Consider the following 144179-nt stretch of genomic DNA (forward strand, 5'->3'; position numbering starts at 1 on the left):
GCTCCATCACTCCCAGCGGCGCAGTATACTCCCGTGCCCTGGTTGCTGGGTCACTGCAGCGGAGGCTCCGGTTTCTTCCTAAGGTCAGTCACACACACACCGCCCTCCGGGATCACGAGGCCGCTGATGAAAGGGAGGTAAGGGACTTCTGTGCCCACACTATACCGTGATCCAGCGTGGCTGTAGGGGGTGGGCCATGTGCGCACTGGCGTGGACACTGATTACTGGGCAGCCGCTCCACTAGCCACCAGGGACAGTTAAGGAGCACAGCTCTGGGGGTTTTTTCTCTTATATTAACCCCATTTTGTACTACCCGCAGTGCATTGTGATAGGTAATAGAGCCTGATTCAGGTTGGATTGCAATCGCAATAAGCAATCCAACTGCAAAAATTGCTAAGAGCATACGCATGCGCCTGCATTTTCTGCGGCACCCCGCAGATAATGCGATCGCTTCTGACTGTCAATCGGTGCTGGGGGGGGGGAGCAGCAACAATCCATTTCCAAGTCGGAGATGGAGCGGTGCATGGGCAGGGCTACAAAATGGGGTCGGCAACGGAGAAACAGGAGGCGTGGTCAGAGCTGCTGCATGACATCACATGCAGCAGCTGCGATCACAAAAATGGTGGCGGCTTCCTGCGCACACATACAGTCTGCACCAACAGGAGGCTAACCCATTTTTTATGATCACGCTGAACTGCACTGAGACTGCAATTTCAGCGTGGTCAAGAAGGGAGGCGGCATGCTGGGTGGCCCCAGCATGCGAACCAAAGGATTGCAAATTCTGTTACTTAGCAGAATTTGCAATCCTTACTGAATTAGGCCCATTGATTACAAAATGTATTTGTAAATATTTGAAGTTTTTCTTCAGGGACTAACACAAAAGATGCTTGGGGCTACTAACACATGGGTAAGCCACGTAAAGCTTCCCATGGGTCAGTGGCATCACAACGGGGTTGCGGCCCACACCCGAGTGTCACCCGCCAAGGGGGGTGACACCAAAGTGCCGGCTCCTCTTCAGTGACAGAATATGGGTGTTTCACTGTAACATTACGTGCAACACCCAGTTTCTGTCACTGTGCAGGAGCCAGCACCACTCACACACTAGTCCCCGGGTGCAGCACTCAACCCCCGGGATACCCGGAGCAACAAAATGGAGATTCAGGAAAACAGGCCACACCCCTACCTATGAGACCATGCCTCCTTTTTACCATTGCGCTGCTTATCTGCGCGCACTGCATTACAATCTCCCTCGCTGCCTCTCTGGGTGTCACCAATGATAGTGACACCTTTGCCATGCTTGTAGCAGCTGGTCCTAAGATCTACACCTCCAGCCCTGAGTGTTTGCCCTTGTGACTTGTTGATCATCATAGCGAAGCAGATTCTTACAGAAAACTGCAGGGGCTTAGATTGAAAAGAAAAACATTGACGAACCCATCATTTCAGCAACAGGGTCTGCCACACGGCTGACTGAAATGACTGGTTGGTTTGGGTCCCCACCAAAAAAGAAGCAATCAATCTCTCCTTGCACAAACTGGCTCTACAGAGGCAAGATGTCCACCTCATCATCCTCCGATTCCTCACCCCTTTCACTGTGTACATCGCCCCCCTCACATATTATTAATTCGTCCCCACTGGAATCCACCATCTCAGATCCCTGTGTACTTTCTGGAGGCAATTGCTGGTAAATGTCTCCACGGAGGAATTGATTATAATTCATTTTGATGATCATCATCTTCTCCACATTTTCTGGAAGTAACCTCGTACGCCGATTGCTGACAAGGTGAGCGGCTGCACTAAACACTCTTTTGGAGTACACACTGGAGGGAGGGCAACTTAGGTAGAATAAAGCCAGTTTGTGCAAGGGCCTCCAAATTGCCTCTTTTTCCTGCCAGTATACATACGGACTGTCTGACGTGCCTACCTGGATGCGGTCACTCATATAATCCTCCACCATTCTTTCAAAGGTGACAGAATCATATGTAGTGACAGTAGACGACATGTCAGTAATCGTTGCCAGGTCCTTCAGTCCGGACCAGATGTCAGCACTCACTCCAAACTGCCCTGCATCACCGCCAGCGGGTGGGCTCAGAATTCTTAGCCTTTTCCTTGCACCCCCAGTTGCGGGAGAATGTGAAGGAGGAGCTGTTGACGGGTCACGTTCCGCTTGACTTGACAATTTTCTCACCAGCAGGTCTTTGAACCTCTGCAGACTTGTGTCTGCCGGAAAGAGAGATACAATGTAGGTTTTAAATCTAGGATCGAGCACGGTGGCCAAAATGTATTGCTCTGATTTCAACAGATTGAATCCTGGTTAAGCGAATTAAGGGCTCCATCCACAAGTCCCACATGCCTAGCGGAATCGCTCTGTTTTAGCTCCTCCTTCAATGTCTCCAGCTTCTTCTGCAAAAGCCAGGCAGTGTCTGAACTGACTTCACGTGTGGCAAGTTCAAAGGGTTGCAGAACCTTACACAACGTTGAAATCATTCTCCACTGCGCTTGAGTCAGGTGCATTCCCCCTCCTTTGTCTATATCGTGGGTAGATGTATAGGCTTGAATGGCCTTTTGCTGCTCCTCCATCCTCTGAAGCATATAGAGGGTTGAATTCCACCTCGTTACCACCTCTTGCTTCAGAGGATGGCAGGGCAGGTGCAGGAATGTTTGGTGGTGCTCCAGTCTTCGGCACGCGGTGGCTGAATGCAGAAAGTGGCCCGCAATTCTTCGGGCCACCGACAGCATCTCTTGCACGCCCCTGTCGTTTTTTTAAATAATTCTGCACCACCAAATTCAATGTATGTGCAAAACATGGGACGTGCTGGAATTTGCCCAGATGTAATGCACGCACAATATTGGTGGCATTGTCCGATGTCACAAATCCCCAGGAGAGTCCAATTGGGGTAAGCCATTCTGCGATGATGTTCCTCAGTTTCCGTAAGAGGTTGTCAGCTGTGTGCCTCTTATGGAAAGCGGTGATACAAAGCGTAGTCTGCCTAGGAACGAGTTGGCATTTGCGAGATGCTGCTACTGGTGCCGCCGCTGCTGTTCTTGCTGCGGGAGGCAATACATCTACCCAGTGGGCTGTCACAGTCATATAGTCCTGAGTCTGCCCTGCTCCACTTAACCACGGACATGTGGACTAGTGGACCTTGGGTACAACTGCATTTTTTAGGACACTGGTGACTCTTTTTCTGAGGTCTGTGTACATTTTCGGTATCGCCTGCCTAGAGAAATGGAACCTAGATGGCATTTGGTACCGGGGACACAGTACCTCAATCAAGTCTCTAGTTGCCTCTGAATTAACGATGGATACCGGAACCACGTTTCTCACCACCCAGGCTGACAAGACCTGAGTTATCCGCTTTGCAGCAGGATGACTGCTGTGATATTTCATCTTCCTCGCAAAGGACTGTTGGACAGTCAATTGCCTACTGGAAGTAGTACAAGTGGTCTTCCGACTTCCCCTCTGGGATGACGATCGACTCCCAGCAGCAACAACAGCAGCGCCAGCAGCAGTAGGCGTTACACTCAAGGATGCATCGGAGGAATCCCAGGCAGGAGAGGACTCGTCAGACTTGCCAGTGACATGGCCTGCAGGACTATTGGCTTTCCTGTCTAAGGAGGAAATTGACACTGAGGGAGTTGGTGGTGTGGTTTGCAGGAGCTTGGTTACAAGAGGAAGGGATTTAGTGGTCAGTGGACTGCTTCCGCTGTCATCCAAAGTTTTTGAACTTGTCACTGACTTATGATTAATGCGCTGCAGGTGACGTATAAGGGAGGATGTTCTGAGGTGGTTAACGTCCTTACCCCTACTTATTACAGCTTGACAAAGGCAACACACGGCTTGACACCTGTTGTCCGCATTTGTGTACAGGATGCATACCTTCATGTCCCCATTTATCCATCTCATCAGGCGTACCTCAGATTTGCGGTACAGGATTGTCATTGCCAATTTCAGACGTTGCTGTTTGGTCTCTCCACGGCCCAGAGAATTTTCACCAAGGTAATGGCGGAAATGATGGTTCTCCTGCGTAAGCAAGGTGTCACAATTATCCCGTACTTGAGCGATCTCATAAAAGCGAGATCAAGAGAGCAGTTGCTGAACAGCGTATCACTTTCACTGAAAGTGTTACAGCAACACGGCTGGATTTTCAATATCCCAAAGTCGCAGTTGGTTTCTACGACTCGTCTGTCTTTCTTGGGCATGATTCTGGACACAGACCAGAAGAGAGTTTATCTCCCGATAGGAAAGGCCCAGGAACTCATGACTCTTGTCAGGAACCTATTGAAACCAAAACTTGTGTCAGTGCATCACTGCACTCGAGTCCTGGGAAAGATGGTGGCATCATACGAAGCCATTCCATTCGGCAGGTTCCATGCGAGGACTTTCCAATGGGACCTACTGGACAAGTGGTCTGGGTCACATTTGCAGATGCATTGGTTGATCACCCTGTCCCCCAGGGTCAGGGTATCACTCCTGTGGTGGCTGCAGAGTGCTCACCTTCTCGAGTGACGCAGATTCAGCATTCAGGACTGGATCCTGGTGACCACAGAGGCAAGCCTCCAAGGTTGGGGAGCAGTCACACAGGGAAGAAATATCCAAGGTCTTTGGTCAAGTCAAGAGACTTGTCTTCACATCAACATCCTGAAACTAGGGGCCATATACAATGCCCTACGTCAAGCGGAGACCTTACTTCGCGACCAACCGGTTCTGATCCAGTCAGACAACGTCACCGCAGTGGCTCATGTAAACCGCCAAGGCGGCACAAGGAGCAGAGTGGCGATGGCACAAGCCACCAGAATTCTTCGCTGGGTGGAGAATCACGCAAGCGCACTGTCAGCAGTGTTCATTCTGGGAGTGGACAACTGGGAAGCAGACTTCCTCAGCAGACACGACCTACATCCGGGAGAGTGGGGACTTCATCAGGAAGTCTTTGCACAGATTACAAGTCGGTGGGAACTGCCACAGATAGACATGATGGCGTCCCGGCTCAACAAAAAGCTACAGAGGTATTGCGCAAGGTCAAGAGACCCTCAGGCAGTAGCTGTAGACACCCTAGTGACACCGTGGGTGTTCCGGCCGGTCTATGTATTTCCTCCTCTTCCTCTCATACCCAAGGTGTTAAGGATAATAAGACAAAGAGGAGTGAGAACAATCCTCATTGTTCCAGATTGGCCACGGAGGACCTGGTATCCGGATCTGCAGGAAATGCTCACAGAAGATCCGTGGCCTCTTCCTCTAAGACAGGACCTGTTGCATCAGGGGCCCTGTCTGTTCCAAGACTTACCGCGGCTGCGTTTGACGGCATGGCGGTTGAATGCCGGATCCTAGCAGTGAAAGGCATTCCGGTTGAGGTCATCCCTACGCTGATAAAGGCTAGGAAGGATGTAACGTCAAAACATTACACCGTTTATGGTGAAATTATGTTTCTTGGTGTGAGGCCAGGAATGCTCCTACGGAAGAATTCCATCTGGGCCGTTTCCTTCACTTCCTACAAACTGGAGTGAATTTGGGCCTAAAATTAGGCTCTATTAAGGTCCAGATTTCGGCCTTATCCATTTTCTTTCAAAAAGAATTGGTTTCTCTTCCAGAAGTTCAGACTTTTGTAAAAGGAGTGCTGCATATTCAGCCTCCTTTTGTGCCTCCGGTGGCACCTTGGGACCTTAACGTGGTGTTAAGTTTTCTAAAATCACACTGGTTTGAACCACTTAAAACAGTGGAGTTAAAATATCTCACATGGAAGGTGGTCATGTTATTAGCCTTGGCTTCGGCTAGGCGAGTGTCGGAATTAGCGGCTTTGTCACATAAAAGCCCATATTTGGTGTACCATGTGGATAGAGCGGAATTGCGGACCCGTCCTCAATTCCTACCAAAAGTGGTCTCTTCTTTTCACATGAACCAACCTATTGTGGTGCCTTTGGCTACGCGTGACTTGGAGGATTCCGAGTTACTTGATGTGGTCAGGGCTTTGAAAATTTACGTGGCCAGGACGGCTAGAGTCAGGAAAACTGAAGCGCTGTTTGTCCTGTATGCAACCAACAAGATTGGTGCCCCTGCTTCAAAGCAGGCTATTGCTCGCTGGATTTGTAACACGATTCAGCAAGCGCATTCTATGGCTGGATTGCAGTTACCGAAATCGGTCTAGGCCCATTCCACGAGGAAAGTGGGCTCTTCTTGGGCGGCTGCCCGAGGGGTCTCGGCACTACAGCTGTGTCGAGCTGCTACTTGGTCAGGTTCAAACACCTTTTCAAAATACTATAAGTTTGATACCCTGGCTGAGGAGGAACTCATGTTTGCTCAATCGGTGCTGCAGAGTCATCCGCACTCTCCCGCCCGTTTTGGAGCTTTGGTATAATCCCCATGGTCCTTACGGAGTCCCCAGCATCCTCTAGGATGTTAGAGAAAATAAGATTTTAAACCTACCGGTAAATCTTTTTCTCGTAGTCCGTAGAGGATGCTGGGTGACCGTCCCAAGTGCGGACTACTTCTGCAATACTTGTATATAGTTATTGCTTCAATAAGGGTTATGTTAGAGTTGCATCAATCCTGCACTGATGCTACAGTATGTTGTTTTTTCGTACTCATAACTGGGTAGTTTATCACAAGTTATACGGTGTGATTGGTGTGGCTGGTATGAATCTTGCCCTGGATTAACAAAATCCTTTCCTCATACTGTCAGTCTCCTCTGGGCACAGTTTCTCTAACTGTGGCATAGAGGGGCATAGAGGGAGGAGCCAGTGCACACCCAGAACTAAAGTCTCTTAAAGTGCCCATGTCTCCTGCGGAGCCCGTCTATCCCCATGGTCCTTACGGAGTCCCCAGCATCCTCTACGGACTACGAGAAAAAGATTTACCGGTAGGTTTAAAATCTTATTTTCTACTTTATTCTTTTCTATCCTAGTTTATTACGACCAACTTTCATCCAAGGAGTTTGATATTCTACTACCTGCATGCAATTTAAATTGCTTAAATTGTTTATATGGTTGATTTGTCCTTCACAATCCATAATCTGCAACTTGGATGTACTTGTGTCATTGAAAATCTTATAATAAAAATGTTTATATATTGAAAAAAAAAGTTATAAGACATATGCCTACCTACTAAATGGGGTAAAATTAGGGGATTCTGTACTGGAAAAGGACTTAGGTGTCCTCATAGATAGCAAGCTAAGCAGTAGTACCCAAAGTAGGACTGCAGCAAAGAAGGCTAATAAGATATTAGCATGCATAAAACGGGGTATTGATGCTAGGGACGAGAGTATTATACTCCCGTTATATAAATCACTAGTGAGGCCACACCTTGAATACTGTGTACAGTTCTGGGCACCGTACTACAAAAAGGATATCCTGGAGCTTGAAAAGGTACAGAGGAGGGTGACCAAACTAATTAAGGGCATGGAGATGATGGCATACAAGGAAAGGCTTGAAAGACTAGGCATGTTTACATTGGAAAAGCGGAGACTAAGAGGGGATATAATCAACATCTACAAATATATAAGGGGACAATACACAGAGCTTGCGTGGGACCTGTTTCTGGTTAGATCAACACAGAGGACTCGTGGACACTTGCTCAGGTTAGAGGAGAGGAGATTCCGCACAATACAGCGTAAAGGCTTTTTCACGGTAAGGACAATACGTGTTTGGAATTCCCTGCCCGAGGGAGTTGTAATGGCGGAATCTGTCAACACCTTTAAGAATGGGTTAGATAAATTCCTATTGGATAAGGATATCCAGGGGTATGGTGCATAGTCATGCATTATAATTACTATAAATAGGGATAAAATGCAATGGCTGACAGCAGCATCAGTCAGACATTTTAGTAAAATCATCATGCATAGGACACCACAAATAGGTTGAACTCGATGGACAATTGTCTTTTTTCAACCTCAGATACTATGTTACTATGTTACTATGTAATATTTGAAGAAACAAAATAAAATAAAGCTATGTATTGGGTTTCACTAACAAGCACATTGGAAGACTTGACTACTGTTAAAAGACATGCATTACATGGTATAGAGCCACAAACCACAATGTAGTAAAATAAAAACAAACTTACATGTGTATCAAACCTATGTGAGGCTTACATTGATAGTGCAAGATCAACACTCTATCAACTGTGCAAACTAGACTGCACATAAATGCCATAAAATTTATCTGAGATTTTAGTAAATAAGGCCTGTTGCTGTCCGGGTCACACAGCCGTCACGGCCCCGCCCCCATACGGTCCGGTCATGTCTGCGTTGTCCTGACTGTGCCCCCAAAATGGCGGCACAACGCCGCTGGCCCGACTCCTCCTGCCCAGTGACCGCCTCTACCTGTCAATCAGGCAGAGGCGCTCACTGGGCAGAGATGCTGATCGCATCTCTGGCATGTGCCGGTGCACTGTGGCACCAGCACACACGCACTTCAGACCTGATCTCCTGTTGTGTGAATATGCACAGCAGGGATCAGGTCTTAATTAGGCCCTATATACAGCTGTCAGTAAAGCAGGGATGTGCTGCTGCCAGTGAGGCAGGGATGTTCTGCTGTCAGTGAAGCAGTGATGTGCTGCTGTCAGTGAAGCAGTGATGTGCTGCTGTCAGCGAGGCAGTGATGTGCTGCTGTCAGCGAGGCAGGGATGTGCTGCTATAAGTGAGGCAGGGATGTGCTGCCGTCAATGAGGCAGGGATGTGCTGCCGTCAATGTTGCAGGGATGTGTCGCTGTCAACGTTGCAGGGATGTGCTGCTGTCAGTGAAGCAGGAATGTGCTGCTGCAGTGAGGCAGAGATATGCTGCCCACTATCTCCCTATCACCCCTGCCTGAGTCGCACACTTTCTCTGTCACCCCTGCCTCAGTTACCCACTATCTCCCAGTCACCGCTGCCTCAGTCAACCACTATACCTGCGACCCCTGCCTCAGTCTCTTACTGTCCCTGTCACCCCTGCCACAGTCATCCACTATCTCCCTATCATCCCTGCCTTATTCATTTATTATCCCTGTCACCCACTTTCTTCCCATACTTACCCAACCCCTTCCTATCACCCCTCCCTCAGTAACCAACTATCTCCCTGTCACCCCTGCCTAAGTCACCCACTATCACTGTCACCCCTGCATCAGTCACCCACTATCTCCCAGTCACCCCGGCTTCAGTCACCCACTATATCCCACTCATACATGCTTCAGTCACCCACTATCTCAGAGTCATCCCTGCCTCAGTCACCTACTGACACCAGTGCAGATATTTCTGCTGCAGCCTCTCCACTCTCCAGCGTGAACGTCCTGACGACTGAGGAAATCCGCTTCCCAGTTGAGGACTCCGGGAATGAACACTGCCGATATTGCTGGCAGATGACGTTCTACCCAACTGAGGATTTTTTTTATACTTCCAGCTTTGCCATGCAGTTTCGAGTGCCGACTTGATGATTTGTGTACACTACCGTGGTGGCGTTGTCCGATTGTACTTGAACAGGCCTGTTCTGTACTAGAGGCAGGGCCAGTATCAATGAATTGAACACTGCCCGCAATTCCAGAATGTTTATCGGGAGGAGAGATTCCTCCCTGGTCCACCGATGGTGAAGGGTCGTCATCACGGCCATGACCTTGGTGAATTTCCGAGGTGCCGTGGCCAAACCAGAAGGCAGGACCTGAAATCCAAAAACTAACCAGGCACAACACTGCTTAGCTTCCAACATCAGATGAGATTGGACATATCCAGTGTGATGCGGCTGTAGATGATTTTTGCTGTTTCTAACTTCTACATCAATGAATAAGTTTCAAAATAGAATGCATCAAGAGAACGGTGTTGGTAGTATAAAACTACCTACATCACCTGGTATTCCCAGGTGGTCTCACATCCAAGAACAAACCAGGCCTAAGATCAGGTGATATTGGGCATATACAGTGTGGTGTGGCTGTAGATGAGCTTAGTGGTTTCTGTTAGAGTTCTTCTACTTCTAACTACTAGTACATAAATGAATAAGCGGCCGATTTATTAAACCTGGTGGAATGATAATTTGCATGGTGATAAAGTACCAGCCAATCAGCTCCTAATTGCCATGTCACAGGCTGGGTTTGAAAAATGACAGTTAGGAGCTGACTGGCTGGTACTTTATCACCTTGCACTTTATCAGTTCACCAGGCTTAATAGATCTGCCCCAATGTTTCAAAATGGAATGCATCAAGAGAACGGTGTTGGTATTGTAAAAATACACACAGCTCCTGGTATTTCCTGGTGGTCTCCCATCCAAGTACTAAAACCAGGACCAACACTGCTCAGCTTCCATGATCAGGAGAGATTGGGCAAATCCAGTGTGCTGTGGCTGTAGATGAGCTGGTGGTTTCTGTTAGAGCTTTTCTACTTCTAACTTCTGGTACATAAAAGAATACATGTAAAAATTAAATGTACCAAGAAAAGGGTGTTGGTAGTTTAAAAACACCTAAAGAATCTGATAATACATGGATGGGAGACTGCTTGGTAGTAACAAAGTCCAATACTGCTTTGCTTCAAAGATCAAATGAGATTGGGCATATCCAGTGTGGTGTGGCTTTAGATAAGCTTTGTGGTTTCTGTTAGAGCTCTTCTACTTCTAACTACTGGTACATTAATGAATATGTATAAGGTTGTAGTTTATCCAATATGCCTTTACTACCTTACCTTACCCCCCCCCCTCCCCTCCCCTCCTTATAGCTTCCTTTGTTCTCTCCTCGTGTGTGCGTTATTTGTTTTCTCATACGTCCTAGAGGATGCTGGGATCACATTAAGAACCATGGGGTATAGACGGGATCCGCAGGAGACATGGGCACTTTAAGACTTTCAAAGGGTGTGAACTGTCTCCTCCCTCTATGCCCCTCCTCCAGACTCCAGTTTTAGAATTGTGCCCAGTGAGACTGGATGCACTACAGGGGAGCTCTACTGAGTTTCTCTGAAAAGACTTATGTTAGTTTTTCTTATTTTCAGGGAGGCTGCTGGCAACAGTCTCCCTGCTTCGTGGGACTTAGGGGAGAGAAGTATGACCAACTTCTAGTGAGTTCAATGGCTCTACTTCTGGCTGACAGGACACCATTAGCTCCTGAGGGTGCTGATCGCTGGGTACGCCTAGATGCCCACTCCCGTAGCCTGCCATCACCCCCTTACAGAGCCAGAAGTCAGAAGACAGGCGAGTAGCAGAAGAACAGATGGCATTCTGAGGTACCACGCAGCGAGCGGAATGCTGTGCGCCATGCTCCCACACAAACACAGGCACTGCAGGGTGCAGGGCGTTGGGGGGGGGGGGCACCCTGGGCAGCATAAATTCCTCACAAAAGGCTGGCAAAAGTGGACATTAGTGCCTGGGCACTGTCCTTACCCCACCAGCGTAATTAATTATTTGTTTCTGAGCGGGACAGAAGCGTGCCATTACAGCGGCGGGGCTTCTTCCTCACCTCACCAGCACATCTATAGAGCGTTACAAGTCTATCACTATAGAGTTTATTATTTCCCAGACTGTGTACTTTTGACGCTGGGTTGTGAGCTGAAAAATCCCATCTGTCCCTCTGACAGATTTACTGTAGGTCTATCCCCCATAAGCCGATGTGTCTGTGGGTACTTGGTACATGTGTGTCAACATGTCGGTGGCTGAATGTTTTTCCCAAGAGGAAACTATATTAGGAATGCAGACATATGATGGTGGCCCTGTTGGCACCACCAATAACTGACTGGGTGAAAGTTTCAGTAATATCAGAGTGAGGTTGGATAAATCTGTGTCCCAGACACAGACGTAGAGAAAAGATGTGATGTTCATGGCTATGCTTCTTTTCCCTCAGGCCCCGCAAAAATGTTATTTTGCCCAGTTACTACACACTGATACTGACTCGGATACTGATTCCTATGTCGACCATAATATTTCCTGATTAGATCCAATATTGGCAAGGAGCATTCAGTACATGATTGTGGATATTAAGGACATATTAACATCACTGAGGACCCTGCTGTTCCTGACAAAGGGGTCTATATGTATGTATATATAGATATATAATGAAAGCTGATGTAACGTTCCTCCATCTCTGTTTGAGAAAGTCTGGGCCAGCTCGACAAGATGGTTTCAAATCCCCAAAAGGTTTCCAGTTGTTTATTCATTTCCTGCAGCGGACAGAATAAAGTGGGAATCACCCCCTGTTCTGCATGGGGCCCTGTCACAAATCCAGCGGATCGTATGCAGGAAGCTACATTATTTCTAGTTATGTAACCACGGGTACATTACTTAGACCTGCCATTACATGCGCATGGGTGAGTAGTAGTATTCAAGAATTGGTCGAATACCTTGTCATCCGATATAGATATCCTGGAGACATGGGATGCTCCTTACGTTGGATCATATCAAGGACACTGCAGCATACTTACGACTGCAAGGGATATAGGACTCTTGAGTTCACGGGCCAATTTCATGGCAGTCTCGGATAGGAGGGCATTGTGGATTCACCAAGGGAATGCTGATGCTGACTCCAAGAAGAAAGGGAGTCTCTTCCCTATGAAGGTGAAGCCTTGTTTGGCGACGGCCTAGTTAATTTGATCTCGGCAGCTCCCGCAGGTAAGTCAACCTTCTTGCCCTATGTTCCCTCTCAACGGATGAAGACGCATCATTATCTAACGCAGTCATTTTGGCCCAATAGATATGCAAGAAGTTAAGATTCCCCTTTCTTTGCAGGTAGAGGAAGGAGAAGAGGGAAGAGGTCTGTAGCCTCTTCAAGATCGCAGGAGCAGAGATCGTCCTCTGCTTCTGCCAAATCCACTGCATGACGCTGGGGCTCTCTTGCAGGAGCCCACACCAGTGGGGGCACGTCTAAAACACTTCAGTCAGTTCTGGATTAATTTGGACCTGGACTCGTGGGTTTTACAAATAGTGTCCCAAGGGTACAAACTGGGGTTTCAAGACGTTCCCCCTCACCGATTGTTCAAATCGGCCTTAGTCAGCAGGGAGAAGGCTTTTATTCAAGCCTCTTCGTGGTCCCGAAGCCGGAAGGCTCAGTCAGACCAATCTGAAATCTGAAATCCCTCAATTTCTACCTAAAGAAATTCAATTTCAAGATGGAATCTCTCAGGGTAGGGATCTCCAGTCCGGAGGAAGGAGATTTCATGGTTTTGGTAGACATAAGGATGCCTACTTACATGTTCCGTTTAGCCACTGCATCAAGCTACCTGAGGTTTGCAATTCAGTATTGTCATTACCAATTTCAGACGTTGCCGTTTGGTCTGTCCACGGCTCCGAGGATTTTCACCAATGTGATGGCGGAAATGATGGTTCTCCTTCGCAAGCAAGGAGTCACAATTATCCCGTACTTGGATGATCTCTTGATAAAGGCGAGATCCAGGGACCAGTTGTTGCAAAACATTGCACTCTCCCTGACAGTTCTTCAACAACATGGTTGGCTCCTAAACTTGCCAAAATCGCAGTTGGTCCCAATGACGCGGTTGTTGTTTTTGGGAGTGATACTGGACACAGAAGAGGTTTTCTTCCAGTGGAAAGGCTATGGAGATCCAGAGTCTGGTCAAACAAATTCTGAAACCAGCAAGAGTGTTAATCCATCAATGCATTCGGTTGCTGGGGAAGATGGTTGCGGCCTACGAGGCCATTCAGTTTGGCAGGCTCCATAGCCATGTGTGTAAAAAAAGAATATTGTTTTTTTTGTTGTGGAACTACAAGGCCCAGCAAGCCTCCCCCGCTTGCTGGTACTTGGAGAACCTTGGAGGGCTTTGTAAGCAAGTGTGAGAAGCTTGAAATGGATTCTGAAAGGGAAGGGGAGCCAGTGAAGGACTAGTAAGAGAGGAGAGGTGGACGTAGTGCGTTTGGTGAGGAAAATGAGCCGGGAAGCAGCATTGAGGATAGATTGGAGTGGAGAGAGGTATTTGTCAGGAATGCCAGTCAGGAAGAGATTACAGCAGTCCAGTCTGGAGATGACCAGTGAGTGGATAAGAGTCTTAGTAGCATCCTGGGTCAGAAAGGGTCTGATCCTGGAAATATTTTTTAGATGAAAACGGCAGGTTTGTGAGAGGTGCTGAATGTGTGGTTTGAAGGAGAGGGAGCTTAGTCATCCAGGGACCTTGGTGCAAATTTTAGGACTAAAAATAATATTGGGAGGTGTGAGGTGTTCAGAATAGACTGGAAAGGAGTAGAAATTATGGTTATTGAGCTTAATACTATAGGATCAAAATTACCCCCAAATTCTATGATTTTAGCTGTTTAAGGTTTTAAAAAAAAATCACCCGAATCCAAAACCCGAAAGGGTGGTTTTGCCAAAACGCGTCCGTATCTAAAACACAACTGCGGATCCGAAACCAAAACCAAAACATGAAACACGAAAAATGCCCGCTGCACATCTCTAGTTAGGGGAGAAGCATGTAGCCTTGTAGACTATGCACAGCTATATCTAGAAAAATATACGATCTAATCTTTAACCAACCAATGCAAGAAAGTATTTAATGTGAAAATACGAAACACTAGACTAATTGGAGGTGCGCCCTAAAGCAAATTACAATGTTAGGATTAGGGGGTTCGGAAAGACCTCTAGTGTATACACTACTATATACATTTTAAGATAGGAAGGTACAAATTACATATTCACATTGCATCTATGGGCTGGATTCAAATGTCCCTTTCCTCCCTCAATCGTGCCCGTCAGCAGCTATTCTAATGTTGCTGCCAACGGGTGCGACATGTTTATTTCAGCTCGCTACCCCCAGGGGAAACAAGCTGAAATGTGTGCAAAGAGACCCATTTGGGCAACCAAACGGTGTCTTTTCACGATCGCGCCCATTACTTTATTCAGGTTTAGGTGCTTTGTGCACCTAAACCAGAGTGTAATGGGCGCAATAATTGAGGGCATTTGAATTTCCCTTATATGTGTGTGTGTGATATACACACAGACACACATACTGTATTTCTTTATATAATGGAGACCTCAGTTTCTATTCATTCATGTCCTGCCCCCTACTCTGTCAGACCCCTTCCCCTCTACTTTTCTGACCCCAAACGCCACTCATTCTTGTTGAGTGCTGGTGGGCCCATTCAGAATTTTGCTATGGGGCCCACAAAGGTCTAGTTACGCCACTGGGCAGGGTTATAGAGGAGGCGGTGCAAGGCATCCTGGGAACAGTCAAAGCTTTAGCCTGTTGGTGCCTTGGATCAACATCCAACTCTACACCCCGATGTTAGTGTAGTGCCTTTTGGGGTTAAGGTTTTACAGAAAGTTACAGGTTTTTTTAATTTAGTAAAATATGCCCCATTTTAAAGATAGGGCATTTAAATTTGTTGCACCTGTGCAGTACATAGCAGCCTGCAGGGCATGTACAGTGGCTTCATTTGGGTGCACATACATTGCCGGCTCCTGGTCGCAAACTGAAATTATTGTGTGTAAGTGGAATTAGCGGTGTTTATGTCATACAGGGGGGTGGGGGAGGTTTGTGGTTGGCGGGGGGCACGCTGTGCGATTATTATCCTGCATCTATACATACATGCGCTAACACCTGGACATACACTGATGTACCCACACCTAATATCCATACATACACGCCCTGACACCTGGACATACACCAACATTCCCACACCTGCATCTATACATACACATGCTGACACCTGGACATACACCAACATACAAGCACCTGCATCTATATATACACGCGCTGACAAATGGACATACACCGACGTACCCACACTTGCATCTATACATACATGCACTGACATCTGGACATACAAGCACCTGCATCTATACATACACGCGCTGACACCTGAACCTACACTGACGTTCCCACACCTGCATCTATACATACACATTCTGACACCTGGACATACACAGACGTACCCACACCTGCATCTATACATACACGCGTTGACACCTGGACGTACACTGACGTACACACACCTACATCTATATATGCATGGATGCAAATGTGGGTACGTCTGTATACGTCCAGTTGTTAGCATGTGTATGTATAGATGTTAGGTGTGGGTACATCAGTGTATGTCCAGGTGTCAGCACATGTATGTATAGATTCACATGTGGGTACGTTGGTGTACGTTTAGGGGTCAGCGTGTTTATGTATAGATGTTGGTGTGTGTATGTCAGTGTACGTACAGATATAGGTGTGTGTATGTATGTATGTATGTATGTATGTATGTATGTTAGAGATGAGCGGGTTCGGTTTCTCTGAATCCGAACCCGCCAGAACTTCATGGTTTTTTTCACGGGTCCGAGCAGACTCGGATCTTCCCGCCTTGCTCGGTTAACCCGAGCGCGCCCGAACGTCATCATGACGCTGTCGGATTCTCGCGAGGCTCGGATTCTATCGCGAGACTCGGATTCTATATAAGGAGCCGCGCGTCGCCGCCATTTTCACACGTGCATTGAGATTGATAGGGAGAGGACGTGGCTGGCGTCCTCTCCATTTAGATTATAAGAGACTGAGAGAGATTTACTGGAGCTGACTAGGAGGAGTACTGTTACTGTAGAAGTGTAGAGACTGAGTGGAGAGAGTTTACTAGTGTGGACAGTGCAGTTTACTTTATAATCCGTTCTCTGCCTGAAAAAAGCGATACACAGCACACAGTGACTCAATCACATACCATATCTGTGTGCACTGCTCAGGCTCAGGCCAGTGTGCTGCATCATCTATTATCTATATATAATATTATATATATCTGTCTGACTGCTCAGCTCACACAGCTTATAATTGTGGGGGAGACTGGGGAGCACTACTGCAGTGCCAGTTATAGGTTATAGCAGGAGCCAGGAGTACATAATATATTATATAGTGAGTGACCACCAGACACACAGTGCAGTTTATTTAATATATCCGTTCTCTGCCTGAAAAAAGCGATACACACAGTGACTCAGTCAGTCACATACCATATCTGTGTGCACTGCTCAGGCTCAGGCCAGTGTGCTGCATCATCTATTATCTATATATAATATTATATATATCTGTCTGACTGCTCAGCTCACACAGCTTATAATTGTGGGGGAGACTGGGGAGCACTACTGCAGTGCCAGTTATAGGTTATAGCAGGAGCCAGGAGTACATATTATATTAAAATTAAACAGTGCACACTTTTGCTGCAGGAGTGCCACTGCCAGTGTGACTGACCAGTGACCTGACCACACTGACCACCAGTATAGTTAGTAGTATACTTATATTGTGATTGCCTGAAAAAGTTAAACACTCGTCGTGTGACTTCACTTGTGTGTTTTTTTTTTTTTTATTCTATAAAAATAAAACTCATTCTGCTGACAGACAGTGTCCAGCAGGTCCGTCATTATATAATATATAATATATACCTGTCCGGCTGCAGTAGTGATATATATATATTTTTTATATCATTTATCATCCAGTCGCAGCAGACACAGTACGGTAGTTCACGGCTGTGGCTACCTCTGTGTCTCTGCACTCGGCAGGCAGTCCGTCCATAATTGTAATACCACCTAACCGTGGATTTTTTTCATTCTTCTTTATACATACATAGTTACATAGACATCTTCTCTTTATCAACCAGTCTATATTAGCTGCAGACACAGTACAGTACGGTAGTTCACGGCTGTGGCTACCTCTGTGTCTGCACTCGGCAGGCAGTCCGTCCATAATTGTATACCACCTAACCGTGGTTTTTTTTCATTCTTCTTTATACATACATAGTTACATAGACATCTTCTCCTTATCAACCAGTCTATATTAGCTGCAGACACAGTACAGTACGGTAGTTCACGGCTGTGGCTACCTCTGTGTCTGCAGTCGGCAGGCAGTCCGTCCATAATTGTATACCACCTAACCGTGGATTTTTTTCAGTCTTCTTTATACATACATAGTTACATAGACATCTTCTCTTTATCAACCAGTCTATATTAGCTGCAGACACAGTACAGTACGGTAGTTCACGGCTGTGGCTACCTCTGTGTCTGCAGTCGGCAGGCAGTCCGTCCATAATTGTATACCACCTAACCGTGGATTTTTTTCAGTCTTCTTTATACATACATAGTTACATAGACATCTTCTCTTTATCAACCAGTCTATATTAGCTGCAGACACAGTACAGTACGGTAGTTCACGGCTGTGGCTACCTCTGTGTCTGCAGTCGGCAGGCAGTCCGTCCATAATTGTATACCACCTAACCGTGGATTTTTTTCAGTCTTCTTTATACATACATAGTTACATAGACATCTTCTCTTTATCAACCAGTCTATATTAGCTGCAGACACAGTACAGTACGGTAGTTCACGGCTGTGGCTACCTCTGTGTCTGCAGTCGGCAGGCAGTCCATAATTGTATACTAGTATCCATCTCCATTGTTTACCGGAGGTGCCTTTTAGTTGTGCCTATTAAAATATGGAGAACAAAAATGTTGAGGTTCCAAAATTAGGGAAAGATCAAGATCCACTTCCACCTCGTGCTGAAGCTGCTGCCACTAGTCATGGCCGAGACGATGAAATGCCAGCAACGTCGTCTGCCAAGGCCGATGCCCAATGTCATAGTACAGAGCATGTCAAATCCAAAACACCAAATATCAGAAAAAAAAGGACTCCAAAACCTAAAATAAAATTGTCGGAGGAGAAGCGTAAACTTGCCAATATGCCATTTACCACACGGAGTGGCAAGGAACGGCTGAGGCCCTGGCCTATGTTCATGGCTAGTGGTTCAGCTTCACATGAGGATGGAAGCACTCAGCCTCTCACTAGAAAAATGAAAAGACTCAAGCTGGCAAAAGCAGCACAGCAAAGAACTGTGCATTGTTCGAAATCCCAAATCCACAAGGAGAGTCCAATTGTGTCGGTTGCGATGCCTGACCTTCCCAACACTGGACGTGAAGAGCATGCGCCTTCCACCATTTGCACGCCCCCTGCAAGTGCTGGAAGGAGCACCCGCAGTCCAGTTCCTGATAGTCAGATTGAAGATGTCAGTGTTGAAGTACACCAGGATGAGGAGGATATGGGTGTTGCTGGCGCTGGGGAGGAAATTGACCAGGAGGATTCTGATGGTGAGGTGGTTTGTTTAAGTCAGGCACCCGGGGAGACACCTGTTGTCCGTGGGAGGAATATGGCCGTTGACATGCCAGGTGAAAATACCAAAAAAATCAGCTCTTCGGTGTGGAGGTATTTCACCAGAAATGCGGACAACAGGTGTCAAGCCGTGTGTTCCCTTTGTCAAGCTGTAATAAGTAGGGGTAAGGACGTTAACCACCTCGGAACATCCTCCCTTATACGTCACCTGCAGCGCATTCATAATAAGTCAGTGACAAGTTCAAAAACTTTGGGTGACAGCGGAAGCAGTCCACTGACCAGTAAATCCCTTCCTCTTGTAACCAAGCTCACGCAAACCACCCCACCAACTCCCTCAGTGTCAATTTCCTCCTTCCCCAGGAATGCCAATAGTCCTGCAGGCCATGTCACTGGCAATTCTGACGAGTCCTCTCCTGCCTGGGATTCCTCCGATGCATCCTTGCGTGTAACGCCTACTGCTGCTGGCGCTGCTGTTGTTGCCGCTGGGAGTCGATGGTCATCCCAGAGGGGAAGTCGTAAGCCCACTTGTACTACTTCCAGTAAGCAATTGACTGTTCAACAGTCCTTTGCGAGGAAGATGAAATATCACAGCAGTCATCCTACTGCAAAGCGGATAACTGAGGCCTTGACAACTATGTTGGTGTTAGACGTGCGTCCGGTATCCGCCGTTAGTTCACAGGGAACTAGACAATTTATTGAGGCAGTGTGCCCCCGTTACCAAATACCATCTAGGTTCCACTTCTCTAGGCAGGCGATACCGAGAATGTACACGGACGTCAGAAAAAGACTCACCAGTGTCCTAAAAAATGCAGTTGTACCCAATGTCCACTTAACCACGGACATGTGGACAAGTGGAGCAGGGCAGGGTCAGGACTATATGACTGTGACAGCCCACTGGGTAGATGTATGGACTCCCGCCGCAAGAACAGCAGCGGCGGCACCAGTAGCAGCATCTCGCAAACGCCAACTCTTTCCTAGGCAGGCTACGCTTTGTATCACCGCTTTCCAGAATACGCACACAGCTGAAAACCTCTTACGGCAACTGAGGAAGATCATCGCGGAATGGCTTACCCCAATTGGACTCTCCTGTGGATTTGTGGCATCGGACAACGCCAGCAATATTGTGTGTGCATTAAATATGGGCAAATTCCAGCACGTCCCATGTTTTGCACATACCTTGAATTTGGTGGTGCAGAATTTTTAAAAAAACGACAGGGGCGTGCAAGAGATGCTGTCGGTGGCCAGAAGAATTGCGGGACACTTTCGGCGTACAGGCACCACGTACAGAAGACTGGAGCACCACCAAAAACTACTGAACCTGCCCTGCCATCATCTGAAGCAAGAAGTGGTAACGAGGTGGAATTCAACCCTCTATATGCTTCAGAGGTTGGAGGAGCAGCAAAAGGCCATTCAAGCCTATACAATTGAGCACGATATAGGAGGTGGAATGCACCTGTCTCAAGTGCAGTGGAGAATGATTTCAACGTTGTGCAAGGTTCTGATGCCCTTTGAACTTGCCACACGTGAAGTCAGTTCAGACACTGCCAGCCTGAGTCAGGTCATTCCCCTCATCAGGCTTTTGCAGAAGAAGCTGGAGGCATTGAAGAAGGAGCTAAAAGGGAGCGATTCCGCTAGGCATGTGGGACTTGTGGATGCAGCCCTTAATTCGCTTAACAAGGATTCACGGGTGGTCAATCTGTTGAAATCAGAGCACTACATTTTGGCCACCGTGCTCGATCCTAGATTTAAAGCCTACCTTGGATCTCTCTTTCCGGCAGACACAAGTCTGCTGGGGTTGAAAGACCTGCTGGTGACAAAATTGTCAAGTCAAGCGGAACGCGACCTGTCAACATCTCCTCCTTCACATTCTCCCGCAACTGGGGGTGCGAGGAAAAGGCTCAGAATTCCGAGCCCACCCGCTGGCGGTGATGCAGGGCAGTCTGGAGCGACTGCTGATGCTGACATCTGGTCCGGACTGAAGGACCTGACAACGATTACGGACATGTCGTCTACTGTCACTGCATATGATTCTCTCAACATTGATAGAATGGTGGAGGATTATATGAGTGACCGCATCCAAGTAGGCACGTCACACAGTCCGTACTTATACTGGCAGGAAAAAGAGGCAATTTGGAGGCCCTTGCACAAACTGGCTTTATTCTACCTAAGTTGCCCTCCCACAAGTGTGTACTCCGAAAGAGTGTTTAGTGCCGCCGCTCACCTTGTCAGCAATCGGCGTACGAGGTTACATCCAGAAAATGTGGAGAAGATGATGTTCATTAAAATGAATTATAATCAATTCCTCCGCGGAGACATTGACCAGCAGCAATTGCCTCCACAAAGTACACAGGGAGCTGAGATGGTGGATTCCAGTGGGGACGAATTGATAATCTGTGAGGAGGGGGATGTACACGGTGATATATCGGAGGGTGAAGATGAGGTGGACATCTTGCCTCTGTAGAGCCAGTTTGTGCAAGGAGAGATTAATTGCTTCTTTTTTGGGGGGGGGTCCAAACCAACCCGTCATATCAGTCACAGTCGTGTGGCAGACCCTGTCACTGAAATGATGGGTTGGTTAAAGTGTGCATGTCCTGTTTTGTTTATACAACATAAGGGTGGGTGGGAGGGCCCAAGGACAATTCCATCTTGCACCTCTTTTTTCTTTTCTTTTTCTTTGCATCATGTGCTGATTGGGGAGGGTTTTTTGGAAGGGACATCCTGCGTGACACTGCAGTGCCACTCCTAGATGGGCCCGGTGTTTGTGTCGGCCACTAGGGTCGCTAATCTTACTCACACAGTCAGCTACCTCATTGCGCCTCTTTTTTTCTTTGCGTCATGTGCTGTTTGGGGAGGGTTTTTTGGAAGGGACATCCTGCGTGACACTGCAGTGCCACTCCTAGATGGGCCCGGTGTTTGTGTCGGCCACTAGGGTCGCTAATCTTACTCACACAGCTACCTCATTGCGCCTCTTTTTTTCTTTGCGTCATGTGCTGTTTGGGGAGGGTTTTTTGGAAGGGACATCCTGCGTGACACTGCAGTGCCACTCCTAGATGGGCCCGGTGTTTGTGTCGGCCACTAGGGTCGCTAATCTTACTCACACAGCTACCTCATTGCGCCTCTTTTTTTCTTTGCGTCATGTGCTGTTTGGGGAGGGTTTTTTGGAAGGGCCATCCTGCGTGACACTGCAGTGCCACTCCTAGATGGGCCCGGTGTTTGTGTCGGCCACTAGGGTCGCTAATCTTACTCACACAGCTACCTCATTGCGCCTCTTTTTTTCTTTGCGTCATGTGCTGTTTGGGGAGGGTTTTTTGGAAGTGTCAGGTCCGGGTGTTTTTGTGAATCCGTTAACCTGGAACCAACCACAGGTGTAGGTGCTGGGGTATGAAGAAAACAGGGAGGACGAAGGAAGTTCCGTTTCATATATTTATTAAAGTAACAATTCAGTAAGGAGTTAAATGGCTAGTTGTTAATCATCATTATACTGAAGTATTGCAGGAATGGCAGAAATAATATGCAAGAGAAAACTCAGAAATAAATAAAAGAAATGTTCATGGAAACATATGCAAAAACAAGCTGAAGAATAAATGTTGAATTGTCCAAATATAAACAAGCTTTGATGCTGAGCTGCAGATTGAGTTTAACTGGTTAATGCAGACATGGAGAATTAACTGTAAGAATTTGCAATGGAGTTTTAAGAGTTAACTGAGAGACTGTGAAGAATTATCCTTGTAATGACAACATAGAAAATAAAAGTACTGAATTGGGTTACTTGCGGGTTCCGGAGATCACTGTGAAACTGTAGTAGATGGCAGGGTGATGAATGGGTTAAATGCAGAGTTGAACAAACGAACAGCTGAGGGAATTGGAATCCTCCAGACTTTGTATGAAAGGCAGACAGACAAGGTAACCTCATGCAGGACACTGGGAATCCAAGTATTTCCAATAGGTGTGCAATTGACTGATAGCACAATGGAGAGCCGGTGAATCTTTGGCAGTGAAGGCTGCAAACGGACCTCTGGGAACGGAGGCGATATCTGAACCACGGGAATCACACAGGAATGCACGGAGAGAGTTCAGAGCTAGAGCACAGCTTTGATACAACAAAGCACTGGCCCAGAGTGACATAATCCCAGCCTACTTAAAGGCAGCACAAGCACGGGATTGGCTTACACCTGCTCACAGGTGTTTTCACAAGTGCTCAGTATTAGCTATTTGGTCTCCAACATGGCCACCTCCTATACAGCAGACACACCGCAGTGCCTAAGGCCATTTGGTCCCCGCACTCACAGTTCCCAGACTCTGCATTACCTGTGCCATTGATCACGCCGTGTCCCCACACGGGCGCACAGCACCGCGAGCAACCGCACTGGCAACGGATGAACCCCAGAACCCGCAAAGGTGAGAGACCGGTTTGTGACAGGAAGGGACATCCTGCGTGACACTGCAGTGCCACTCCTAGATGGGCCCGGTGTTTGTGTCGGCCACTAGGGTCGCTTATCTTACTCACACAGCGACCTCGGTGCAAATTTTAGGACTAAAAATAATATTGTGAGGTGTGAGGTATTCAGAATAGACTGAAAATGAGTGTAAATTATGGTTTTTGAGGTTAATAATACTTTGGGATCAAAATGACCCCCAAATTCTATGATTTAAGCTGTTTTTTAGTGTTTTTTGAAAAAAACACCCGAATCCAAAACACACCCGAATCCGACAAAAAAAATTCGGTGAGGTTTTGCCAAAACGCGTTCGAACCCAAAACACGGCCGCGGAACCGAACCCAAAACCAAAACACAAAACCCGAAAAATTTCAGGCGCTCATCTCTAATGTATGTATGTATGTATATGTATAGAGGAAGGTGTGATACATACATATAACACATACATGATAGATACATACATATATCACACACACGATAGATAGATAGATAGATAGATAGAACACATACATACAAGATAGATAGATACATACATACATACATACATACATACATACATACATACATGATAGATACATATATACACACACACATACGATAGATAGATAGATAGATAGATAGATAGATAGATAGATAGATAGATAGATATCACAAACATATATGATTCATACATATATCACACACACATACATGATACATACATGAGAAAGACCTGGGATGGTGATGAGGCCCGGGCCCCCTGTGTTATGAACCACAGGTAGTGGTTCATTTCTATTTTATGTTTATTTAGTTGTCTTGCATGCCAGGATTTCCCATTGCTCTGTTTTAGATTACTCTTGTCTGCTGCCGCTGGTGAGTCTGTGCAATTGCAGCTTGTTCCCATGTGTTCAGCCTCATCTGGCTGCTAATTGCATCTTGTCAGCTTGGAGTCCTGCAATAGGCCAGCTGCACTGGATTATTAATTAGGCCTCTCTGTTATATGCTGGCTGATTGCAGTTCGCAGATGCTGGTGATATTTCTGGGTTTTCAGTCTGCTTGAGTTCTGAGCTTGGTTCCTGCTAGTTCCTGAGCTTCCTGAATGCTGAATCTGTTTGCTGAAAGTGTTTCCAGTCCTGCTGTATCCGGTCGTTCCTGTTCTCAGTTGTCCTGTACTCGGAAGTCGTCATCTGTTCCTGGAGTCCTGACTGAGCACCTTTGAACATCCAGTGGTGTTCGTGAGTCACGGCGTAGCCGTGTGTTGCGGCTTGGGCCGCTTAATTATTTATCTTTTATTATTTGTGTTCCGGAGCTTTTGCGGAGGATTCCGCTCCCACAGATCCACTCTGGTATCCAGCGGTGCTGGGTAGGAGTACGGACTAGTGGATTTTGGTTGTCCTTTTCCCTGGCGGGTTACCGCACATACCTCAGGTTTAGTCAGTTAGCTTGTAGCCCCTGGCCTGGTTGTTTAGTCAGAGGGCCCCTTGTTATCACCCTGTCTCGGATTTCCCTTTGTCTCCCATTAAGACCTGAGGGGGCATCGGAGTTGGGCAGACATAATCCGCCCTTCAAACGCGGCTGCCATGGGCTCAAGCAACCATAGTCTCGCAGGGGATTTCTGACCACACGGGCGAGACAACGGAGTTAGGGCGCCAGGGGCTATTCCCTTTCCATTCCCCTTTCCCAGCATTACGTCCTGGTGCTCTGGACTCGCTTCATAACATCTCCCTTGTTCTGAGCACCAGGAACCTAACACCCTGCTGATGTTGCGTTGAGGAAGGCAGTGTTCCAGGGCGGATGCCAGTCGGGGAGAGCGCCGCGCAGCCCGGGAAAAATACTGCTGAGGAGCTACATCTGGAAGAGCCCCAGGGAGGGAGAGTGTCACATGCCCCATACTTCGCGGCACACTCTGCAGGCCTGCACATGGGAAGGGAGGTCTCTGGCCACACATACTCACCCTGCTGCTGAAGCCCCGCTGCTGTCCTCATCAGCGCTCTCCAGCGGGGAGCGGGGCCAGGATGAACCTCAACCTGTGAGAACTATCTTCATGATCAAGAGATCTCATATGCAAGATAAGTATGTGTTGGGAAAGGGCTGGGGAGGGCGGCTGCTCGGGCACACCCTCGTCAAGTTAAGGAGATTTAACTGAGGAAGCACAAGGGAACTCTCGTCTGGGGACAACAACTGCAGGGAGACCACATCTTTTCAGATGAACATGGGAGGGCGGAAGGCTGCCGAATACTGAAGCACCCTCAGACATTAAACCATATGCAACAACTATTGCAAGCATTCCTGGGGGAAGGTCTGCAGCAGACGGATTTGCATTCGGTGATGTCATCCAAGCAGTGGGCCAAAGTTGGCTGGAACCCTCATCTGTATATGAAAAGAGAAAAGGGGCATGCGGGGCATGGCGGTCTTTTGCGGCGCTTGGATAACCCCAAGTTTGCATTAAACACCCCCACCCTCCTTCGGTGTGGGGCTCATGTTGGCCATGCCCAAGCCCCTGAAGCATTCAAGCTGATTTCTTGCAGCAGCTGGGCACTGTAACAGCTTCAGAGCTGCTCTACAAGACAAGTAAAGGGGTGTGGGCCCTGCAGCACCACCGGTAGTTTGCATACACACATATATAGGACAGCATCTCTTATATGCCCCAGGGTCAATAAAATAGTATCCTTGTCTAGGCTATCCATCCCCTCAGATAAGGCATTTGTCCATGCCGCTACAGCACTACACACCCAGGTCGACGCAATTGCCGGTCTGAGTAAGGTACCTGAATGTGTATAAATGGACTTCAGGGTAATCTCCTGTTTGCGGTCAGCACACTCTTTGAGGGTAGCCGTATCCTGGGACGGGAGGGCTACCTTCTTGGATAAGCGTGTTAATGCTTTGTCCACCCTAGGGGAGGATTCCCATCGTAACCTATCCGTTGATGGGAAAGGATACGCCATAAGAATCCTTTTGGAAATCTGCAGTCTTTTATCTGGAGATTTCCAAGCTTTTTTACATAACTCGTTCAGCTCGTGTGAGGGGGGAAAGGTTACCTCAGGCTTCTTTCCCTTGTACATATGTACCCTCTTGTCAGCGACAGGGGGTTACTCTGTGATGTGCAAAACATCTTTTATTGCCATAATCATAAATCGAATGGATTTTGCCAATTTTGGCTGTAACTTTGCATCATCGTAATCGACACTGGAGTCAGAATCCGTGTCGGTATCTGTGTCAACAAACTGGGATAGTGGGCGCTTATGAGACCCTGACAGTCCCTGCAACATAGGATCAGGCATGGGATGAGACCCTGACTGTCCCAAAGCTTCTGCCTTGTCTAATCTTTTGTGCAATGAGTTTACACTAGCATTTAAAACATTCCACATATCCATCCAATCAGCTGTCGGCGGAGACACCACATTCATTTGCTCCCGCTCCTCTCTAATATAGCCTTCTTCCTCAGACATGTCGACACACGTGTACCGACACACCACACACACAGGGAATGCTTTTTCTGAAGACAGTTTCCCCACAAGGCCCTTTGGAGAGACAGAGAGGGAGTATGCCAGCACACACCCCAGCGCTATATAACCCAGGAATAAAACAGTAACTTAATGTTTGCCCAGTAGTGCTGCTGTATGTAATTTGCGAATTATGTGCCCCCCCCCCTCTTTTCAACCCTCTTGTCTAACGTGGTATAAGCAGGGTAGAGTCCGGGGAGCTTCCTCTCAGCGGTGCTGTGGAGAAAAAATGGCGCTGGTGAGTGCTGAGGGAGAAGCCCCGCCCCCTTGGAGGCGGGCTTCTGTCCCGCTTAAACTGTAAAATTGGTGGGGGCTCATACATATATACAGTGCCCAGCTGTATATATGTTATATTTTTGCGAAAGAGGTTTATATTGCTGCCCGGGGCGCCCCCCCTGCGCCCTGCACCCTTACAGTGACCGGAGTATGTGAGGTGTATGGGAGCAAAGGCACACAGCTGCAGTGCTGTGCGTAACCTCAGTGAAGATCATGAAGTCTTCTGCCGCCTCTGAAGTCTTCTTTTCTTCTCATACTCACCCGGCTTCTATCTTCCGGCTCTGCGAGGGGGACGGAGGCGCGGCTCTGGGACGGACGGCGAGGGTGAGATCCTGCGTACCAATCCCTCTGGAGCTAATGGTGTCCAGTAGCCTAAGAAGCAGGACCTTGCAACTCAGAGAGTAGGGCTGCTTCTCTCCCCTCAGTCCCTCGATGAGGGAGTCTGTTGCCAGCAGTGCTCCCTGAAAATTAAAAACCTAACAAAATACTTTCTGTCAGAAAGCTCAGGAGAGCTCCTGAAAAGCACCCAGTCTCCACTGGGCACAGTATCAAACTGAGGTCTGGAGGAGGGGCATAGAGGGAGGAGCCAGTGCACACCCAGAACTAAAGTCTTTCTTAAAGTGCCCATGTCTCCTGCGGAGCCCGTCTATCCCCATGGTCCTTACGGAGTCCCCAGCATCCTCTAGGACTTTAGAGAAAATAGGATTTTAATACCTACTGGTAAATCCTTTTCTCTTAGTCCGTAGAGGATGCTGGGCACCCGTCCCAGTGCGTACTATGTCTGCAGTTATTAAATGGCCCTTAACTCCAGAACATTTATGTGGAGACAACTTTCCTGACTTGACCAACTTCCTTGGATGTTTTCCCCCTGTGTGACTGCTCTCCAGCCTCGGAGGGTTGCATCCGTGGTCCCTAGGATCCCGTCCTGGATCCCAAACCATCACCCCTCTAGGTGGTGAGAACTGTGCAGCCACCAATGGAGTGAGATTCTGGTCTTGGAAGACAGGATTATCCTCCGGTGCATGTGTAGGTGGGATCCGGACCACTTGTCCAACAGGTCCCACTGGAACACTCTGGCATGGAGCCTGCCAAACTGAATGGCCTCGTAGGCCGCAACCATCTTCCCCAGCAACTGAATGCATTGATGGATTAACACTCTTGCTGGTTTCAGAATTTGTTTGACCAGACTCTGGATCTCCAGAGCCATTCCACTAGAAGAAAACCTCTTCTGTGTCCAGTATCACTCCCAAAAACAACAACCGCGTCATTAGGACCAACTGCGATTTTGGCAAGTTTAGGAGCCAACCATGTTGTTAAAGAACTGTCAGGGAGAGTAGATGTTTTGCACCAACTGGTACCTGGATCTCGCCTTTATCAGGAGATCATCCAAGTACGGGATAATTGTGACTCCTTGCTTGCGAAGGAGAACCATCATTTCCGCCATCACCCTGGTGAAAATCCTCGGAGCCGTGGACAGACCAAACGGCAACGTCTGAAATTGGTAATGACAATCCTGAATTGCAAACCTCAGGTAGCTTGATGCAGTGGCTAAATGGGAACATGTAAGTAGGCATCCTTTATGTCTACCAAAACCATGAAATCTCCTTTATCCCCCGGACTGGAGATCACTACCCTGAGAGATTCCATCTTGAAATTGAATTTCTTTAGGTAGAAATTAAGGGATTTCAGATTTAAGATTGGTCTGACTGAGCCGTCCGGCTTCGGGACCACGAAGAGGCTTGAATAAAAACCTTCTCCCTGCTGACTAAGGCTGATTTGAACAATTGGTGAGGGGGAACTTCTTGAAACCCCAGTTTGTACCCTTGGGACACTATTTGTAAAACCCACGAGTCCAGGTCCGAATGAATCCAGAACTGACTGAAGAGTTTTAGACGTGCCCCCCAGTGGCTGAACTAGCGAGCAGTGGGCCCATGTGCGACAAAATGGCTTGGGCCCCCCCCCCATCCCATCCCATCCAAGTCCACCCCCTCACCCCTGGAGAGGATCTGGTGAGGGGGGCCTGCTCAGGGAAGTGGATACCTAGCAACAGTGCCGTAACTAGACATTTTAGCTGTGTGTGCAAGAAACGGCATTGGAGCCCCACCCCTGCATGCAAAACAGGGGCAGTGCGCGCCGTAGGCGCGCGCAAAAAAACATAGTGGCGTGGCTTCGTGGTTAAGCGGTGTGGCCACAAAATAATACCAATTCATAACACGGTGCACAGTAGTCTACATTATTCAAATTACGCCGCACAGTAGCACCACTACACCAGGTAGAGACCCTTTTACACCTTACGGCGGACAGATTCCTCTTTTTACACATTACAGCAGACAGCGTCCTCTTTTTACACATTACAGCAGACAGCGTCCCCTTTTTACACATTACGGCAGACAGCATCCCCCTATTTTACACAACGGCAGACAGCGTGCCCTTGTTACACATAGCGGCAGACAGCGTACATTTTTTTCACATAACGGCAGACAGCCTGCCCTTGTTAAACATAGCGGCAGACAGCGTACACTTTTTACACATAACGGCAGACAGCCTGCCCTTGTTAAACATAGCGGCAGACAGCGTACACTTTTTTCACATAACAGCAGTCAGCCTGCCCTTGTTACACATAATGGCAGACATCGTACACTTTTTACACATTACAGCAGACAGCTTGCCCTTGTTACACATTACAGCAGACAGCTTGCCCTTGTTACACATTATGGCAGACAGCGTGCCCTTGTTACACATTACGGCAGACAGCATCCCCCTTGTTACACATTACGGCAGGCAGATTCCCCCTTGTTACACATTGCGGCAAGCAGATTCCCCCTTTTTACACATTGCGGCAAGCAGCTTCCCCCTTTTTACACATTGCGGCAGGCAGATTCCCCCTTTTTACACACTGCGGCAGGCAGTCCCCCTTTTTACACATAGCTGTAGGCAGATTCCCCCTTTTTACACATAGCGGCAGGCAGATTCCCCCTTTTTACACATTGCGGCAGGCAGTCCCCCTTTTTACACATAGCTGCAGGCAGATTCCCCCTTTTAACACATAGCTGCAGGCAGATTCCCCCCTTTTACACATAGCTGCAGGCAGATTCCCCCTTTTTACACATAGCGGCAGGCAGATTCCCCCTTTTTACACATAGCGGCAGGCAGATTCCCCCTTTTTACACATAGCGGCAGGCAGTCCCAACAAAGAAAGAAAGAGACGAAAGAAAGAAAGAAAGAAAGAAAGAAAGAAAGAAAGAAAGAAAGAAAGAAAGAAAGAAAGAAAGAAGAATTATACTTACCCTCTCCGCTGGCTCAAGCTCCTCGTGCAGCTTGACGATTCCCGGGCAGTAGAGAAGGAGGAGGAGGGAGGTGGAGGAGGGAGCCGCAGCAGCGCTGTGTTATTGGTGGAGGCGCTGCTGCTGCTGCCCCTCTGCTTCACTATAGGCTGTTCTCGGAAGACAGCCTATAGTGAAGCAGAGGGGCAGCAGCAGCAGCGCCTCCACCAGTAACAAAGCGCTGCTGCGGCTCCTTCCTTCACCTCCCTCCTCCTACTCCTCCCCCCCGTGCCGCTGCTCCTCTCATCTCCAAGCGACCCTCCTCCCTCTTCGTGTGTTACAGAGGCGGCAGCGTGTCTGGTGCTGCGGCTGCTGCCCGTAGTGCCCTGGCCTGATCTGTTCGTTACGACGGGCGGGCGGCGGGAGTCGCAGGACGCAGACCCGACGGGAGCGCTGGTGTGCGGCTGCGGCATGATACAATGAGTCATTGTGACTCATTGTAATGCCGGCGGCTGTGGGCCCTTGAGTGCGGCGGGGCCCCAGTGCAATGCACTGCCTGCCCTGCCAGAAGTTCCGCCCCTGGTGCCCCCCACTGGTGTGGGCTCCTGCAAGAGAGCCCCAGCGTCATGCAGTGGATTTGGCAGAAGCAGAGGACTCTGCTCCTGCGATCTTGAAGAGGCTTCTTGGAGTCAGCATCAGCATTCCCTTGGTGAATCCACAATGCCCTCCTATCCGAGACTGCCATGAAATTGGCCCGTGAGCACTTGTGCCCGGTGTAGGATTTTTAAATATGTGTAGTTTACTGTATGCAAGGGTTTAAAACCTTTTAGGAACTGAGATCTAAGGTGTATTACATGTAGTTTAAAAAAAACAAAAAAGGTTTATTTTATGGCAGTAGTTTCCAAACTGGGGTTCTTGCACTGGTAGCATAGTTTGGTGGTCCAGGACCAATTAAAATTATTTATACTTTATTAAATTGCCAAAACCATTCCCTCACAACATAACTGAACCTGAGGATGACATGCTATAAACACAATTTACTTAATTTTATATTTTTTTCTGAATTTCTCAATAAAAAAAACTTTGGCCTAGGGGTGCCGTGAAACAAATTTTGATACTATTTATTTATATAGTGCTCTTTCTCCAACAGGACTCAAGGCGCTTGAGATATGGCTTCTGGAACTGAACACAGGATTCTAAATGTGGCTGTACCAAGGACCTATACAGTGGCATTACAGGTTGAGTATCCCTTATCCAAAATGCTTGGGACCAGAGGAATTTTGGATATCGGATTTTTCTGTATTTTGGAATAATTGCATACCATAACGAGATATTATGGTGATGGGACCTAAATCTAAGCACAGAATGCATTTATGTTTCATATATACCATATACACACAGCCTGAAGGTCATTTTAGCCAATATTTTTTATAACTTTGTGCATTAAACAAAGTGTGTGTACATTCACAGAATTCATTTATGTGTCATATACACCTTATACACACAGTCTGAAGTTCATTTAATACAATATTTTTAATAACTTTGAGTATTAAACAAAGTTTGTGTACACTGAGCCATCAAAAAACAAAGGTTTCACTATCTCAGTCTCACTCAAAAAAGTCCGTATTTCGGAATATTCCGTATTTCGGAATATTTGGATATGGGATACTCAACCTGTATTACTTTTTTCTGCTACTGGTTCTTTACCTATGCAAACAAGCATCTGACTTGCCTTTCCTATTGCTTTGTTACATTGCTCACCTGAAATAGTAATACTTAGATAGCTTTCCTCTTGCCATTATAATGCCCTTAATATTATAGTTAGCCTTTGTATTTTTGAGACGTGTATGATTTTGCATTTTTTGGCATTAAATGTTGCCATGTTCTTGACCATTCCTCTAGTCCAGGGGCGGAACTGCCAGAGACAACGGAGTCAGTTGCCGCCGGGCTCCAGCCCTAAAGGGGCTTCCTCCATTGCCCTCCGGCTGTTACGTGCCCTTCCTATTAAATAGACAAAGGCGCTACCAGCAGGGTCTCGCAGTTTGTACATTCCATGCCGTAACACCCTTCTTTCCACCTTTTTCAAGACCCAGCCCAGCAGCCTCGCCGCTGCCACCACCGCTAGCTGCAGCACTGCCAGCGGTGGGGTGCCCCTGCTTCTTCTCACACCACAGATAGCTGGGCAGCACTGCAACTGCCTGCCTGATTGCTCCGCCCCCTTCCGGCTCCCAAGCACCTCTGCTGCCCAGTGATCCAGGAGCCTGCTGCTAGGAAGAAGTGGCCGAGCTTCAGCAAGCGAGTCTGGACACTGGCGGAGGAAGCCATGATAACCAGATAATGGGGAGTGGAGAGCCAGTTCCAAGGTAATACTTTATACAGCTGGTTGAGATCCTGGTCGGTGGATATGGATTCCAAGAAAACCCTGGAGGTGCTTCCTTTCAAGGGAGACACTCTCTTTGGAGAAGACCTCAATAAGATTGTAGCTGATCTGGCTACTGCTAAAACAGCTTGCCTACCTAGTATGACTCCTACCACGCAGAAGGCTAAAAGTACTTTCCCTTGGCCCTTTCATCCTCAAGGTAAAGCGTACCCAAGGTCAGGCATACCCAATGCAAGCTCATGCTTCCAGACCTGCCAAGCCCAGACTGAAGCAAGCCTGGGCTGCCCATCAGCCTGCTTCCAAAACGGACAAGCCTGACGCATGACGGTGCAGGCCTCCCTCTGGGGGATCCCAGGGTGGGGGGCCCGACTTCTAGGTTTGGCATAATTCTAAGCTAGAGAATTCTGTTTGGAGCTCACCTTGTACTTTGTGAAGAAATAATCAGCATTGTGGCTGAGCAGATACATGTAGTGTGTGGCTGCAAACTGCATGGATCTGCTGCGTTGCAATGCTGATACTTTTTTTTTCAAAGTACCAATAGCTTCATATAATGTTCACAATTTTTATGCAGGATCAAATAGCTCAATAGGTAGGGTGTTTGATTAGAATTCAACAGGTTATAGGTTTGAATCCTGGGTATGGTAGTTTGAGATGTGTTATTTAATAAAGTATGTTGTTCTGACTGCCGGCATCCTATCACCTGGGATATCATACTAAATAAATGGAGTTGATCAATTTTTTTTATTTTTTTTTTAAACTAGGGACAATTTCCAGATACTTTTCTTTATAACTGAGATTGCCCCCTGGAACTTCACATCAGTTGACAACTATGCATGAGTGGGCAGTGCTTGCTCTGGATCTGCCCACCCATTTATGTGCCGTCATAAAAGAAAGCACAACTGACAGTTATCCTGGGCGTACACTACACAATTATCTGTCAGGCTATCTATCCAGTCTGGATGGATGGAATGAAAATCTGGTAATGTATCGGAGCAAATGTCAATTAACCATTTGCTCCAAAACACTAGAAAAGTGGTCAAAAATGGTCATTACACAAATTGGTTAAACCCAAAATTTAACCAATTTGTTTAGGGGACCATTTTTGTCCATTTTCTAGTGTTTGAGAGTAAATCGTTGATGGTCATTTGCTCACATAGATAACCGGATTTCTATTCCAACCAGCCAGTGTTGGAGATATGGTCTGCCAGATTACATAATGCATACCAGAGCCATAACTAGACTTTTTGGTGCCCTGTGACAGATAATTATATGCGCCCCCCCCTCCCCATTTTTGCAATATGGACAAAAGGCGCATGCCTTGTGGGGAAGGGACATAACAAGATTGGTCTCAGAGAAAGCACATGAGATATGAAGATATATCTAGTATACTTGACACTCAATGGTTTGTGGTATTGCCGGGGTGCCCTCCTTAAATGCATATACAGTCACACATGGCGTGTTTGTGCAAATGGCATATCAGCAGTCAGCACTAACTGGTGACATGCCATTTGTACAAGTAAGCCATGTGTGACTAATATATAAACATACTTTATTAAATAACACCTCAAACTATCATACCCAGGATTCAAACCTATAACCTGTTGAATTCTAATCAAATACCCTACCCATTGAGCTACTTGATCCTGCATCTATTCTAACCTCCAAAAACAGATTCAGTTGCATTTTCCAGCGTGTTTTGTTTGCGCCTTTGCAAATGTCTTACATCGACAAACTTATTTAGTACTATTTTGCAAATAGGGTTACATTGTCGCAACATTGTGTTCCCTAATTGCTTGATTTTTTTAAATGCAACAATTGATAAAGACACCTGATAATTGCTCTGTGGAGTCTTATTTTGTGTCTACTTCTTATCTACATTTAATTCCCTACCTCTAATCAAGGCATTTTTAAATGCTGGGGGCTGCCAGGACGTGAGGCCTACCTAGACTTTAGATCTGAATTTGAATGTACTTGTGAACTAACTTAATTTCCTACTTCTAAATTCATTCCTAAATTCACTACTTACATTAATCCTGTAGTTGGGCATTTTGAGCCTTCAATTGTGGGCATTGTTTTGTGTCCAGACCAGCAGCTGGTGGTGTGCATTTGCTGGAAAGGCATCGAAGACCTCCGATATGCTGCATCTCCTGATGTGTGTCTCCCTCAAGTGGCTGTCAGCAAATGCATGCTAGACACCCCATTCCAAGCTGATTGTGACATCACGGAACATGCATCATAGAACAGGCATGCTAGAATATGGGTCTTCAACCTGCGACCCTCCAGCTGCTGTGGAACTACATATACCAGCATGCCCTGCCTCAGTTTTAGCATACCTTAATAGCAAAACTGTGGCAGGGCATGCTGGGATGTGTAGTTTCACAGCAGCTGGAGGGCCACAGGATGAAGACCCATGTGCTAGAGCCAAGCCGCAGGTATATTGAATGCTAGCAAGCTGAATGTTTAAATCATTTTTGTTCCGCAGCATTCCAATGCGGAAGATTCCATGGAACCAGAGATTATTCCATTGAGAAGGACATGCTGCCTGGATGACTACACTGTGCAAATTAAATCACGGAGCCAGTTGGTTTGTGGGTGGCTCTGGTGACTGGGTGGTTGGGTGGGTGGTGTGTCTGAGGTGGAGCACATGCAAATGATTGTGTATCATCCAGCTAGTGAGAGAGAAAACTCATGCAGGAGTGTGCCTGCTTGTCAGTGGGTTATGCACCTTGCCAGACGTCAAATCTACATAGAGCAGCTGGAGTAGACAAGAGCAGGTTTGCAAAATATAGATAGAAGAGCATATATGCTGGCACATTCTCCATGATTGTGTCAGCTTATGTTTTGGTGCACTGCACTTTCCTCCACTAAGTTTTAGCCATTTTTGTTAAGCTCAAGTGTAGTTGCTTCTCGGCCTTTTGGCTGTGATCTTGTATCGTGGTTGAAGGGTCTGCTGGAGGGAGGGATTGTTTTCTTCATTGGCGAAAGACCAAAGATATTCCAGGTAGTGATGGGAAATCTAGTTCAGTTCGGTGATTAGTTCATTATGATCTAGTTCACTGAAAAGATTAGTTCAGAAGATTAGTTCATCTAGTTCATTTAGTTCATCATTTCACTCACTGACTCTGAGACTGAAAGGAGTGATTAGATTTAGAACTAGTCTAGACTATTACACATAGAGTAGGCATTTCTAATACTAGCTCATTGTAGGAGTTATAATCTTTTTCAAATGATCAGATGTGTGTAATATGTCAGATTTTTTATTTTTAAGAAAAGCAATAAGTTATATAGCAACCTTATACTGACATATGTATCTCTGCAATATTAATCCCATTGTTGGTACTCCTTTTTACTTCATAATAGGCAAGTGAAAGACCCAAATCCAGAGTAATGTCATAAATCACTTTTAGTTTTTTCTGCTTTTAAAATATAGTAATTAAAAGAAAAAGTCCCTTTGCCCCAATGTAACAGACCTTAGAGAGATAAAGTGGAGATGTTGCAAAGCAACCCATCAGCTTCTGTCATTTATGTTCAACAGTATATAAAGTGACAGAAGCTGATTGGTTGCTAGGGGCAACTGCTCAACTTTATGTCACTTGAAGGTTCATAGTACATATACCCCTGTGTCTTGTGTGGAGTAATCATACCCTACAGAAGGCATGTCCAAACTGCGGCCCTCCAGCTGTTGTGAAACTACATATCCCAGCATGCCCTGACACAGTTTTTCCGTCAGAGAATGCTAAAGCTGTGTCAGGGCATGCTGAGATGTGTAGTTTCTCAACAGCTGGAGGGCCGCAGTTTGGACATGCCTGCGCCTACAGGATAGCATGCAGCACTCAGCACTGTGTCTTTAGCTGATTGGGAGTGTAGCTTGTCACCTAATATACTGGAGGAATGAATCATGGCTATATGCAGTTCAGCATCAGCTCCATACAATGCATATGCCTGAGCACAGCAGTGCCACACATGGTAGCTGAGAAGTACTGCACTGACTCGTATGGCTGTATGAGTCATTGAGTCAGTGAACTGATCAGTGAACTGTAATGAATCACTGAACTACTGAACTACTTGCTGAACTACTGAACTACTTGCAAGGAGAGTGACTCGTGAGTCGTCAGGACAATGCAGTTCAATCAGCTTCATAGAGTCCACCACTGACTCCATGAGCACAGCAGTGACCCCTGTGGCAACTGAGGTAAACTGACTCATGAGAATTCAGTATTCACTCACACACACACACACACACACACACACACACACACACACACACACACACACACTGATTGGTTGCTATGGGCAACATCACTTCTATAGAACTACCTAAGTATATGTACCATCATATTTTTAATTATTTCAAGACTGAAGGTTCATCAGACAGACATACATATCCCCCTATGTCTTGTGTAGAGTAATCAGTCCCTACAGCAGGCATGTCCAAACTGCGGCCCTCCAGCTGTTGAGAAACTACATATCCCAGCATGCCCTGACACAGCTTTAGCATTCTCTGACATCTGACAGCAAAACTGTGTCAGGGCATGCTGGGATATGTAGTTTCACAACAGCTGGAGGGCTGCAGTTTGGACATGCCTGCCCTACAGGATAGCATGCAGCACTCAGAATTTGTCTTTGGTTGATTGGTAGTGACAGTGTACCTTGTGACCACCTAATATGCTAGGTGAATTAATCATGGCTATATGCAGTTCAGTATCAGCTCCATACAATGCATATGCCTGAGCACAGCAGTACCACACATGGTAGCTGAGAAGTACTGCACTGACTCGTATGGCTGTATGAGTCATTGAGTCAGTGAACTGATCAGTGAACTGTAATGAATCACTGAACTACTGAACTACTTGCTGAACTACTGAACTACTTGCAAGGAGAATGACTCACGAGTCGTCAGGACAATGCAGTTCACTCAGCTCCACAGAGTGAGTCCAATCCATGTCTGAGCACAGCAGTGACCCCTGTGGCAGCAGAGATGTACTGACTCATGAGTACTGCTGAGTGAGAGCTGAATAAAAACAGTGCTGCAGCAGCACCTACACAACACCCAGCAGAATATTTAGCACAGCAATATGCACAGGAACCAGTAGTACCAGAAGTAGCAGCAAGTGTTTGGACATCTGGACTAATAGGACAGTGATTGTATCACAGAAAGGTGAGCAGCATGACCACACATGCTCACTCACAGACACACATAGGGGTAAATTTACTAAGGTGGGAGATTTTTAGAACTGGTGATGTTGCCCATGGCAACCAATCAAATTCTACTTACCATTTATCTAGCTGCTTCTAGCAGATAATAAATATAATCGGATTGGTTGCTATGGGCAACATCACCAATTCTAAAAAATCTCCCACCTTAGTAAATTTACCCCATACACTTTGGCTAGGCAGTGCAGATGCTATTTTTTATTAGATCTGATTGCTGGGCTGTGTTGTACTTTTAACTTTCATTTCACAGCATCAGATTCAGGAAGTGAAAATCCAGTGAATGAGACAGTGAGAAGCCTAATGCTGGCTCTATTCTGTCTGTGTCTGACTCCTCCTTCCTGATGAACTAATCTTTGCCAAAGCTGTGAACTGAACGAACTAGTTCACTTTGAAGATTAGTTCATTTTGAACTAATCATTCATGAACTACCCATCACTAATTCCAGGATGGAAGGCTTGGGAACACTATCCGTTTTTCAGTTGTGGAAGAGCACAGAGGTCGGATTGGACTACATTCTATAGTAAAGGATACCTTTCTATTTATTGCCCCTCCCCTTATATGTGTCTGTGTTACAATAAAGCTTTGGTCTTGTGATTCCCTCACCCTCTTACACTCCACACCCATAGCCTTATTAACTGTTGTATTATTGTATAGTTTAAATGTATAGTGCAGTTCATGATTTATAGTGTAGGCTGGCCTGTGCTGTAGTTCTTGAACTGTACTATACCGACAGCATTTGTATTGTGTTTTGGCTGTGCTGCAACACAGTACTTATGTGTGTAATGTTTATGTATGTTTTTTTGCTTCTTTATGTCAATAAAGACTGCTTTTTCAATCCAATATCTGAAAACAATCAATGTTTATCTTTGATGGCAATAGAAGTGGTATGATATTTGCTGCTTTTGAAAGGCAATATCTGATATGTCCCCTATCTGGAAACCATATATTAAATGGCTTTTCAGAAAAGGGAGATGGTAGAAGAGCTTTCAGTACTTGTAGGACCGATGCACATTTCCTATTCTAGCCTCCAAAAACAGATTCAGTTGCATTTTCCAGCGTGTTTTGGATGCGCCTTTGCAAATGTCTTACATCGACAAACTTATTTAGTACTATTTTGCAAATAGGGTTACATTGTTGCAACATTGTGTTCCCTAATTGCTTGATTTTTTAAATGCAACAATTGATAAAGACACCTGATAACTGCTCTGTGGAGTCTTATTTTGTGTCTACTTTTTATCTACATTTAATTCTCTACCTCTAATCAAGGCATTTTTAAGTGCTGGGGGCTGCCAGGACGTGAGGCCTACCTAGACTTTAGATCTGAATTTGAATGTACTTGTGAACTAACTTAATTTCCTACTTCTAAATTCATTCCTAAATTCACTACTTACATGAATCCTGTAGTTGGGCATTTTGGGACTTCGATTGTGGGCATTGTTTTGTGTCCAGACCAGCAGCAGGTGGTGTGCATTTGCTGGAAAGGCATCGAAGACCTCCGATATGCTGCATCTCCCTCAAGTGGCTGTCGGCAAATGCCTGCTAGACACCCCATTTCAAGCTGATTGTGACATCACGGTACATGCATCATAGAACAGGCATGCTAGAACATGGGTCTTCAACCTGCGACCCTCCAGCTGCTGTGGAACTACACATCCCAGCATGCCCTGCCTCAGTTTTAACATACCTTAATAGCAAAACTGTGGCAGGGCATGCTGGGATGTGTAGTTTCACAGCAGCTGGAGGGCCACAGGATGAAGACCCATGTGCTAAAGCCAAGCCGCAGGTACATTGAATGCTAGCAAGCTGAATATTTAAATCCTTTTTATTCCGCAGCATTCGAATGTGGAAGATTCCATGGAACCAGAGATCCTTCCATTGAGAAGGACATGCTGCCTGGATGACTACACTGTGCAAATTAAATCACGGAGCCAGTTGGCTTGTGGGTGGCTCTGGTCACTGGGTGGTTGGGTGGGTGGTGTGTCGGAGGTGGAGCACATGCAAATGATTGTGTATCATCCAGCTAGTGAGAGAGAAAACTCATGCAGGAGTGTGCCTGCTTGTCAGTGGGTTATGCACCTTTCCAGACGTCAAATCTACATGGAGCAGCTGGAGAGGACAAGAGCAGGTTTGCAAAATATAGACAGAAGAGCTCTCCAGCCTAGTTTGCTGTCTGTTTCCACTTCTCTTTTCTTGAGCCGCTCCCTTCTATGCCCTAGCGCACTATCCTGACTTCTCCCATCTGCTTACTTTGTGCCTTCCAACGCACAATGCGAACTACAGGTAGTGCTGCAGGGCCCACACCCTTTTACTTGCCATACAGAGCAGCTCTGGAGCTGTTACAGTGCCCAGCTTCTGCAAGAAATCAGCTTGAATGCTTCAGGGGCTGGGGCATAGCCAACATGAGCCCCACACCGAAGGAGGGTGGAGGTGTTTAATGCGAACTAGGGGTCATCCAAGCACCGCAAAAGGCCGCCATGCCCTGCACGCCCCTTTTCTCTTTTCATATGCAGACGAGGGTTGAAGCCAACTTTGACCCACTGCTTGGATGATATCACCATATGCAAATCCATCTGCTGCAGGCCTTCCCCCAGGAATGCTTGCACTAGTTGTTGCATTTGGTTTGTTGTTTGGGGGTGCTTCAGTATTAGGCAGCCTTCTGCCCTCCCATGTTCATCTGAAAATATGTGTTCTCCCTGCAGTTGTTGTCCCCAGATGAGAGTTCCCTTGTGCTGCCTCAGTTGAATCTTCTTTACTTGACAGAGATGTGCCTGAGCAGCGGCCCTCCCCAGCCCTATCCTAAATCATACTTATTTTGCATAGGAGATACCATGGTCATGAAGATTGTTCTCCCAGGGTGAGGTTAATTCATTGCATTCTGGGTATGCTGACCCCTGTGATTTCCCCAAATGTGGGAAACTTGACTGCATTATTTGTGGTAGTGGGGGACTGTGTTTGTGCTTTCCTCTGGTCAGCTCTGGTAAAAGTCAGATTTATTTGTCTCAGATCTTCCTCTAGCCTTGTTCTTCTTTCGAGAGTTCCCTTGTGCTGCCTCAGTTGGATCTCCTTTACTTGACAGGGGGGTGCCCAAGCAGCGACCCTCCCCAGCTCTAGCCCAACTCCTACTTACCTGCCAGGTGAGATACTATGATCATGAAGGTGCTTCTCCCAGGGCAAGGCTCACCCATTGCACTCTGGGTGTGCTGCCCCTGTGATTTCCCCCAATGTGGGAAACTTGACTGCATAATTTGTGTTTCCACTGGTCGGCTTTCATATAATTCAGATCTCTTTGTCTCAGGTCTCTCTCCAGCCTAGTTTGCAGTCTGTTTCCACTTCTTTTTTTTTGAGCCCCTCCCTTCTATACCCTTGTGCACTATCCTGACTTCTCCTCCTGTCTGCTTACTTTGTGCCTTCCAATGCACAATGCAAACTACAGGTAGTGCTGCAGGGCCCACAAACTTTTACTTCCATTACAGAGCAGCTCTGGAGCTGTTACAGTGCCAAGCTGCTGCAAGAAATCAGCTTGAATGCTTCAGGGGCTGGGGCATTGCCAACATGAGCCCCACACCGAAGGAGGGTGGGGGTGTTTAATGCGAACTAAGGGTCATCCAAGCGCCGCAAAAGGCCGCCATTCACTGCATACCTCTTTTCTCTTTTCATATGCAGATGAGGGTTCCAGCCAACTTTGGCCCACTGCTTGGATGACATCACTGTATGCAAATCCGTCTTCTGCAGACCTTCCCCCAGGAATGCTTGTACTAGTTGTTGCATTTGGTTTGTTGTTTGGGGGTGCTTCAGTATTAGGCAGCCTTCTGCCCTCCCATGTTCATCTGAAAATATGTGTTCTCCCTGCAGTTGTTGTCCCCAGATGAGAGTTCCCTTGTGCTGCCTCAGTTGAATCTCCTTTACTTGACAGAGATGTGCCTGAGCAGCGGCCCTCCCCAGCCCTATCCCAAATCATACTTATTTTGCATAGGAGATATCATGGTAATGAAGACTGTTATCCCAGGGTGAGGTTCATTCATTGCATTCTGGGTATGCTGACCCCTGTGATTTCCCCAAATGTGGGAAACTCGACTTCATTATTTGTGGTAGTGGGGGACTGTGTTTGTGCTTTCCTCTGGTCAGCTCTGGTAAAAGTCAGATTTATTTGTCTCAGATCTTCCTCTAGCCTTGTTCTTCTTTCGAGAGTTCCCTTGTGCTGACTCAGTTGGATCTCCTTCACTTGACAGGGAAGTGCCCGAGCAGCGACCCTACCCAGCTCTAGCCCAACTCCTACTTACCTGCCAGGTGAGATACTATGATCATGAAGGTGCTTCTCCCAGGGCAAGGCTCACCCATTGCACTCTGGGTGTGCTGCTCTTGCGATTTCCCCAAATGTGGGAAACTTGACTGCATAATTTGTGTTTCCCCTGGTCGGCTCTCGTATAATTCAGATCTCTTTGTCTCAGGTCTCTCTCCAGCCTAGTTTGCTGTCTGTTTCCACTTCTCTTTTCTTGAGCCGCTCCCTTCTATGCCCTTGCGCACTATTATGACCTCTCCTGTCTGCTTACTTTGTGCCTTCCAACGTCAATGCAAACTACAGGTAGTGCTACAGGGCCCACACCCTTTTACATGCTTTACAGAGCAGCTCTGGAGCTGTTACAGTGCCCAGCTGCTGCAAGAAAACAGCTTGAATGCTTCAGGGGCTGGGGCATAGCCAACATGAGCCCCACACCGAAGGAGGGTGGAGGTGTTTAATGTGAATTAGGGGTCATCCAAGCGCCGCAAAAGGCCGCCATGCCCTGCACATCCCTTTTTTCTTTTCATATGCAGACGAGGGTTGAAGCCAACTTTGACCCACTGCTTGGATGACATCACCATATGCAAATCCATCTGCTGCAGGCCTTCCCCCAGGAATGCTTGCACTAGTTGTTGCATTTGGTTTGTTGTTTGGGGGTGCTTCAGTATTAGGCAGCCTTCTGCCCTCCCATGTTCATCTGAAAATATGTGTTCTCCCTGCAGTTGTTGTCCCCAGATGAGAGTTCCCTTGTGCTGCCTCAGTTGAATCTCCTTTACTTGACAGAGATGTGCCTGAGCAGCGGCCCTCCCCAGCTCTATCCCAAATCATACTTATTTTGCATAGGAGATACCATGGTCATGAAGATTGTTCTCCCAGGTTGAGGTTCATTCATTGCATTCTGGGTATGCTGACCCCTGTGATTTCCCCAAATGTGGGAAACTTGGCTGCATTATTTGTGGTAGTGGGGGACTGTGTTTGTGCTTTCCTCTGGTCAGCTCTGGTAAAAGTCAGATTTCTTTGTCTCAGATCTTCCTCTAGCCTTGTTCTTCTTTCGAGAGTTCCCTTGTGCTGCATCAGTTGGATCTCCTTCACTTGACAGGGGGGTGCCCGAGCTGCGACCCTCCCCAGCTCTAGCCCAACTCCTACTTACCTGCCAGGTGAGATACTATGATCATGTAGGTGCTTCTCCCAGGGCAAGGCTCACCCATTGCACTCTGGGTGTGCTGCCCCTGTGATTTCCCCAAATGTGGGAAACTTGACTGCATAATTTGTGTTTCCCCTGGTCGGCTCTCGTATAATTCAGATCTCTTTGTCTCAGGTCTCTCTCCAGCCTAGTTTGCTGTCTGTTTCCACTTCTCTTTTCTTGAGCCGCTCCCTTCTATGCCCTTGCGCACTATTCTGACCTCTCCTGTCTGCTTACTTTGTGCCTTCCAACGCACAATGCAAACTACAGGTAGTGCTGCAGGGCCCACACCCTTTTACATGCTTTACAGAGCAGCTCTGGAGCTGTTACAGTGCCCAGCTGCTGCAAGAAATCAGCTTGAATGCTTCAGGGGCTGGGGCATAGCCAACATGAGCCCCACACCGAAGGAGGGTGGAGATGTTTAATGCGAATTAGGGGTCATCCAAGCGCCGCAAAAGGCCGCCATTCCCTGCACATCCCTTTTTTCTTTTCATATGCAGACGAGGGTTGAAGCCAACTTTGACCCACTGCTTGGATGACATCACCATATGCAAATCCATCTGCTGCAGGCCTTCCCCAGGAATGCTTGCACTAGTTGTTGCATTTGGTTTGTTGTTTGGGGGTGCTTCAGTATTAGGCAGCCTTCTGCCCTCCCATGTTCATCTGAAAATATGTGTTCTCCCTGCAGTTGTTGTCCCAAGATGAGAGTTCCCTTGTGCTGCCTCAGTTGAATCGCCTTTACTTGACAGAGATGTGCCTGAGCAGCGGCCCTCCCCAGCCCTATCCCAAATCATACTTATTTTGCATAGGAGATACCATGGTCATGAAGATTGTTCTCCCAGGGCAAGGCTCACCCATTGCACTCTGGGGGTGCTACTCCTGCGGTTTCCCCAAATGTTGGACACTTGACTGCATAATTTGTGTTTCACCTGGTCGGCTCTCGTATAATTCAGATCTCTTTGTCTCAGGTCTCTCTCCAGCCTAATTTGCTGTCTGTTTCCACTTCTCTTTTCTTGAGTTGCTCCCTTCTATGCCCTTGCGCACTATCCTGACTTCTCCCGTCTGCTTACTTTGTGCCTTCCAACGCACAATGCAAACTACAGGTAGTGCTGCAGGGCCCACACCCTTTTACTTGCCTTACAGAGCAGCTCTGGAGCTGTTACAGTGCCCAGCTGCTGCAAGAAATCAGCTTGAATGCTTCAGGGGCTGGGGCATAGCCATCATGAGCCCCACACCGAAGGAGGGTGGAGGTGTTTAATGCGAACTAGGGGTCATCCAAGCACCGCAAAAGGCCGCCATGCCCTGCATGCCAATTTTATCTTTTCATATGCAGACGAGGGTTGAAGCCAACTTTGACCCACTGCTTGGATGACATCACCATATGCAAATCCATCTGCTGCAGGCCTTCCCCCAGGAATGCTTGCACTAGTTGTTGCATTTGGTTTGTTGTTTGGGGGTGCTTCAGTATTAGGCAGCCTTCTGCCCTCCCATGTTCATCTGAAAATATGTGTACCTCCTGCAGTTGTTGTCCCCAGATGAGAGTTCCCTTGTGCTGCCTCAGTTGCATCTCCTTTACTTGACAGAGATGTGCCTGAGCAGCGGCCCTCTCCAGCCCTATCCCAAATCATACTTATTTTGCATAGGAGATACCATGGTCATGAAGATTGTTCTCCCAGGGTGAGGTTCATTTATTGCATTCTGGGTATGCTGACCCCTGTTATTTCCCCAAATGTGGTAAACTTGACAGCATTATTTGTGGTAGTGGGGGACTGTGTTTGTGCTTTCCTCTGGTCAGCTCTGGTAAAAGTCAGATTTCTTTGTCTCAGATCTTCCTCTAGCCTTGTTCTTCTTTCGAGAGTTCCCTTGTGCTGCCTCAGTTGGATCTCCTTCACTTGACAGGGGGGTGCCCGAGCAGCGACCCTCCCCAGCTCTAGCCCAACTCCTACTTACCTGCCAGGTGAGATACTATGATCATGAAGGTGCTTCTCCCAGGGCAAGGCTCACCAATTGCACTCTGGGTGTGCTGCTCCTGCGATATCCCCAAATGTGGGAAACTTGACTGCATAATTTGTGTTTCCCCTGGTCGGCTCTCGTATAATTCAGATCTCTTTGTCTCATGTCTCTCTCCAGCCTAGTTTGCTGTCTGTTTACACTTCTCTTTTCTTGAGCCACTACCTTCTATGCCCTTGCGCACTATCTTGACTTCTCCCGTCTGCTTACTTTGTGCCTTCCAACGCACAATGCGAACTACAGGTAGTGCTGCAGGGCCCACACCCTTTTAGTTGCCTTACAGAGCAGCTCTGGAGCTATTACAGTGCCCAGCTGCTGCAAGTAATCAGCTTGAATGCTTCAGGGGCTGGGGCATAGCCAACATGAGCCCCACACCGAAGTAGGGTGGAGGTGTTTAATGCGAACTAGGGGTCATCCAAGCGCCGCAAAAGGCCGCCATGCCCTGCACGCCCCTTTTCTCTTTTCATATGCAGACGAGGGTTGAAGCCAACTTTGACCCACTGCTTGGATGACATCACCATATGCAAATCCATCTGCTGCAGGCCTTCCCCCAGGAATGCTTGTACTAGTTGTTGCATTTGGTTTGTTGTTTGGGGGTGCTTCAGTATTAGGCAGCCTTCTGCCCTCCCATGTTCATCTGAAAATATGTGTTCTCCCTGCAGTTGTTGTCCCCAGATGAGAGTTCCCTTGTGCTGCCTCAGTTGAATCTCCTTTACTTGACAAGGGAGGCATTTTGGATTTTTTCTTTGGGTACCCTTACACCTGATGGTCTGAATGAGAGCATCGAACTGAACAACATTGGCAGTCTCTGAAGATTTTATCTATTGATTTACCTAATATATTATTTATTGAATATCCATTTATTGTATGTTTAATAAATAAACAAAATTATTAGAAGTAGCTATTTTGGAAACAGCTTTCCTCTTAGGATGAAACTGTATAATCCTGTTGTGTGTGTTCCTTTAAAGTTCTTTAGTAAAATCCACTAGTAATGATGAACATCAGATTTCTTCCTCCATCCTCTTTTTACACTTTCTCTTGGTTCTATATATATATATTTTTTTTTCTATTTTTTTTTCCCCTCCTTCTCCCAAAAGGCCCCCCTCCCCCCCCTCCCTGTTTTAAATTTTAAAATCTTTAAATATTTAAATCTTCGAATCCTTAAATTGTCTGTTTAATATTTATTTTTTCTTCATTTCTTTTTGTTGTTTAAACAGCAATGTAATTATTCCAGGGGTTAAAATAATGAAATATAGAAATAATATTAACAAAAATTAAAGGTAAAAATGAATTGATAGAATGATCCCATTAAAAGTAAATAAATAATATGGATGTTAAGCTGAGCGGGTTGGATTCGAACATGGGACTAGCTGCATAGAGTGCAGGTGATGTTTCCCCTGCGCCACAAGAACTGCTTTAGTAGTGGCATGGATTTATGTTACCCTAAAAGGTTTTATATAAGTAAATGGGGATCCTTAGTGCTGAGTCTCTGAATTATGTATATGTGATTATAGATATGAGGTATTGATTGAAAGATTATAGGTTAATCTGTATATAGATTATATATTTTCTGTTATTTTTTAAACCACCTTGTTGCTTATTTTATTATTATTTTTAATCACCATGTTGCTTATTTTTATATTATGAAATGCCTTTATATGTGCAATTGCAATTAGAAAGTTGTTCCATATGTGGGTCATTACATGTATGCATCCAATTAGTACATGTATGTATCCAATCAACTAATTAGTAATGCTATTGGTCCGGTGTATTTTAAAAAGAGCCTGCTAGGCTGCTGATGTATCCTCTGACGAAACCGCTCTTGGATAACAGCGGAGAAAGTGATTACCGGACACTCTGATTGCTGAGATATAAGCCCGTTCATGAACGAGCTACATCACGGCGGACGTCTGATGTAAAGACAGCGGTGAAGGGGAAAAAGCAATTTGAGACCGAGCAAAAGGAGGTCTCTACCCCACGGCAGGGAGAAATATCCCGACCGCGAGTGCCAATAAGATCCAGCCACGGTTAACGGGGGTCGTAGCATACCGCTGTGTTTCACCAACCATCACAGCGCTCTCCCCCTGTTTTCTTTCATTACTCACGTGAGTTACATATGAACTTTAACTGCAGTAAATAAGAGGCGTTGGTTACAACTGTTGCTGTTCATCCACAAGAAGGAATTTAATGTATCAATTACAATTGGAAAGTAACGATTAAATTACAACAGCTGTATCCAGGAGGATTTTTTGGACACTTTAATAAACATTCCGTTGTCATCAAGGGCAATATGAAATAGATCCTGATTACATTTAGATATGGATAGTGGTGCCTATATATGTTGACTCCATTGTATTTTATTGAATGTGGGTTTCTTCTGTCTATATATATTTTTTAAAAATAAAGAGCTTGTACATTTTATTTTTTGCGCTCCCTTGATAACAAGTGTGATTATCTTTAAAATTTGGTTTATTATTGGTAGAACAGTACTACCTATGGGAGCAGCATTTTATAATATATGGTGAAAATTAATAGATGTATAAAGATTAAATAAGCAACAAATTGGTGAAATAGATACGTTTTGATAGGAGCGCTGGGTTCTATATATATATATTGACATTTGGTTATATATATGTATAGACTTTATAAATTCTTGACAGAGATGTGCCTGAGCAGCGGCCCTCCCCAGCCCTATCCCAAATCATACTTATTTTGCATAGGAGATACCATGGTCATGAAGATTGTTCTCCCAGGGTGAGGTTCATTCATTGCATTCTGGGTATGCTGACCCCTGTGATTTCCCCAAATGTGGGAAACTCGACTGCATTATTTGTGGTAGTGGGGGACTGTGTTTGTGCTTTCCTCTGGTCAGCTCTGGTAAAAGTCAGATTTATTTGTCTCAGATCTTCCTCTAGCCTTGTTCTTCTTTCGAGAGTTTCCATGTGCTGCCTCAGTTGGATCTCCTTCACTTGACAGGGGGGTGCCCGAGCAGCGACCCTCCCCAGCTCTAGCCCAACTCCTATTTACCTGCCAGGTGAGATACTATGATCATGAAGGTGCTTCTCCCAGGGCAAGGCTCACCCATTGCACTCTGGGTGTGCTGCTCATGCGGTTTCCCCAAATGTTGGACACTTGACTGCATAATTTGTGTTTCCCCTGGTCGGCTCTCGAATAATTCAGATCTCTTTGTCTCAGGTCTCTCTCCAGCCTAGTTTGCTGTCTGTTTCCACTTCTCTTTTCTTGAGTTGCTCCCTTCTATGCCCTTGCGCACTATCCTGACTTCTCCCGTCTGCTTACTTTGTGCCTTCCAACGCACAATGCAAACTACAGGTAGTGCTGCAGGGCCCACACCCTTTTACTTGCCTTACAGAGCAGCTCTGGAGCTGTTACAGTGCCCAGCTGCTGCAAGAAATCAGCTTGAATGCTTCAGGGGCTGGGGCATAGCCCCACACCGAAGGAGGGTGGAGGTGTTTAATGCGAACTAGGGGTCATCCAAGCGCCGCAAAAGGCCGCCATGCCCTGCACGCCCCTTTTCTCTTTTCATATGCAGACGAGGGTTGAAGCCAACTTTGACCCACTGCTTGGATGACATCACCATATGCAAATCCATCTGCTGCAGGCCTTCCCCCAGGAATGCTTGCACTAGTTGTTGCATTTGGTTTGTTGTTTGGGGGTGCTTCAGTATTAGGCAGCCTTCTGCCCTCCCATGTTCATCTGAAAATATGTGTTCTCCCTGCAGTTGTTGTCCCCAGATGAGAGTTCCCTTGTGCTGCCTCAGTTGAATCTCCTTTACTTGACAGAGATGTGCCTGAGCAGCGGCCCTCCCCAGCTCTATCCCAAGTCATACTTATTTTGCATAGGAGATACCATGCATCTATACATACATGCGCTAACACCTGGGCATACACTGATGTACCCACACCTAATATCCATACATACACGCCCTGACACCTGGACATACACCAACATTCCCACACCTGCATCTATACATACACATGCTGACACCTGGACATACACCAACATACAAGCACCTGCATCTATATATACACGCGCTGACAAATGGACATACACCGACGTACCCACACTTGCATCTATACATACATGCACTGACATCTGGACATACAAGCACCTGCATCTATACATACACGCGCTGACACCTGAACCTACACTGACGTTCCCACACCTGCATCTATACATACACATTCTGACACCTGGACATACACAGACGTACCCACACCTGCATCTATACATACACGCGTTGACACCTGGACGTACACTGACGTACACACACCTACATCTATATATGCATGGATGCAAATGTGGGTACGTCTGTATACGTCCAGTTGTTAGCATGTGTATGTATAGATGTTAGGTGTGGGTACATCAGTGTATGTCCAGGTGTCAGCACATGTATGTATAGATTCACATGTGGGTACGTTGGTGTACGTTTAGGGGTCAGCGTGTTTATGTATAGATGTTGGTGTGTGTATGTCAGTGTACGTACAGATATAGGTGTGTGTATGTATGTATGTATGTATGTATATGTATAGAGGAAGGTGTGATACATACATATAACACATACATGATAGATACATACATATATCACACACACGATAGATAGATAGATAGATAGAACACATACATACAAGATAGATACATACATACATACATGATAGATACATATATACACACACATACGATAGATAGATAGATAGATAGATAGATAGATAGATAGATAGATAGATACATATATATATATATATCACAAACATATATAATTCATACATATATCACACTCACATACATGATACATACATGAGAAAGACCTGGGAAGGTGATGAGGCCCGGGCCCCCTGCTGATGTTGCGTTGAGGAAGGCAGTGTTCCAGGGCGGATGCCAGTCGGGGAGAGCGCCGCGCAGCCCGGGAAAAATACTGCTGAGGAGCTACATCTGGAAGAGCCCCAGGGAGGGAGAGTGTCACATGCCCCATCCTGCGCGGCACACTCTGCAGGCCTGCACATGGGAAGGGAGGTCTCTGGCCACACATACTCACCCTGCTGCTGAAGCCCCGCTGCTGTCCCCATCAGCGCTCTCCAGCGGGGAGCGGGGCCAGGATGAACCTCAACCTGTGAGAACTATCTTCATGATCAAGAGATCTCATATGCAAGATAAGTATGTGTTGGGAAAGGGCTGGGGAGGGCGGCTGCTCGGGCACACCCTCGTCAAGTTAAGGAGATTTAACTGAGGAAGCACAAGGGAACTCTCGTCTGGGGACAACAACTGCAGGGAGACCACATCTTTTCAGATGAACATGGGAGGGCGGAAGGCTGCCTAATACTGAAGCACCCTCAGACATTAAACCATATGCAACAACTATTGCAAGCATTCCTGGGGGAAGGTCTGCAGCAGACGGATTTGCATTCAGTGATGTCATCCAAGCAGTGGGCCAAAGTTGGCTGGAACCCTCATCTGTATATGAAAAGAGAAAAGGGGCATGCGGGGCATGGCGGTCTTTTGCGGCGCTTGGATAACCCCAAGTTTGCATTAAACACCCCCACCCTCCTTCGGTGTGGGGCTCATGTTGGCCATGCCCAAGCCCCTGAAGCATTCAAGCTGATTTCTTGCAGCAGCTGGGCTCTACAAGACAAGTAAAAGGGTGTGGGCCCTGCAGCACCACCGGTAGTTTGCATACACACATATATAGGACAGCATCTCTTATATGCCCCAGGGTCAATAAAATAGTATCCTTGTCTAGGCTATCCATCCCCTCAGATAAGGCATTTGTCCATGCCGCTACAGCACTACACACCCAGGTCGACGCAATTGCCGGTCTGAGTAAGGTACCTGAATGTGTATAAATGGACTTCAGGGTAATCTCCTGTTTGCGGTCAGCACACTCTTTGAGGGTAGCCGTATCCTGGGACGGGAGGGCTACCTTCTTGGATAAGCGTGTTAATGCTTTGTCCACCCTAGGGGAGGATTCCCATCGTAACCTATCCGTTGATGGGAAAGGATACGCCATAAGATTCCTTTTGGAAATCTGCAGTCTTTTATCTGGAGATTTCCAAGCTTTTTTACATAACTCGTTCAGCTCGTGTGAGGGGGGCAAGGTTACCTCAGGCTTCTTTCCCTTGTACATATGTACCCTCTTGTCAGCGACAGGGGGTTACTCTGTGATGTGCAAACCATCTTTTATTGCCATAATCATAAATCGAATGGATTTTGCCAATTTTGGCTGTAACTTTGCATCATCGTAATCGACACTGGAGTCAGAATCCGTGTCGGTATCTGTGTCAACAAACTGGGATAGTGGGCGCTTATGAGACCCTGACAGTCCCTGCAACATAGGATCAGGCATGGGTTGAGACCCTGACTGTCCCAAAGCTTCTGCCTTGTCTAATCTTTTGTGCAATGAGTTTACACTAGCATTTAAAACATTCCACATATCCATCCAATCAGCTGTCGGCAGAGAAACCACATTCATTTGCTCCCGCTCCTCTCTAATATAGCCTTCTTCCTCAGACATGTCGACACACGTGTACCGACACACCACACACACAGGGAATGCTTTTTCTGAAGACAGTTTCCCCACAAGGCCCTTTGGAGAGACAGAGAGGGAGTATGCCAGCACACACCCCAGCGCTATATAACCCAGGAATAAAACAGTAACTTAATATTTGCCCAGTAGTGCTGCTGTATGTAATTTGCGAATTATGTGCCCCCCCCCCCCCCCCCTCTTTTCAACCCTCTTGTCTAACGTGGTATAAGCAGGGTAGAGTCCGGGGAGCTTCCTCTCAGCGGTGCTGTGGAGAAAAAATGGCGCTGGTGAGTGCTGAGGGAGAAGCCCCGCCCCCTCGGAGGCGGGCTTCTGTCCCGCTTAAACTGTAAAATTGGTGGGGGCTCATACATTTATACAGTGCCCAGCTGTATATATGTTATATTTTTGCGAAAGAGGTTTATATTGCTGCCCAGGGCGCCCCCCCTGCGCCCTGCACCCTTACAGTGACCGGAGTATGTGAGGTGTATGGGAGCAAAGGCACACAGCTGCAGTGCTGTGCATTACCTCAGTGAAGATCATGAAGTCTTCTGCCGCCTCTGAAGTCTTCTTTTCTTCTCATACTCACCCGGCTTCTATCTTCCGGCTCTGCGAGGGGGTCGGCGGCGCGGCTCTGGGACGGACGGCGAGGGTGAGATCCTGCGTACCAATCCATCTGGAGCTAATGGTGTCCAGTAGCCTAAGAAGCAGGACCTTGCAACTCAGAGAGTAGGGCTGCTTCTCTCCCCTCAGTCCCTCGATGAGGGAGTCTGTTGCCAGCAGTGCTCCCTGAAAATTAAAAACCTAACAAAATACTTTCTGTCAGAAAGCTCAGGAGAGCTCCTGAAAAGCACCCAGTCTCCACTGGGCACAGTATCAAACTGAGGTCTGGAGGAGGGGCATAGAGGGAGGAGCCAGTGCACACCCAGAACTAAAGTCTTTCTTAAAGTGCCCATGTCTCCTGCGGAGCCCGTCTATCCCCATGGTCCTTACGGAGTCCCCAGCATCCTCTAGGACGTTAGAGAAAATAGGATTTTAATACCTACTGGTAAATCCTTTTCTCTTATTCCGTAGAGGATGCTGGGCACCCGTCCCAGTGCGTACTGTGTCTGCAGTTATTAAATGGCCCTTAACTCCAGAATATTTATGTGGAGACAACTTTCCTGACTTGACCATCTTCCTTGGATGTTTTCCCCCTGTGTGACTGCTCCCCAGCCTCGGAGGGTTGCATCCGTGGTCCCTAGGATCCCGTCCTGGATCCCAAACCATCGCCCCTCTAGGTGGTGAGAACTGTGCAGCCACCAATGGAGTGAGATTCTGGTCTTGGAAGACAGGATTATCCTCCGGTGCATGTGTAGGTGGGATCCGGACCACTTGTCCAACAGGTCCCACTGGAACACTCTGGCATGGAGCCTGCCAAACTGAATGGCCTCGTAGGCCGCAACCATCTTCCCCAGCAACCGAATGCATTGATGGATTAACACTCTTGCTGGTTTCAGAATTTGTTTGACCAGACTCTGGATCTCCAGAGCCATTCCACTAGAAGAAAACCTCTTCTGTGTCCAGTATCACTCCCAAAAACAACAACCGCGTCATTAGGACCAACTGCGATTTTGGCAAGTTTAGGAGCCAACCATGTTGTTAAAGAACTGTCAGGGAGAGTAGATGTTTTGCACCAACTGGTACCGGGATCTCGCCTTTATCAGGAGATCATCCAAGTACGGGATAATTGTGACTCCTTGCTTGCGAAGGAGAACCATCATTTCCGCCATCACCCTGGTGAAAATCCTCGGAGCCGTGGACAGACCAAACGGCAACGTCTGAAATTGGTAATGACAATCCTGAATTGCAAACCTCAGGTAGCTTGATGCAGTGGCTAAATGGGAACATGTAAGTAGGCATCCTTTATGTCTACCAAAACCATGAAATCTCCTTTATCCCCCGGACTGGAGATCACTACCCTGAGAGATTCCATCTTGAAATTGAATTTCTTTAGGTAGAAATTAAGGGATTTCAGATTTAAGATTGGTCTGACTGAGCCGTCCGGCTTCGGGACCACGAAGAGGCTTGAATAAAAACCTTCTCCCTGCTGACTAAGGCTGATTTGAACAATCGGTGAGGGGGAACTTCTTGAAACCCCAGTTTGTACCCTTGGGACACTATTTGTAAAACCCACGAGTCCAGGTCCGAATGAATCCAGAACTGACTGAAGAGTTTTAGACGTGCCCCCCAGTGGCTGAACTAGCGAGCAGTGGGCCCATGTGCGACAAAATGGCTTGGGCCCCCCCCCCATCCCATCCAAGTCCACCCCCTCACCCCTGGAGAGGATCTGGTGAGGGGGGCCTGCTCAGGGAAGTGGATACCTAGCAACAGTGCCGTAACTAGACATTTTAGCAGTGTGTGCAAGAAACGGCATTGGAGCCCCACCCCTGCATGCAAAACAGGGGCAGTGCGCGCCGTAGGCGCGCGCAAAAAAACATAGTGGCGTGGCTTCGTGGTTAAGGGGTGTGGCCACAAAATAATACCAATTCATAAAACGGTGCACAGTAGTCTCCATTATTCAAATTACGCCGCACAGTAGCACCACTACACCAGGTAGAGACCCTTTTACACCTTACGGCGGACAGATTCCTCTTTTTACACATTACAGCAGACAGCGTCCTCTTTTTACACATTACAGCAGACAGCGTCCCCTTTTTACACATTACGGCAGACAGCATCCCCCTTTTTTACACAACGGCAGACAGTGTGCCCTTGTTACACATAGCGGCAGACAGCGTACATTTTTTTCACATAACGGCAGACAGCCTGCCCTTGTTAAACATAGCGGCAGACAGCGTACACTTTTTACACATAACGGCAGACAGCCTGCCCTTGTTAAACATAGCGGCAGACAGCGTACACTTTTTTCACATAACAGCAGTCAGCCTGCCCTTGTTACACATAATGGCAGACATCGTACACTTTTTACACATTACAGCAGACAGCTTGCCCTTGTTACACATTACAGCAGACAGCTTGCCCTTGTTACACATTATGGCAGACAGCGTGCCCTTGTTACACATTACGGCAGACAGCATCCCCCTTGTTACACATTACGGCAGGCAGATTCCCCCTTGTTACACATTGCGGCAAGCAGATTCCCCCTTTTTACACATTGCGGCAAGCAGCTTCCCCCTTTTTACACATTGCGGCAGGCAGATTCCCCCTTTTTACACATTGCGGCAGGCAGTCCCCCTTTTTACACATAGCTGCAGGCAGATTCCCCCTTTTTACACATAGCGGCAGGCAGATTCCCCCTTTTTACACATTGCGGCAGGCAGTCCCCCTTTTTACACATAGCTGCAGGCAGATTCCCCCTTTTAACACATAGCTGCAGGCAGATTCCCCCCTTTTACACATAGCTGCAGGCAGATTCCCCCTTTTTACACATAGCGGCAGGCAGATTCCACCTTTTTACACATAGCGGCAGGCAGATTCCCCCTTTTTACACATAGCGGCAGGCAGATTCCCCCTTTTTACACATAGCGGCAGGCAGTCCCAAGAAAGAAAGAGAAGAAAGAAAGAAAGAAAGAAAGAAAGAAAGAAAGAAAGAAAGAAAGAAAGAAAGAAAGAAAGAAAGAAAGAAAGAAAGAAAGAAAGAAAGAAGAATTATACTTACCCTCTCCGCTGGCTCAGGCTCCTCGTGCAGCTTGACGATTCCCGGGCAGTAGAGAAGGAGGAGGAGGGAGGTGGAGGAGGGAGCCGCAGCAGCGCTGTGTTATTGGTGGAGGCGCTGCTGCTGCTGCCCCTCTGCTTCACTATAGGCTGTTCTCGGAAGACAGCCTATAGTGAAGCAGAGGGGCAGCAGCAGCGCCTCCACCAGTAACAAAGCGCTGCTGTGGCTCCTTCCTTCACCTCCCTCCTCCTCCTCCTCCCCCCCGTGCCGCTGCTCCTCTCATCTCCAAGCGACCCTCCTCCCTCTTCGTGTGTTACAGAGGTGGCAGCGTGTCTGGTGCTGCGGCTGCTGCCCGTAGTGCCCTGGCCTGATCTGTTCGTTACGACGGGCGGGCGGCGGGAGTCGCAGGACGCAGACCCGACGGGAGCGCTGGTGTGCGGCTGCGGCATGATACAATGAGTCATTGTGACTCATTGTAATGCCGGCGGCTGTGGGCCCTTGAGTGCGGCGGGGCCCCAGTGCAATGCACTGCCTGCCCTGCCAGTAGTTCCGCCCCTGGTGCCCCCCACTGGTGTGGGCTCCTGCAAGAGAGCCCCAGTGTCATGCAGTGGATTTGGCAGAAGCAGAGGACTCTGCTCCTGCGATCTTGAAGAGGCTTCTTGGAGTCAGCATCAGCATTCCCTTGGTGAATCCACAATGCCCTCCTATCCGAGACTGCCATGAAATTGGCCCGTGAGCACTTGTGCCCGGTGTAGGATTTTTAAATATGTGTAGTTTACTGTATGCAAGGGTTTAAAACCTTTTAGGAACTGATATCTAAGGTGTATTACATGTAGTTTAAAAAAAACAAAAAAGGTTTATTTTATGGCAGTAGTTTCCAAACTGGGGTTCTTGCACTGGTAGCATAGTTTGGTGGTCCAGGACCAATTAAAATTATTTATACTTTATTAAATTGGCAAAACCATTCCCTCACAACATAACTGAACCTGAGGATGACATGCTATAAACACAATTTACTTAATTTTATATTTTTTTCTGAATTTCTCAATAAAAAAAACTTTGGCCTAGGGGTGCCGTGAAACAAATTTTGATACTATTTATTTATATAGTGCTCTTTCTCCAACAGGACTCAAGGCGCTTGAGATATGGCTTCTGGAACTGAACACAGGATTCTAAATGTGGCTGTACCAAGGACCTATACAGTGGCATTACAGGTTGAGTATCCCTTATCCAAAATGCTTGGGACCAGAGGAATTTTGGATATCGGATTTTTCTGTATTTTGGAATAATTGCATACCATAACGAGATATTATGGTGATGGGACCTAAATCTAAGCACAGAATGCATTTATGTTTCATATATACCATATACACACACAGCCTGAAGGTCATTTTAGCCAATATTTTTTATAACTTTGTGCATTAAACAAAGTGTGTGTACATTCACAGAATTAATTTATGTGTCATATACACCTTATACACACAGTCTGAAGTTCATTTAATACAATATTTTTAATAACTTTGAGTATTAAACAAAGTTTGTGTACACTGAGCCATCAAAAAACAAAGGTTTCACTATCTCAGTCTCACTCAAAAAAGTCCGTATTTCGGAATATTCCGTATTTCGGAATATTTGGATATGGGATACTCAACCTGTATTACTTTTTTCTGCTACTGGTTCTTTACCTATGCAAACAAGCATCTGACTTGCCTTTCCTATTGCTTTGTTACATTGCTCACCTGAAATAGTAATACTTAGATAGCTTTCCTCTTGCCATTATAATGCCCTTAATATTATAGTTAGCCTTTGTATTTTTGAGACGTGTATGATTTTGCATTTTTTGGCATTAAATGTTGCCATGTTCTTAACCATTCCTCTAGTCCAGGGGCGGAACTGCCAGAGACAACGGAGTCAGTTGCCGCCGGGCTCCAGCCCTAAAGGGGCTTCCTCCATTGCCCTCCGGCTGTTACGTGCCCTTCCTACTAAATAGACAAAGGCGCTACCAGCAGGGTCTCGCAGTTTGTACATTCCATGCCGTAACACCCTTCTTTCCACCTTTTTAAAGACCCAGCCCAGCAGCCTCGCCGCTGCCACCACCGCTAGCTGCAGCACTGCCAGCGGTGGGGTGCCCCTGCTTCTTCTCACACCACAGATAGCTGGGCAGCACTGCAACTGCCTGCCTGATTGCTCCGCCCCCTTCCGGCTCCCAAGCACCTCTGCTGCCCAGTGATCCAGGAGCCTGCTGCTAGGAAGAAGTGGCCGAGCTTCAGCAAGCGAGTCTGGACACTGGCGGAGGAAGCCATGATAACCAGATAATGGGGAGTGGAGAGCCAGTTCCAAGGTAATACTTTATACAGCTGGTTGAGATCCTGGTCGGTGGATATGGATTCCAAGAAAACCCTGGAGGTGCTTCCTTTCAAGGGAGACACTCTCTTTGGAGAAGACCTCAATAAGATTGTAGCTGATCTGGCTACTGCTAAAACAGCTTGCCTACCTAGTATGACTCCTACCACGCAGAAGGCTAAAAGTACTTTCCCTTGGCCCTTTCATCCTCAAGGTAAAGCGTACCCAAGGTCAGGCATACCCAAAGCAAGCTCATGCTTCCAGACCTGCCAAGCCCAGACTGAAGCAAGCCTGGGCTGCCCATCAGCCTGCTTCCAAAACGGACAAGCCTGCCGCATGACGGTGCAGGCCTCCCTCTGGGGGATCCCAGGGTGGGGGGCCCGACTTCTAGGTTTGGCATAATTCTAAGCTAGAGAATTCTGTTTGGAGCTCACCTTGTACTTTGTGAAGAAATAATCAGCATTGTGGCTGAGCAGATACATGTAGTGTGTGGCTGCAAACTGCATGGATCTGCTGCGTTGCAATGCTGATACTTTTTTTTTCAAAGTACCAATAGCTTCATATAATGTTCACAATTTTTATGCAGGATCAAATAGCTCAATAGGTAGGGTGTTTGATTAGAATTCAACAGGTTATAGGTTTGAATCCTGGGTATGGTAGTTTGAGATGTGTTATTTAATAAAGTATGTTGTTCTGACTGCCGGCATCCTATCACCTGGGATATCATACTAAATAAATGGAGTTGATCAATTTTTTTTAATTTTTTTTTTAAACTAGGGACAATTTCCAGATACTTTTCTTTATAACTGAGATTGCCCCCTGGAACTTCACATCAGTTGACAACTATGCATGAGTGGGCAGTGCTTGCTCTGGATCTGCCCACCCATTTATGTGCCGTCATAAAAGAAAGCACAACTGACAGTTATCCTGGGCGTACACTACACAATTATCTGTCAGGCTATCTATCCAGTCTGGATGGATGGAATGAAAATCTGGTAATGTATAGGAGCAAATGTCAATTAACCATTTGCTCCCAAACACTAGAAAAGTGGTCAAAAATGGTCATTACACAAATTGGTTAAACCCAAAATTTAACCAATTTGTTTAGGGGACCATTTTTGTCCATTTTCTAGTGTTTGAGAGTAAATCGTTGATAGTCATTTGCTCACATAGATAACTGGATTTCTATTCCAACCAGCCAGTGTTGGAGATATGGTCTGCCAGATTACATAATGCATACCAGAGCCATAACTAGACTTTTTGGTGCCCTGTGACAGTTAATTATATGCCCCCCCCCCCCTCCCCATTTTTGCAATATGGACAAAAGGCGCATGCCTTGTGGGGAAGGGGCATAACAAGATTGGTCTCAGAGAAAGCACATGAGATATGAAGATATATCTAGTATACTTGACACTCAATGGTTTGTGGTATTGCCGGGGTGCCCTCCTTAAATGCATATACAGTCACACATGGCGTGTTTGTGCAAATGGCATATCAGCAGTCAGCACTAACTGGTGACATGCCATTTGTACAAGTAAGCCATGTGTGACTAGTATATAAACATACTTTATTAAATAACACCTCAAACTATCATACCCAGGATTCAAACCTATAACCTGTTGAATTCTAATCAAATACCCTACCCATTGAGCTACTTGATCCTGCATCTATTCTAACCTCCAAAAACAGATTCAGTTGCATTTTCCAGCGTGTTTTGTTTGCGCCTTTGCAAATGTCTTACATCGACAAACTTATTTAGTACTATTTTGCAAATAGGGTTACATTGTCGCAACATTGTGTTCCCTAATTGCTTGATTTTTTTAAATGCAACAATTGATAAAGACACCTGATAATTGCTCTGTGGAGTCTTATTTTGTGTCTACTTCTTATCTACATTTAATTCCCTACCTCTAATCAAGGCATTTTTAAATGCTGGGGGCTGCCAGGACGTGAGGCCTACCTAGACTTTAGATCTGAATTTGAATGTACTTGTGAACTAACTTAATTTCCTACTTCTAAATTCATTCCTAAATTCACTACTTACATTAATCCTGTAGTTGGGCATTTTGAGCCTTCAATTGTGGGCATTGTTTTGTGTCCAAACCAGCAGCTGGTGGTGTGCATTTGCTGGAAAGGCATCGAAGACCTCCGATATGCTGCATCTCCTGATGTGTGTCTCCCTCAAGTGGCTGTCAGCAAATGCATGCTAGACACCCCATTCCAAGCTGATTGTGACATCACGGAACATGCATCATAGAACAGGCATGCTAGAATATTGGTCTTCAACCTGCGACCCTCCAGCTGCTGTGGAACTACATATACCAGCATGCCCTGCCTCAGTTTTAGCATACCTTAATAGCAAAACTGTGGCAGGGCATGCTGGGATGTGTAGTTTCACAGCAGCTGGAGGGCCACAGGATGAAGACCCATGTGCTAGAGCCAAGCCGCAGGTACATTGAATGCTAGCAAGCTGAATGTTTAAATCATTTTTGTTCCGCAGCATTCCAATGCGGAAGATTCCATGGAACCAGAGATTATTCCATTGAGAAGGACATGCTGCCTGGATGACTGCACTGTGCAAATTAAATCACGGAGCCAGTTGGCTTGTGGGTGGCTCTGGTGACTGGGTGGTTGGGTGGGCGGTGTGTCGGAGGTGGAGCACATGCAAATGAATGTGTATCATCCAGCTAGTGAGAGTGAAAACTCATGCAGGAGTGTGCCTGCTTGTCAGTGGGTTATGCACCTTGCCAGGTGTCAAATCTACATGGAGCAGCTGGAGGGGACAAGAGCAGGTTTGCAAAATATAGATAGAAGAGCATATATGCTGGCGCATTCTCCATGATTGTGTCAGCTTATGTTTTGGTGCACTGCACTTTCCTTCACTAAGTTTTAGCCATTTTGGTTAAATGCAAGTGTAGTTGCTTCTCGCCCTTTTGGCTGTGATCTTGTATCGTGGTTGAAGAGTCTGCTGGAGGGATTGTTTTCTTCATTGGCGAGAGACTGAAGATATTCCAGGATGGAAGGCTTGGGAACACTATCCGTTTTTCAGTTGTGGAAGAGTTGAAAGACCGGATTGGACTACATTCTATAGTAAAGGATATCTTTGTATTTATTAATCCTCCCTTTATATGTGTCTGTCTTTCAATAAAGCTTCGGGCTTGTGATTCCCTCACCCTCTTACACTCCACACACATAGCCTTATTAACTGTTGTATTATTGTATTGTTTAAATGTATAGTGCAGTTCATGATTTATAGTGTAGGCTGGCCTGTGCTGTAGTTCTTGAACTGTACTATACCGACAGCATTTGTATTGTGTTTTGGCTGTGCTGCAAAACGGTACTTATGTGTGTAATGTTTATGTATGTTTTTTTGCTTCTTTATGTCAATAAAGACTGCTTTTTCAATCCAATATCTGAAAACAATCAATGTTTATCTTTGATGGCAATAGAAGTGGTATGATATTTGCTGCTTTTGAAAGGCAATATCTGATATGTCCCCTATCTGGGAACCATATATTAAATGGCTTTTCAGAAAAGGGAGATGGGAGAAGAGCTTTCAGTACTTGTAGGACCGATGCTCATTTCCTATTCTAGCCTCCAAAAACAGATTCAGTTGCATTTTCCAGCGTGTTTTGTTTGCGCCTTTGCAAATGTCTTACATCGACAAACTTATTTAGTACTATTTTGCAAATAGGGTTACATTGTCGCAACATTGTGTTCCCTAATTGCTTGATTTTTTTAAATGCAACAATTGATAAAGACACCTGATAATTGCTCTGTGGAGTCTTATTTTGTGTCTACTTCTTATCTACATTTAATTCCCTACCTCTAATCAAGGCATTTTTAAATGCTGGGGGCTGCCAGGACGTGAGGCCTACCTAGACTTTAGATCTGAATTTGAATGTACTTGTGAACTAACTTAATTTCCTACTTCTAAATTCATTCCTAAATTCACTACTTATATTAATCCTGTAGTTGGGCATTTTGAGCCTTCAATTGTGGGCATTGTTTTGTGTCCAGACCAGCAGCTGGTGGTGTGCATTTTGCTGGAAAGGCATCGAAGACCTCCGATATGCTGCATCTCCTGATGTGTGTCTCCCTCAAGTGGCTGTCAGCAAATGCATGCTAGACACCCCATTCCAAGCTGATTGTGACATCACGGAACATGCATCATAGAACAGGCATGCTAGAATATTGGTCTTCAACCTGCGACCCTCCAGCTGCTGTGGAACTACATATACCAGCATGCCCTGCCTCAGTTTTAGCATACCTTAATAGCAAAACTGTGGCAGGGCATGCTGGGATGTGTAGTTTCACAGCAGCTGGAGGGCCACAGGATGAAGACCCATGTGCTAGAGCCAAGCCGCAGGTACATTGAATGCTAGCAAGCTGAATGTTTAAATCATTTTTGTTCCGCAGCATTCCAATGCGGAAGATTCCATGGAACCAGAGATTATTCCATTGAGAAGGACATGCTGCCTGGATGACTGCACTGTGCAAATTAAATCACGGAGCCAGTTGGCTTGTGGGTGGCTCTGGTGACTGGGTGGTTGGGTGGGCGGTGTGTCGGAGGTGGAGCACATGCAAATGAATGTGTATCATCCAGCTAGTGAGAGTGAAAACTCATGCAGGAGTGTGCCTGCTTGTCAGTGGGTTATGCACCTTGCCAGGTGTCAAATCTACATGGAGCAGCTGGAGGGGACAAGAGCAGGTTTGCAAAATATAGATAGAAGAGCATATATGCTGGCGCATTCTCCATGATTGTGTCAGCTTATGTTTTGGTGCACTGCACTTTCCTTCACTAAGTTTTAGCCATTTTGGTTAAATGCAAGTGTAGTTGCTTCTCGCCCTTTTGGCTGTGATCTTGTATCGTGGTTGAAGAGTCTGTTGGAGGGATTGTTTTCTTCATTGGCGAGAGACTGAAGATATTCCAGGATGGAAGGCTTGGGAACACTATCCGTTTTTCAGTTGTGGAAGAGTTGAAAGACCGGATTGGACTACATTCTATAGTAAAGGATATCTTTGTATTTATTAATCCTCCCTTTATATGTGTCTGTCTTTCAATAAAGCTTCGGGCTTGTGATTCCCTCACCCTCTTACACTCCACACACATAGCCTTATTAACTGTTGTATTATTGTATTGTTTAAATGTATAGTGCAGTTCATGATTTATAGTGTAGGCTGGCCTGTGCTGTAGTTCTTGAACTGTACTATACCGACAGCATTTGTATTGTGTTTTGGCTGTGCTGCAAAACGGTACTTATGTGTGTAATGTTTATGTATGTTTTTTTGCTTCTTTATGTCAATAAAGACTGCTTTTTCAATCCAATATCTGAAAACAATCAATGTTTATCTTTGATGGCAATAGAAGTGGTATGATATTTGCTGCTTTTGAAAGGCAATATCTGATATGTCCCCTATCTGGGAACCATATATTAAATGGCTTTTCAGAAAAGGGAGATGGGAGAAGAGCTTTCAGTACTTGTAGGACCGATGCTCATTTCCTATTCTAGCCTCCAAAAACAGATTCAGTTGCATTTTCCAGCGTGTTTTGGATGCGCCTTTGCAAATGTCTTACATCGACAAACTTATTTAGTACTATTTTGCAAATAGGGTTACATTGTTGCAACATTGTGTTCCCTAATTGCTTGATTTTTTAAATGCAACAATTGATAAAGACACCTGATAACTGCTCTGTGGAGTCTTATTTTGCGTCTACTTCTTATCTCCACTATTCTGACTTCTCCTGTCTGCTTACTTTGTGCCTTCCAACGCACAATGCGAACTACAGGTATTGCTGCAGGGCCCACACCCTTTTAGTTGCCTTACAGAGCAGCTCTGGAGCTATTACAGTGCCCAGCTGCTGCAAGTAATCAGCTTGAATGCTTCAGGGGCTGGGGCATAGCCAACATGAGCCCCACACCGAAGTAGGGTGGAGGTGTTTAATGCGAACTAGGGGTCATCCAAGCGCCGCAAAAGGCCGCCATGCCCTGAACGCCCCTTTTCTCTTTTCATATGCAGACGAGGGTTGAAGCCAACTTTGACCCACTGCTTGGATGACATCACCATATGCAAATCCATCTGCTGCAGGCCTTCCCCCAGGAATGCTTGCACTAGTTGTTGCATTTTGTTTGTTGTTTGGGGGTGCTTCAGTATTAGGTAGCCTTCTGCCCTCCCATGTTCATCTGAAAATATGTGTTCTCCCTGCAGTTGTTGTCCCCAGATGAGAGTTCCCTTGTGCTGCCTCAGTTGAATCTCCTTTACTTGACAGAGATGTGCCTGAGCAGCGGCCCTCCCCAGCCCTATCCCAAATCATACTTATTTTGCATAGGAGATACCATGGTCATGAAGATTGTTCTCCCAGGGTGAGGTTCATTCATTGCATTCTGGGTATGCTGACCCCTGTGATTTCCCCAAATGTGGGAAACTTGACAGCATTATTTGTGGTAGTGGGGGACTGTGTTTGTGCTTTCCTCTGGTCAGCTCTGGTAAAAGTCAGATTTCTTTGTCTCAGATCTTCCTCTAGCCTTGTTCTTCTTTCGAGAGTTTCCTTGTGCTGCCTCAGTTGGATCTCCTTCACTTGACAGGGGGGTGCCCGAGCAACGACCCTCCCCAGCTCTAGCCCAACTCCTACTTACCTGCCAGGTGAGATACTATGATCATGAAGGTGCTTCTCCCAGGGCAAGGCTCACCCATTGCACTCTGGGTGTGCTGCTCCTGCGATTTCCCCAAATGTGGGAAACTTGACTGCATAATTTGTGTTTCCCCTGGTCGGCTCTCGTATAATTCAGATCTCTTTGTCTCAGGTCTCTCTCCAGCCTAGTTTTCTGTCTGTTCCAACTTCTCTTTTCTTGAGCCGCTCCCTTCTATGCCCTTGCGCACTATCCCAGGATAATTATTGTAGCTGGTCTGCGGGTAACAGCTCTCAGATCCACTTCTAGAAAAAATGCAACAATGTAATTTGAGTGACAAACTGCAGAGATGAACGCTTTCTGTGACTGCTGCACAGGGATCACACAAACTCTATTCATAGGGCTGACTTCACTTAGGGGAGATGTTCTCGCCCCGCAAAGAAGTGCGAGTATATACCGCACTTACGGTACCATTGGATTTACAGATATTTTTTTGCAATACACTATGGGGGTCATTCTGAGTTGATTGCTCGCTATTTAAAACGGTGGAGTTAACATATCTCACGTGGAAGGTGGTCATGTTATTAGCCTTGGCTTCGGCTAGGCGAGTGTCGGAATTAGCGGCTTTGTCACATAAAAGCCCATATTTGGTGTTCCATGTGGATAGAGCGGAATTGCGGACCCATCCTCAATTCCTACCAAAAGTGGTCTCATGTTTTCATATGAACCAACCTATTGTGGTGCCTTTGGCTACGCGTGACTTGGAGGATTCCGAGTTACTTGATGTGGTCAGGGCTTTGAAAATTTACGTGGCCAGGACGGCTAGAGTCAGGAAAACTGAAGCGCTGTTTGTCCTGTATGCAACCAACAAGATTGGTGCCCCTGCTTCAAAGCAGGCTATTGCTCGCTGGATTTGTAACACGATTCAGCAAGCGCATACTATGGCTGGATTGCAGTTACCGAAATCGGTCTAGGCCCATTCCACGAGGAAAGTGGGCTCTTCTTGGGCGGCTGCCCGAGGGGTCTCGGCACTACACCTTTTCAAAATACTATAAGTTTGATACCCTGGCTGAGGAGGAACTCATGTTTGCTCAATCGGTGCTGCAGAGTCATCCGCACTCTCCCGCCCGTTTTGGAGCTTTGGTATAATCCCCATGGTCCTTACGGAGTCCCCAGCATCCTCTAGGACGTTAGAGAAAATAAGATTTTAAACCTACCGGTAAATCTTTTTCTCGTAGTCCGTAGAGGATGCTGGGCGCCCGTCCCAAGTGCGGACTACTTCTGCAATACTTGTATATAGTTATTGCTTCAATAAGGGTTATGTTATAGTTGCATCGGTCCTGCACTGATGCTACAGTATGTTGTTTTTTCGTACTCATAACTGGGTAGTTTATCACAAGTTATACGGTGTGATTGGTGTGGCTGGTATGAATCTTGCCCTGGATTAACAAAATCCTTTCCTCATACTGTCAGTCTCCTCTGGGCACAGTTTCTCTAACTGTGGCATAGAGGCGCATAGAGGGAGGAGCCAGTGCACACCCAGAACTAAAGTCTTTCTTAAAGTGCCCATGTCTCCTGCGGAGCCCGTCTATCCCCATGGTCCTTTCGGAGTCCCCAACACCCTCTACGGACTACGAGAAAAAGATTTACCGGTAGGTTTAAAATCTTATTTTCTACTTTATTCTTTTCTATCCTAGTTTATTACGACCAACTCTCATCCAAGGAGTTTGATATTCTACTACCTGCATGCAATTTAAATTGCTTAAATTGTTTATATGGTTGATTTGTCCTTCACAACCCATAATCTGCAACTTGGATGTACTTGTGTCATTGAAAATCTTATAATAAAAATGTTTACATATTGAAAAAAAAAGTTATAAGACATATGCATTCAATATTTGAAGAAACAAAATAAAATAAAGCTATGTATTGGGTTTCACTAACAAGCACATTGGAAGACTTGACTACTGTTAAAAGACATGCATTACATGGTATAGAGCCAAAAACCACAATGTAGTAAAATAAAAACAAACATACATGTGCTAGAGCTGGGGAGGGTCGCTGCTCGGGCAGCCCCCTGTCAAGTGAAGGAGATCCAACTGAGGCAGCACAAGTGAACTCTCGAAAGAAGAACAAGGCTAGAGGAAAATCTGAGACAAAGAAATCTGACTTTTACCAGAGCTGTCCAGAGGAAAGCACAAACACAGCCCCCCACTACCACAAATAATGCTGTCGAGTTTCCCACATTTGTGGAAATCACAGGGGTCAGCATACCCAGAATGCAATGAATGAACCTCACCCTGGGAGAACAATCTTCATGACCATGGTATCTCCTATGCAAAATAAGTATGATTTGGGATAGGGCTGGGGAGGGCCGCTGCTCAGGCACATCTCTGTCAAGTAAAGGAGATTCAACTGAGGCAGCACAAGGGAACTCTCATCTGGGGACAACAACTGCAGGGAGAACACATATTTTCAGATGAACATGGGAGGGCAGAAGGCTACCTAATACTGAAGCACCCCCAAACAACAAACAAAATGCAACAACTAGTGCAAGCATTCCTGGGGGAAGGCCTGCAGCAGATGGATTTGCATATGGTGATGTCATCCAAGCAGTGGGTCAAAGTTGGCTTCAACCCTCGTCTGCATATGAAAAGAGAAAAGGGGCGTGCAGGGCATGGCAGCCTTTTGCGGCGCTTGGATGACCCCTAGCTCGCATTAAACACTTCCACCCTCCTTCGGTGTGGGGCTCATGTTGGCTATGCCCCAGCCCCTGAAGCATTCAAGCTGATTTCTTGCAGCAGCTGGGCACTGTAACAGCTCCAGAGCTGCTCTGTAAGGCAAATAAAAGGGTGTGGGACCTGCAGCACTACCTGTAGTTCGCATTGTGCGTTGGAAGGCAAAAAGTAAGCAGACGGGAGAAGTCAGGATAGTGCGCAAGGGCATAGAAGGGAGGGGCTCAAGAAAAGAGAAGTGGAAACAGACAGCAAACTAGGCTGGAGAGAGACCTGAGACAAAGAGATCTGAATTATACGAGAGCCGACCAGGGGAACACAAATTATGCAGTCAAGTTTCCCACATTTGGGGAAATCGCAGGAGCAGCACACCCAGAGTGCAATGGGTGAGCCTTGCCCTGGGAGAAGCACCTTCATGATCATAGTATCTCACCTGGCAGGTAAGTAGGAGTTGGGCTAGAGCTGGGGAGGGTCGCTGCTCGGGCACCCCCTTCTCAAGTGAAGGAGATCCAACTGAGGCAGCACAAGGAAACTCTCGAAAGAAGAACAAGGCTAGAGGAAGATCTGAGACAAAGAAATCTGACTTTTACCAGAGCTGACCAGAGGAAAGCACAAACACAGTCACTCACTACCACAAATAATGCAGTCAAGTTTCCCACATTTGGGGAAATCACAGGGGTCAGCATACCCAGAATGCAATGAATGAACCTCACCCTGGGAGAACAATCTTCATGACCATGGTATCTCCTATGCAAAATAAGTATGATTTGGGATAGGGCTGGGGAGGGCCGCTGCTCAGGCACATCTCTGTCAAGTAAAGGAGATTCAACTGAGGCAGCACAAGGGAACTCTCATCTGGGGACAACAACTGCAGGGAGAACACATATTTTCAGATGAACATGGGAGGGCAGAAGGCTGCCTAATACTGAAGCACCCCCAAACAACAAACCAAATGCAACAACTAGTACAAGCATTCCTGGGGGAAGGTCTGCAGAAGACGGATTTGCATACGGTGATGTCATCCAAGCAGTGGGCCAAAGTTGGCTGGAACCCTCATCTGCATATGAAAAGAGAAAAGGGGTATGCAGGGCATGGCGGCCTTTTGCGGCGCTTGGATGACCCCTAGTTCGCATTAAATACCCCCACCCTCCTTCTGTGTGGGGCTCATGTTGGCCATGCCCCAGCCCCTGAAGCATTCAAGCTGATTTCTTGCAGCAGCTGGGCACTGTAACAGCTCCAGAGCTGCTCTGTAAGGCAAGTAAAAGGGTGTGGGCCCTGCAGCACTACCTGTAGTTTGCATTGTGCATTGTAAGGCACAAAGTAAGCAGACGGGAGGAGAAGTCAGGATAGTGCACACGGGTATAGAAGGGAGGGGCTCCAGAAAAAAGAAGTGGAAACAGACAGTAAACTAGGCTGGAGAGAGACCTGAGACAAAGAGATCTGAATTATATGAGAGCCGACCAGGGGAAACACAAATTACGCAGTCAAGTTTCCCACATTTGGGGAAATCACAGGGGCAGCACACCCAGAGTGCAATGGGTGATCCTTGCCCAGGGAGAAGCAACTTCATGATCATAGTATCTCACCTGGCAGGTAAGTAGGAGTTGGGCTAGAGCTGGGGAGGGTCGCTGCTCGGGCACCCCCCTGTCAAGTGAAGGAGATCCAACTGAGGCAGCACAAGGGAACTCTCGAAAGAAGAACAAGGCTAGAGGAAAATCTGAGACAAAGAAATCTGACTTTTACCAGAGCTGACCAGAGGAAAGCACTACCACAAATAATGCAGTCGAGTTTCCCACATTTAGGGAAATCACAGGGGTCAGCATACCCAGAATGCAATGAATGAACCTCACCCTGAGAGAACAATCTTCATGACCATGGTATCGCCTATGCACAATAAGTATGATTTGGGATAGGGCTGGGGAGGGCCACTGCTCAGGCACATCTCTGTCAAGTAAAGGAGATTCAACTGAGGCAGCACAAGGGAACTCTCATCTGGGGACAACAACTGCAGGGAGAACACATATTTTCAGATGAACATGGGAGGGCAGAAGGCTGCTTAATACTGAAGCACCCCCAAACAACAAACCAAATGCAACAACTAGTGCAAGCATTCCTGGGGGAAGGCCTGCAGCAGATGGATTTGCATATGGTGATGTCATCCAAGCAGTGGGTCAAAGTTGGCTTCAACCCTCGTCTGCATATGAAAAGATAAAATTGGCATGCAGGGCATGGCGGCCTTTTGCGGTGCTTGGATGACCCCTAGTTCGCATTAAACACCTCCACCCTCCTTCGGTGTGGGGCTCATGATGGCTATGCCCCAGCCCCTGAAGCATTCAAGCTGATTTCTTGCAGCAGCTGGGCACTGTAACAGCTCCAGAGCTGCTCTGTAAAGCATGTAAAAGGGTGTGGGCCCTGCAGCACTACCTGTAGTTTGCATTGTGCGTTGGAAGGCACAAAGTAAGCAGACAGGAGAGGTCAGAATAGTGCGCAAGGGCATAGAAGGGAGCGGCTCAAGAAAAGAGAAGTGGAAACAGACAGCAAACTAGGCTGGAGAGAGACCTGAGACAAAGAGATCTGAATTATACGAGAGCCGACCAGAGGAAACACAAATTATGCAGTCAAGTTTCCCACATTTGGGGAAATCACAGGGGCAGCACACCCAGAGTGCAATGGGTGAGCCTTGCCCTGGGAGAAGCACCTACATGATCATAGTATCTCACCTGGCAGGTAAGTAGGAGTTGGGCTAGAGCTGGGGAGGGTCGCAGCTCGGGCACCCCCCTGTCAAGTGAAGGAGATCCAACTGATGCAGCACAAGGGAACTCTCGAAAGAAGAACAAGGCTAGAGGAAGATCTGAGACAAAGAAATCTGACTTTTACCAGAGCTGACCAGAGGAAAGCACAAACACAGTCCCCCACTACCACAAATAATGCAGTCAAGTTTCCCACATTTGGGGAAATCACAGGGGTCAGCATACCCAGAATGCAATGAATGAACCTCAACCTGGGAGAACAATCTTCATGACCATGGTATCTCCTATGCAAAATAAGTATGATTTGGGATAGAGCTGGGGAGGGCCGCTGCTCAGGCACATCTCTGTCAAGTAAAGGAGATTCAACTGAGGCAGCACAAGGGAACTCTCATCTGGGGACAACAACCTGCAGGGAGAACACATATTTTCAGATGAACATGGGAGGGCAGAAGGCTGCCTAATACTGAAGCACCCCCAAACAACAAACCAAATGCAACAACTAGTACAAGCATTCCTGGGGGAAGGTCTGCAGAAGACGGATTTGCATACGGTGATGTCATCCAAGCAGTGGGCCAAAGTTGGCTGGAACCCTCATCTGCATATGAAAAGAGAAAAGGGGTATGCAGGGCATGGCGGCCTTTTGCGGCGCTTGGATGACCCCTAGTTCGCATTAAATACCCCCACCCTCCTTCTGTGTGGGGCTCATGTTGGCCATGCCCCAGCCCCTGAAGCATTCAAGCTGATTTCTTGCAGCAGCTGGGCACTGTAACAGCTCCAGAGCTGCTCTGTAAGGCAAGTAAAAGGGTGTGGGCCCTGCAGCACTACCTGTAGTTTGCATTGTGCATTGTAAGGCACAAAGTAAGCAGACGGGAGGAGAAGTCAGGATAGTGCACACGGGTATAGAAGGGAGGGGCTCCAGAAAAAAGAAGTGGAAACAGACAGTAAACTAGGCTGGAGAGAGACCTGAGACAAAGAGATCTGAATTATATGAGAGCCGACCAGGGGAAACACAAATTACGCAGTCAAGTTTCCCACATTTGGGGAAATCACAGGGGCAGCACACCCAGAGTGCAATGGGTGATCCTTGCCCAGGGAGAAGCAACTTCATGATCATAGTATCTCACCTGGCAGGTAAGTAGGAGTTGGGCTAGAGCTGGGGAGGGTCGCTGCTCGGGCACCCCCCTGTCAAGTGAAGGAGATCCAACTGAGGCAGCACAAGGGAACTCTCGAAAGAAGAACAAGGCTAGAGGAAAATCTGAGACAAAGAAATCTGACTTTTACCAGAGCTGACCAGAGGAAAGCACTACCACAAATAATGCAGTCGAGTTTCCCACATTTAGGGAAATCACAGGGGTCAGCATACCCAGAATGCAATGAATGAACCTCACCCTGAGAGAACAATCTTCATGACCATGGTATCGCCTATGCACAATAAGTATGATTTGGGATAGGGCTGGGGAGGGCCACTGCTCAGGCACATCTCTGTCAAGTAAAGGAGATTCAACTGAGGCAGCACAAGGGAACTCTCATCTGGGGACAACAACTGCAGGGAGAACACATATTTTCAGATGAACATGGGAGGGCAGAAGGCTGCTTAATACTGAAGCACCCCCAAACAACAAACCAAATGCAACAACTAGTGCAAGCATTCCTGGGGGAAGGCCTGCAGCAGATGGATTTGCATATGGTGATGTCATCCAAGCAGTGGGTCAAAGTTGGCTTCAACCCTCGTCTGCATATGAAAAGATAAAATTGGCATGCAGGGCATGGCGGCCTTTTGCGGTGCTTGGATGACCCCTAGTTCGCATTAAACACCTCCACCCTCCTTCGGTGTGGGGCTCATGATGGCTATGCCCCAGCCCCTGAAGCATTCAAGCTGATTTCTTGCAGCAGCTGGGCACTGTAACAGCTCCAGAGCTGCTCTGTAAAGCATGTAAAAGGGTGTGGGCCCTGCAGCACTACCTGTAGTTTGCATTGTGCGTTGGAAGGCACAAAGTAAGCAGACAGGAGAGGTCAGAATAGTGCGCAAGGGCATAGAAGGGAGCGGCTCAAGAAAAGAGAAGTGGAAACAGACAGCAAACTAGGCTGGAGAGAGACCTGAGACAAAGAGATCTGAATTATACGAGAGCCGACCAGAGGAAACACAAATTATGCAGTCAAGTTTCCCACATTTGGGGAAATCACAGGGGCAGCACACCCAGAGTGCAATGGGTGAGCCTTGCCCTGGGAGAAGCACCTACATGATCATAGTATCTCACCTGGCAGGTAAGTAGGAGTTGGGCTAGAGCTGGGGAGGGTCGCAGCTCGGGCACCCCCCTGTCAAGTGAAGGAGATCCAACTGATGCAGCACAAGGGAACTCTCGAAAGAAGAACAAGGCTAGAGGAAGATCTGAGACAAAGAAATCTGACTTTTACCAGAGCTGACCAGAGGAAAGCACAAACACAGTCCCCCACTACCACAAATAATGCAGTCAAGTTTCCCACATTTGGGGAAATCACAGGGGTCAGCATACCCAGAATGCAATGAATGAACCTCAACCTGGGAGAACAATCTTCATGACCATGGTATCTCCTATGCAAAATAAGTATGATTTGGGATAGAGCTGGGGAGGGCCGCTGCTCAGGCACATCTCTGTCAAGTAAAGGAGATTCAACTGAGGCAGCACAAGGGAACTCTCATCTGGGGACAACAACTGCAGGGAGAACACATATTTTCAGATGAACATGGGAGGGCAGAAGGCTGCCTAATACTGAAGCACCCCCAAACAACAAACCAAATGCAACAACTAGTGCAAGCATTCCTGGGGGAAGGCCTGCAGCAGATGGATTTGCATATGGTGATGTCATCCAAGCAGTGGGTCAAAGTTGGCTTCAACCCTCGTCTGCATATGAAAAGAAAAAAGGGATGTGCAGGGCATGGCGGCCTTTTGCGGCGCTTGGATGACCCCTAATTCACATTAAACACCTCCACCCTCCTTCGGTGTGGGGCTCATGTTGGCTATGCCCCAGCCCCTGAAGCATTCAAGCTGATTTCTTGCAGCAGCTGGGCACTGTAACAGCTCCAGAGCTGCTCTGTAAAGCATGTAAAAGGGCGTGGGCCCTGCAGCACTACCTGTAGTTTGCATTGTGCGTTGGAAGGCACAAAGTAAGCAGACGGGAGAAGTCAGGATAGTGCGCAAGGGCATAGAAGGGAGCGGCTCAAGAAAAGAGAAGTGGAAACAGACAGCAAACTAGGCTGGAGAGAGACCTGAGACAAAGAGATCTGAATTATACGAGAGCCGACCAGGGGAAACACAAATTATGCAGTCAAGTTTCCCACATTTGGGGAAATCGCAAGAGCAGCACACCCAGAGTGCAATGGGTGAGCCTTGCCCTGGGAGAAGCACCTTCATGATCATAGTATCTCACCTGGCAGGTAAGTAGGAGTTGGGCTAGAGCTGGGTAGGGTCGCTGCTCGGGCACTTCCCTGTCAAGTGAAGGAGATCCAACTGAGTCAGCACAAGGGAACTCTCGAAAGAAGAACAAGGCTAGAGGAAGATCTGAGACAAATAAATCTGACTTTTACCAGAGCTGACCAGAGGAAAGCACAAACACAGTCCCCCACTACCACAAATAATGAAGTCGAGTTTCCCACATTTGGGGAAATCACAGGGGTCAGCATACCCAGAATGCAATGAATGAACCTCACCCTGGGATAACAGTCTTCATTACCATGATATCTCCTATGCAAAATAAGTATGATTTGGGATAGGGCTGGGGAGGGCTGGGGAGGGCCGCTGCTCAGGCACATCTCTGTCAAGTTAAGGAGATTCAACTGAGGCAGCACAAGGGAACTCTCATCTGGGGACAACAACTGCAGGGAGAACACATATTTTCAGATGAACATGGGAGGGCAGAAGGCTGCCTAATACTGAAGCACCCCCAAACAACAAACCAAATGCAACAACTAGTACAAGCATTCCTGGGGGAAGGTCTGCAGAAGACGGATTTGCATACAGTGATGTCATCCAAGCAGTGGGCCAAAGTTGGCTGGAACCCTCATCTGCATATGAAAAGAGAAAAGGGGTATGCAGGGAATGGCGGCCTTTTGCGGCGCTTGGATGACCCTTAGTTCGCATTAAACACCCCACCCTCCTTCGGTGTGGGGCTCATGTTGGCAATGCCCCAGCCCCTGAAGCATTCAAGCTGATTTCTTGCAGCAGCTTGGCACTGTAACAGCTCCAGAGCTGCTCTGTAATGCAAGTAAAAGTTTGTGGGCCCTGCAGCACTACCTGTAGTTTGCATTGTGCATTGGAAGACACAAAGTAAGCAGACAGGAGGAGAAATCAGGATAGTGCACAAGGGTATAGAAGGGAGGGGCTCAAAAAAAAAGAAGTGGAAACAGACTGCAAACTAGGCTGGAGAGAGACCTGAGACAAAGAGATCTGAATTATATGAAAGCCGACCAGTGGAAACACAAATTATGCAGTCAAGTTTCCCACATTTGGGGAAATCACAGGGGCAGCACACCCAGAGTGCAATGGGTGAGCCTTGCCCTGAGAGAAGCACCTTCATGATCATAGTATCTCACCTGGCAGATAAGTAGGAGTTGGGCTAGAGCTGGGGAGGGTCGCTGCTTGGGCACCCCCCTGTCAAGTGAAGGAGATCCAACTGAATCAGCACAAGGGAACTCTCGAAAGAAGAACAAGGCTAGAGGAAGATCTGAGACAAAGAAATCTGACTTTTACCAGAGCTGACCAGAGGAAAGCACAAACACAGTCCCCCACTACCACAAATAATGCAGTCAAGTTTCCCACATTTGGGGAAATCACAGGGGTCAGCATACCCAGAATGCAATGAATGAACCTCACCCTGGGAGAACAATCTTCATGACCATGGTATCTCCTATGCAAAATAAGTATGATTTGGGATATTGCTGGGGAGGGCCGCTGCTCAGGCACATCTCTGTCAAGTTAAGAAGATTCAACTGAGGCAGCACAAGGGAACTCTCATCTGGGGACAACAACTGCAGGGAGAACACATATTTTCAGAAGAACATGGGAGGGCAGAAGGCTGCCTAATACTGAAGCACCCCCAAACAACAAACCAAATGCAACAACTAGTGCAAGCATTCCTGGGGGAAGGCCTGCAGCAGATGGATTTGCATATGGTGATGTCATCCAAGCAGTGGGTCAAAGTTGGCTTCAACCCTCGTCTGCATATGAAAAGAGAAAAGGGGCGTGCAGGGCATGGCGGCCTTTTGCGGCGCTTGGATGACCCCTAGTTCGCATTAAACACCTCCACCCTCCTTCGGTGTGGGGCTCATGTTGGCTATGCCCCAGCCCCTGAAGCATTCAAGCTGATTTCTTGCAGAAGCTGGGCACTGTAACAGCTCCAGAGCTGCTCTGTATGGCAAGTAAAAGGGTGTGGGCCCTGCAGCACTACCTGTAGTTCGCATTGTGCGTTGGAAGGCACAAAGTAAGCAGATGGGAGAAGTCAGGATAGTGCGCAAGGGCATAGAAGGGAGCGGCTCAAGAAAAGAGAAGTGGAAACAGACAGCAAACTAGGCTGGAGAGCTCTTCTGTCTATATTTTGCAAACCTGCTCTTGTCCTCTCCAGCTGCTCCATGTAGATTTGACGTCTGGAAAGGTGCATAACCCACTGACAAGCAGGCACACTCCTGCATGAGTTTTCTCTCTCACTAGCTGGATGATACACAATCATTTGCATGTGCTCCACCTCTGACACACCACCCACCCAACCACCCAGTGACCAGAGCCACCCACAAGCCAACTGGCTCCGTGATTTAATTTGCACAGTGTAGTCATCCAGGCAGCATGTCCTTCTCAATGGAAGGATCTCTGGTTCCATGGAATCTTCCACATTGGAATGCTGCGGAATAAAAAGGATTTAAATATTCAGCTTGCTAGCATTCAATGTACCTGCGGCTTGGCTTTAGCACATGGGTCTTCATCCTGTGGCCCTCCAGCTGCTGTGAAACTACACATCCCAGCATGCCCTGCCACAGTTTTGCTATTAAGGTATGCTAAAACTGAGGCAGGGCATGCTGGGATGTGTAGTTCCACAGCAGCTGGAGGGTCGCAGGTTGAAGACCCATGTTCTAGCATGCCTGTTCTATGATGCATGTACCGTGATGTCACAATCAGCTTGGAATGGGGTGTCTAGCAGGCATTTGCTGACAGCCACTTGAGGGAGACACACATCAGGAGATGCAGCATATCGGAGGTCTTCGATGCCTTTCCAGCAAATGCACACCACCTGCTGCTGGTCTGGACACAAAACAATGCCCACAATCGAAGTCCCAAAATGCCCAACTACAGGATTCATGTAAGTAGTGAATTTAGGAATGAATTTAGAAGTAGGAAATTAAGTTAGTTCACAAGTACATTCAAATTCAGATCTAAAGTCTAGGTAGGCCTCACGTCCTGGCAGCCCCCAGCACTTAAAAATGCCTTGATTAGAGGTAGAGAATTAAATGTAGATAAAAAGTAGACACAAAATAAGACTCCACAGAGCAGTTATCAGGTGTCTTTATCAATTGTTGCATTTAAAAAATCAAGCAATTAGGGAACACAATGTTGCAACAATGTAACCCTATTTGCAAAATAGTACTAAATAAGTTAGTCGATGTAAGACATTTGCAAAGGCGCATCCAAAACACGCTGGAAAATGCAACTGAATCTGTTTTTGGAGGCTAGAATAGGAAATGTGCATCGGTCCTACAAGTACTGAAAGCTCTTCTACCATCTCCCTTTGTACATTCAAATTCAGATCTAAAGTCTAGGTAGGCCTCACGTCCTGGCAGCCCCCAGCATTTAAAAATGCCTTGATTAGAGGTAGAGAATTAAATGTAGATAAGAAGTAGACACAAAATAAGACTCCACAGAGCAGTTATCAGGTGTCTTTATCAATTGTTGCATTTAAAAAATCAAGCAATTAGGGAACACAATGTTGCAACAATGTAACCCTATTTGCAAAATAGTACTAAATAAGTTTGTCGATGTAAGACATTTGCAAAGGCGCATCCAAAACACGCTGGAAAATGCAACTGAATCTGTTTTTGGAGGCTAGAATAGGAAATGAGCATTGGTCCTACAAGTACTGAAAGCTCTTCTCCCATCTCCCTTTTCTGAAAAGCCATTTAATATATGGTTCCCAGATAGGGGACATATCAGATATTGCCTTTCAAAAGCAGCAAATATCATACCACTTCTATTGCCATCAAAGATAAACATTGATTGTTTTCAGATATTGGATTGAAAAAGCAGTCTTTATTGACATAAAGAAGCAAAAAAACATACATAAACATTACACACATAAGTACCGTGTTGCAGCACAGCCAAAACACAATACAAATGCTGTCGGTATAGTACAGTTCAAGAACTACAGCACAGGCCAGCCTACACTATAAATCATGAACTGCACTATACATTTAAACAATACAATAATACAACAGTTAATAAGGCTATGGGTGTGGAGTGTAAGAGGGTGAAGGAATCACAAGCCCGAAGCTTTATTGAAAGACAGACACATATAAAGGGAGGATTAATAAATACAAAGATATCCTTTACTATAGAATGTAGTCCAATCCGGTCTTTCAACTCTTCCACAACTGAAAAACGGATAGTGTTCCCAAGCCTTCCATCCTGGAATATCTTCAGTCTCTCGCCAATGAAGAAAACAATCCCTCCAGAAGACTCTTCAACCACGATACAAGATCACAGCCAAAAGGGCGAGAAGCAACTACACTTGCGTTTAACCAAAATGGCTAAAACTTAGTGAAGGAAAGTGCAGTGCACCAAAACATAAGCTGACACAATCATGGAGAATGCGCCAGCATATATGCTCTTCTATCTATATTTTGCAAACCTGCTCTTGTCCCCTCCAGCTGCTCCATGTAGATTTGACGCCTGGCAAGGTGCATAACCCACTGACAAGCAGGCACACTCCTGCATGAGTTTTCACTCTCACTAGCTGGATGATACACATTCGTTTGCATGTGCTCCACCTCCGACACACCGCCCACCCAACCACCCAGTCACCAGAGCCACCCACAAGCCAACTGCCTCCGTGATTTAATTTGCACAGTGCAGTCATCCAGGCAGCATGTCCTTCTCAATGGAATAATCTCTGGTTCCATGGAATCTTCCGCATTGGAATGCTGCGGAACAAAAATGATTTAAACATTCAGCTTGCTAGCATTCAATGTACCTGCGGCTTGGCTCTAGCACATGGGTCTTCATCCTGTGGCCCTCCAGCTGCTGTGAAACTACACATCCCAGCATGCCCTGCCACAGTTTTGCTATTAAGGTATGCTAAAACTGAGGCAGGGCATGCTGGTATATGTAGTTCCACAGCAGCTGGAGGGTCGCAGGTTGAAGACCCATATTCTAGCATGCCTGTTCTATGATGCATGTTCCGTGATGTCACAATCAGCTTGGAATGGGGTGTCTAGCATGCATTTGCTGACAGCCACTTGAGGGAGACACACATCAGGAGATGCAGCATATCGGAGGTCTTCGATGCCTTTCCAGCAAAATGCACACCACCAGCTGCTGGTCTGGACACAAAACAATGCCCACAATTGAAGGCTCAAAATGCCCAACTACAGGATTAATATAAGTAGTGAATTTAGGAATGAATTTAGAAGTAGGAAATTAAGTTAGTTCACAAGTACATTCAAATTCAGATCTAAAGTCTAGGTAGGCCTCACGTCCTGGCAGCCCCCAGCATTTAAAAATGCCTTGATTAGAGGTAGGGAATTAAATGTAGATAAGAAGTAGACACAAAATAAGACTCCACAGAGCAATTATCAGGTGTCTTTATCAATTGTTGCATTTAAAAAAATCAAGCAATTAGGGAACACAATGTTGCGACAATGTAACCCTATTTGCAAAATAGTACTAAATAAGTTTGTCGATGTAAGACATTTGCAAAGGCGCAAACAAAACACGCTGGAAAATGCAACTGAATCTGTTTTTGGAGGTTAGAATAGATGCAGGATCAAGTAGCTCAATGGGTAGGGTATTTGATTAGAATTCAACAGGTTATAGGTTTGAATCCTGGGTATGATAGCTTGAGGTGTTATTTAATAAAGTATGTTTATATATTAGTCACACATGGTTTACTTGTACAAATGGCATGTCACCAGTTAGTGCTGACTGCTGATATGCCATTTGCACAAACACGCCATGTGTGACTATATATGCATTTAAGGAGGGCACCCCGGCAATACCACAAACCATTGAGTGTCAAGTATACTAGATATATCTTCATATCTCATGTGCTTTCTCTGAGACCAATCTTGTTATGCCCCTTCCCCACAAGGCATGCGCCTTTTGTCCATATTGCAAAAATGGGGAGGAGGAGGAGGGGGGGGGGGCATATAATTATCTGTCACAGGGCACCAAAAAGTCTAGTTATGGCTCTGGTATGCATTATGCATTCTGGCAGACCATATCTCCAACACTGGCTGGTTGGAATAGAAATCCGGTTATCTATGTGAGCAAATGACCATCAACGATTTACTCTCAAACACTAGAAAATGGACAAAAATGGTCCCCTAAACAAATTGGTTAAATTTTGGGTTTAACCAATTTGTGTAATGACCATTTTTGACCACTTTTCTAGTGTTTGGGAGCAAATGGTTAATTGACATTTGCTCCTATACATTACCAGATTTTCATTCCATCCATCCAGACTGGATAGATAGCCTGACAGATAATTGTGTAGTGTACGCCCAGGATAACTGTCAGTTGTGCTTTCTTTTATGACGGCACATAAATGGGTGGGCAGATCCAGAGCAAGCACTGCCCACTCATGCATAGTTGTCAACTGATGTGAAGTTCCAGTGGGCAATCTCAGTTATAAAGAAAAGTATCTGGAAATTGTCCCTAGTTTAAAAAAAAATTTAAAAAAAATTGATCAACTCCATTTATTTAGTATGATATCCCAGGTGATAGGATGCCGGCAGTTAGAACAACATACTTTATTAAATAACACATCTCAAACTACCATACCCAGGATTCAAACCTATAACCTGTTGAATTCTAATCAAACACCCTACCTATTGAGCTATTTGATCCTGCATAAAAATTGTGAACATTATATGAAGCTATTGGTACTTTGAAAAAAAAAGTATCAGCATTACAACGCAGCAGATCCATGCAGTTTGCAGTCACACACTACATGTATCTGCTCAGCCACAATGCTGATTATTTCTTCACAAAGTACAAGGTGAGCTCCAAACAGAATTCTCTAGCTTAGAATTATGCCAAACCTAGAAGTCGGGCCCCCCACCCTGGGATCCCCCAGAGGGAGGCCTGCACCGTCATGCGGCAGGCTTGTCCGTTTTGGAAGCAGGCTGATGGGCAGCCCAGGCTTGCTTCAGTCTGGGCTTGGCAGGTCTGGAAGCATGAGCTTGCTTTGGGTATGCCTGACCTTGGGTACGCTTTACCTTGAGGATGAAAGGGCCAAGGGAAAGTACTTTTAGCCTTCTGCGTGGTAGGAGTCATACTAGGTAGGCAAGCTGTTTTAGCAGTAGCCAGATCAGCTACAATCTTATTGAGGTCTTCTCCAAAGAGAGTGTCTCCCTTGAAAGGAAGCACCTCCAGGGTTTTCTTGGAATCCATATCCACCGACCAGGATCTCAACCAGCTGTATAAAGTATTACCTTGGAACTGGCTCTCCACTCCCCATTATCTGGTTATCATGGCTTCCTCCGCCAGTGTCCAGACTCGCTTGCTGAAGCTCGGCCACTTCTTCCTAGCAGCAGGCTCCTGGATCACTGGGCAGCAGAGGTGCTTGGGAGCCAGAAGGGGGCGGAGCAATCAGGCAGGCAGTTGCAGTGCTGCCCAGCTATCTGTGGTGTGAGAAGAAGCAGGGGCACCCCACCGCTTGCAGTGCTGCAGCTAGCGGTGGTGGCAGCGGCGAGGCTGCTGGGCTGGGTCTTGAAAAAGGTGGAAAGAAGGGTGTTACGGCATGGAATGTACAAACTGCGAGACCCTGCTGGTAGCGCCTTTGTCTATTTAGTAGGAAGGGCACGTAACAGCCGGAGGGCAATGGAGGAAGCCCCTTTAGGGCTGGAGCCCGGCGGCAACTGACTCCGTTGTCTCTGGCAGTTCCGCCCCTGGACTAGAGGAATGGTCAAGAACATGGCAACATTTAATGCCAAAAAATGCAAAATCATACACGTCTCAAAAATACAAAGGCTAACTATAATATTAAGGGCATTATAATGGCAAGAGGAAAGCTATCTAAGTATTACTATTTCAGGTGAGCAATGTAACAAAGCAATAGGAAAGGCAAGTCAGATGCTTGTTTGCATAGGTAAAGAACCAGTAGCAGAAAAAAGTAATACAGGTTGAGTATCCCATATCCAAATATTCCGAAATACGGAATATTCCGAAATACGGACTTTTTTGAGTGAGACTGAGATAGTGAAACCTTTGTTTTTTGATGGCTCAGTGTACACAAACTTTGTTTAATGCTCAAAGTTATTAAAAATATTGTATTAAATGAACTTCAGACTGTGTGTATAAGGTGTATATGACACATAAATGAATTCTGTGAATGTACACACACTTTGTTTAATGCACAAAGTTATAAAAAAATATTGGCTAAAATGACCTTCAGGCTGTGTGTATATGGTATATATGAAACATAAATGCATTCTGTGCTTAGATTTAGGTCCCATCACCATAATATCTCGTTATGGTATGCAATTATTCCAAAATACAGAAAAATCCGATATCCAAAATTCCTCTGGTCCCAAGCATTTTGGATAAGGGATACTCAACCTGTAATGCCACTGTATAGGTCCTTGGTACAGCCACATTTAGAATCCTGTGTTCAGTTCCAGAAGCCATATCTCAAGCGCCTTGAGTCCTGTTGGAGAAAGAGCACTATATAAATAAATAGTATCAAAATTTGTTTCACGGCACCCCTAGGCCAAAGTTTTTTTTATTGAGAAATTCAGAAAAAAATATAAAATTAAGTAAATTGTGTTTATAGCATGTCATCCTCAGGTTCAGTTATGTTGTGAGGGAATGGTTTTGCCAATTTAATAAAGTATAAATAATTTTAATTGGTCCTGGACCACCAAACTTTGCTACCAGTGCAAGAACCCCAGTTTGGAAACTACTGCCATAAAATAAACCTTTTTTGTTTTTTTTAAACTACATGTAATACACCTTAGATCTCAGTTCCTAAAAGGTTTTAAACCCTTGCATACAGTAAACTACACATATTTAAAAATCCTACACCGGGCACAAGTGCTCACGGGCCAATTTCATGGCAGTCTCGGATAGGAGGGCATTGTGGATTCACCAAGGGAATGCTGATGCTGACTCCAAGAAGCCTCTTCAAGATCGCAGGAGCAGAGTCCTCTGCTTCTGCCAAATCCACTGCATGACGCTGGGGCTCTCTTGCAGGAGCCCACACCAGTGGGGGGCACCAGGGGCGGAACTACTGGCAGGGCAGGCAGTGCATTGCACTGGGGCCCCGCCGCACTCAAGGGCCCACAGCCGCCGGCATTAGAAAGAGTCACAATGACTCATTGTATCATGCCGCAGCCGCACACCAGCGCTCCCGTCGGGTCTGCGTCCTGCGACTCCCGCCGCCCGTCGTAACGAACAGATCAGGCCAGGGCACTACGGGCAGCAGCCGCAGCACCAGACACGCTGCCGCCTCTGTAACACACGAAGAGGGAGGAGGGTCGCTTGGAGATGAGAGGAGCAGCGGCACGGGGGGGAGGAGGAGGAGGAGGAGGTGAAGGAAGGAGCCGCAGCAGCGCTTTGTTACTGGTGGAGGCGCTGCTGCTGCTGCCCCTCTGCTTCACTATAGGCTGTCTTCCGAGAACAGCCTATAGTGAAGCAGAGGGGCAGCAGCAGCAGCAGCGCCTCCACCAATAACACAGCGCTGCTGCGGCTCCCTCCTCCACCTCCCTCCTCCTCCTTCTCTACTGCCCGGGAATCGTCAAGCTGCACGAGGAGCCTGAGCCAGCGGAGAGGGTAAGTATAATTCTTCTTTCTTTCTTTCTTTCTTTCTTTCTTTCTTTCTTTCTTTCTTTCTTTCTTTCTTTCTTTCTTTCTTTCTTTCGTCTCTTTCTTTCTTTGTTGGGACTGCCTGCCGCTATGTGTAAAAAGGGGGAATCTGCCTGCCGCTATGTGTAAAAAGGGGGAATCTGCCTGCCGCTATGTGTATAAAGGGTGAATCTGCATGCCGCTATGTGTAAAAAGGGGGAATCTGCCTGCAGCTATGTGTAAAAGGGGGGAATCTGCCTGCAGCTATGTGTTAAAAGGGGGAATCTGCCTGTGTCACAACTGAGGGCCTGAGCTGACGGGAGGCAGCCTCAGTTGTAGGGGCTGAGATGTACCGGAACCTGGGAGGTTGTATCAGACCCCTGGACATGTAAGTAACATGAATAATAACTGCCCGAAGGCGTGACCACGACAACTTGGATAAAAGTCAATGATGTTTATTATGACAACTCCGCAACACAGCAGCAGTAAAAGAAAACGTAAAAGTCAGCAAAGAATAAATACAGTTCCTGGGTACTACAGGATGGCAGGAGCCACAGGGCACTGGTAGTGTGAGATAGTTCTTATGATCTTCTAGATGGAAAGTCCTTACCAGGCCCGACTGTAGCAATGGAGATAACCCAGGATTGTGCCAGCTGGTGTTCCAGGAAAAGCTGGGTTGCTGAAGATAAAACAGCTGCTGTGGATACTGGCTGGAACCAGACTGTTGTTAGCACGGAGTGGATACTGGCTGGAACCAGTTAAATAATAAATGAACTTGGGAGCGATGAAATATGAACTGAAATGTAGAACTTGAGAGCGGAGAAATAATAATACCGGTGGAGAGTGGTAAAGTGTAGAAAGGACACCGGCCCTTTAAGGGAAGCTGTACTCTGCTGGAAGCTGAGCTGGGAGCAGGTAATGTTGTAGCTGGAAACAGATGAATCCACAATGGATTGGAGAGTCAGGCTACACCGCAGGTGGAATGCTGGTGCGGGTCTCTATGGTGGAAGTCTTGAGACAGGAGCTGGAACCTGGAAGACAATCACAGGAGAGAGACAAACAGGAACTAGGTTTGACAACCAAAGCACTGACGCCTTCCTTGCTCAGGCACAGTGTATTTATACCTGCAGCAAGGAAGGGATTGGCTAGGCAATTATGCAGATTAACAATACTGACAACAGATTGGAGGAAATGATCAGCTGACAGAATCCAAGATGGCTGCGCCCATGCAGACACTTGGAGGGAAGTTTGGTTTGTAATCCATGTGGTAATGAAAACAGTAATGGCGGCGCCGGCCACTGGAGACAGGAGACGCCAGGCTGACAAGTGCACATCCAACCACGCGGACACAGCGGAGGCCGCGGCTGACGTAATCGCCACTCTGACACTCTGCATGCAGAAGCTCAGGGACGGCGGCGGAGGCCGCGGGAGACGCCATGCCAGATGTAATATGGCGCTTACTGTGACAGCGTCCCAGAGTGACAGGAGAGGATACAGGAATGTACACATCAGGATAACAGATGGAATCCGGTCCTGGAGCGCTGAGCCAGCCTTAGGAGGCATCTGATGGGTAAGAAATGGCGTCCAGATACCCGGATCGTGACAGCACCCCCCCCTTTAGGAGTGGCCCCAGGACACTTCTTTGGCTTTTGAGGAAACTTGGAATGGAATCTCCGGACCAAGGCAGGAGCATGGACATCAGAAGCATTGGTCCATGAACGTTCCTCAGGACCATAACCTTTCCAGTCAATAAGATATTGTAGTTGACCGTAACGGTGACGTGAGTCCAGGATCTTGGCCACTTCATACTCAACGCCTCGTTGAGTTTGGACTTTCGGAGTTGGAGGAAGTGAGGAATGAAACCGATTCAAGATCAGCGGTTTCAACAGGGAAACATGGAATGTCCTGGGTATTTTTAAGAAGGGAGGCAACTGGAGTCTGTAAGCAACAGGATTGATGACTTGTTCAATCTTGAAAGGACCGATATAGCGAGGTGCAAACTTCATACTGGGAACTCTTAACCTCAAATTCTTCGTGGATAACCATACCCGATCACCCACCTTGAGAGCAGGAACTGCTCGACGCTTCTTATCCGCAAACTTCTTGTACCTGAACGATGCCTTGAGCAGAGCTGATCGTACGCTCTTCCAGATATTGGCAAACTGATGCAAGGTGATATCCACTGCGGGAACAGAAGTTGCTGGAAGCGGTTGGAACTCAGGGACTTTAGGGTGGAATCCAAAGTTAGTGAAGAATGGTGTTGAAGCAGATGAAGAATGATACTGGTTGTTATGACAGAACTCGGCCCAGGGAAGTAATTGAACCCAGTCATCTTGAGAGGAGGACACATAGATGCGGAGGAAGGCCTCCAAGTCCTGATTCACCCTCTCGGTTTGACCATTGGTCTGAGGATGGTAAGCCGTGGAAAACTTTAGCTTGACTTGGAGGACTTGACATAAACTTCGCCAGAATTTGGCTGTGAATTGAACTCCTCGATCTGAGATAATTTCTTCAGGAAGACCGTGGAGTCGGAAGATCTCTTGTATGAATACTTGAGCCAACTTGGAAGCTGACGGAAGACCGGTGAGAGGAATGAAGTGTGCCATCTTGGTGAACCGGTCAACTACCACCCAGATGGTATTGAACTTGTTGCACATGGGTAAGTCTGAAATGAAATCCATCGACAAGTGGGTCCATGGTCGACGGGGAACGGATAGTGGAACCAGTTGCCCCGCAGGCGACTGGCGGGATACTTTATGTTGGGCACACTTTGGGCAAGATGCAATAAACTCCAAGACGTCCTTTTTCAGAGTTGGCCACCAATAGGACCTAGAGATAAACTCCAGGGTTTTTTGGATACCTGTATGTCCGGCAAAACGGGAAGCATGGGCCCAATGCATGAGCTTCTTCCTTAGCATCGGCTTCACAAAACTTTTCCCTGATGGGGGCGTAGAGTCCATCCCTACCGTGGAGAATGCCAACGGATTTATAATAGGATGCTTGTCTGAAGACTCTGACTCATTTTCTTGCTCCCATGAGCGGGAAAGGGCATCGGCCTTGCGATTCTGAGAGCCCGGACAGAACTGGAGTTTAAAGTCGAACCTGGAAAAGAAAAGTGCCCATCTGGCCTGACGAGGGTTGAGACATTGTGCGCCCTTCAGGTATAAAAGGTTCTTGTGGTCTGTAAGTATGGTGATTGAATGAGAAGCTCCCTCCAACAGATACCTCCACTCTTCTAGAGCGAGCTTGATGGCTAGCAACTCCTGGTCGCCAATGGCATAGTTGCGCTCAGCTGGGGAGAACTTCCGGGAGAAGAAACTGCAAGGGTGTAAATGGCCATCTTTAGCCCTCTGAGATAACACCGCTCCTACTCCAACGGAGGAGGCATCCACCTCTAAGATGAAAGGAGAGTCGATGTCAGGCTGTTTCAGAACAGGCGCAGAGATGAACCTTTGTTTTAAAAGATGAAATGCTTGCATGGCTTCTTCAGACCACTTGGACGGGTTAGCACCCTTCTTAGTGAAAGCAGTAATAGGCGCCACAATGGTGGAAAAGTCTCGTATAAACTTTCGGTAATAGTTGGCGAACCCTAAGAACCTCTGGACCCCTTTGAGGGTTAAGGGTACCGGCCAATTTTGGATTGCTTGTAGTTTCTCAGGATCCATCTCTAGTCCGGAACCGGACACAATGTACCCTAGAAACGGAATGGACTTGACTTCAAAGACACATTTTTCTAATTTGCAATAGAGATGATTGACACGGAGACGGGACAGAACCTCTTTAACCCAAAAACGATGTTCCTCTAAATCGTTGGCAAAAATGAGGATATCGTCTAGATAGACCACGACATGACGGTATAGAATGTCTCTGAAGATCTCATTGACAAAATGCTGGAAGACAGCTGGAGCATTGCTCAATCCGAAGGGCATGACGAGGTACTCATAATGTCCGTCACGGGTGTTAAAGGCGGTCTTCCACTCGTCACCCTCACGGATCCGGATGAGATTGTATGCACCTCGCAAGTCCAGCTTTGTAAAGATGGTAGCTCCGCTAACTCTGTCAAAGAGCTCAGTAATCAGGGGTAAAGGATAACGGTTCTTGATGGTAATGTCGTTCAAACCTCTGTAGTCGATGCACGGCCGCAGACCACCATCTTTCTTTTTTACAAAAAAGAAGCCTGCGCCGGCTGGAGAAGAAGAAGGTCGAATGAACCCCTTTGCTAGGTTCTCTTTAATATATTCCTCCATAGAATGCGTCTCAGGCAGAGACAACGGATAAGTTCGGCCTCGAGGTGGAACCTTCCCTGGAACGAGATCAATCGGACAGTCCCATTCTCTATGAGGAGGAAGGATATCAGCAGAAGCTTTACTGAACACATCCGTGAAATCTTGATATGGAGGAGGTGGAACATCAGACGACCTGGGGGAGGAAGAACAGACAGGCAATACTTTAAACAAACATGTCTCAGCACAGGAGGAACCCCATGCCAGGATTTGCGTAGTCGTCCAATCAATTGTAGGATTGTGAAGACGGAGCCATGGAAGGCCCAGGACCACAGGATGTGTGGCTCTTGGAATCACTAAAAAAGAAATAAGTTCGGAATGAAGAACTCCCACTCTCAGACGAACTGGTAGAGTCCTTAAAGAAATAACTGCATCAAAAATTTTGCTGCCATCCACGGCAGTTAAAGAAATGGACGAAGGAAGTCTCTCGGTGGGTAGGGACCACCGTTTAACATAGGCTTCGGTAATAAAGTTCCCAGCTGCTCCGGAATCAAGGAGGGCAATGACGTTCCGGTAACGTTGAGCAACTTGAAGCGAGACTGGGAGATTACAATCTTGAGGAGATGGAGAGGAGATCATTACTCCTAGCCGGCCCTCTCCTTGGCGAGCTAGGATTTGGAGTTTCCCGGACGTTTGGAACAGGCGTTAATGGTGTGAGACGGAGCTGCACAATAGAGACAGAGAAACTCGGAGAGACGTCTTCGGCGCTCAGCAGGAGTTAAACGGGAACGGCCAAGTTGCATGGGCTCATCTTTAGATGGTGACAGTTGACGAGGAGGAGGAGCAGAAGATTTTGGAGCAGATGATCTTCCACGCTCAGTTGCTCTCTCTCTCTGAAACGTAAATCAACTTTCGTGCAGAGTGAGATTAGCTCATCTAACTTAGAAGGTAAGTCTCTGGTAGCTAACTCATCTTTAATACGCTCAGATAAGCCATGCCAGAATGCAGCATACAGGGCCTCGTCGTTCCATGCCAGTTCGGATGCCAGGATCTGGAACTGTATCAGATATTGTCCTACAGTACGTGACCCCTGGCGTAAACGGAGAATCTCGGATGAAGCTGAGGTTACCCGGCCTGGCTCGTCGAAGATGCGCCTGAATGTTGACACGAAGGCAGTGTAGGAAGATAGCAGGGTGTCGGACCTCTCCCATAACGGTGATGCCCAATCAAGGGCTGAGCCACTGAGAAGAGAAATAATGTAGGCAATTTTTGTACGGTCACTGGGAAAATTGCCAGGTTGTAGCTCAAACTGAATCTCACACTGGTTGAGAAATCCCCTGCAGAATCTTGGAGATCCGTCAAATTTTGCTGGCGTTGGAAGATGAAGACGTGGAGCAGAAATGGGTAAGGTGGGTGGGGTTATAGCTGGAGTCACTGTGGTTGACGCACCAGACGCGCGTGATTCACGGAGAGTTGTCTGAATCCCATCCAGCCGAGTAGAGAGATCCTGGAGACAGCGGATGATGTGGCCCTGTGCAGCCTCCTGATGTTCTAGTCGGGCTGCCAGTTCTTGCATCGGCCTGGCCGCTTGATCCTGGTCTCCGGCTGGATTCATTAGGTCAGTGCTTACTGTCACAACTGAGGGCCTGAGCTGACGGGAGGCAGCCTCAGTTGTAGGGGCTGAGATGTACCGGAACCTGGGAGGTTGTATCAGACCCCTGGACATGTAAGTAACATGAATAATAACTGCCCGAAGGCGTGACCACGACAACTTGGATAAAAGTCAATGATGTTTATTATGACAACTCCGCAACACAGCAGCAGTAAAAGAAAACGTAAAAGTCAGCAAAGAATAAATACAGTTCCTGGGTACTACAGGATGGCAGGAGCCACAGGGCACTGGTAGTGTGAGATAGTTCTTATGATCTTCTAGATGGAAAGTCCTTACCAGGCCCGACTGTAGCAATGGAGATAACCCAGGATTGTGCCAGCTGGTGTTCCAGGAAAAGCTGGGTTGCTGAAGATAAAACAGCTGCTGTGGATACTGGCTGGAACCAGACTGTTGTTAGCACGGAGTGGATACTGGCTGGAACCAGTTAAATAATAAATGAACTTGGGAGCGATGAAATATGAACTGAAATGTAGAACTTGAGAGCGGAGAAATAATAATACCGGTGGAGAGTGGTAAAGTGTAGAAAGGACACCGGCCCTTTAAGGGAAGCTGTACTCTGCTGGAAGCTGAGCTGGGAGCAGGTAATGTTGTAGCTGGAAACAGATGAATCCACAATGGATTGGAGAGTCAGGCTACACCGCAGGTGGAATGCTGGTGCGGGTCTCTATGGTGGAAGTCTTGAGACAGGAGCTGGAACCTGGAAGACAATCACAGGAGAGAGACAAACAGGAACTAGGTTTGACAACCAAAGCACTGACGCCTTCCTTGCTCAGGCACAGTGTATTTATACCTGCAGCAAGGAAGGGATTGGCTAGGCAATTATGCAGATTAACAATACTGACAACAGATTGGAGGAAATGATCAGCTGACAGAATCCAAGATGGCTGCGCCCATGCAGACACTTGGAGGGAAGTTTGGTTTGTAATCCATGTGGTAATGAAAACAGTAATGGCGGCGCCGGCCACTGGAGACAGGAGACGCCAGGCTGACAAGTGCACATCCAACCACGCGGACACAGCGGAGGCCGCGGCTGACGTAATCGCCACTCTGACACTCTGCATGCAGAAGCTCAGGGACGGCGGCGGAGGCCGCGGGAGACGCCATGCCAGATGTAATATGGCGCTTACTGTGACAGCGTCCCAGAGTGACAGGAGAGGATACAGGAATGTACACATCGGGATAACAGATGGAATCCGGTCCTGGAGCGCTGAGCCAGCCTTAGGAGGCATCTGATGGGTAAGAAATGGCGTCCAGATACCCGGATCGTGACAGCCTGCAGCTATGTGTAAAAAGGGGGACTGCCTGCCGCAATGTGTAAAAAGGGGGAATCTGCCTGCCGCTATGTGTAAAAAGGGGGAAGCTGCTTGCCGCAATGTGTAAAAAGGGGGAATCTGCTTGCCGCAATGTGTAAAAAGGGGGAATCTGCTTGCCGCAATGTGTAACAAGGGGGAATCTGCCTGCCGTAATGTGTAACAAGGGGGATGCTGTCTGCCGTAATGTGTAACAAGGGCACGCTGTCTGCCATAATGTGTAACAAGGGCAAGCTGTCTGCTGTAATGTGTAACAAGGGCAAGCTGTCTGCTGTAATGTGTAAAAAGTATACGATGTCTGCCATTATGTGTAACAAGTGCAGGCTGACTGCTGTTATGTGAAAAAAGTGTACGCTGTCTGCCGCTATGTTTAACAAGGGCAGGCTGTCTGCCGTTATGTGTAAAAAGTGTACGCTGTCTGCCGCTATGTTTAACAAGGGCAGGCTGTCTGCCGTTATGTGAAAAAAATGTACGCTGTCTGCCGCTATGTGTAACAAGGGCACGCTGTCTGCCGTTGTGTAAAAAAGGGGGATGCTGTCTGCCGTAATGTGTAAAAAGGGGACGCTGTCTGCTGTAATGTGTAAAAAGAGGACGCTGTCTGCTGTAATGTGTAAAAAGAGGAATCTGTCCGCCGTAAGGTGTAAAAGGGTCTCTACCTGGTGTAGTGGTGCTACTGTGCGGCGTAATTTGAATAATGGAGACTACTGTGCACCGTTTTATGAATTGGTATTATTTTGTGGCCACACCCCTTAACCACGAAGCCACGCCACTATGTTTTTTTGCGCGCGCCTACGGCGCGCACTGCCCCTGTTTTGCATGCAGGGGTGGGGCTCCAATGCCGTTTCTTGCACACACTGCTAAAATGTCTAGTTACGGCACTGTTGCTAGGTATCCACTTCCCTGAGCAGGCCCCCCTCACCAGATCCTCTCCAGGGGTGAGGGGGTGGACTTGGATGGGAAGGGATGGGGGGGGGGCCCAAGCCATTTTGTCGCACATGGGCCCACTGCTCGCTAGTTCCGCCACTGGGGGGCACGTCTAAAACTCTTCAGTCAGTTCTGGATTCATTTGGACCTGGACTCGTGGGTTTTACAAATAGTGTCCCAAGGGTACAAACTGGGGTTTCAAGAAGTTCCCCCTCACCGATTGTTCAAATCAGCCTTAGTCAGCAGGGAGAAGGTTTTTATTCAAGCCTCTTAGTGGTCCCGAAGCCGGACGGCTCAGTCAGACCAATCTTAAATCTGAAATCCCTTAATTTCTACCTAAAGAAATTCAATTTCAAGATGGAATCTCTCAGGGTAGTGATCTGCAGTCCGGGGGATAAAGGAGATTTCCTGGTTTTGGTAGACATAAAGGATGCCTACTTACATGTTCCCATTTAGCCACTGCATCAAGCTACCTGAGGTTTGCAATTCAGGATTGTCATTACCAATTTCAGACGTTGCCGTTTGGTCTGTCCACGGCTCCGAGGATTTTCACCAGGGTGATGGCGGAAATGATGGTTCTCCTTCGCAAGCAAGGAGTCACAATTATCCCGTACTTGGATGATCTCCTGATAAAGGCGAGATCCAGGTACCAGTTGGTGCAAAACATCTACTCTCCCTGACAGTTCTTTAACAACATGGTTGGCTCCTAAACTTGCCAAAATCGCAGTTGGTCCTAATGACGCGGTTGTTGTTTTTGGGAGTGATACTGGACACAGAAGAGGTTTTCTTCTAGTGGAATGGCTCTGGAGATCAAGAGTCTGGTCAAAAAAATTCTGAAACCAGCAAGAGTGTTAATCCATCAATGCATTCGGTTGCTGGGGAAGATGGTTGCGGCCTACGAGGCCATTCAGTTTGGCAGGCTCCATGCCAGAGTGTTCCAGTGGGACCTGTTGGACAAGTGGTCCGGATCCCACCTACACATGCACCGGAGGATAATCCTGTCTTCCAAGACCAGAATCTCACTCCATTGGTGGCTGCACAGTTCTCACCACCTAGAGGGGCGATGGTTTGGGATCCAGGACGGGATCCTAGGGACCACGGATGCAACCCTCCGAGGCTGGGGAGCAGTCACACAGCGGGAAAACATCCAAGGAAGATGGTCAAGTCAGGAAAGTTGTCTCCACATAAATGTTCTGGAGTTAAGGGCCATTTAATAACTGCAGACACAGTACGCACTGGGACGGGTGCCCAGCATCCTCTACGGACTAAGAGAAAAGGATTTACCAGTAGGTATTAAAATCCTATTTTCTCTAAAGTCCTAGAGGATGCTGGGGACTCCGTAAGGACCATGGGGATAGATTGGCTCCACAGTAGACATGGGCACTTTAAGAAAGACTTTAGTTCTGGGTGTGCACTGGCTCCTCCCTCTATGCCCCTCCTCCAGACCTCAGTTTGATACTGTGCCCAGTGGAGACTGGGTGCTTTTCAGGAGCTCTCCTGAGCTTTCTGACAGAAAGTATTTTGTTAGGTTTTTAATTTTCAGGGAGCACTGCTGGCAACAGACTCCCTCATCGAGGGACTGAGGGGAGAGTAGCAGCCCTACTCTCTGAGTTGCAAGGTCCTGCTTCTTAGGCTACTGGACACCATTAGCTCCAGAGGGATTGGTACGCAGGATCTCACCCTCGCCGTCCGTCCCAGAGCCGCGCCTCCGTCCCCCTCGCAGAGCCGGAAGATAGAAGCCGGGTGAGTATGAGAAGAAAAGAAGACTTCAGAGGCGGCAGAAGACTTCATGATCTTCACTGAGGTAACGCACAGCACTGCAGCTGTGTGCCTTTGCTCCCATACACCTCACATACTCCGGTCACTGTAAGGGTGCAGGGCGCAGGGGGGGCGCCCTGGGCAGCAATATAAACCTCTTTCGCAAAAATATAACATATATACAGCTGGGCACTGTATATATGTATGAGCCCCCACCAATTTTACAGTTTAAGCGGGACAGAAGCCCGCCTCCAAGGGGGCGGGGCTTCTCCCTCAGCACTCACCAGCGCCATTTTTTCTCCACAGCACCGCTGAGAGGAAGCTCCCCGGACTCTACCCTGCTTATACCACGTTAGACAAGAGGGTTGAAAAGAGGGGGGGGGGGCACATAATTCGCAAATTACATACAGCAGCACTACTGGGCAAACATTAAGTTACTGTTTTATTCCTGGGTTATATAGCGCTGGGGTGTGTGCTGGCATACTCCCTCTCTGTCTCTCCAAAGGGCCTTGTGGGGAAACTGTCTTCAGAAAAAGCATTCCCTGTGTGTGTGGTGTGTCGGTACACGTGTGTCGACATGTCTGAGGAAGAAGGCTATATTAGAGAGGAGCGGGAGCAAATGAATATGGTGTCTCCGCCGACAGCTGATTGGATGGATATGTGGAATGTTTTAAATGCTAGTGTAAACTCATTGCACAAAAGATTAGACAAGGCAGAAGCTTTGGGACAGTCAGGGTCTCAACCCATGCCTGATCCTATGTTGCAGGGACTGTCAGAGTCTCATAAGCGCCCACTATCCCAGTTTGTTGACACAGATACCGACACGGATTCTGACTCCAGTGTCGATTACGATGATGCAAAGTTACAGCCAAAATTGGCAAAATCCATTCGATTTATGATTATGGCAATAAAAAATGTTTTGCACATAACAGAGTAACCCCCTGTCGCTGACAAGAGGGTACATATGTACAAGGGAAAGAAGCCTGAGGTAACCTTTCCCCCCTCACACGAGCTGAACGAGTTATGTGAAAAAGCTTGGAAATCTCCAGATAAAAGACTGCAGATTTCCCAAAGGATTCTTATGGCGTATCCTTTCCCATCAACGGATAGGTTACGATGGGAATCCTCCCCTAGGGTGGACAAAGCATTAACACGCTTATCCAAGAAGGTAGCCCTCCCGTCCCAGGATACGGCTACCCTCAAAGAGTGTGCTGACCGCAAACAGGAGATTACCCTGATGTCCATTTATACACATTCAGGTACCTTACTCAGACCGGCAATTGCGTCGACCTGGGTGTGTAGTGCTGTAGCGGCATGGACAAATGCCTTATCTGAGGGGATGGATAGCCTAGACAAGGATACTATTTTATTGACCCTGGGGCATATAAGAGATGCTGTCCTATATATGTGTGTATGCAAACTACCGGTGGTGCTGCAGGGCCCACACCCTTTTACTTGTCTTGTAGAGCAGCTCTGAAGCTGTTACAGTGCCCAGCTGCTGCAAGAAATCTGCTTGAATGCTTCAGGGGCTTGGGCATGGCCAACATGAGCCCCACACCGAAGGAGGGTGGGGGTGTTTAATGCAAACTTGGGGTTATCCAAGCGCCGCAAAAGACCGCCATGCCCCGCATGCCCCTTTTCTCTTTTCATATACAGATGAGGGTTCCAGCCAACTTTGGCCCACTGCTTGGATGACATCACCGAATGCAAATCCATCTGCTGCAGACCTTCCCCCAGGAATGCTTGCAATAGTTGTTGCATATGGTTTAATGTCTGAGGGTGCTTCAGTATTAGGCAGCCTTCCGCCCTCCCATGTTCATCTGAAAAGATGTGGTCTCCCTGCAGTTGTTGTCCCCAGACGAGAGTTCCCTTGTGCTTCCTCAGTTAAATCTCCTTAACTTGACGAGGGTGTGCCCGAGCAGCCGCCCTCCCCAGCCCTTTCCCAACACATACTTATCTTGCATATGAGATCTCTTGATCATGAAGATAGTTCTCACAGGTTGAGGTTCATCCTGGCCCCGCTCCCCGCTGGAGAGCGCTGATGGGGACAGCAGTGGGGCTTCAGCAGCAGGGTGAGTATGTGTGGCCAGAGACCTCCCTTCCCATGTGCAGGCCTGCAGAGTGTGCCGCGCAGGATGGGGCATGTGACACTCTCCCTCCCTGGGGCTCTTCCAGATGTAGCTCCTCAGCAGTATTTTTCCCGGGCTGCGCGGCGCTCTCCCCGACTGGCATCCGCCCTGGAACACTGCCTTCCTCAACGCAACATCAGCAGGGGGCCCGGGCCTCATCACCATCCCAGGTCTTTCTCATGTATGTATCATGTATGTGTGTGTGATATATGTATGAATCATATATGTTTGTGATATCTATCTATCTATCTATCTATCTATCTATCTATCTATCGTATGTGTGTGTATATATGTATCTATCATGTATGTATGTATCTATCTTGTATGTATGTGTTCTATCTATCTATCTATCTATCTATCTATCGTGTGTGTGATATATGTATGTATCTATCATGTATGTGTTATATGTATGTATCACACATTCCTCTATACATATACATACATACATACATACATACATACACACACCTATATCTGTACGTACACTGACATACACACACCAACATCTATACATAAACACGCTGACCCCTAAACGTACACCAACGTACCCACATGTGAATCTATACATACATGTGCTGACACCTGGACATACACTGATGTACCCACACCTAACATCTATACATACACATGCTAACAACTGGACGTATACAGACGTACCCACATTTGCATCCATGCATATATAGATGTAGGTGTGTGTACGTCAGTGTACGTCCAGGTGTCAACGCGTGTATGTATAGATGCAGGTGTGGGTACGTCTGTGTGTGTCCAGGTGTCAGAATGTGTATGTATAGATGCAGGTGTGGGAACGTCAGTGTAGGTTCAGGTGTCAGCGCGTGTATGTATAGATGCAGGTGCTTGTATGTCCAGATGTCAGTGCATGTATGTATAGATGCAAGTGTGGGTACGTCGGTGTATGTCCATTTGTCAGCGCGTGTATATATAGATGCAGGTGCTTGTATGTTGGTGTATGTCCAGGTGTCAGCATGTGTATGTATAGATGCAGGTGTGGGAATGTTGGTGTATGTCCAGGTGTCAGGGCGTGTATGTATGGATATTAGGTGTGGGTACATCAGTGTATGTCCAGGTGTTAGCGCATGTATGTATAGATGCAGGATAATAATCGCACAGCGTGCCCCCCGCCAACCACAAACCTCCCCCACCCCCCTGTATGACATAAACACCGCTAATTCCACTTACACACAATAATTTCAGTTTGCGTCCAGGAGCCGGCAATGTATGTGCACCCAAATGAAGCCACTGTACATGCCCTGCAGGCTGCTATGTACTGCACAGGTGCAACAAATTTAAATGCCCTATCTTTAAAATGGGGCATATTTTACTAAATTAAAAAAAACCTGTAACTTTCTGTAAAACCTTAACCCCAAAAGGCACTACACTAACATAGGGGTGTAGAGTTGGATGTTGATCCAAGGCACCAACAGGCTAAAGCTTTGACTGTTCCCAGGATGCCTTGCACCGCCTCCTCTATAACCCTGCCCAGTGGCGTAACTAGACCTTTGTGGGCCCCATAGCAAAATTCTGAATGGGCCCACCAGCACTCAACAAGAATGAGTGGCGTTTGGGGTCAGAAAAGTAGATGGGAAGGGGTCTGACAGAGTAGGGGGCAGGACATGAATGAATAGAAACTGAGGTGTCCATTATATAAAGAAATACAGTATGTGTGTCTGTGTGTATATCACACACACACATATAAGGGAAATTCAAATGCCCTCAATTATTGCGCCCATTACACTCTGGTTTAGGTGCACAAAGCACCTAAACCTGAATAAAGTAATGGGCGCGATCGTGAAAAGAGACCGTTTGGTTGCCCAAATGGGTCTCTTTGCACACATTTCAGCTTGTTTCCCCTGGGGGTAGCGAGCTGAAATAAACATGTCGCACCCGTTGGCAGCAACATTAGAATAGCTGCTGACGGGCACGATTGAGGGAGGAAAGGGACATTTGAATCCAGCCCATAGATGCAATGTGAATATGTAATTTGTACCTTCCTATCTTAAAATGTATATAGTAGTGTATACACTAGAGGTCTTTCCGAACCCCCTAATCCTAACATTGTAATTTGCTTTAGGGCGCACCTCCAATTAGTCTAGTGTTTCGTATTTTCACATTAAATACTTTCTTGCATTGGTTGGTTAAAGATTAGATCGTATATTTTTCTAGATATAGCTGTGCATAGTCTACAAGGCTACATGCTTCTCCCCTAACTAGAGATGTGCAGCGGGCATTTTTCGTGTTTCATGTTTTGGTTTTGGTTTCGGATCCGCAGTTGTGTTTTGGATACGGACGCATTTTGGCAAAACCACCCTTTCGGGTTTTGGATTCGGGTGATTTTTTTTTAAAACCTCAAACAGCTAAAATAATAGAATTTGGGGGTAATTTTGATCCTATAGTATTAAGCTCAATAACCATAATTTCTACTCCTTTCCAGTCTATTCTGAACACCTCACACCTCCCAATATTATTTTTAGTCCTAAAATTTGCACCAAGGTCCCTGGATGACTAAGCTAAGCGACCCAAGTGGGCAGCACAAACACCTGGCCCATCTAGGAGTGGCACTGCAGTGTCAGACAGGATGGCACTTAAAAAAATAGCCCCAAACAGCACATGATGCAAAGATAAATAAAAAAAGAGGCGCAAGATGAAATTGTAGTGTGTCTCTCCTGCTCAGTGTCAGTTCTCAGTAGTATCCTCATCAGTGCTCAGTATCACTGCTCATTGTCTTGTGCTGCATTGTGGTGCTCAGTATACTAGAGTACATTACTAATAGTCCAGTGCTGCATCTTGCTGCTCAGTGTCAGTTCTAGTATCCTCATCAGTGCTCAGTATCACTGCTCATTGTTTTGTGCTGCATTGTGGTGCTCAGTATACTACAGAACATTACTAATAGTCCAGTGCTGCATCTGGCTGCTCAGTGTCAGTTCTAGTAATCTCATCAGTGCTCCGCATCACTGCTCATTGTCTTGTGGTGCTCAGTATACTAGAGTACATTACTAATACTCCAGTGTCTTGTGCCGCATATGGCTGCTGTAGGGTGCTGTGGTAGTGTCCTGTCACTGTGCATATGTCATCATTCCAGACACAGTGACATACCCTCCAACTGTACCTTTTTAATAGGTACAGTACCTTTTTTTCATGGTCTGTACCTATTTTTGGCTCTCCAAACTTCCATTGAAAGTATAGGAAAAGGGGCGTGACCACGCCCCCTTTACCTGTGACCACGCCCCTTTTTCTAATTTGTACCGATTTTTGTGTGTAAAATGTTGGAGGGTATGCAGTGATATCTGGTATCTATCTAGTGGTATCTAATTCCAGACATTACCACCGTCTAATTCCAGATATATTACTGGCATATAATTCCACACATTAAAAAATGGAGAACAAAAAGGTGGAGGGTAAAATAGGGAAAGATCAAGATCCACTTCCACCTAGTGCTGAAGCTGCTGCCACTAGTCAAGGCAGAGACAATTCAATGCCATCAACATTATGTAATGATTATACGATACATTATATATCATATCATTGTATGGTTGTAAAATACAACTTAAAAACTTTAATGAATAAATACATAAAGTAGCTTTTATGTAACCTTTTTAAACCTATTAGCATAGACCGAATCTCATCGTGTGTATAGGCCTTTAGTTCAACAACAGCATGGGACCAGTTAGTTTGTTTTGACCACTGCACAGCACCTGGTGTTATATAGTAAGCACCACTATGGCATAGTATACAGCATTATGGGCCTGATATGAGTGTGACCAGCGGTGATGTGGAATGCAGTAGGAGGTGCTGTTTAGTAAGCACCACTTCTATATTCACCATGCAGTATATTGTGTGAATATAGAAGTGTTGGCTGTGTTATGTATTAGAGTAATTATTGCAGCTCCCAGCTAAAATTGCAACAATGTAATTTAGTGACAAGCTGCAGAGATTAACCCTTTCTGTGGCTGCTGCACAACCTCTATTCATATCGCTGAATTCAATTAGGGAGATGTTCTCACCCCGCGAGCAAGCGCAGGTATATGCCACACTTATGGTAACATTGGATTTGCAGATATTTTCTTGCAGGGGTGTTTCTAAACAATTTGGCTTCAAATGCGTGCCCCCCGCCACCATTGGCATTAAAAATTGTGCCCCTCCCCCATATATATATATATATATATAAAAAAATATATATTTGCGTGAGCGCTCCGGACGGGATGGGGGGGCGTGACCTCGCAAAAATGGGTATGGTCTCCATAAAATGGGCGTAGCCTTGCAGGCAAAGACTACCTTACACCCCAGTTCTTGACCCTGCACCAACAGACCTCGGCCACCACAGGGAAAAAAGTACAGTAATTTCCACCATGTTAAGCCCCACACATTAATGCCCTTTGGAACATATTATGTCACTCACCACAATATCTGTGATACACTATGCCCTACAGTAAAGCTTCTAATTACTTTTACAAAAACTGCTCAATGCCAAGAGTTTCACGTGCTGGGTGTCATGCTCATTGCCAGGGGTTTCACTCTCTGGGTGTCATGCTAATTGCCAGGGGGAACGCAGTAGGAGGTGTTATATAGTAAGCACCACTATGGCATAGTATATAGCATTATATATGTTGTGAGCACTGGTGATGTTGAGTGCAGTAGAGCTGCTGCTGGGTAATTACAATTGACTACAACCACCAATATATTCTGCTGCACTATATATATGCAAAGCTAATTCTGCTGGGTAATTACAACTGACTACAACCACCAATATATTCTGCTGCACTATATCTATATTTGCAAAGCTAATTCTGCTGGGTAATTACAATTGACTACAACCACCAATATATTCTGCTGCACTATATCTATATATGCAAAGCTAATTCTGCTGAGTAATTACAATTGACTACAACCACCAATATATTCTGCTGCACTATATCTATATATGCAAAGCTAATTCTGCTGGGTAATGCAAATTGAAACATTATTGCATAGTATGTGATTTTGAAGTACTTTTTTAAAGTTTTGAATGATATAGACCCAGTTTAATCTTTGTGGAATGCCTGGTTGTTGTTTTTAAGGTAATTTATTGCCTGGCATTTGAGGGGGTGGGGTGTGGTTACAGATTTCAATTATTGGTTTCACTTGTAATAGTCTTCTACTTAAGTCCAATGGTGTAGGCTGTGCAAAGCCGTTTGGCTGTGCATTTATTGATCTAAGCGTGCATTTTTATCAAAGCGTGATAAAATTGACACATAACAGCAGCGTTCAATCAGCGTTAATTTATCTTCAGCTGATATTGATTGTGAATTGACGTTTCTTCTCTTCTTGTCACCTACAGGTAATTACAATTGACTACAACCACCAATATATTCTGCTGCACTATATCTATATATGCAAAGCTAATTCTGCTGGGTTATGCAAATTGAAACATTATTGCATAGTATGTGATTTTGAAGTACTTTTTTAAAGTTTTGAATGATATAGACCCAGTTTAATCTTTGTGGAATGCCTGGTTGTTGTTTTTACGGTAATTTATTGCCTGGCATTTGAGGGGGTGGGGTGTGGTTACAGATTTCAATTATTGGTTTCACTTGTAATAGTCTTCTACTTAAGTCCAATGGTGTAGGCTGTGCAAAGCCATTTGGCTGTGCATTTATTGATCTAAGCGTGCATTTTTATCAAAGCGTGATAAAATTGACACATAACAGCAGTGTTCAATCAGCATTAATTTATCTTCAGCTGATATCGATTGTGAATTGACGTTTCTTCTCTTCTTGTCACCTACAGGTAATTACAATTGACTACAACCACCAATATATTCTGCTGCACTATATCTATATATGCAAAGCTAATTCTGCTGGGTAATGCAAATTGAAACATTATTGCATAGTATGTGATTTTGAAGTACTTTTTTAAAGTTTTGAATGATATAGACCCAGTTTAATCTTTGTGGAATGCCTGGTTGTTGTTTTTATGGTAATTTATTGCCTGGCATTTGAGGGGGTGGGGTGTGGTTACAGATTTCAATTATTGGTTTCACTTGTAATAGTCTTCTACTTAAGTCCAATGGTGTAGGCTGTGCAAAGCCATTTGGCTGTGCATTTATTGATCTAAGCGTGCATTTTTATCAAAGCGTGATAAAATTGACACATAACAGCAGTGTTCAATTAGCGTTCAATCGAAGTGAAAAAGAAGGAAAACAGAAGCACACCAATCTAACAAAACAAAGAAAACTGAAGAACTAATAACAAATGTGAGTCACTTACTCCTCAGATCACTCACCTCCTGATTGTTGCATCTGATTACATAGCACAGAACTACCTTACTTGGACATTTCATAAACCATCCATTTCACCTACAAATGCCTGTATCTGTATTATTGTAATTTTGTTTTTTAAGCACAGCTGCACCAATGCAATTTTACCTGCAAACACTTAAAACATCTAACATAATTACCATTGCTTCTTAAACCTCTCACAATCCTTTCATTTCTTACACTCCAAATACTTTTCTGCACCCACTTTATCTACGCTTTTGACTCATTTCATACTAAATCTACACCCCTTGAGCCTACACTGCTTTTCTCACCTGCATTTCTGCAATTCTTCTGCTCGGATTGCCTTACAGTCTCCTCTCCTACTTCCACTTTCCCTCAACCTATTTACCTACTTAACACTATGTCAAGGTTTTCTTATACTCCCCACATCACTCAGTGTCTACCTAATAATGTATCTTTAGCCTTCCCCCCTAGTCTCCTCCACCTCCTCCTCTCTCCCCTCCATCCCTCTGTTTCCTTCCCCCACCTTTCCTGTTACCCCACTTTCATTCACCTCTGCCCCATGGTCCTGCTACCCCACAACTCAGCCCTGCTCCCTCTCTCCCTTCCCTGTCACCTCCCCACACCCCCATCCACATCACACTGACCTCCCTCCCTGCCCACCTCCTGCAGTTTCCCATCCTAGCTCAGGCACCCGTACCATCACTACTCTCTCATCATCCCTGCCCTCAAAGTTAATCCCACCTCATCGCTACAGCAACCCTGAAAATCTAATTCACATCTCTCCCACAAACTCATACCCCCTATCCTGTGCCCTCTGGAATGCCAGATCTGTTTATAACAAACTGGTCCCCACTCATGACCTTTTCATTTCCAACTCCCTACACCTACTAGCCATTACTGAAACTTGGATTACGCCCTCTGACACTACTTCTGCTGCTGCTCTCTCTGCTGGGGGCCTTACATTCACACACACACCCCGACCTGGGGGTCGCCATGGGGGTGGTGTTGGGGTCCTTTTACCTTCTAGTTACTCCTACCAACTCATACCACCAGAACCATCCCTTATATTCTCTACATTTGAGGTCCACGCCATATGCCTCTTCCAACCAGTCCATCTTAGAGTAGCTGTCATTTACCGCCCCCCTGGCACTGCTTCCAAATTCATCGACAACTTTGCTTCCTGGCTTCCTCACTTCCTCTCTTCTGACATTCCCACCATTATCCTAGGCGATTTCAACATCCCTATTGACATCCCCACACAATCCCCTGCCTCTAAACTCCTTAACCTCACCTCTTCACTTGGTCTCTCCCAGTGGACCTCCTCACCCTCCCATGTGAATGGGAGCTCACTGGATCTGGTCTTCACTCACCGCTGTGATATTTCTGATTTTTCCAACTCCCCATTTCCCCTCTCTGACCACCACCTGCTCTCCTTCAACCTATCTCTCTCGACTTCCCCATCTCTACCTCCTAAGGCTACCATCACTAAGCGTAACATTGAAGCTATTGACACCACATTCCTTTCCTCCCTGTTTGACTCACTTCTCTCTCCTAGTCTCTCTCTCTCATGCCCTGAACAAGCCACTTCCACATACAATGCTTCCCTTACTTCTGCTCTTGACTCTGTTGCTCCACCAACCACTATTCACCCTCGCAAATTAACACCTCAACCCTGGCACACCAAATGCACCAGATATCTGCAAAAATGCTCACGTACGGCTGAGCGACACTGGAGGAAATCACGCTCTAATGCAGACTTCCTCCATTTCAAACTTATGCTCTCATCCTTCAGTGCTGCCCTTTCTCTTGCTAAACAGTCATACTTCAAGAACCTCATCTCCTCCCAGTCTTCCAACCCCCGGCGCCTCTTTGCCACTCTCAACTCACTCCTCTGCCCACCTCCACCTCGTCTCCCTTCCTCACTCTCTGCTCTTGACTTTGCCACTTACTTCACATCCAAAATTGACTCCATACGTCAGGACATCACATCACACCAGACTATCAGTAACCAGCCTTCTCCCAACCCTTACGAACCCTCCCCATCCCTCGCACCAACTCTGTCATCTTTCTCCCATGCATCTGGAGAGGAAGTCATGGCCCTCATTCGTTCCTGTCCCCTCACCACCTCCCCACTTGACCCAATCCCCTCCTGCCTCCTTTGCCACCTCTCTTCTTCTGCTTTTTCCCATCTTTCCCACCTTCTCAATCTCTCCCTCTCATCAGGCACTGTCCCCTCTGCCTTCAAGCACGCTCTCATCTCTCCTATTCTTAAAAAACCTACCCTTGATCCAAACACTCTCTCCAACTACCGACCCATCTCTCTCCTCCCTTTTGCCTCCAAACTCCTTGAGCGTATTGTCTACAACCGCCTTACTTCCTTTCTTTCCTCACACTCACTGCTTGACCCATTCCAGTCTGGCTTCCGTCCTCTCCACTCCACTGAAACTGCCCTTACAAAAGTATGCAATGACCTCCATGCTGCTAAATCTAAGGGACACTACTCTCTACTTATTCTACTTGATCTCTCTGCTGCTTTTGACACTGTGGACCATCCTCTCCTACTGCAAATCCTTCACTCCATTGTTCTGCGTAACACAGCCCTCTCTTGGTTGTCGTCCTACCTTTCTGACCGTTCATTCTCTGTCTCCTCTCATGACTCCACCTCCCCCTCACTTCCACTAACTGTAGGGGTACCCCAAGGTTCTGTCCTTGGTCCTCTTCTCTTCTCTCTCTAAACGTCCTCACTAAGTAAGCTCATTAGTTCTTTTGGTTTCCAATATCATCTCTATGCTGATGACACTCAAATATATCTTTCCTCTCCAGACCTCTCCCCTACTCTCCTCACTCGTATCTCCAACTGTCTCTCTGCTATCTCTTCCTGGATGTCCCAGCTCTTTCTTAAACTTAACATGTCTAAGACCGATCTGATCATCTTCCCTCCCTCCCGCATAACCTCACCTCCTACAATCTCATTATCTATTGATGGCACTACTATCTCCTCTACCCCCCCAAGTGCGCTGTCTTGGAGTAATCCTTGACTCCTCCCTCTCCTTCAAACCACACATTCAGCACCTCTCACAAACCTGCCGTTTTCATCTAAAAAATATTTCCAGGATCAGACCCTTTCTGACCCAGGATGCTACTAAGACTCTTTTCCACTCACTGGTCATCTCCAGACTGGACTGCTGTAATCTCTTCCTGACTGGCATTCCTGACAAATACCTCTCTCCACTCCAATCTATCCTCAATGCTGCTTCCCGGCTCATTTTCCTCACCAAACGCACTACGTCCACCTCTCCTCTCTTACTAGTCCTTCACTGGCTCCTCTTCCCTTTCAGAATCCATTTCAAGCTTCTCACACTTGCTTACAAAGCCCTCACCCACTCCTCTCCCATCTACATCTCTGATCTTATCTCGCTTTACACTCCCACCCGTCCTCTTCGCTCTGCTAATGCACACCGACTCCTGCCTACGGATTACTTCCTCCCACTCCTACCTCCAAGATTTTTCACGTGCTGCACCACTTCTCTGGAATTCCCTACCTCTCCCCCTCAGACTCTCCACCTCTCTACAAAACTTCAAACGGGCTCTCAAGACCCACTTCTTCACCAAACCCAGCCAAATCTCATCCTAAACCTCTGTTCCACGCTCTCTATGTACCCCATCTGTCTCACCCCTGTCTGTCTACCCCTCCCTTTTAGAATGTAAGCTCTCACGAGCAGGGCCCTCTTCCCTCATGTGCTTACTCTTTTCTTACTTTAATAATCTTCAGCTGCACCAAATCCAGCAGTCTTCTGCCACCTGATACTTATTCCAGTGTCATCTGCTGATGTAGCTATGTTTATTTACCCTGTACTTGTCCTATATTGTCGTCAACTGTAAGTTGCTGTTTTCCTGTTTGATTATTTGTTTATGTACTCTGTAGTTGGGCACTGCGGAACCCTTGTGGCGCCATATAAATAAAGGATAATAATAATAATAAATAATATAATATATAGCAGTACGGTACAGTAGGCCACTGCTCTACCTACCTCTGTGTCGTCAAGTATACTATCCATCCATACCTGTGGTGCATTTTAGAAAAAAACATGTCTCGGCAGAGCAATCTATAAATCCATAATTTTTCAGACAGCAACAGTGGGTATTGTAATAGTCACCCAATCCATCACTTTTATAGGGTTACATGCACCCACATGCTACAGCCTGTCTCAATAATTTTACTGTCACGCTATGTGTGTTTGCGTTTTTATTTGGGTATTTTTTGTTGTTGTAGAACTACAGGTACCAGCAAGCCCGTTATTTCCCCGCCTGCTGGTACTTGAGGTACTCCAAGTACCAGCAAGCGGGGGAGGCTTGCTGGGCCTTGTAGTTCCACAAAAAAAAAAAAAAATATTCTTTTTTTACACACATGGCTATCAGCCCGGCACCCACCACCCAGGGGTGCTGGGGACAGCCTCGGGCTTCACCTCTGGCCCTTGGGTGCCTCGAGGGGAGGAACCTCTTGATTTAAGGGGTCCCCACTCCTCCAGGGAACCCCGGCCAGGGGTGACTAGTTGGAGGGGTAATGCCAGGGCCGCAGGGACCTACATAAAAGTGTCCCCCGGCTGTGGCATTATCTCTCTGGCTAGTGGAGCCCGGTGCTGGTTTTAAAAATATGGGGGACCCCTACATCTTTTGTCCCACGTATTTTTGGAACCTGGACCGTTCTAAGAGCCCGGTGCTGGTTGTCTAAATACGGGGAACCCCTGTCCAATTTTTCCCCCAGTATTTAAATAACCAGGACCGGCTCAAAGAGCCCGAGGCTGGTTATACTAAGGAGGGGGGACCTCACGCATTTTTTTTTAACCCATTCAGACCCTTCTCCTTTAAGTTAATGGAAGCCCTGGACAACAAAATTGCATTCATGTCCTCCTCCCTCACCCTTCCCAGTCCCAAACACTCATTTTTTTTTTCTTTAAAAATGTATAATATATAACAAGAACAATGAGCAGGCAGGCAGCGGGCATTGGCGGCATCGGACTGAGATAGAAATTAGTGGTGGAGGGCTGGGTCAGTTGATTGTGGGAGAGTTTGTAAGCCATTGGCGGTGGCAGCGGGTATCGGCTCAGAGGCAGTAGCGGGCATTGGCTAAGGGTCATCGGCAGGATTCGGCGGAAATTATGGCTGTAGTGCCTCACTAGCCACTGACCTCACCGCACGCCACTGTGGGACAGATGTAACATGCAGAGAGAGGTAGATTTGGGAGGGGGAATGTCCTAGCATAACTGTTAATTGCAGTGTAATACTGTAATTCAGCTGTGCAGCATTTGTGGCTAAATGTCAAAGAAGCCAGTATTTACCCTGCATGCAAAACAATAAATGTATTTGAACATACCTCCCAACTATACCAATTTTTGCAGGACAGTCACTTTTTTTGGGAATGTCCAGCTAACCCAAACAACCCCCCCCCCCCCCCCTGTGGGAGCCGCAGTGTCCCATAGTCATGGGGAAGGGGGGGGGGGGTGGAAGGCTCCCTGTAGCTTGTTGCTCTGCAAATATGCACATTGTGACGTCACAAATCCTCCCACAAAACGCCGGGTCCCTCCAGTGTTTTTCCGGACACTCCCTAGAAACATTCAGTTGCCACCCACACAAACACCCTCTTCTTGTCAATCTTCTTGTGATCTCCGGACCGTCGCACTTACGCATTGTGGCGCATACGCATGTGCAGTGCAGACCTGATTGCCCGCTGGGTGAAAATAAATTGAAGCGATCTGGTCTGAATAAGCCTCAATGTCTATTCACGGGAGACAGAGGGGCTGGGGCATGGCCAGCAGCTCACAGAGCACCTATAATGACAAAAATGGGAGACATGGCTCATGATCGCGATATACCTGCGAAGGTACGCCCTCTACTGATTGACAGGCAGAGGCATTCGCATTTTCTGCGGGGCACCCGGAGAAAATGTAGGCACACGCACAGGATGGACCCTGCGTATATGCCCCCATCCTCTTCATAGTTTTTGCGGTTGGAACGCGTATTACGATCCAAACTGAATTAGGCCCTATGTCTTATATACACGAGCAGTGTGAAAATGGGGGTAATTCGATGGGGGTAATTCCAAGTTGATCGCAGCAGGAATTTTGTTAGCAGTTGGGCAAAACCATGTGTACTGCAGGGGAGGCAGATATAACATGTGCAGAAAGAGTTAGATTTGGGTGAGTTATTTTGTTTCTGTGCAGGGTAAATACTGACTGCTTTATTTTTACACTGCAAATTAGATTGAACACACCACACCCAAATCTAACTCTCTCTGCACATGTTAAATCTGCCTTCCCTGCAGTGCACATAGGTGGTCATTCCGAGTTGTTCGCTCTGTAATTTTCTTCGCATCGCAGCGATTTTCCGCTTAATGCGCATGCGCAATGTTCGCACTGCGACTGCGCCAAGTAAATTTGCTATGCAGTTAGGAATATTACTCACGGTTTTTTCATCGTTCTGGTGATCGTAATGTGATTGACAGGAAGTGGGTGTTTCTGGGCGGAAACAGACCGTTTTAGGGGCGTGTGGGAAAAAATGCTACCGTTTCTGGGAAAAACGCGGTAATGGCTGGAGAAACGGAGGAGTGTCTGGGCGAACGCTGGGTGTGTTTGTGACGTCAAACCAGGAACGACAAGCACTGAACTGATCGCACTGGCAGAGTAAGTCTCGAGCTACTCAGAAACTGCACAGAGATGTCTTATCGCAATATTGCAAATCTTTCGTTCGCAATTTTAAGATGCTAAGATTCACTCCCAGTAGGCGGCGGCTTAGCGTGTGCAATGCTGCTAAAAGCAGCTTGCGAGCGAACAACTCGGAATGAGGGCCATGGGGGGTAATTCTGAGTTGATCGCAGCAGGATTTTTGTTAGCAGTTGGGCAAAACCATGTGCACTGCATTTACGAACAGATGATTTTTTATATAAATTTTAAAATGTTAGTAAATGTTGGGCTTCCAGGTTGAAAAAAAAACACACATCGATTAAGATCGATCTTAAATAGACCCCTGGGTTTTAAGGATAACCATGGTTGAGTCCAATGGTTAATTCACATTGACCGAAGTTCTAATTAAGTCACCTGTGCTCAAGCATGATATCCTTAAAATCTGGATTGCAATGACAGCATTTGGGAACTATGCCTAAGGGTTTAATTTTTACATTTATCCACTGACAATAAATCTACCTACAATATCCCTGTAACTGTTATGATTACAGTATTTCACTAAATAATTTAATTTGCTGAACCTTCTGTAAAAAGAAATATTAAGATGCTGTAATTCCCAGATGCAGCAAATTTGTTAGCTAGTGGGCAAAACCATGTGCACTGCAGGGATGGGGGGGGGCAGATATAACATTGGCAGAGAGATTTAGGTGGGTTATATTGTTTGTGTGCAGGGTAAATACTGGCTGTTTTGTTTTTACACTGCAATTTAGATTTCAGTTTGAACACACCGCACCAAAATCTAACTCTCTCTGCACATATTATACACCCCCCCCCCCTGCAGTGTACATGGTTTTAGCTAATAAATTTGCTGCTGTGATCAGATCTGAGTTAAGCCCTATGTATTTGGCACTGGCAAAGGGTTAGAGGCCTTGCTGTAGAGCTCACACCTTTCTTGTCATGCATTGTAATATTTCCTATGTCCTGATGTTGTGCTCTCTGCTCCATCCAAGTAAACAGCAATGTAGCGTGGCTATCAAAGAGCGTGAAGATTGCAGATTTCCTGGGATTAATGCTAAAGAATGCTATTATAGAGGCTGCTGCTTTAATTCAAGTGTCACTGGGGTTAAATGGTGTTTTTACCTTAAAAACACAGGTAGAGTATACAGTACAGTGGTAGAGTGGGAGCATGTAGTGCTATTGATTACAGATTTGATGGAGCTTAAACATGGATAAGGTCCATAGCTATAAGAGTTTATCTTGTGTATCCTTTATTCTTAGTCATGGTCAGATAAGATTAGAAAATACCATTTAAGTGGAAATTTCCTGTTAGCTGTTTTAGCTAAATTGCACCAGTTAAAAAAAAAAAAAAAAACTAAGCTGCTGTAATTCCTGGATGTTTCCTTACTGCATCAACAGGAAGTGACAAGAAACAATGTAATGTGGAACCGTACAGCAGAAGGGATTGCGGCTACCCCACAATAAGTGCAGCGGAATGTAAGAAGAGGAATTGTTGCTTTGACTGCAGCATTCCCGGGGTTAACTGGTGTTTCTTCAAGTCACAAGGTATGGAGCTGCTGTATAGTTACTCGCAAGTCAGTAGTTGTATGATGCTCACACCTGTTAAGCTGGATACACACAGAATGCCCTACACAGGGGGTGAAATGAGCACCCCCCCACCCCCCGTACGCTCAGTACACATCACGCTGTGCTGAGCGGGGGGAGAGATGTGTGCTGAGCAGTTCGCTCAGCACACATCTCTCCCCAAAATTGGGCCGTGAATACGGACCTTTAAACTGGATCCACACTTAGATTATCTGTCCAAATTTTGTTTCAACTAGAAAAAAAAAATATGCTAATATGTGGCAGCAAATGACAATTGACCATTTGCTCCCAAACACTGGAAAACATCCAAAAATGGTCATTTAGATAAATTGGTTAAATCCATTTCATTTAGCTAATTTATCCAAACTACCTTTATTGTATCTTTGTGGGTGAATGATGTGTGGGTCAGTGTTGAGGGTGGTGGAGGAGATGGGTAATAGGCACAGCAGGGTGTGGACAGTCAAATAGTGTGCTTAGAGGTTCAGAGTCATTGTATGAGACTCTGGCAACAGTGACTTGATGAGTCTGGTGTCCATAGGGTGAGACGCACTAACCTTTTTATGCTATTGAAATAGTTCTCCTCCTGACCGACGCAGTTCCTTGCTCCGAGGTTGGTGTATTGTCCTGTTGCAGCGCCTCTCCACTGTGGTCACAGTGAGCTGTGTGGTGTTGCTGGCGCAAGCCAATCTCCCCCCAACCTCCCTCTGGCATTTCAGACCTACGTACGCATGATGGGATCTTGTATGATATGCGCGTGTGCTGTAGAGATGAAAGTGGCGGTGAGGAGGCAGATCGTGAGATGGGGAAACTTTGTGGACTGTTAGCGAAGGGGAGCACTGGGCAATCCGAGTTGCAAAGAGGGCAGCAGAAGAGGTTATTGCATGTGCACTGGTGACAGGTCCATCCTTGGTGGCTAGCCTCAGTGGTAAAGGGGTACATGAGCTAGTGTCCCTTGGTCAGCCATGTACCATGGCCACCTCCCTACCTCCTATATATTCTCCCTAATCTGTCACTTTGTTACGGTCTGCTGCTGGCACTGGTGTATCGTCCTGCAGATGCCGTCTCCGCCCATTGCTGTGACTTCCCCCAGAGTTAGCCACACAGAGTGACAGATCTGGGAAAATATATAGGAGATCATTACTTTCACTTGCAGCCTACCTTATTTTTTTGCAGCCTAGCATGCTCCTGACCCCTTCTCTCACTAATACTTATACAACATTCATGAACTCATCTTAAGGTTTCTTTATTATTCAGTCACACTGTCTTGGATCCAAACCATTTCCTGTGGCATTGCAGTCAAACAATTGAGCTATTTACCCTTGCATAGAAAGGTATAATCTAAGCTAGAGAATTCTATTTGGAGCTCACCTTGTACTTTGTGAAGAAATAATCAGCATTGTGGCTGAGCAGATATATGGAGTGTGTGGCTGCACACTGCATTGATCTGCTGAGTTGCAATGCTAATAATATTTTTTTGCAAAGTACCAATAGCTTCATATAATGTTCACAATTTTTATGCAGGATCAAGTAGCTCAATGGGTAGGCTGTTTGATTAGAATTCAACAGGTTATAGGTTTGAATCCTGGGTATGGTAGTTTGAGGTGTTATTTAATAAAGTGTGTTTATATATTAGTCACACATGGCTTACTTGTACAAATGGCATGTCACCAGTTAGTGCTGACTGCTGATATGCCATTTGCACAAGCAAGCCATGTGTGACTGTATATGCATTTAAGGAGGGCCCCCCGGCAATACCACAAACCATTGAGTGTCAAGTATACTAGATATATCTTCATATCTCATGTGCTGTCTCTGAGACCAATCTTGTTATGCCCCTTCCCCACGAGGCATGCGCCTTTTGTCCATATTGCAAAAATAGTGGGGGGGGGGGGGGGGGGGGGGGGGGGCGGCATATAATTCTCTGTCACAGGGCACTAAAAAGTCTAGTTATGGCTCTGGTATGCATTATGTAATCTGGCAGACCATCTCTCCAACACTGGCTGATTGGAATAGAAATCCGGTTATCTATGTGAGCTAATGACCATCAACGATTTACTCTCAAACACTAGAAAATGGACAAAAATGGTCCCCTAAACAAATTGGTTAAATTTTGGGTTTAACCAATTTGTGTAATGACCATTTTTGACCACTTTTCTAGTGTTTGGGAGCAAATGGTTAATCGACATTTGCTCCTATACATTACCAGATTTTTATTCCATCCATCCAGACTGGATAGATAGCCTGACAGATAATTGTGTAGTGTACGCCCAGGATAACTGTCAGTTATGCTTTCTTTTATGATGGCACACAAATGGGTGGGCAGATCCAGGGCAAGCACTGCCCACTCATGCATAGTTGTCAACTGATGTGAAGTTCCAGGGGGCAATCTCAGTTATAAATAAAAGTATCTGGAAATTGTCCCTAGTTTAATAAAAAAAAAAAAAAAATTGATCAACTCCATTTATTTAGTATGATATCCCAGGTGATAGGATGCCGGCAGTCAGAATAACATGCTTTATTAAATAACACATCTCAAACTACAATACCCAGGATTCAAACCTATAACCTGTTGAATTCTAATCAAACACCCTACCCATTGAGCTATTTGATCCTGCATAAAAATTGTGAACATTATATGAAGCTATTGGTACTTTGAAAAAAAAAAGTATCAGCATTGCAACGCAGCAGATCCATGCAGTTTGCAGCCACACACTACATGTATCTGCTCAGCCACAATGCTGATTATTTCTTCACAAAGTACAAGGTGAGCTCCAAATAGAATTCTCTATCTTAGAATTATACCTTTCTATGCCAAACCTAGAAGTCGGGCCCCCCACCCTGGGATCCCCCAGAGGGAGGCCCGCCCCGTCATGCGGCAGGCTTGTCCGTTTTGGAAGCAGGCTGACGGGCAGCCCAGGCTTGCTTCAGTCTCGGCTTGGCAGGTCTGGAAGCATGAGCTTGCTTTGGGTATGCCTGACCATGGGTACGCTTTACCTGGAGGATGAAAGGGCCCAGGAAAAGTACTTTTAGCCTTCTGCGTGGTAGGAGTCATACTAGGTAGGCAAGTTGTTTTAGCAGTAGCCAGATCAGCTACAATCTTATTGAGGTCTTCTCCAAAGAGAGTGTCTCCCTTGAAAGGAAGCACCTCCAGGGTTATCTTGGAATCCATATCCACCGACCAGGATCTCAACCAGCTGTATAAAGTATTACCTTGGAACTGGCTCTCCACTCCCCATTATCTGGTTATCATGACTTCCTCCGCCAGTTTCCAGACTCGCTTGCTGAAGCTCGGCCACTTCTTCCTAGCAGCAGGCTCCTGGATCACTGGGCAGCAGAGGTGCTTGGGAGCCGGATGGGGGAGGAGCAATAAGGCAGGCAGCCTTTGGCACACACACACACACACACACCAAAAAAGAACATATCCCAGTTTAACATAACGCTATGTGGTGCAAGGTATGGAGCTGGTCACTTGTATCAGACCTCTGACATTTGCCTTTTCACCCATATTGCATACTTTTTCTTGCAGGTTGTGTCTTAATTCAAGAAGTGTTCTAAGTACTTCAGCTTAGTTTCTTTACTGACCCCTCTTTACCCCACACTACATAACTGACCCCTCTATACCCTACACTACATCACTGACCTTTCTATAACCATCACTGCATTACTGACCCCTCTTTACAGTACACTGACCTCTATATACCTGCTAGTACATCCCTGATGCCTATATTCCCTACGCCACATCCCTGACGCCTCTATTCCCTACGCCACATCCCTGACGCCTCTATTCCCTACGCCACATCCCTGACGCCTCTATTCCCTACGCCACATCCCTGACGCCTCTATTCCCTACGCCACATCCCTGACGCCTCTATTTCCTACGCCACATCCCTGACGCCTTTATTCCCTACGCCACATCCATGACGCCTCTATTCCCTACGCCACATCCATGACGCCTCTATTCCCTACGCCACATCCATGACGCCTCTATTCCCTACGCCACATCCCTGACGCCTCTATTCCTTACGCTACATCCCTGACGCCTCTATACAGTACAATGCATTACTGATCCCTCTAGACCATACATCCTCATTACATCAGAGAGTTAGTGAAACACTGGAAAAAATAAGGGTATAAGTGGACTACAGAAACTGATGCTCTAAACAAAGGAGAGAGAGAGTAAAGCACAAGGGAAAGTGGGCAATTAGAACACCATAGAGAGAGGAGAGATAGAAATGCCTGAAAAAGTAGAGGGGGTTGGGTATGGCATCGGCGCTCGGGATTCCAGAGGTCACATGATCCCCAATCCTAATACTAACCCTCTGGGGGGGGTGGCGGATAGGGCTAACCCTCAGGGGGTGGCAGCTAGGGCTACCCCCTTCCCCCTCCTAGTGCCTTCCCTTACACCACCTCCCCTGGTCCGACTCCTAACCCTCCCTCCAATATTCACCTTCGGGATGTTGGCTGTCTGTGTGCCGGCACCAGTCTCCCAAGTGGTGTCAGGATTCCAACATCGGTCAAATGACCGCCGGTATACCGTCTGCCAGGATGGTAAATGTATCCTGAGGACAGGTAGTGAGTGTGGAGGGATAGGTGGTTCAGTAAAATGTAACGGCTCAAACTGCGATCATTCACTGATAAATTGATTTATAGCTCTCCCTTTTTAACCATTGCAATTATGAAAGCAATGTTTTTTAAACTTTTAAATAAAGCTTGTTAGCATCCCCAGCACACTGTATATGCTGGGAGATGTAGTTCTCAATATGAAAACATTTAATTACTGTATAAACTCTAATCCCCCAACTGAAACCTGGATGGTGCTCCTGGCAAGTGACATCCTGGCCAAGGGGTAGATACGCCCCTGAGGGTCAGGGCCAGCAACAGAAATCTTGGGCCCCAGTACACTGATATCTCTTGGGCCCCCTTAAGCCCCCCTTAACTTGGCAGAGGGATCTTTAAAAAAAAAATGGAGCCTTTGACTCGGACCGTCAGTGAGGCCGGCAGGTGGTTTTCATACTGGGCTATCCAGCTCTTCGGTGGCGGTGGCAGGGACATTCAGAAAAGGGCCAGCACAGCAACATGCATAATAATGGCAATACAGTATGGACCACAGGGACTGGACAAAGTGATGGGGTAAAAGGAGGGGGGAGGGTTTAGTTGGCCTGTTGACACTGCAGCATACTTACGACTGCAAGGGATATAGGACTCTTGATTTCACGGGCCAATTTCATGGCAGTCTCGGATAGGAGGGCATTGTGGATTCACCAAGGGAATGCTGATACTGACTCCAAGAAGAAAGGGAGTCTCTTCCCTATGAAGGTGAAGCCTTGTTTGGCGACGGCCTAGTTAATTTGATCTCGGCAGCTCCCGCAGGTAAGTCAACCTTCTTGCCCTATGTTCCCTCTCAACGGATGAAGACGCATCATTATCTACCGCAGTCATTTTGGCCCAATAGATATGCAAGAAGTTAAGATTCCCCTTTCTTTGCAGGTAGAGGAAGGAGAAGGAAGAGGTCTGTAGCCTCTTCAAGATCGCAGGAGCAGAGATTGTCCTCTGCTTCTGCCAAATCCACTGCATGACGCTGGGGCTTTCTTGCAGGAGCCCACACCAGTGGGGGCACGTCTAAAACTCTTCAGTCAGTTCTGGATTCATTCGGACCTGGACTCGTGGGTTTTACAAATAGTGTCCCAAGGGTACAAACTGGGTTTTCAAGACGTTCCCCCTCACCGATTGTTCAAATTGGCCTTAGTCAGCAGGGAGAAGGTTTTTATTCAAGCCTCTTCGTGGTCCCGAAGCCAGACGGCTCAGTCAGACCAATCTAAAATCTGAAATCCCTCAATTTCTTCCTAAAAAAATTCAATTTCAAGATGGAATCTCTCAGGGTAGTGATCTCCAGTCCGGAGGAAAGAGATTACATGGTTTTGGTAGACATAAAGGATGCCTACTTACATGTTCCCATTTAGCCACTGCATCAAGCTACCTAAGGTTTGCAATTCAGGATTGTCATTACCAATTTCAGACATTGCCGTTTGGTCTGTCCATGGCTCCGAGGATTTTCACCAGGGTGATGGCGGAAATTATGGTTCTCCTTCGCAAGCAAGGAGTCACAATTATCCCGTACTTGGATGATCTCCTGATAAAGGCGAGATCCAGGGACCAGTTGGTGCAAAACATTGCACTCTCCCTGACAGTTCTTCAACAACATGGTTGGCTCCTACACTTGCCAAAATCGCAGTTGGTCCCAATGACGCGGTAGTTGTTTTTGGGAGTCATACTGGACACAGAAGAGGTTTTCTTCCAGGGGAAAGGCTATGGAGATCCAGAGTCTGGTCAAACAAATTCTGAAACCAGCAAGAGTGTTAATCCATCAATGCATTCGGTTGCTGGGGAAGATGGTTGTGGCCTACGAGGCCATTCAGTTTGGCAGGTTCCATGCAAGAGTGTTCCAGTGGGACCTGTTGGACAAGTGGTCCGGATCCCACCTACACATGCACCGGAGGATAATCCTGTCTTCCAAGACCAGAATCTCACTCCATTGGTGGCTGCACAGTTCTCACCTCCTAGAGGGGCGATGGTTCGGGATCCAGCACTGGATCCTAGGGACCACAGATGCAACCCTCCGAGGCTGGGGAGCAGTCACACAGGGGGAAAACGTCCAAGGAAGATGGTCAAGTCAGGAAAGTTGTCTCCACATAAATGTTCTGGAGTTAAGGGCCATTTAATAACTGCAGACACAGTACACACTGGGACGGGTGCCCAGCATCCTCTACAGACTAAGAGAAAAGGATTTACCGGTAGGTATTAAAATCCTAGTTTCTCTAACGTCCTAGAGGATGCTGGGGACTCCGTAAGGACCATGGGGATAGACGGGCTCCGCAGAGTTCATGATCTTCACTGAGGTAACGCACAGCACTGCAGCTGTGCGCCATTGCTCCCATACACCTCACATACTCCGGTCACTGTAAGGGTGCAGGGCGCAGGGGGGGCACCCTGGGCAGCAATATAAACCTCTTTTTGGCAAAAATATAACATATATACAGCTGGGCACTGTATATATGTATGAGCCCCCGCCAATTTTACAGTTTAAGCGGGACAGAAGCCCGCCGCCGAGGGGGCGGGGCTTCTCCCTCAGCACTCACCAGCGCCATTTTTTCTCCACAGCACCGCTGAGAGGAAGCTCCCCGGACTCTCCCCTGCTTATACCACGGTAGAGAAGATGGTTGAAAAGAGGGGGGGCACAAAATTTGTCGCAAATTACATACAGCAGCGCTACTGGACAAACATTAAGTTACTGTGTTATTCCTGGGTTATATAGCGCTGGGGTGTGTGCTGGCATACTCTCTCTCTCTCTCCCCAAAGGGCCTTGTGGGGAAACTGTCTTCAGAAAAAGCATTCCCTGTGTGTGTGGTGTCGGTACACGTGTGTCGACATGTCTGAGGAAGAAGGCTATATTAGAGAGGAGCGGGAGCAAATGAATGTGGTGTCCTCGCTGACACCTGATTGGATGGATATGTGGAATGCTTTAAATGCTAGTGTAAACTCATTGTACAAAAGATTAGACAAGGCTGAAGCTTTGGGACAGTCAGGGTCTCAACCCATGCCTGATCCTATGTTGCAGGGACTGTCAGGGTCTCATAAGCGCCCACTATCCCAGATTGTTGACACAGATACCGACATGGATTCTGACTCCAGTGTCGATTACGATGATGCAAAGTTACAGCCAAAATTGGCAAAATCCATTCGATATATGATTATGGCAATAAAAGATGTTTTGCACATCACAGAGGAACCCCCTGTCCCTGACAAGAGGGTACATATGTACAAGGGAAAGAAGCCTGAGGTAACCTTTGAGGGGGTCACACGAGCTGAACGAGTTATGTGAAAAAGCTTGGGAATCTCCAGATAAAAGACTGCAGATTTCCAAAAGGATTCTTATGGCGTATCCTTTTCCATCAACGGATAGGTTACGATGGAAATCCTCCCCTAGGATGGACAAAGCATTAACACGCACAGCTACAGTTGGAAAATCAAATTTTTACCTTATGTTCCCTCACAGCATAAGAAAGCTCCGCATTATCAAATGCAGTCCTTTCGGTCACAAAGAAACAAGAAAGTGCGAGGTGCGTCCTTTCTTGCCAGAGGTAGGGGCAGAGGAATAAAGCTGCACAACACAGCTAGTTCCCAGGAACAGAAGTCCTCCCCGGCCTCTACAAAATCTACCTCATGACGCTGGGGCTCCACTGGCAGAGTCCGGCCCATGTGATGTCATGCAGCTGCTCTGACCACACCTCCTGTTTCTCCGTTGCCGACCCCATTTTGAAACCGTGCCCCCGCACCGCTCCATCTCCGACTTGGAAATGGAATGTTGTTGACCCCCCTCCCCCCTTCACCGATTCACAGGCAGAGGCGATCGCATTATCTGCGGGGTACCGCAGAAAATGCAGGCGGATGCGTTTGCTCTTAGCAGTTTTTGCAGTTGGATTGCGATCCAACCTGAATCAGGCCCCATTACCTATCACAATGCACTGCGGGTAGTACAAAATGGGGTTAATATAGGAGAAAAAACCCCAGAGCTGTGCTCCTTAACTGTCCCTGGTGGCTAGTGGAGCGGCTGCCCAGTAATCAGTGTCCACGCCAGTGCGCACACGGCCCGCCCCCATCAGCGGCCTCGTGATCCCGGAGGGTGGTGTGTGTGTGACTGACCTTAGGAAGAAACCGGAGCCTCCGCTGCAGTGACCCAGCAACCGGGGCACGGGAGTATACTGCGCCACTGGGAGTGATGGAGCTGCAGTAAAGAAGTCTATTAGACCTAGCCTGCTGCAGCCCTTGTAGATTCTTATAAAAAAAGTTCTTCTTTTCTTGCCAAAATTAATAGCTAAGAATAGGCTACCTAAGTGGCCTGCTACTGAAGGCACCAACTACAAACTGAGCTCCCTGTTCATGGAAGCGAGGTTATAGAGGAGGGGGCGCTGAGCATCTTGGGAACAGTCAAAAGCTTTGAGCCTGTTGGTGCCTCAGATCAAGATACTACTCTACACCCCAATGTGAATCCTTGTGGAGTCCAGTGTACCCCACAGAAGAAATGAATGTGTCACACCCATTGGCAGCAACATTAGAATAGCTGCTGATGGGCACAATTGAGAAAGGAAGGGGGGGAAACATTTGAATCCAGCACATATATGTAATTTGTACCTTCCTACTTTAAAATGTAATGGATGAACCTCACCCTGTGAGAACTATCTTCATGATCAAGAGATCTCATATGCAAGATAAGTATGTGTTGGGATAGGGCTGTGGAGGGCGGCTGCTCGGGCACACCCCTGTCAAGTTAAGGAGATTCAACTGAGGCAGCACAAGGGAACTCTCATCTGGGGACAACAACTGCAGGGAGAACACATTTTCAGACGAATGTGGGAGGGCAGAAGGCTGCCTAATACTGAAGCACCCCCAAACAACAAACCAAATGCAACAACTAGTGCAAGCATTCCTGGGGGAAGGCCTGCAGCAGATGGATTTGCATATGGTGACGTCATCCAAGCAGTGGGCATAGTTGGCTGCAACCCTCGTCTGCATATGAAAAGAGAAAAGGGTCACGCAGGGCATGGCGGCCTTTGTGGGGTTGCGCTTGGATGACACCTAAATCGCTTTATACACCCCCACCCCCCATCAGTGTGGGCTCATGTTGGCCATGCCCCAGCCCCTGAAGCATTCAAGCTGATTTCTTGCAGCAGCTGGACCCAGTAACAGCTCCAGAGTTGCTCTACAAGACAAGTAAAAGGGTGTGAGCCCTGCAGCACCACCTGTAGTTTGCATACACACATATATAGGACAGCATCTCTTATATGCCCCAGGGTCAATAAAATAGTATCCTTATCTATGGTATCCATCCCCTCAGATAAGGTAACCGTCCATGCCGCTACAGCACTACACACCCAGGCCGACGCAATTGCCGGTCTGAGTAAGGTACCTGAATGTGTATAAATGGACTTCAGGGTAATCTCCTGTTTGCGGTCAGCAGACTCTTTGAGGGTAGCCGTATACTGGGACGGGAGGGCTACCTTCTTGGATAAGCGTGTTAATGCTTTGTCCACCCAAGGGGAGGATTCCCATCGTAACCTATCCGTTGATGGGAAAGGATACGCCATAAGAATCCTATTGGAAATCTGCAGTCTTTTATCTGGAGATTTCCAAGCTTTTTCACATAACTCGTTCAGCTCGTGTGAGGGGAGAAAGGTTACCTCAGGCTTCTTTCCCTTGTACATATGTACCCTCTTGTCAGGGACAGGGGGTTCCTCTGTGATGTGCAAAACATCTTTTATTGCCATAATCATATATCGAATGGATTTTGCCAATTTTGGCTGTAACTTTGCATCATCGTAATCGACACTGGAGTCAGAATCCATGTCGGTATCTGTGTCAACAATCTGGGATAGTGGGCGCTTATGAGACCCTGACAGTCCCTGCAACATAGGATCAGGCATGGGTTGAGACCCTGACTGTCCCAAAGCTTCAGCCTTGTCCAATCTTTTGTGCAATGAGTTTACACTAGCATTTAAAACATTCCACATATCCATCCAATCAGCTGTCGGTGGAGACACCACATTCATTTGCTCCTGCTCCTCTCTAATATAGCCTTCTTCCTCAGACATGTCAGACATGTCGACACACGTGTACCGACACACCACAAACACAGGGAATGTGTGAAGACAGCTTCCCCACAAGGCCCTTTGGAGAGACAGAGAGAGAGTATGCCAGCACACACCCCAGCGCTATATAACCCAGGAATAACACAGTATCTTAATGTTTGCCCAGTAGTACTGCTGTATGTAATTTGCGCCGAATTATGTGCCCCCCCCCTCTTTTCAACTCTCTTGTCTACTATGGTATAAGCAGGGGAGAGTCCGGGGAGCTTCCTCTCAGCGGTGCTGTGAAGAAAAAATGGCGCTGGTGAGTGCTGAGGGAGAAGCCCTGCCCCCTCGGCGGCGGGCTTCTGTCCCGCTTAAACTGTAAAATTGGCGGGGGCTCATACATATATACAGTGCCCAGCTGTATATATGTTATATTTTTGCCAAAAAGAGGTTTATATTGCTGCCCAGGGTGCCCCCCCTGCGCCCTGCACCCTTACAGTGACCGGAGTATGTGAGGTGTATGGGAGCAATGGCGCACAGCTGCAGTGCTGTGCGTTACCTCAGTGAAGATCATGAACTCTGCGGAGCCCGTCTATCCCCATGGTCCTTACGGAGTCCCCAGCATCCTCTAGGACGTTAGAGAAACTAGGATTTTAATACCTACCGGTAAATCCTTTTCTCCTAGTCTGTAGAGGATGCTGGGCACCCGTCCCAGTGTGTACTGTGTCTGCAGTTATTAAATGGCCCTTAACTCCAGAACATTTATGTGGAGACAACTTTCCTGACTTGACCATCTTCCTTGGACATTTTCCCCCTGTGTGACTGCTCCCCAGCCTCGGAGGGTTGCATCTGTGGTCCCTAGGATCCAGTGCTGGATCCCGAACCATCGCCCCTCTAGGAGGTGAGAACTGTGCAGCCACCAATGGAGTGAGATTCTGGTCTTGGAAGACAGGATTATCCTCCGGTGCATGTGTAGGTGGGATCCGGACCACTTGTCCAACAGGTCCCACTGGAACACTCTGGCATGGAACCTGCCAAACTGAATGGCCTCGTAGGCCACAACCATCTTCCCCAGCAACCGAATGCATTGATGGATTAACACTCTTGCTGGTTTCAGAATTTGTTTGACCAGACTCTGGATCTCCATAGCCTTTCCCCTGGAAGAAAACCTCTTCTGTGTCCAGCATGACTCCCAAAAACAACTACCGCGTCATTGGGACCAACTGCGATTTTGGCAAGTGTAGGAGCCAACCATGTTGTTGAAGAACTGTCAGGGAGAGTGCAATGTTTTGCACCAACTGGTCCCTGGATCTCGCCTTTATCAGGAGATCATCCAAGTACGGGATAATTGTGACTCCTTGCTTGCGAAGGAGAACCATCATTTCCGCCATCACCCTGGTAAAAATCCTCGGAGCCGTGGACAGACCAAACGGCAATGTCTGAAATTGGTAATGACAATCCTGAATTGCAAACCTTAGGTAGCTTGATGCAGTGGCTAAATGGGAACATGTAAGTAGGCATCCTTTATGTCTACCAAAACCATGAAATCTCTTTCCTCCGGACTGGAGATCACTACCCTGAGAGATTCCATCTTGAAATTGAATTTCTTTAGGAAGAAATTGAGGGATTTCAGATTTTAGATTGGTCTGACTGAGCCGTCCGGCTTCGGGACCACGAAGAGGCTTGAATAAAAACCTTCTCCCTGCTGACTAAGGCCAATTTGAACAATCGGTGAGGGGGAACGTCTTGAAAACCCAGTTTGTACCCTTGGGACACTATTTGTAAAACCCACGAGTCCAGGTCCGAATGAATCCAGAACTGACTGAAGAGTTTTAGACGTGCCCCCACTGGTGTGAGCTCCTGCAAGAAAGCCCCAGCGTCATGCAGTGGATTTGGCAGAAGCAGAGGACAATCTCTGCTCCTGCGATCTTGAAGAGGCTACAGACCTCTTCCTTCTCCTTCCTCTACCTGCAAAGAAAGGGGAATCTTAACTTCTTGCATATCTATTGGGCCAAAATGACTGCGGTAGATAATGATGCATCTTCATCCGTTGAGAGGGAACATAGGGCAAGAAGGTTGACTTACCTGCGGGAGCTGCCGAGATCAAATTAACTAGGCCGTCGCCAAACAAGGCTTCACCTTCATAGGGAAGAGACTCCCTTTCTTCTTGGAGTCAGCATCAGCATTCCCTTGGTGAATCCACAATGCCCTCCTATCCGAGACTGCCATGAAATTGGCCCGTGAACTCAAGAGTCCTATATCCCTTGCAGTCGTAAGTATGCTGCAGTGTCAACAGGCCAACTAAACCCTCCCCCCTCCTTTTACCCCATCACTTTGTCCAGTCCCTGTGGTCCATACTGTATTGCCATTATTATGCATGTTGCTGTGCTGGCCCTTTTCTGAATGTCCCTGCCACCGCCACCGAAGAGCTGGATAGCCCAGTATGAAAACCACCTGCCGGCCTCACTGACGGTCCGAGTCAAAGGCTCCATTTTTTTTTTAAAGATCCCTCTGCCAAGTTAAGGGGGGCTTAAGGGGGCCCAAGAGATATCAGTGTACTGGGGCCCAAGATTTCTGTTGCTGGCCCTGACCCTCTGGGGCGTATCTACCCCTTGGCCAGGATGTCACTTGCCAGGAGCACCATCCAGGTTTCAGTTGGGGGATTAGAGTTCATACAGTAATTAAATGTTTTCATATTGAGAACTACATCTCCCAGCATATACAGTGTGCTGGGGATGCTAACAAGCTTTATTTAAAAGTTTAAAAAAAAACATTGCTTTTATAATTGCAATGGTTAAAAAGGGAGAGCTATAAATCAATTTATCAGTGAATGATCGCAGTTTGAGCCGTTACATTTTACTGAACCACCTATCCCTCCACACTCACTACCTGTCCTCAGGATACATTTACCATCCTGGCAGACGGTATACCGGCGGTCATTTGACCGATGTTGGAATCCTGACACCACTTGGGAGACTGGTGCCGGCACACAGACAGCCAACATCCCGAAGGTGAGTATTGGAGGGAGGGTTAGGAGTCGGACCAAGGGAGGTGGTGTAAGGGAAGGCACTAGGAGGGGAGGGGGGGGTAGCCCTAGCTGCCACCCCCTGAGGGTTAGCCCTATCCGCCACCCCCCCAGAGGGTTAGTATTAGGATTGGGGATCATGTGACCTCTGGAATCCCGAGCGCCGGATGCCATACCCAACCCCCTTTACTTTTTCAGGCATTTCTATCTCTCCTCTCTCTATGGTGTTCCAATTGCCCACTTTCCCTTGTGCTTTACTCTCTCTCTCTCTCTCCTTTGTTTAGAGCATCAGTTTCTGTAGTCCACTTATACCCTTATTTTTTCCAGTGTTTCACTAACTCTCTGATGTAATGAGGATGTATGGTCTAGAGGGATCAGTAATGCATTGTACTGTATAGAGGCATCAGGGATGTAGCGTAGGGAATAGAGGCATCAGGGATGTAGCATAGGGAATAGAGGCGTCATGGATGTGGCGTAGGGAATAGAGGCGTCAGGGATGTGGCGTAGGGAATAGAGGCGTCAGGGATGTGGCGTAGGGAATAGAGGCATCAGGGATGTAGCGTAGGGAATAGAGGCGTCAGGGATGTAGCATAGGGAATAGAGGCGTCATGGATGTGGCGTAGGGAATAGAGGCGTCAGGGATGTGGCGTAGGGAATAGAGGCGTCAGGGATGTGGCGTAGGGAATAGAGGCGTCAGTGATGTGGCGTAGGGAATAGAGGCGTCAGGGATGTGGCGTAGGGAATAGAGGCGTCAGGGATGTGGCGTAGGGAATAGAGGCGTCAGGGATGTGGCGTAGGGAATAGAGGCGTCAGGGATGTGGCGTAGGGAATAGAGGCGTCAGGGATGTGGCGTAGGGAATAGAGGCGTCAGGGATGTGGCGTAGGGAATAGAGGCGTCAGGGATGTGGCGTAGGGAATAGAGGCATCAGGGATGTGGCGTAGGGAATAGAGGCGTCAGGGATGTAGCGTAGGGAATATAGGCATCAGGGATGTACTAGCAGGTATATAGAGGTCAGTGTACTGTAAAGAGGGGTCAGTAATGCAGTGATGGTTATAGAAAGGTCAGTGATGTAGTGTAGGGTATAGAGGGGTCAGTTATGTAGTGTGGGGTAAAGAGGGGTCAGTAAAGATACTAAGCTGAAGTACTTAGAACACTTCTTGAATTAAGACACAACCTGCAAGAAAAAGTATGCAATATGGGTGAAAAGGCAAATGTCAGAGGTCTGATACAAGTGACCAGCTCCATACCTTGCACCACATAGCGTTATGTTAAACTGGGATATGTTCTTTTTTGGTGTGTGTGGGTGTGTGTGGGTGCCAAAGGCTGCCTGCCTTATTGCTCCTCCCCCATCCGGCTCCCAAGCACCTCTGCTGCCCAGTGATCCAGGAGCCTGCTGCTAGGAAGAAGTGGCCGAGCTTCAGCAAGCGAGTCTGGAAACTGGCGGAGGAAGTCATGATAACCAGATAATGGGGAGTGGAGAGCCAGTTCCAAGGTAATACTTTATACAGCTGGTTGAGATCCTGGTCGGTGGATATGGATTCCAAGAAAACCCTGGAGGTGCTTCCTTTCAAGGGAGACACTCTCTTTGGAGAAGACCTCAATAAGATTGTAGCTTATCTGGCTACTGCTAAAACAACTTGCCTACCTAGTATGACTCCTACCACGCAGAAGGCTAAAAGTACTTTTCCTTGGCCCTTTCATCCTCCAGGTAAAGCGTACCCATGGTCAGGCATACCCAAAGCAAGCTCATGCTTCCAGACCTGCCAAGCCCAGACTGAAGCAAGCCTGTGCTGCCCGTCAGCCTGCTTCCAAAACGGACAAGCCTGCCGCATGACGGGGCGGGCCTCCCTCTGGGGGATCCCAGGGTGGGGGCCCCGACTTCTAGGTTTGGCATAGAAAGGTATAATTCTAAGATAGAGAATTCTATTTGGAGCTCACCTTGTACTTTGTGAAGAAATAATCAGCATTGTGGCTGAGCAGATACATGTAGTGTGTGGCTGCAAACTGCATGGATCTGCTGCGTTGCAATGCTGATACTTTTTTTTTTTCAAAGTACCAATAGCTTCATATAATGTTCACAATTTTTATGCAGGATCAAATAGCTCAATGGGTAGGGTGTTTGATTAGAATTCAACAGGTTATAGGTTTGAATCCTGGGTATTGTAGTTTGAGATGTGTTATTTAATAAAGCATGTTATTCTGACTGCCGGCATCCTATCACCTGGGATATCATACTAAATAAATGGAGTTGATCAATTTTTTTTTTTTTTTTATTAAACTAGGGACAATTTCCAGATACTATTATTTATAACTGAGATTGCCCCCTGGAACTTCACATCAGTTGACAACTATGCATGAGTGGGCAGTGCTTGCCCTGGATCTGCCCACCTATTTGTGTGCCATCATAAAATAAAGCATAACTGACAGTTATCCTGGGCGTACACTACACAATTATCTGTCAGGCTATCTATCCAGTCTGGATGGATGGAATAAAAATCTGGTAATGTATAGGAGCAAATGTCGATTAACCATTTGCTCCCAAACACTAGAAAAGTGGTCAAAAATGGTCATTACACAAATTGGTTAAACCCAAAATTTAACCAATTTGTTTAGGGGACCATTTTTGTCCATTTTCTAGTGTTTGAGAGTAAATCGTTGATGGTCATTTGCTCACATAGATAACCGGATTTCTATTCCAATCAGCCAGTGTTGGAGAGATGGTCTGCCAGATTACATAATGCATACCAGAGCCATAACTAGACTTTTTAGTGCCCTGTGACAGAGAATTATATGCCCCCCCCCCCCCCCACTATTTTTGCAATATGGACAAAAGGCGCATGCCTCGTGGGGAAGGGGCATAACAAGATTGGTCTCAGAGAAAGCACATGAGATATGAAGATATATCTAGTATACTTGACACTCAATGGTTTGTGGTATTGCCGGGGGGCCCTCCTTAAATGCATATACAGTCACACATGGCTTGCTTGTGCAAATGGCATATCAGCAGTCAGCACTAACTGGTGACATGCCATTTGTACAAGTAAGCCATGTGTGACTAATATATAAACACACTTTATTAAATAACACCTCAAACTACCATACCCAGGATTCAAACCTATAACCTGTTGAATTCTAATCAAACACCCTACCCATTGAGCTACTTGATCCTGCATAAAAATTGTGAACATTATATGAAGCTATTGGTACTTTGCAAAAAAATATTATTAGCATTGCAACTCAGCAGATCAATGCAGTGTGCAGCCACACACTCCATATATCTGCTCAGCCACAATGCTGATTATTTCTTCACAAAGTACAAGGTGAGCTCCAAATAGAATTCTCTAGCTTAGATTATACCTTTCTATGCAAGGGTAAATAGCTCAATTGTTTGACTGCAATGCCACAGGAAATGGTTTGGATCCAAGACAGTGTGACTGAATAATAAAGAAACCTTAAGATGAGTTCATGAATGTTGTAAAAGTATTAGTGAGAGAAGGGGTCAGGAGCATGCTAGGCTGCAAAAAATAAGGTAGGCTGCAAGTGAAAGTAATGATCTCCTATATATTTTCCCAGATCTGTCACTCTGTGTGGCTAACTCTGGGGGAAGTCACATCAATGGGCGGAGACGGCATCTGCAGGACGATACACCAGTGCCAGCAGCAGACCGTAACAAAGTGACAGATTAGGGAGAATATATAGGAGGTAGGGAGGTGGCCATGGTACATGGCTGACCAAGGGACACTAGCTCATGTACCCCTTTACCACTGAGGCTAGCCACCAAGGATGGACCTGTCACCAGTGCACATGCAATAACCTCTTCTGCTGCCCTCTTTGCAACTCAGATTGCCCAGTGCTCCCCTTCGCTAACAGTCCACAAAGTTTCCCCATCTCACGATCTGCCTCCTCACCGCCACTTTCATCTCTACAGCACACGCGCATATCATACAAGATCCCATCATGCGTACGTAGGTCTGAAATGCCAGAGGGAGGTTGGGGGGAGATTGGCATGCGCCAGCAACACCACACAGCTCACTGTGACCACAGTGGAGAGGCGCTGCAACAGGACAATACACCAACCTCGGAGCAAGGAACTGCGTCGGTCAGGAGGAGAACTATTTCAATAGCATAAAAAGGTTAGTGCGTCCCACCCTATGGACACCAGACTCATCAAGTCACTGTTGCCAGAGTCTCATACAATGACTCTGAACCTCTAAGCACACTATTTGACTGTCCACACCCTGCTGTGCCTATTACCCATCTCCTCCACCACCCTCAACACTGACCCACACATCATTCACCCACAAAGATACAATAAAGGTAGTTTGGATAAATTAGCTAAATGAAATGGATTTAACCAATTTATCTAAATGACCATTTTTGGATGTTTTCCAGTGTTTGTGAGCAAATGGTCAATTGTCATTTGCTGCCACATATTAGCATAATTTTGTTTCAACTAGAAAAAAAAAATTGGACAGATAATCTAAGTGTGGATCCAGTTTAAAGGTCCGTATTCACGGCCCGATTTTGGGGAGATGTGTGCTGAGCGAACTGCTCAGCACACATCTCTCCCCCCGCTCAGCACAGCGTGATGTGTACTGAGCGTACGGGGGGTGGGGGGGCGCTCATTTCACCCCCTGTGTAGGGCATTCTGTGTGTATCCAGCTTAACAGGTGTGAGCATCATACAACTACTGACTTGCGAGTAACTATACAGCAGCTCCATACCTTGTGACTTGAAGAAACACCAGTTAACCCCGGGAATGCTGCAGTCAAAGCAACAATTCCTCTTCTTACATTCCGCTGCACTTATTGAGGGGTAGCCGCAATCCCTTCTGCTGTACGGTTCCACATTACATTGTTTCTTGTCACTTCCTGTTGATGCAGTAAGGAAACATCCAGGAATTACAGCAGCTTAGTTTTTTTTTTTTTTTTAACTGGTACAATTTAGCTAAAACAGCTAACAGGAAATTTCCACTTAAATGGTATTTTCTAATCTTATCTGACCATGACTAAGAATAAAGGATACACAAGATAAACTCTTATAGCTATGGACCTTATCCATGTTTAAGCTCCATCAAATCTGTAATCAATAGCACTACATGCTCCCACTCTACTGTATACTCTACCTGTGTTTTTAAGGTAAAAACACCATTTAACCCCAGTGACACTTGAATTAAAGCAGCAGCCTCTATAATAGCATTCTTTAGCATTAATCCCAGGAAATCTGCAATCTTCACGCTCTTTGATAGCCACGCTACATTGCTGTTTACTTGGATGGAGCAGAGAGCACAACATCAGGACATAGGAAATATTACAATGCATGATAAGAAAGGTGTGAGCTCTACAGCAAGGCCTCTAACCCTTTGCCAGTGCCAAATACATAGGGCTTAACTCAGATCTGATCACAGCAGCAAATTTATTAGCTAAAACCATGTACACTGCAGGGGGGGGGGGGGGGGGTGTATAATATGTGCAGAGAGAGTTAGATTTTGGTGCGGTGTGTTCAAACTGAAATCTAAATTGCAGTGTAAAAACAAAACAGCCAGTATTTACCCTGCACACAAACAATATAACCCACCTAAATCTCTCTGCAAATGTTATATCTGCCCCCCCCCCCATCCATGCAGTGCACATGGTTTTGCCCACTAGCTAACAAATTTGCTGCATCTGGGAATTACAGCATCTTAATATTTCTTTTTACAGAAGGTTCAGCAAATTAAATTATTTAGTGAAATACTGTAATCATAACAGTTACAGGGATATTGTAGGTAGATTTATTGTCAGTGGATAAATGTAAAAATTAAACCCTTAGGCATAGTTCCCAAATGCTGTCATTGCAATCCAGATTTTAAGGATATCATGCTTGAGCACAGGTGACTTAATTAGAACTTCGGTCAATGTGAATTAACCATTGGACTCAACCATGGTTATCCTTAAAACCCAGGGGTCTATTTAAGATCGATCTTAATCGATGTTGGGCTTCCAGGTTGAAAAAAAAACACACATTTACTAACATTTTAAAATTTATATAAAAAATCATCTGTTCGTAAATGCAGTGCACATGGTTTTGCCCAACTGCTAACAAAAATCCTGCTGCGATCAACTCAGAATTACCCCCCATGGCCCTCATTCCGAGTTGTTCGCTCGCAAGCTGCTTTTAGCAGCATTGCACACGCTAAGCCGCCGCCTACTGGGAGTGAATCTTAGCATCTTAAAATTGCGAACGAAAGATTTGCAATATTGCGATAAGACATCTCTGTGCAGTTTCTGAGTAGCTCGAGACTTATAGGCCCTACACACTTGGCGATATTCTGAAAGATATGAACGATCTCGATCATAAATGAACGAGAACTCGTTCATATCTTTCAGTGTGGAGACTTAAGCGATGAACGATGCGCGTCCCCGCGCTCGTTCATCGCTGGTCTCCCGTCGGCTGTGCATGCAGGCCAATATGGACGATCTCGTCCATATTTGCCTGCACTTCAATGCAGCCGGGTGACGGGGGGAGTGAAGAAACTTCACTCCCCCCGTCACTGCCCCCCCGCCGCCGGGTTGCTCGTCGGCCGTATCGGCCGTCGGGCACCTCGGCGGCGCATCGCCGAGTGTGTAGGGCCCTTTACTCTGCCAGTGCGATCAGTTCAGTGCTTGTCGTTCCTGGTTTGACGTCACAAACACACCCAGCGTTCGCCCAGACACTCCTCCGTTTCTCCAGCCATTACCGCGTTTTTCCCAGAAACGGTAGCATTTTTTCCCACACGCCCCTAAAACAGTCTGTTTCCGCCCAGAAACACCCACTTCCTGTCAATCACATTACGTTTACCAGAACGATGAAAAAACCGTGAGTAATATTCCTAACTGCATAGCAAATTTACTTGGCGCAGTCGCAGTGCGAACATTGCACATGCGCATTAAGCGGAAAATCGCTGCGATGCGAAGAAAATTACCGAGCGAACAACTCGGAATGACCACCTATGTGCACTGCAGGGAAGGCAGATTTAACATGTGCAGAGAGAGTTAGATTTGGGTGTGGTGTGTTCAATCTGCAATCTAATTTGCAGTGTAAAAATAAAGCAGTCAGTATTTACCCTGCACAGAAACAAAATAACTCACCCAAATCTAACTCTTTCTGCACATGTTATATCTGCCTCCCCTGCAGTACACATGGTTTTGCCCAACTGCAAACAAAATTCCTGCTGTGATCAACTTGGAATTACCCCATCGAATTACCCCCATTTTCACACTGCTCGTGTATATAAGACATAGTTTGGATCGTAATACGCGTTACAACCGCAAAAACTATGAAGAGGATGGGGGCATATACGCAGGGTCCATCCTGTGCGTGTGCCTACATTTTCTCCGGGTGCCCCGCAGAAAATGCGAATGCCTCTGCCTGTCAATCAGTAGAGGGCGTACCTTCGCAGGTATATCGCAATCATGAGCCATGTCTCCCATTTTTGTCATTATAGGTGCTCTGTGAGCTGCTGGCCATGCCCCAGCCCCTCTGTCTCCCGTGAATAGACATTGAGGCTTATTCAGACCAGATCGCTTCAATTTATTTTCACCCAGCGGGCAATCAGGTCTGCACTGCACATGCGTATGCGCCACAATGCGTAAGTGCGACGGTCCGGAGATCACAAGAAGATTGACAAGAAGAGGGTGTTTGTGTGGGTGGCAACTGAATGTTTCTAGGGAGTGTCCGGAAAAACACTGGAGGGACCCGGCGTTTTGTGGGAGGATTTGTGACGTCACCTCAATGGCTGAGTAAGTGCTGAGCTGTGCAGCTCTTGTGCACATGTGATCACACACCTGCACAGCAAATTTTCCCTTCCGCTGTAGGCGGCAACTACCTGATTACAGGGATGCAAAAAACACACCCTAGCGATCAGGTCTGAATTACCCACAATGTGCATATTTGCAGAGCAACAAGCTACAGGGAGCCTTCCACCCCCCCCCCCCCTTCCCCATGACTATGGGACACTGCGGCCCCCACAGGGGGGGGGGGGTGTTTGGGTTAGCTGGACATTCCCCAAAAAAGTGACTGTCCTGCAAAAATTGGTATAGTTGGGAGGTATGTTCAAATACATTTATTGTTTTGCATGCAGGGTAAATACTGGCTTCGTTGACATTTAGCCACAAATGCTGCACAGCTGAATTACAGTATTACACTGCAATTAACAGTTATGCTAGGACATTCCCCCTCCCAAATCTACCTCTCTCTGCATGTTACATCTGTCCCACAGTGGCGTGCGGTGAGGTCAGTGGCTAGTGAGGCACTACAGCCATAATTTCCGCCGAATCCTGCCGATGACCCTTAGCCAATGCCCGCTACTGCCTCTGAGCCGATACCCGCTGCCACCGCCAATGGCTTACAAACTCTCCCACAATCAACTGACCCAGCCCTCCACCACTAATTTCTATCTCAGTCCGATGCCGCCAATGCCCGCTGCCTGCCTGCTCATTGTTCTTGTTATATATTATACATTTTTAAAGAAAAAAAAAATGAGTGTTTGGGACTGGGAAGGGTGAGGGAGGAGGACATGAATGCAATTTTGTTGTCCAGGGCTTCCATTAACTTAAAGGAGAAGGGTCTGAATGGGTTAAAAAAAAATGCGTGAGGTCCCCCCTCCTTAGTATAACCAGCCTCGGGCTCTTTGAGCCGGTCCTGGTTATTTAAATACTGGGGGGAAAATTGGACAGGGGTTCCCCGTATTCAGACAACCAGCACCGGGCTCTTAGAACGGTCCAGGTTCCAAAAATACGTGGGACAAAAGATGTAGGGGTCCCCCATATTTTTAAAACCAGCACCGGGCTCCACTAGCCAGAGAGATAATGCCACAGCCGGGGGACACTTTTATGTAGGTCCCTGCGGCCTTGGCATTACCCCTCCAACTAGTCACCCCTGGCCGGGGTTCCCTGGAGGAGTGGGGACCCCTTAAATCAAGAGGTTCCTCCCCTCGAGGCACCCAAGGGCCAGAGGTGAAGCCCGAGGCTGTCCCCAGCACCCCTGGGTGGTGGGTGCCGGGCTGATAGCCATGTGTGTAAAAAAAGAATATTGTTTTTTTTGTTGTGGAACTACAAGGCCCAGCAAGCCTCCCCCGCTTGCTGGTACTTGGAGAACCTCAAGTACCAGCAGGCGGGGAAATAACGGGCTTGCTGGTACCTGTAGTTCTACAACAACAAAAAATACCCAAATAAAAACACAAACACACACAGCGTGACAGTAAAATTATTGAGACAGGCTGTAGCATGTGGGTGCATGTAACCCTATAAAAGTGATGGATTGGGTGACTATTACAATACCCACTGTTGCTGTCTGAAAAATTATGGATTTATAGATTGCTCTGCCGAGACATGTTTTTTTCTAAAATGCACCACAGGTATGGATGGATAGTATACTTGACGACACAGAGGTAGGTAGAGCAGTGGCCTACTGTACCGTACTGCTATATATTATATTATTTATTATTATTATTATCCTTTATTTATATGGCGCCACAAGGGTTCCGCAGTGCCCAATTACAGAGTACATAAACAAATAATCAAACAGGAAAACAGCAACTTACAGTTGACGACAATATAGGACAAGTACAGGGTAAATAAACATAGCTACATCAGCAGATGACACTGGAATAAGTATCAGGTGGCAGAAGACTGCTGGATTTGGTGCAGCTGAAGATTATTAAAGTAAGAAAAGAGTAAGCACATGAGGGAAGAGGGCCCTGCTCGTGAGAGCTTACATTCTAAAAGGGAGGGGTAGACAGACAGGGGTGAGACAGATGGGGTACATAGAGAGCGTAGAACAGAGGTTTAGGATGAGATTTGGCTGGGTTTGGTGAAGAAGTGGGTCTTGAGAGCCCGTTTGAAGTTTTGTAGATAGGTGGAGAGTCTGAGGGGGAGAGGTAGGGAATTCCAGAGAAGTGGTGCAGCACGTGAAAAATCTTGGAGGTAGGAGTGGGAGGAAGTAATCCGTAGGCAGGAGTCGGTGTGCATTAGCAGAGCGAAGAGGACGGGTGGGAGTGTAAAGCGAGATAAGATCAGAGATGTAGATGGGAGAGGAGTGGGTGAGGGCTTTGTAAGCAAGTGTGAGAAGCTTGAAATGGATTCTGAAAGGGAAGGGGAGCCAGTGAAGGACTAGTAAGAGAGGAGAGGTGGACGTAGTGCGTTTGGTGAGGAAAATGAGCCGGGAAGCAGCATTGAGGATAGATTGGAGTGGAGAGAGGTATTTGTCAGGAATGCCAGTCAGGAAGAGATTACAGCAGTCCAGTCTGGAGATGACCAGTGAGTGGATAAGAGTCTTAGTAGCATCCTGGGTCAGAAAGGGTCTGATCCTGGAAATATTTTTTAGATGAAAACGGCAGGTTTGTGAGAGGTGCTGAATGTGTGGTTTGAAGGAGAGGGAGGAGTCAAGGATTACTCCAAGACAGCGCACTTGGGGGGTAGAGGAGATAGTAGTGCCATCAATAGATAATGAGATTGTAGGAGGTGAGGTTATGCGGGAGGGAGGGAAGATGATCAGCTCGGTCTTAGACATGTTAAGTTTAAGAAAGAGCTGGGACATCCAGGAAGAGATAGCAGAGAGACAGTTGGAGATACGAGTGAGGAGAGTAGGGGAGAGGTCTGGAGAGGAAAGATAGATTTGAGTGTCATCAGCATAGAGATGATATTGGAAACCAAAAGAACTAATGAGCTTACTTAGTGAGGACGTATAGAGAGAGAAGAGAAGAGGACCAAGGACAGAACCTTGGGGTACCCCTACAGTTAGTGGAAGTGAGGGGGAGGTGGAGTCATGAGAGGAGACAGAGAATGAACGGTCAGAAAGGTAGGACGACAACCAAGAGAGGGCTGTGTTACGCAGACCAATGGAGTGAAGGATTTGCAGTAGGAGAGGATGGTCCACAGTGTCAAAAGCAGCAGAGAGATCAAGTAGAATAAGTAGAGAGTAGTGTCCCTTAGATTTAGCAGCATGGAGGTCATTGCATACTTTTGTAAGGGCAGTTTCAGTGGAGTGGAGAGGACGGAAGCCAGACTGGAATGGGTCAAGCAGTGAGTGTGAGGAAAGAAAGGAAGTAAGGCGGTTGTAGACAATACGCTCAAGGAGTTTGGAGGCAAAAGGGAGGAGAGAGATGGGTCGGTAGTTGGAGAGAGTGTTTGGATCAAGGGTAGGTTTTTTAAGAATAGGAGAGATGAGAGCGTGCTTGAAGGCAGAGGGGACAGTGCCTGATGAGAGGGAGAGATTGAGAAGGTGGGAAAGATGGGAAAAAGCAGAAGAAGAGAGGTGGCAAAGGAGGCTGGAGGGGATTGGGTCAAGTGGGGAGGTGGTGAGGGGACAGGAACGAATGAGGGCCATGACTTCCTCTCCAGATGCATGGGAGAAAGATGACAGAGTTGGTGCGAGGGATGGGGAGGGTTGGTAAGGGTTGGGAGAAGGCTGGTTACTGATAGTCTGGTGTGATGTGATGTCCTGACGTATGGAGTCAATTTTGGATGTGAAGTAAGTGGCAAAGTCAAGAGCAGAGAGTGAGGAAGGGAGACGAGGTGGAGGTGGGCAGAGGAGTGAGTTGAGAGTGGCAAAGAGGCGCCGGGGGTTGGAAGACTGGGAGGAGATGAGGTTCTTGAAGTATGACTGTTTAGCAAGAGAAAGGGCAGCACTGAAGGATGAGAGCATAAGTTTGAAATGGAGGAAGTCTGCCTTAGAGCGTGATTTCCTCCAGTGTCGCTCAGCCGTACGTGAGCATTTTTGCAGATATCTGGTGCATTTGGTGTGCCAGGGTTGAGGTGTTAATTTGTGAGGGTGAATAGTGGTTGGTGGAGCAACAGAGTCAAGAGCAGAAGTAAGGGAAGCATTGTATGTGGAAGTGGCTTGTTCAGGGCATGAGAGAGAGAGAATAGGAGAGAGAAGTGAGTCAAACAGGGAGGAAAGGAATGTGGTGTCAATAGCTTCAATGTTACGCTTAGTGATGGTAGCCTTAGGAGGTAGAGATGGGGAAGTCGAGAGAGATAGGTTGAAGGAGAGCAGGTGGTGGTCAGAGAGGGGAAATGGGGAGTTGGAAAAATCAGAAATATCACAGCGGTGAGTGAAGACCAGATCCAGTGAGCTCCCATTCGCATGGGAGGGTGAGGAGGTCCACTGGGAGAGACCAAGTGAAGAGGTGAGGTTAAGGAGTTTAGAGGCAGGGGATTGTGTGGGGATGTCAATAGGGATGTTGAAATCGCCTAGGATAATGGTGGGAATGTCAGAAGAGAGGAAGTGAGGAAGCCAGGAAGCAAAGTTGTCGATTAATTTGGAAGCAGTGCCAGGGGGGCGGTAAATGACAGCTACTCTAAGATGGACTGGTTGGAAGAGGCATATGGCGTGGACCTCAACTGTAGAGAATATAAGGGATGGTTCTGGTGGTATGAGTTGGTAGGAGTAACTAGAAGGTAAAAGGACCCCAACACCACCCCCATGGCGACCCCCAGGTCGGGGTGTGTGTGTGAATGTAAGGCCCCCAGCAGAGAGAGCAGCAGCAGAAGTAGTGTCAGAGGGCGTAATCCAAGTTTCAGTAATGGCTAGTAGGTGTAGGGAGTTGGAAATGAAAAGGTCATGAGTGGGGACCAGTTTGTTATAAACAGATCTGGCATTCCAGAGGGCACAGGATAGGGGGTATGAGTTTGTGGGAGAGATGTGAATTAGATTTTCAGGGTTGCTGTAGCGATGAGGTGGGATTAAGTTTGAGGGCAGGGATGATGAGAGAGTAGTGATGGTACGGGTGCCTGAGCTAGGAGGGGAAACTGCAGGAGGTGGGCAGGGAGGGAGGTCAGTGTGATGTGGATGGGGGTGTGGGGAGGTGACAGGGAAGGGAGAGAGGGAGCAGGGCTGAGTTGTGGGGTAGCAGGACCATGGGGCAGAGGTGAATGAAAGTGGGGTAACAGGAAAGGTGGGGGAAGGAAACAGAGGGATGGAGGGGAGACAGAGGAGGGGAGAGAGGAGGAGGTGGAGGAGACTAGGGGGGAAGGCTAAAGATACATTATTAGGTAAACACTGAGTGATGTGGGGAGTATAAGAAAACATTGACATAGTGTTAAGTAGGTAAATAGGTTGAGGGAAAGTGGAAGTAGGAGAGGAGACTGTAAGGCAATCCGAGCAGAAGAATTGCAGAAATGCAGGTGAGAAAAGCAGTGTAGGCTCAAGGGGTGTAGATTTAGTATGAAATGAGTCAAAAGCGTAGATAAAGTGGATGCAGAAAAGTATTTGGAGTGTAAGAAATGAAAGGATTGTGAGAGGTTTAAGAAGCAATGGTAATTATGTTAGATGTTTTAAGTGTATGCAGGTTAAATTGCATTGGTGCAGCTGTGCTTAAAAAACAAAATTACAATAATACAGATACAGGCATTTGTAGGTGAAATGGATGGTTTATGAAATGTCCAAGTAAGGTAGTTCTGTGCTATGTAATCAGATGCAACAATCAGGAGGTGAGTGATCTGAGGAGTAAGTGACTCACATTTGTTATTAGTTCTTCAGTTTTCTTTGTTTTGTTAGATTGGTGTGCTTCTGTTTTCCTTCTTTTTCACGTCGATTGAACGCTGATTGAACACTGCTGTTATGTGTCAATTTTATCACGCTTTGATAAAAATGCACGCTTAGATCAATAAATGCACAGCCAAATGGCTTTGCACAGCCTACACCATTGGACTTAAGTAGAAGACTATTACAAGTGAAACCAATAATTGAAATCTGTAACCACACCCCATCCCCTCAAATGCCAGGCAATAAATTACCTTAAAAACAACAACCAGGCATTCCACAAAGATTAAACTGGGTCTATATCATTCAAAACTTTAAAAAAGTACTTCAAAATCACATACTATGCAATAATGTTTCAATTTGCATTACCCAGCAGAATTAGCTTTGCATATATAGATATAGTGCAGCAGAATATATTGGTGGTTGTAGTCAATTGTAATTACCTGTAGGTGACAAGAAGAGAAGAAACGTCAATTCACAATCGATATCAGCTGAAGATAAATTAATGCTGATTGAACACTGCTGTTATGTGTCAATTTTATCACGCTTTGATAAAAATGCACGCTTAGATCAATAAATGCACAGCCAAACGGCTTTGCACAGCCTACACCATTGGACTTAAGTAGAAGACTATTACAAGTGAAATCAATAATTGAAATCTGTAACCACACCCCACCCCCTCAAATGCCAGGCAATAAATTACCTTAAAAACAACAACCAGGCATTCCACAAAGATTAAACTGGGTCTATATCATTCAAAACTTTAAAAAAGTACTTCAAAATCACATACTATGCAATAATGTTTCAATTTGCATTACCCAGCAGAATTAGCTTTGCATATATAGATATAGTGCAGCAGAATATATTGGTGGTTGTAGTCAATTGTAATTACTCAGCAGAATTAGCTTTGCATATATAGATATAGTGCAGCAGAATATATTGGTGGTTGTAGTCAATTGTAATTACCCAGCAGAATTAGCTTTGCAAATATAGATATAGTGCAGCAGAATATATTGGTGGTTGTAGTCAGTTGTAATTACCCAGCAGAATTAGCTTTGCATATATATAGTGCAGCAGAATATATTGGTGGTTGTAGTCAATTGTAATTACCCAGCAGCAGCTCTACTGCACTCAACATCACCAGTGCTCACAATATATATAATGCTATATACTATGCCATAGTGGTGCTTACTATAGTATATAACACCTCCTACTGCGTTCCCCCTGGCAATGAGCATGACATCCAGAGAGTGAAACCCCTGGCAATGAGCATGACACCCAGCACGTGAAACTCTTGGCATTGAGCAGTTTTTGTAAAAGTAATTAGAAGCTTTACTGTAGGGCATAGTGTATCACAGATATTGTGGTGAGTGACATAATATGTTCCAAAGGGCATTAATGTGTGGGGCTTAACATGGTGGAAATTACTGTACTTTTTTCCCTGTGGTGGCCGAGGTCTGTTGGTGCAGGGTCAAGAACTGGGGTGTAAGGTAGTCTTTGCCTGCAAGGCTACGCCCATTTTATGGAGACCATACCCATTTTTGCGAGGTCACGCCCCCCCATCCCGTCCGGAGCGCTCACGCAAATATAGTTTTTTTTATATATATATATATGGGGGAGGGGCACAATTTTTAATGCCAATGGTGGCGGGGGGCACGCATTTGAAGCCAAATTGTTTAGAAACACCCCTGCAAGAAAATATCTGCAAATCCAATGTTACCATAAGTGTGGCATATACCTGCGCTTGCTCGCGGGGTGAGAACATCTCCCTAATTGAATTCAGCGATATGAATAGAGGTTGTGCAGCAGCCACAGAAAGGGTTAATCTCTGCAACTTGTCACTAAATTACATTGTTGCAATTTTAGCTGGGAGCTGCAATAATTACTCTAATATATAACACAGCCAACACTTCTATATTCACACAATATACTGCATGGTGAATATAGAAGTGGTGCTTACTAAACAGCACCTCCTACTGCATTCCACATCACCGCTGGTCACACTCATATCAGGCCCATAATGCTGTATACTATGCCATAGTGGTGCTTACTATATAACACCAGGTGCTGTGCAGTGGTCAAAACACACTAACTGGTCCCATGCTGTTGTTGAACTAAAGGCCTATACACACGATGAGATTCGGTCTATGCTAATAGGTTTAAAAAGGTTACATAAAAGCTACTTTATGTATTTATTCATTAAAGTTTTTAAGTTGTATTTTACAACCATACAATGATATGATATATAATGTATCGTATAATAATTACATAATGTTGATGGCATTGAATTGTCTCTGCCTTGACTAGTGGCAGCAGCTTCAGCACTAGGTGGAAGTGGATCTTGATCTTTCCCTATTTTGCCCTCCACCTTTTTGTTCTCCATTTTTTAATGTGTGGAATTATATGCCAGTAATATATCTGGATTTAGACGGTGGTAATGTCTGGAATTAGATACCACTAGATAGATACCAGATATCACTGCATACCCTCCAACATTTTACACACAAAAATTGGTACAAATTAGGGAAAGGGGCGTGGTCACGGGTAAAGGGGGCGTGGTCACGCCCCTTTTCCTATACTTTCAATGGAAGTTTGGAGAGCCAAAAATAGGTACAGACCATGAAAAAAAGGTACTGTACCTATTAAAAAGGTACAGTTGGAGGGTATGTCACTGTGACTGGAATGATGACATATGCACAGTGACAGGACACTACCACAGCACCCTACAGCAGCCATATGCGGCACAAGACACTGGAGTATTAGTAATGTACTGTAGTATACTGAGCACCACAAGACAATGAGCAGTGATGCGGAGCACTGATGAGATTACTAGAACTGACACTGAGCAGCCAGATGCAGCACTGGACTATTAGTAATGTTCTGTAGTATACTGAGCACCACAATGCAGCACAAAACAATGAGCAGTGATACTGAGCACTGATGAGGATACTAGAACTGACACTGAGCAGCAAGATGCAGCACTGGACTATTAGTAATGTACTCTAGTATACTGAGCACCACAATGCAGCACAAGACAATGAGCAGTGATACTGAGCACTGATGAGGATACTACTGAGAACTGACACTGAGCAGGAGAGACACACTACAATTTCATCTTGCGCCTCTTTTTTTATTTATCTTTGCATCATGTGCTGTTTGGGGCTATTTTTTTAAGTGCCATCCTGTCTGACACTGCAGTGCCACTCCTAGATGGGCCAGGTGTTTGTGCTGCCCACTTGGGTCGCTTAGCTTAGTCATCCAGGGACCTTGGTGCAAATTTTAGGACTAAAAATAATATTGGGAGGTGTGAGGTGTTCAGAATAGACTGGAAAGGAGTAGAAATTATGGTTATTGAGCTTAATACTATAGGATCAAAATTACCCCCAAATTCTATGATTTTAGCTGTTTGAGGTTTTAAAAAAAAATCACCCGAATCCAAAACCCGAAAGGGTGGTTTTGCCAAAACGCGTCCGTATCCAAAACACAACTGCGGATCCGAAACCAAAACCAAAACATGAAACACGAAAAATGCCCGCTGCACATCTCTAGTTAGGGGTGAAGCATGTAGCCTTGTAGACTATGCACAGCTATATCTAGAAAAATATACGATCTAATCTTTAACCAACCAATGCAAGAAAGTATTTAATCTGAAAATACGAAACACTAGACTAATTGGAGGTGCGCCCTAAAGCAAATTACAATGTTAGGATTAGGGGGTTCGGAAAGACCTCTAGTGTATACACTACTATATACATTTTAAGATAGGAAGGTACAAATTACATATTCACATTGCATCTATGGGCTGGATTCAAATGTCCCTTTCCTCCCTCAATCGTGCCCGTCAGCAGCTATTCTAATGTTGCTGCTAACGGGTGCGACATGTTTATTTCAGCTCGCTACCCCCAGGGGAAACAAGCTGAAATGTGTGCAAAGAGACCCATTTGGGCAACCAAACGGTGTCTTTTCACGATCGCGCCCATTACTTTATTCAGGTTTAGGTGCTTTGTGCACCTAAACCAGAGTGTAATGGGCGCAATAATTGAGGGCATTTGAATTTCCCTTATATGTGTGTGTGTGATATACACACAGACACACATACTGTATTTCTTTATATAATGGACACCTCAGTTTCTATTCATTCATGTCCTGCCCCCTACTCTGTCAGACCCCTTCCCCTCTACTTTTCTGACCCCAAACGCCACTCATTCTTGTTGAGTGCTGGTGGGCCCATTCAGAATTTTGCTATGGGGCCCACAAAGGTCTAGTTACGCCACTGGGCAGGGTTATAGAGGAGGCGGTGCAAGGCATCCTGGGAACAGTCAAAGCTTTAGCCTGTTGGTGCCTTGGATCAACATCCAACTCTACACCCCGATGTTAGTGTAGTGCCTTTTGGGGTTAAGGTTTTACAGAAAGTTACAGGTTTTTTTAATTTAGTAAAATATGCCCCATTTTAAAGATAGGGCATTTAAATTTGTTGCACCTGTGCAGTACATAGCAGCCTGCAGGGCATGTACAGTGGCTTCATTTGGGTGCACATACATTGCCGGCTCCTGGTCGCAAACTGAAATTATTGTGTGTAAGTGGAATTAGCGGTGTTTATGTCATACAGGGGGGTGGGGGAGGTTTGTGGTTGGCGGGGGGCACGCTGTGCGATTATTATCCTGCATCTATACATACATGCGCTAACACCTGGACATACACTGATGTACCCACACCTAATATCCATACATACACGCCCTGACACCTGGACATACACCAACATTCCCACACCTGCATCTATACATACACATGCTGACACCTGGACATACACCAACATACAAGCACCTGCATCTATATATACACGCGCTGACAAATGGACATACACCGACGTACCCACACTTGCATCTATACATACATGCACTGACATCTGGACATACAAGCACCTGCATCTATACATACACGCGCTGACACCTGAACCTACACTGACGTTCCCACACCTGCATCTATACATACACATTCTGACACCTGGACATACACAGACGTACCCACACCTGCATCTATACATACACGCGTTGACACCTGGACGTACACTGACGTACACACACCTACATCTATATATGCATGGATGCAAATGTGGGTACGTCTGTATACGTCCAGTTGTTAGCATGTGTATGTATAGATGTTAGGTGTGGGTACATCAGTGTATGTCCAGGTGTCAGCACATGTATGTATAGATTCACATGTGGGTACGTTGGTGTACGTTTAGGGGTCAGCGTGTTTATGTATAGATGTTGGTGTGTGTATGTCAGTGTACGTACAGATATAGGTGTGTGTATGTATGCATGTATGTATGTATGTATGTATATGTATAGAGGAAGGTGTGATACATACATATAACACATACATGATAGATACATACATATATCACACACACGATAGATAGATAGATAGATAGATAGATAGAACACATACATACAAGATAGATACATACATACATGATAGATACATATATACACACACATACGATAGATAGATAGATAGATAGATATCACAAACATATATGATTCATACATATATCACACACACATACATGATACATACATGAGAAAGACCTGGGATGGTGATGAGGCCCGGGCCCCCTGCTGATGTTGCGTTGAGGAAGGCAGTGTTCCAGGGCGGATGCCAGTCGGGGAGAGCGCCGCGCAGCCCGGGAAAAATACTGCTGAGGAGCTACATCTGGAAGAGCCCCAGGGAGGGAGAGTGTCACATGCCCCATCCTGCGCGGCACACTCTGCAGGCCTGCACATGGGAAGGGAGGTCTCTGGCCACACATACTCACCCTGCTGCTGAAGCCCCGCTGCTGTCCTCATCAGCGCTCTCCAGCGGGGAGCGGGGCCAGGATGAACCTCAACCTGTGAGAACTATCTTCATGATCAAGAGATCTCATATGCAAGATAAGTATGTGTTGGGAAAGGGCTGGGGAGGGCGGCTGCTCGGGCACACCCTCGTCAAGTTAAGGAGATTTAACTGAGGAAGCACAAGGGAACTCTCGTCTGAGGACAACAACTGCAGGGAGACCACATCTTTTCAGATGAACATGGGAGGGCGGAAGGCTGCCTAATACTGAAGCACCCTCAGACATTAAACCATATGCAACAACTATTGCAAGCATTCCTGGGGGAAGGTCTGCAGCAGACGGATTTGCATTCGGTGATGTCATCCAAGCAGTGGGCCAAAGTTGGCTGGAACCCTCATCTGTATATGAAAAGAGAAAAGGGGCATGCGGGGCATGGCGGTCTTTTGCGGCGCTTGGATAACCCCAAGTTTGCATTAAACACCCCCACCCTCCTTCGGTGTGGGGCTCATGTTGGCCATGCCCAAGCCCCTGAAGCATTCAAGCTGATTTCTTGCAGCAGCTGGGCACTGTAACAGCTTCAGAGCTGCTCTACAAGACAAGTAAAAGGGTGTGGGCCCTGCAGCACCACCGGTAGTTTGCATACACACATATATAGGACAGCATCTCTTATATGCCCCAGGGTCAATAAAATAGTATCCTTGTCTAGGCTATCCATCCCCTCAGATAAGGCATTTGTCCATGCCGCTACAGCACTACACACCCAGGTCGACGCAATTGCCGGTCTGAGTAAGGTACCTGAATGTGTATAAATGGACTTCAGGGTAATCTCCTGTTTGCGGTCAGCACACTCTTTGAGGGTAGCCGTATCCTGGGACGGGAGGGCTACCTTCTTGGATAAGCGTGTTAATGCTTTGTCCACCCTAGGGGAGGATTCCCATCGTAACCTATCCGTTGATGGGAAAGGATACGCCATAAGAATCCTTTTGGAAATCTGCAGTCTTTTATCTGGAGATTTCCAAGCTTTTTCACATAACTCGTTCAGCTTGTGTGAGGGGGGAAAGGTTACCTCAGGCTTCTTTCCCTTGTACATATGTACCCTCTTGTCAGCGACAGGGGGTTACTCTGTGATGTGCAAAACATCTTTTATTGCCATAATCATAAATCGAATGGATTTTGCCAATTTTGGCTGTAACTTTGCATCATCGTAATCGACACTGGAGTCAGAATCCGTGTCGGTATCTGTGTTAACAAACTGGGATAGTGGGCGCTTATGAGACCCTGACAGTCCCTGCAACATAGGATCAGGCATGGGTTGAGACCCTGACTGTCCCAAAGCTTCTGCCTTGTCTAATCTTTTGTGCAATGAGTTTACACTAGCATTTAAAACATTCCACATATCCATCCAATCAGCTGTCGGCGGAG

At 46.6% G+C, this 144179-nt stretch overlaps 24 non-coding genes and 4 pseudogenes across 24 annotated transcripts; 13 read left to right on the forward strand and 15 right to left on the reverse strand.

Moving 5' to 3' along the window:
• Positions 1–40851: 40851 nt before the first annotated feature.
• Positions 40852–41015, forward strand: LOC134950591 (U1 spliceosomal RNA). Its single transcript, XR_010183484.1, has one exon. It is a non-coding gene; the product is annotated as a U1 spliceosomal RNA (small nuclear RNA).
• A 152-nt stretch (positions 41016–41167) lies between these two features.
• On the forward strand, positions 41168–41330 carry LOC134952389 (U1 spliceosomal RNA). Its single transcript, XR_010184925.1, has one exon. It is a non-coding gene; the product is annotated as a U1 spliceosomal RNA (small nuclear RNA).
• Positions 41331–42004: 674 nt separating this feature from the next.
• On the forward strand, positions 42005–42168 carry LOC134951852 (U1 spliceosomal RNA). The gene has a single exon (XR_010184514.1). It is a non-coding gene; the product is annotated as a U1 spliceosomal RNA (small nuclear RNA).
• A 152-nt stretch (positions 42169–42320) lies between these two features.
• Positions 42321–42483, forward strand: LOC134952262 (U1 spliceosomal RNA). Its single transcript, XR_010184824.1, has one exon. It is a non-coding gene; the product is annotated as a U1 spliceosomal RNA (small nuclear RNA).
• A 670-nt stretch (positions 42484–43153) lies between these two features.
• LOC134951421 (U1 spliceosomal RNA) lies at positions 43154–43317 on the forward strand. The gene has a single exon (XR_010184165.1). It is a non-coding gene; the product is annotated as a U1 spliceosomal RNA (small nuclear RNA).
• Positions 43318–43469: 152 nt separating this feature from the next.
• LOC134952505 (U1 spliceosomal RNA) lies at positions 43470–43632 on the forward strand. The gene has a single exon (XR_010185013.1). It is a non-coding gene; the product is annotated as a U1 spliceosomal RNA (small nuclear RNA).
• Positions 43633–44302: 670 nt separating this feature from the next.
• LOC134953359 (U1 spliceosomal RNA) lies at positions 44303–44465 on the forward strand. Its single transcript, XR_010185536.1, has one exon. It is a non-coding gene; the product is annotated as a U1 spliceosomal RNA (small nuclear RNA).
• A 671-nt stretch (positions 44466–45136) lies between these two features.
• LOC134951734 (U1 spliceosomal RNA) lies at positions 45137–45300 on the forward strand. The gene has a single exon (XR_010184419.1). It is a non-coding gene; the product is annotated as a U1 spliceosomal RNA (small nuclear RNA).
• A 152-nt stretch (positions 45301–45452) lies between these two features.
• Positions 45453–45615, forward strand: LOC134952945 (U1 spliceosomal RNA). Its single transcript, XR_010185311.1, has one exon. It is a non-coding gene; the product is annotated as a U1 spliceosomal RNA (small nuclear RNA).
• Positions 45616–48223: 2608 nt separating this feature from the next.
• On the forward strand, positions 48224–48387 carry LOC134950308 (U1 spliceosomal RNA). Its single transcript, XR_010183249.1, has one exon. It is a non-coding gene; the product is annotated as a U1 spliceosomal RNA (small nuclear RNA).
• A 152-nt stretch (positions 48388–48539) lies between these two features.
• Positions 48540–48702, forward strand: LOC134953404 (U1 spliceosomal RNA). Its single transcript, XR_010185559.1, has one exon. It is a non-coding gene; the product is annotated as a U1 spliceosomal RNA (small nuclear RNA).
• Positions 48703–64370: 15668 nt separating this feature from the next.
• Positions 64371–64534, forward strand: LOC134950950 (U1 spliceosomal RNA). The gene has a single exon (XR_010183779.1). It is a non-coding gene; the product is annotated as a U1 spliceosomal RNA (small nuclear RNA).
• Positions 64535–64686: 152 nt separating this feature from the next.
• Positions 64687–64849, forward strand: LOC134951985 (U1 spliceosomal RNA). Its single transcript, XR_010184615.1, has one exon. It is a non-coding gene; the product is annotated as a U1 spliceosomal RNA (small nuclear RNA).
• A 2025-nt stretch (positions 64850–66874) lies between these two features.
• Positions 66875–67038, reverse strand: LOC134951567 (U1 spliceosomal RNA). The gene has a single exon (XR_010184284.1). It is a non-coding gene; the product is annotated as a U1 spliceosomal RNA (small nuclear RNA).
• A 672-nt stretch (positions 67039–67710) lies between these two features.
• On the reverse strand, positions 67711–67871 carry LOC134952109 (U1 spliceosomal RNA). The gene has a single exon (XR_010184715.1). It is a non-coding gene; the product is annotated as a U1 spliceosomal RNA (small nuclear RNA).
• Positions 67872–68023: 152 nt separating this feature from the next.
• On the reverse strand, positions 68024–68187 carry LOC134951348 (U1 spliceosomal RNA). The gene has a single exon (XR_010184105.1). It is a non-coding gene; the product is annotated as a U1 spliceosomal RNA (small nuclear RNA).
• A 695-nt stretch (positions 68188–68882) lies between these two features.
• On the reverse strand, positions 68883–69024 carry LOC134953277 (U1 spliceosomal RNA; annotated as a pseudogene).
• Positions 69025–69169: 145 nt separating this feature from the next.
• Positions 69170–69324, reverse strand: LOC134953159 (U1 spliceosomal RNA; annotated as a pseudogene).
• Positions 69325–69995: 671 nt separating this feature from the next.
• On the reverse strand, positions 69996–70158 carry LOC134952308 (U1 spliceosomal RNA). The gene has a single exon (XR_010184862.1). It is a non-coding gene; the product is annotated as a U1 spliceosomal RNA (small nuclear RNA).
• Positions 70159–70310: 152 nt separating this feature from the next.
• LOC134951081 (U1 spliceosomal RNA) lies at positions 70311–70474 on the reverse strand. The gene has a single exon (XR_010183886.1). It is a non-coding gene; the product is annotated as a U1 spliceosomal RNA (small nuclear RNA).
• A 696-nt stretch (positions 70475–71170) lies between these two features.
• On the reverse strand, positions 71171–71312 carry LOC134953278 (U1 spliceosomal RNA; annotated as a pseudogene).
• Positions 71313–71457: 145 nt separating this feature from the next.
• Positions 71458–71612, reverse strand: LOC134953160 (U1 spliceosomal RNA; annotated as a pseudogene).
• Positions 71613–72283: 671 nt separating this feature from the next.
• On the reverse strand, positions 72284–72446 carry LOC134952309 (U1 spliceosomal RNA). Its single transcript, XR_010184863.1, has one exon. It is a non-coding gene; the product is annotated as a U1 spliceosomal RNA (small nuclear RNA).
• Positions 72447–72598: 152 nt separating this feature from the next.
• LOC134951082 (U1 spliceosomal RNA) lies at positions 72599–72762 on the reverse strand. Its single transcript, XR_010183887.1, has one exon. It is a non-coding gene; the product is annotated as a U1 spliceosomal RNA (small nuclear RNA).
• Positions 72763–73433: 671 nt separating this feature from the next.
• LOC134952263 (U1 spliceosomal RNA) lies at positions 73434–73596 on the reverse strand. Its single transcript, XR_010184825.1, has one exon. It is a non-coding gene; the product is annotated as a U1 spliceosomal RNA (small nuclear RNA).
• Positions 73597–73748: 152 nt separating this feature from the next.
• Positions 73749–73912, reverse strand: LOC134951853 (U1 spliceosomal RNA). Its single transcript, XR_010184515.1, has one exon. It is a non-coding gene; the product is annotated as a U1 spliceosomal RNA (small nuclear RNA).
• A 683-nt stretch (positions 73913–74595) lies between these two features.
• On the reverse strand, positions 74596–74758 carry LOC134952447 (U1 spliceosomal RNA). Its single transcript, XR_010184965.1, has one exon. It is a non-coding gene; the product is annotated as a U1 spliceosomal RNA (small nuclear RNA).
• Positions 74759–74910: 152 nt separating this feature from the next.
• On the reverse strand, positions 74911–75074 carry LOC134950473 (U1 spliceosomal RNA). Its single transcript, XR_010183387.1, has one exon. It is a non-coding gene; the product is annotated as a U1 spliceosomal RNA (small nuclear RNA).
• Between the last annotated feature and the right edge of the window lie 69105 nt (positions 75075–144179).

The sequence above is a fragment of the Pseudophryne corroboree genome, chromosome 8 (assembly GCF_028390025.1).
Source record: "Pseudophryne corroboree isolate aPseCor3 chromosome 8, aPseCor3.hap2, whole genome shotgun sequence".
Classification (NCBI taxonomy): Eukaryota; Metazoa; Chordata; class Amphibia; order Anura; family Myobatrachidae; genus Pseudophryne; species Pseudophryne corroboree.